This window comes from Mesoplodon bidens, assembly GCF_964165515.1.
Source record: "Mesoplodon bidens genome assembly, chromosome: 2".
NCBI classification, from domain to species: domain Eukaryota; kingdom Metazoa; phylum Chordata; class Mammalia; order Artiodactyla; family Ziphiidae; genus Mesoplodon; species Mesoplodon bidens.
In genome coordinates, this window is record NC_138177.1 from 33,255,460 (window position 1) to 33,399,638 (window position 144,179).

The 144,179-nt window shown below is 45.1% G+C and overlaps 1 protein-coding gene across 1 annotated transcript; it reads right to left on the bottom strand.

Moving 5' to 3' along the window:
• Positions 1-691: 691 nt before the first annotated feature.
• TNR (tenascin R) lies at positions 692-78,506 on the bottom strand (the record flags this gene model as incomplete). The annotated part of the gene is made up of 21 exons (XM_081225381.1): positions 692-811; positions 1,726-1,889; positions 6,569-6,730; positions 11,377-11,473; positions 12,904-13,055; positions 26,226-26,358; positions 27,261-27,391; positions 27,940-28,083; positions 30,877-30,996; positions 33,543-33,689; positions 34,602-34,721; positions 35,907-36,176; positions 36,788-37,051; positions 38,149-38,238; positions 50,771-50,956; positions 56,376-56,645; positions 61,839-61,989; positions 64,208-64,323; positions 67,590-67,853; positions 75,635-76,111; positions 78,008-78,506. 21 exons carry the CDS (start codon positions 78,504-78,506, stop codon positions 692-694), a joined length of 4,077 nt encoding a protein of 1,358 aa, XP_081081507.1.
• Between the last annotated feature and the right edge of the window lie 65,673 nt (positions 78,507-144,179).

Here is a 144,179-nt window from a genome sequence, read left to right on the forward strand (position 1 = left end):
CTTGGGAGCTAGAATCCAAAACAGTGGTTGCGCTTGTGGGGCCGTAGGGGGTCTAAGGGTTAGGATGGAAGTGGGCAAAGGATGGGTTGGCTGGAAAAGAGGCCACTACTCTTGAAAGGTGACAGAGGACACTTGGCTGGTAAGAGTAAGAGTGTCAGATGAGAATCTTTGGCCCGTTAGAAAGGCCTTGGGTTGTTGGGATGGGCTGAGGTTCATCTGTTTCCTTTTAAGGGGACTTGTTGGCAAAGCTTTCTTGCTGAGGCCTCTTCTCTGGGCTGGGGTGAGAACCTGGCCATCCAAGGCAGTGACCAGAGCACAATACCTGGAAGTGAAGGGCATCTCAGAAGGAGGGCAGGAAAGAAGGCACGTGCCTGTCACTGTCACAGAGTCTGACTCCAGGATTTGCCTTTGAATTGGTCTTTTAAGAAAATGTCTCACTTTTCCTCCTTGGTAGGAAAAGAGGGGTAGGTTAAGGATGACTGGGTAGGAGGGAGCATGGAGATAGAGGGTCAGGCCCGGGGGCAGCAGAAACCATGAGCTGCTGATTCTCAGCTGATTCCTGCTACATCCTGCTTCCTTCAAACGCTCTTAATACGTTGCAAAGCATTACTATGTCCCCCACCCCTTGTTTCATATTATAAAATACAAACAAATGACAGAAAAGGTCAGTTGGCTCGCAGCCGCCCACTGCTTAGAACTGCAAGGACCGCCGTTTCCTCCCCGCCATGAGACGGTGGCTGTAGGGGCGCATCTTCATTTCCACGAAGGGGATGGAGAACTCGTGGCCTTTCCAATGGTACCAGTTGATCCCCTGGGAAAGAGAAAGATAAGCATGTCAGATCACCCCTACCCCCTCAACGGAACTGCCAGCTTGAAAAGATAGGGGATGATGAGAGTGGAGAATCCAAGATGTGCGTTTAGTCGTTTTCCATTAACATGAAGCTTGAGGCTGAGTTCCCAAAAAGGGCAAAAGAGCAGAGATTTTTTTCTAGCTTTTCTCTTTAGACATTGCCAGTAGCCTGGGTCTATAATGGGAATGAGTTGCAGGTCATTCCTTATTGCTGGCTTTCTGGTTTTGGCTTTCAGGATTTGCACACACCAGTAACTAGTATTGAATTTCAAGTTCCCAACAGTATAGAAGCATTTTGAAGAGCATAACTGTGTTTGACTGCTCACTCCTGATGGGAGAGTCAGGTGGTTTCCACCTATCAGGTGACCAACCATCTTGGTTTGCCCAGGACTAAGGGGTGCCCTGGCTGCTAGCCTTTCAGTGCTAAAATTGGAGAGGTCCTAGTTGGCCCACTTGTGGTGTCTAATGGGGAAAGACAGTCCCGTTTACACTGCTATTTCTGATCTCTCCCTTCCTAGGACACTTCTTTGGATGAAGCTGAGCCTCTGAAGCTGTCCCTGAACTTGATAAGCTTTCCATGGGATATGCTGGATGAGGAAATGAAATGGGACTTGACTGGTTGTCAAAGGCTTCTCTGGGTGAGTTCCAGCTCCTGAGTCCAGGTGCCTCCCTTTTCTTCCTCTGGCTTCGACTCTGTCCTGCTCTTATCCCAGTGTCTGCATTACTTTCCTCTTTATGAGAGTCCTTTCTCAATACTCTGAGTGTACCTTTTTAAAAGGGAAATGTAAGACCCACCTGTGTACTTAGAACATAAAGCCAAGGGACGTGGGCTGCACGGCTCTGGGTCATTCATGCAGCGGCAGAGCTTCACCCACCTGGCTGTGCCTGGACTCCCCGTATTTCCCATTGAGGTTGGTCCGGTGGCAGTTCTTATACCACCAAGCCCCCTTGTATGACATGGCACAGTTGGTAACTGCAACATCATTGTCTCTGTCCTCTGTGGAGAAAGGGCGGCCCTGATGATAGCTGAGGGAATCCCCTGGAAAAAAGACACATTCATGAGGCCGTCCAACCTGTTGTTCTTTTGTCAGGATGTTCTGGACATTTGACCCATGCCCAACAAACCTGGCGTCCGCTTAAGAGACCTTCCACTCACCTCTCTGTTCCTATCTGGCTCCTCAGCCTGGCTGCACTGAGCTCTTACTCCACCTACCCCTTGGGTCCACTACTTCCGTGCTGCTCTCCCCAGCTCATTACAGTAAGTCCCCTACATATGAACCTTCAAGTTGCAAACTTTCAAAGATGCGAACCTGTGTTTGCACGTCCAATCACGTAAGTTAGTTCACAGGTCTGGCATACATTGTCACGCGCGTGCATCCTCTCCAAGTAGTTGTGCTTTTGTGTACTTTGTACTGTATAGAGTACGGTAGTACAGTATCTTTATTTCTTGCCTGTTCACTCGATGCCAGCCCCTGTATGCCAGCTGTTGTACTGTACTACTATACTTTTCAAGGTACTGTACTATAAAATTAAAAATGTTTATTTTTGTGTGTGTTTGTTTTTTATGTATTATTTGTGTGAAAAGTATTATAAACCTGTTATAGTGCAGTACTATATAGCCGATTGTGTTAGTTGGGTACCTAGGCTAACTTTGTTGGACTTAACGAACAAATGGGAGTTACGAATGCGCTCTCGGAATGGAACTCGTTTGTCTGTAGTGGACTTACTGTGCCTCACTGCCCTGGCCTTCTGCTCAGAACTCTGTCCACTCAGCTCCACCTCACCATCCCCGTCTGTTTCTTTCAGGCCAGCACTGGGACACAGACATTCACGGCTCCTTTTGTCTCAGAGGAGACAGTGATGAGCCATGGTGACCTGGGCCAGTCCGGGTCACCACCGTACAGCCTGGCTTTCTCCATGGCTCATCAGGCCCAGTCAGCTCACACCCAGTATCTCCCTGTTCAGAACTTGGGGCCACATGTGAAGAGAGACATTAATTAACTAGAGTTCCTGTCCATAGGAAACAGGATGATAAGAAAATCCTAACCATGTCAGAGGAGAAGTGGTTGGGGAAACCAGGGCTGTATCTTGGGGAAGAGCAGGCTTGAAGGGGGAGACAGTGTCCATTATCACTGACTCCAAATATTTGATGGACTATTGAGTAAACAAACAAACAATCCCCCCCCGCAAAACAAAAACTCTTTGGGAAAAAATGAGGGTCAGTAGGTAGAGACTGCAAAGTGGCACATTTGGGCTAAATATACGAGGAGAAATTAGCTAAATATTAGAGCTGTTTATTAATGGTATATACTATTTGGAGATATGGAGAGATCTCTATTCTTAGAGGCTGGGTGTTCTCTTGTTGGGATGTTATGCAGGGGACTCATATGAATTGAGTATTTGAGGTGAGGTATCAAACCGTAATTAATTTATACCTACTGGCCAAACTTTTGACAGGATTTGTGGTTAGAAATGTTGTGAAGGGGCTCACACTACTGAATGAGTGTTGTCTTAGATGCTTCTGAGGTCACTTTAAGCCAGGATAGGTCATAGTTCTGATCCTGTGGCTTCTGAGTCCACACTCACAGTGGCCACTCAATGCCTCCAAGTGCTTCTGGCCACAGCTTAACTCTTAGGAAGATGATCTTTGTTTTATGGGGAAGACTGATTCCTTCAGGCCAGTTGGGTCCCTAAGTCCATATGTCATTATTTCTATCCCATCTTTTTCATTTCCCCCTCCTGTCTCTAAAAAACCAGGTTTTGTGTCCACCCAGAGCTAATCCCACTACTTGTAACTCATTCTTTCCCATGTCTTCCAGGTCCTGGAGAAGGCAGAAAAGATTTCTTATTTTTTCCTTTTTTCATATATATATATATATATATATATATATATATATATATATATATACACATATATATATATATATATATTAGGGTTTTCATCTCCTCTCACCCTAACTCATACTCATATCCTTTGTCTTAAAAAATCTTGAATTAATCCTACTCTCTAAAGACCCTTTCTTTACCATCAATTCCCTATGTTGTCTCTACCCACGTTCCTACCTTCTCATCTCCTGCTTGTCTCCCTGTAATCTAGAAGCTGACCTCATTACTCCCTTGGAACAGTTCTCTCCCACTTCCACTCTGATGTTGCTTTCTGCTTTCTCAGATATGATCCTGATGTTGGTCTTTGTCCCCTTCCCAAATCTGGCTCCCCCTCCCATTTCTGCTTCGTATATCCACCTCATATATTCAGTACATTATCTAAGTCTTGGTTTTTCTCTCTCAAACTGCTGTTCAGATTTGTACTTTTCTCTTAATTTCTAACATCAGTCAGGTCTCCTATAATCTCCTACCAGGATTAATGCAGCAGCTCCTGCGGGTCTCTGTTCTTTACTCAGATTTACTTTATGCTACTTACGGCTGTCACTTTGATCTTCCTAAAATCCCACATCGATTGTGTCTCTCAGGACCCACCGTGGCTCCCCACTGCCCACCATATTACGACAGAATTCCTCTGCCCCCTCTGTTTTAAGGCTCTTCAGGGCCTGGCTCCACCTATTTTCTTTTTATTCTTTCTGCACTCACACCCTGTCCTGGACAGCCAGGCCCTTTGCACTTTCCCTCCCTCCATGGTAACTGCTCCTTTTGTGATTTTTCTCCCAGGATTTTCCTTCCCTGGAATGTTTCCTTTACCATCAGGATCCAGTCAAATGCCACTGCCTTCATGAAGCCTTTTTCAACCACCCAGAACCCCCTTCTCTGAATGCCCGGTAAACTGGGGGTGAGTACCATTCATTTTGTGGTGAGTTGCTTCTTAATGGTCTGTTTTCATAAATGGATGTTTAGTTCTTGCAGAGGTTATGTCTTATGCTTCTTTTGAGTCCTCACAATTCACACAATGAACTTTTAGGGGTTGCTCAACAACCTTTTATTGATAACTTGACTTGGAATTTTCAGTTCTAATCCAATTAGAGTCCTGGTTAGAGACTTGGATTTTTGTAGCCTTGAGAACAGTGGAGATGGGAGAAGGGGCTGAACTTGGAATTGGAGGCCATGGGGATGGATTGTTGCCAGAAGGGCCAGTAAAAATGAGCAACATATAAGATAAAGGCCAGGGGACTTGGGCAATAGTAAATGCCGGAGAGAGGTTGGGCTTTTCCTCCCTGGAGACCTTCCAACCTGGAAAGAACAACCATTGTGTGAAGTTGCCCAGAGAAGGGGGCAGCCTACATCAGCCTAGTCTCTCATCTTTTGAAGAAGATGAACTGAATATACGACATAAGAGGTCAGACTGCAATTAATTTATGATGATTTGGCCCAATTGTTGGTGGGACTTGCCTCTGAGACATGACAGTAGAACGCAGTCCAACAGTTATGACCTCCATGGGGCCCGGTAGTGAGACAGAGCTGCAACAGAGGCTGCAGCAGCTGGGCCCAAGTTAGACAGCTAAGAGCATAGGCCTGGAGCAGGTGAGGTGGAGGGAGGGAGGGAGGCCATGTAAGGAAGTGGGAGGGCTTGCTTCTCTTTCTGTGGGAGAAATAAGAACTGCTTTTCTGCAGGCGCGATTCTAATCTTAGGGAGTGGTTGGTATCAGGTTATTTTTGCAATGATTTAGTCTGATATTTTGTTTAATACACTCCATTTCAATGGCTATTTTATGCCCAAAGTGTGGTAAGTTGGATCTTTGGTTGGGGCACTTTGGTCAGGTCTGATTGCCATTGGGAATGATCTCCCATATGAAAAACAACAAGGGAAAGTGTGTCTTCTCTTTGGAGTAACAGTACCTGGCTGAGCAGAGAAATAACTGAGCAGATGCAGTTGTTGAAGAGGCAACACTTGGATGATCTTCTTAATTCCAAGAGTTATAAAAATGTTGCTAAATTTATATCCTAGCATTTAGCCTATAATTGGAGTTAATGAAAGGACCAATAACTCCATGTACCAAATAGTGGAATATTTGGCAAAACAGGTTTTAGGAAATGTGCTATAAGAGAACCCTGGAAATAGATTGGCAAAGCCTAAGAAGCAGACTGGATATTATGTTCTGATAAAACTATTAATGCAACAGAGCTTATAGAGATGGTTTTGGTCTACTTAGTGGAAGTGCCATAAAAATCTGTACAGAAAATGTGACCATGTATGGGGTTCTCGTGGAGGAATGAAAAGGAATGTGGCCCATGGGGAACATTTAGGAGCTGTTGTGTGTTCCTTGATGGAGGTGTTATGGTGACTGCTGATGGAGGGCAGTAGAGCTCAGAATGGGGGGACCTGTCTTCTTTTTATTAGTTCAAAGATGGTTTTCCTAGTTGTCATTACAGGGGAGATTTCTACCAGACAATAGATGATTATGCTGTCACTGGATAAGAGCCTATATTGATTAATCTAGACAAGAAAAATAATCCTTCACCCTCACATTGTACTTTTTTTGGTTAACTTTAAAAGCACTTTCGCTCTATTTATCACATTTTTTTCCTGACTGCTCTGTGAACTAGGACAGGCATCATTATTAAGATTTTCCAGATGAGGAAACTGAAGTCCTGAGAAATTGATTTCAGGTCACCTGAGTGGTGAGGGGCAGCGTGGACCAGAGGCAGTGCGCCAGCCCTCTGCCCTCCTCCTTGGCTAGCGGGGAATTCTGCAGCTCAGGCCTAGAACGTGGGGCCCGGTCCTGCTGCACGCCCACTGCCCTCGGGGGCTGCTCGGGGCCAAGGTACCTGCGGTGCCGTTGTAGCCTCCTATGCGGAGTTTGTACAGGCTTCTGCTGCCCTCGACAGAGAACTTGTCGTAGTAGGCGAAGGCGGCGTCCTGGCCGTCACGCATGTCCACGCGCAGCTCGTAGCGGCCCTGGGACGTGATCCAATGTATGTTGTCCAGCCCTGTGGGGAAGAGCAGAGAACGCAGTCAGCCTGGCCTCAGTGGCTTTGGAAATGGGAAGCAAAATGTGACTGTGGCCTCAAAACAGATGTTCTGGGAAAGAGGAGGGGTACTGGGGTTGCTTTTGCCTTCAGTCCTTCCCAGGTTGTTATCAAACAGACCTTACCAGACTGAATTTCCTCCTGCAAAAAGACCAGACCAGTTCTGCTGATGAGTTCCCACCGCAGGTCAGCTCAGGGGTCCTACCATCTAGTCATGACCCAGTACCGGACAAGCCCCTGAGCCTCAGGATTCCGGGCCCTGTCCCCCGCCACCTCCCACTCCAAACCATGATGTTAGTTGAAGATGACAAGAGGCATCACATGGGTGTGAATTCTTTGGTGTGAGTGATAGGAAGCAAGAAGTAGAAACACTGATCAGAGTAATTCACAGTAGGCCCTCGGGGTCCAGGATGTCCTACCATCTCCTAGGAGCCTGGGAGGGGGTTCCGTCCACCTTTAATTACACTGCCCCTTGTTCTCTCAGCCTCCAGCCCTCCTGAGGCTCCCATAACTGGGTCAGAGAATATTGTCACCTGTCTCCTAACTCCAGTTCTTTTCTCTCTAATCTACTTGCTATATCTTGCACTGCTACGTCTTCACTCGTCTTTCTGGGCAGTTACGCTCCCTCACCCACTCTCTCCTTGGCCTCTAAGCTTCCCAGGCCTTGGTCTAATAGATCCTTGTAAGGTGCAGACCCCGTGAGTCCAGAGTTAGGCAGAGCCCAGCTCTTCCTTGGTGATATTTTCTCATATGTATTTTCTTATCTCTCTGCCCTGGATGGCTGTGCTCTGGGACTTTCTGATTTTGACTACCTGCCCAGACTTTGAACCACTCCCCTTGCATTGCTGGTGATCTTTGAGTCCTCCTGATTTCTACCTGCTTACTGAACTGGGGTCCTCTTGCTTTACTGTGACATTTGATATCTATCAGAGTACACGATGACTTAGAATTAAAAAAATTGCAGAGATGGAAGGGAATCTAGAGATTACTTAGGCTAGTCTCTTTGTGTTGTGGAAAAAGGAGGCTGAAGTCCAGAGAAGTGAAGTGACTGGCTGAGGGTCACCTCGATCTTTCTGTTTCCCTATCCTGTTTGAGAGTTCAAGCTTTATGTTAGTTATATGTTGAAAGCTGTTTGCTATTTGCTGTGTGCCAGGTTGCTGTTACCCTAGGCTTGTGCTTGTGTGGAAATGGCGGATCCTGGCGGTGCCCTGCCCGGATGCCCTTTATTTTTTATTTTGTACTGTTTTTATTTTGAAGGAGGGAGATGTTACAGCATGTTTTCTAGTCTAAGATGTATAGGGGAAAATTCAATGAAATAGAGAGAAGAGAGAATTGTCAGAGGGGGAAAAATGGTCCTTCAAAGGCACGTCGAAATAGGAGCCAACACACATCTGCAGAATTTGGTTAGATCACAGTCCAGGTGCCCTTTAATTGGACAGTGGACATAGCCCCCAGCTGCTAACAACTCACAGCTGCCTCCTTCTTGGATCATTGCCCTTGACCGAACAGGAGTTGCTCTACTCTGGAAGTTACCTGCTCCCTCCCCCACGTCTTGGGGCAGACCTCCATCAATACCTGTAGTGGAGGTACCAAATCCCAGCCCCCTTGTCCCACTGGGGACCAATCTGAGGAGCAATTCATGCTCCAGAGCTTGCCTGAGGATCAGACTGAAGCTAATCTCCCACCAAGATCACACATTTCCCCCCCTGCTCTATGCTATTTCCCTCATTCCCCTTCTGAGAGTGCTCCCCTGATAAATCACCTGAACAAGAATCCCTGTCTCAGGTTTTGCTTCTAGGGAACCCAACTTACAACATAAACCATGGGTCAGAGTGTTACCCCTAACCTGAGTATTGTCACCGAACTACACATCACCAGGCCGTGCTTCTATTTAAGAGCCCTCCCCGGCTCCCTATTACTTATGGCATTGATTCAAACCCTCTCTTCCCCACTTTAGGTACCACAACATGCCTTTGTTCAATGCACCTTACCTCATTTTCTTCTTTCCCTGAGCTGCATCTTTGCTCTGGTTGGATGGTTTTTCCATTGTCCTGTTTGCACATGTCAAAAGGATCCCTGCCTTCCCTCTTTTCTTGTGTGCTTCCCTCCTGCATTCTTCTTACTCATCCCTCAATGCCTTCTCCAGGAAACTGACTCTTCTTTCTCTGAATATCTGCAGCCTTCTTGTCAGTAGCTCATAGATTAGAACAGTGTTTCCCAATGTGGGAGGGCATCTCTGATGATATGAGAAGTATTTGGGGAATAAGGACTAAATAACTTTGAACATGTAGGGAGAAAGATATTTCCAAATTCTCTCTTTTTCTTAATAGATTAAGGGGAAACCTTAATCCTGATCCTAACGGTAACTCTCAGTTTGGATCTTGTACTTTGTGGTTTATACCCAACACTTTCTAATCTCCATTTTTAGTACCACCAATACAGCAACAACTGGCATTTAATAATATATATACTGTTTTCTTTTCATTGAATTTATTTTTGAGACTCCCTTTTATTTATGGCACATGATGACTACTAGCTTTCCATTTTTGACGCTGCTGTAAAGTTTCTTTCACAAAACAGTAGATTTCTTTAAAAAAACAAGCAAGATATAGAAAATTCAAGTGCGTGATAGTTCAGATATTTCCCAGATATGGTAAAAATTGTGAACATGGTGTACGGTAGCTGAGGTTTGGGAAACATGAACACTGTCTGCTATGGATGCATTGATTCCTGTGCTTTATACTTATCTCCCAAACTGTTTGTAAATTCTTAGACGGTAAGGATATTTTGCTATTTACTTGGCTTCTCTTTCAATGTTTTTATGTGATTTTTACCTTATATTTTTTATTATGTTCAACAGCAAATACAGATCTGGGCATCTAATAGGCACTCAATAAATTCTTATCAATTGATTGATTGATTGATTGTTATCTACACTTTAGGTACCTACTATGCCCAGCCACTGTGATAGATAATGAGGTTAAAAATGAATATGGTTTGGTCCCAGCCCTGAAAGAAGTTTACATAGTATAGTCAAGAGAGACAGAAAGGAAAATGGACACTGACTTGGACCACAGAAGAGAAAGTAGCTAATTCTCCCACAGGCAAAGGGTGAGAAAAATGGGTAGGATAGGTCCTATGGAGGAAGAAGAGGTTAGCTGGGCCTTTGAATATGCACAGAGCACAGCAAGGTGTATGGGGGAGGGGGAGAGTTGGATGGCAGAGCGTTCCTTGCAGAGGAAACATTAGTGATTGTAAGGGTTTGGCGTTTGGGGTGGGGAGGGATAAACTGGGAGTTTGGGATTAACAGATACACACTACTATATATAAATAGATAAACAACAGGACTTACTTATAGCACAGGGAACTATATTCAATATCTTGTAATAACCTATAATGGAAAAGAATCTTAAAAAGTATGTGTGTGTGTGTATATATATATATATATATGTATATATATATACATGTATATATATATGTGTATATATATATATATATATATATACATATATATATATATACACATATATATATATAAAACTGAGTCACTTTGCTCTACACCTGAAACATTGTAAACCAACTATACTTCCATAAAAAAAGGGCTTGGGGTCTGGTGTTGGTTGGGGGGTGCAGGGAAGAGGAGCAGTGCTCTTGGTGGTGGGGCGCAGGCCCAAGACGAGGGCCTTGTACCACAGCCAAGGTGTTTAGTCTTCACGTGCTGGTGATGGGGAGTGGCTTAAAAGCTCTACATATGGGGTTAGCCGTTGCTCAGATTTTGGCGTGAGGGAGATGATTCTCCTGGCCATGTGGACAATGGGTGGTCCAGGAGGCAGGAAGGCCAGTGAGGGGTTGTTATATGAGCATCCAGGAGAAAGATGTTGAGGCTAAGCAGGATAGTGACAGGGGAGAGAGAGAGGAGGCCACGAATACAGAACACAGTTATCCACCTTTCCCCTGTCTCCCTTTATAATCACTGTGAAAATCCAACCAAGAGGGAGATGCAGGGAAAAATAAATTCACTGCTCTCTAGGATTGACTCCACTGCCATCTGCCTGGGTCATGTGTGTGTTTACCTTCTCACACCAGTTCAGTTCTCAATCTACACCTCCTGCTTATGTCAGACCTCTAGGAAATTGCCGGTCACCTCTAATGTCATTTTCATTTTTTCCCTTCCCGTCCCAAGTCAGTAATAACATTCTTCCAAGGACCTAGAGCCGAGTGACTGCCTCATTTCTCTTCTGACCTGCAGGCTGGCTGGCTGGTGCCTGGCTTCTGAGAGATGACCAGCCATCCTGTTGCTCCCTTTGCCCCCTCCCCTCACCAGGCAGCTCTCTCCCTTTGTAAAAGTTGCCTCATGTCAAGACCCATCAGCATAAGAGACTATTAATGAGGATGGGAAGAGACGGAGCAAAGAGGAAAACACCACAACAAGATAGAAACAGATCAATAGTGGAGCCTAACAGAGCAAGAGGTACTGAAAGCAATTCACGAGCTGTCGGCTTCTCAAGGGACACAGGGTTTCTGATAATCCCAGATGGACACAGAAAGGAGAAAGATGGACAGAGAGCCGGAGCTGCATTCCAAGGGAAACAAAAAGGAGGCGTTACCCAGCCAAAACTCATCCTCCAGGTTCCCGAAGCCAACGCGGTACTCAGCCCATTTCCGGAAAAAATCAGTTTGGCCATTCTGCCGCCTCTGGAATACCTGTGAAGAGAAAGAGGGGAAATGAAGAAAATGCTAAGGAAAATAAACTCTAACGAGTAAAACTGCTATAACTGGGTTTTATATCTGCAGTGACAAAGATTCTCAGATAAGCCACCACTGCATTACGGAGCTTGGTATTTGCACAGCAGTCGTAGGAGATGCTCAGAGCCCTTCTCTGATGCGCAGCGGCGCTTGATGAATAGGCCAGGGTGTAATGTTGACACTTATTTGCACCCCTGCAATGTAGAAAGTATATGAAGCCCCCAACTAGTCAAGGGAAATAGGCTTGGCTCTCAAAGTAATCTTTTTGCACCACAGAATGCAGTAGAAAGCATTTCTCACCAAAAGAATGGGACCAACTTCAGATCAGCTAGGAACTGTCATCATCGTATTTCAGGCAAAGCAATTGCATATCATTCACTTTCCGAGCTGTTTAAGTGCTAATTTCATTTACCCTCCAATACATCAGCCTCGACTTCAATTTCCAATTATGCTTTAAGAAGAAGGCACAAATATGTCAGAAACATAAAAGAAAATGCCTCCCAAGAGTGGCTGTTACGAGCACAGCCACCATGTAACTCCATTCAACAGCTATCCATTTTGCACTGTGAAAAATCCAGCGCTGTGTGTTGGTGCTAGAGGAGGGATCCGCAGGAGGAGGGTGGGTGGAGGGGCTGGGTTTCCATCTGCCCTGACTGAGCTAATGCTGCTCTGCTTTCAGGCCAGGCTGCCGGAACTCGCCCACCTGCGTAGTGGCCTGTACTGATGTGTGAGGCCATTCACCAGGCTGTCCTTCCTCTTCTCTCTGTACTGCCCTATCAGACATGGGAGGAGGGTGGCGACAGGAAGTGGTGTCTCTCTTTTCCCCACCACTTCTCCTCCCTGAAGGCTATGACAGCTCTGGGGAAGAACCAGAGAGGCCAGGGAAGGATGGGGACAGGGGTGGCCTTTGTAACTAGAGGGGGCTCTCCGGGTTCTGCCCCTCATCTGCTCCGCCATATGCAATTCTGCAATAGAAAGATCCTAATCATCTCCCCATAGAGACTCACCTCCTCCTGCAGGGGACTCATCTCCTCTATTTCTTTATTATTTCCGCAGTCTTCATCAGGCAAGACCCTTGGGCCTCTCTGAGCCACTACTCCCTTTCCCTCCTGCATGAACTATCCCCACAGAAGGAGCAGTTTTCCTGGGGGTCCCTCACTGGGCTGGGCCACTGCAGCCTCGATATTCTTATTCCTTCCTCTGCCTCACCAAACCTATGGGCTTCTGAGCAAGGCCCTGAGGACAATGCAAAGCCCCAGGTTGGGCATGAGGGGAGTGGGTGAAAGGATGGCCAGAGGATGGTGAAGTGTGGATGGATGGGTGCTGAGCCAGGTGGACTGAAGCATCAACGATGCCGGTGGGCATGGAGAACAGCCGCAGGTACTCACAATCCAGCCACCCCCGTCGGTCGTCATATCGCAGTACACCTGTAACTTCCGGCTTAGCTCTCCATTGAGGAAGATGGTGTAAACCCCGCTCAGAGTGTCTCCATTCATCAAATGCTGGGCACAGTCTTGAGGATGAGGGAAGACCCGGCCCCCTGCACAAGAAAAGAGGCAATTTCCGGAAAGGGTCCTTTCTCCCACTATGCATAAGAGCCCCTTGGATCAGAGAACAGTTTAGAAGGTCTCACGGTACTTCATCAAGAGCTGTAAGGAATCCTCACTGAATATGTGTATGAATCTTGCATTCCCTCTTTTCAACTGATGTTGGATTTATCAGACAGTACACAGTTTTACGGGATCTGAGGACCAAAGAGCTGTGTTCACTGTGTGGCTCCCCCGTTCACCTACTTGTTTAGCTTAGGCAAATAGCCTGACTTCCTGGCATCATCTTTTTTATCAGAAAGATGGGGATAATAAAAAAAGTCCTCCACCAAGGGTGAAGGTATGTTAATGTACCTAGTAATTGGTTACTTAGGCAATGATTACAGAAGCATGGAGCACAATAAAACACTGCAGAGTCCACCTTTCAAAAGAACAAGAGGGATAAAGCACAGCTGTCCCCCGTCTTCACAGCAGCCAGTAAGGAATGCCCAAACAAGCTTAGCGTTACAAGAAGATGGATATCTATTCCTCCTGCAAAATAATCTCCTGATTGCACTTAATCAAATGGCCGTGTTTTACAGTTCAGTTTAAGCTTAAGGAGAGGGCAGAGGAAATAAATTGCTGCTCATCTTTCAGAGAGAACAGCCCTATTTGTAGAACAATATCTAATTAGCTGAAAGAAAAGCTTAAATCATGTGTCTTGAGGAGCTTAGCTTCAGGGCAGATTTTAATGTTTAACAGGCAAGCCAGAGAGCAGAGGTCCCATAGGAGGAGCTGTACTGGGCTGCAGGAGCTGATGGAGCAAGTTAAAGGCAGAGCTTGGCATGGGAGGAAAAGTAGTTTGGGTGTTCTGTAAATATATGACCTCTGGGTCAATGGAAAGTGTGGTGCAGTTGATGTGGTTCTGCATCCTTGAAGGGTAGCAGAGCTAGGAGGAGAGGTGGGGTAGGGACTTCATGGGACCTACAGTGCCTCTTAGTGGTAGAACTCATGCACTGCAGGTGTGACAGAGGGGCCCCTTGGAGTCAGCCGGTGGGCCAGAGCAAGTGGCAGCATAATGCCACACAAGGGAGGTAACATAGCAACCTCACTGAAGCATCCTGTTAGGGGTTCGGTAGACTTTATTCAAGGCCCCTCTCGGAGATGTGTTAACTCCTCTTGCACAAGGACTGTCCAGCTTGCTTCCACACCATGGTCAAGGGTCGCTCGCATTTAAGGTAGTTTAGAACAAGGCACCGCCTGCTTCAGGCATACACCAGGGAATAACAATATATTCCTATAGAACTAGTATTTTACCAAGTGTGCTTTTACTTCCATTTAATTCTTGCAAGAAACGCAAGAGGAAGGCAGATTGTTATAGATTGAAGTCTTACTTTACAGGGAAGGAAACTGTACTCAGAAAGATCACATGACTTCCTCCATTCACTTGAACTCAAGTTTTCAGACCCCGAGTCAAGTGCTCCTTGAACTCTACTAAAGCAGGGGATATAACATATGATACCGTTTACTGGATCTATATCTGTCCAGATAGCAAATAATTAACTAAAATCTATATTTATCTTATAAGCATATAAAGCCCCAGAGGTTAAAGTTACCTCAAAAAGTTCTATGTTCACATTAAATATCTTAACCCTCTCAAAACGTATTTCCTTAATAGCTGCAGAAAAGCTCTTAACTTTCATCTCCAGCCTGTCCTAGATCTCGGTAGAGTTCCTGATCCCACCTGTTCCTAGAGGGTCCAATTACGTTTCAGGGGTAGGTGTGGGTGAGTGCCTTCTCTCTCCCTGTTGCTTTGGGAGCACAGTGATTATTTCCTGGCTTCCAGGCCATTCTCTAGTGGATCTCTGAAGCAACCATCCTGTCTGCCTTCCTTTCTCCCCTCTTTTCTCACTGCCTGAGTTTCTCATTTTAGATCAATACAAAACATGCTTGGTCTTCAGCTCACTCCTACCTTATGCGCTAATAGCCCTTTCTCCTGAATCAACTCAGCGCCTTAAAGGGGCCAGAACCCCAAATTTCTTCCCAACGTCCAACATGTCCCCCACAGAACATCTTCTCCCAAACCTCAAAACGACAACCTTATCCAAATACACGTACAAAACCAAATGAAACTTTAGAACAGACAAATCAATAATCTTATACAGGCTTCTTCACATTGATAAGATCAATTATTTAATTTTTCTATTACAGATACTTTCAAAAGGCTCAAACATGTTAGTTGCTTTAAAGGTAGAACTACCAAAAACAAATATAGGAAAATGAGATGGTTTGCTCTGGAGGAGAGAAGTTTTTAAATATCTGAAGGGTGGTCATATGCCATGTGTAAAATAGGTAGCCAGTGGGAACCTGCTGTATAGTGCAGGGAGCTCAGCTCTGTGCTCCGTGGTGACCGAGATGGGTGGGATGGGGGAGGGTGGGAGGTCCAAGAGGGAGGGGATATATGTACACACATAGCTGATTCACTTCACTGTACAGCAGAAACTAACACAACATTGTAAAGCAACTGTACCTGAATAAAAAACATTTTTTTAAAACAGGGATCCATTTTTATAAAGTCAGGAAACAGGAATAAAATCAACTTAAGAAAAAATTGTGAACTAAGGAGTGTCAGAAGTTCTGATGGGGGCTTCCCTGGTGACGCAGTGGTTGAGAGTCCACCTGCCGATGCAGGGGACACGGGTTCGTGCCCCGGTCCGGGAAGATCTCATACGCCGTGGAGCGGCTAGGCCCGTGAGCCATGGCCGCTGAGCCTGCGTGTCTGGAGCCTGGGCTCCGCAACGGGAGAGGCCACAACAGTGAGAGGCCCGCGTACCACAAAAAAACCAAAAAGTTCTGACGGGATGAAGGTCTCGGAGTGCACCTTGGGAGAGGAGAGGGGTCGTGTTTTCTTCCTTCTGAGCCTTCACATTGGACTGGTCGGTGGAGGCACTCACCAGATGTGTGTGGGACTGATTCATAGTTGCTGGGTGTGCTTGCCTTACCTTTGACAAATGGCAAGGCCACCTGGTGGTTTAGAGACTCCACTTATCATAATTTAGTCTGTGGCATTAATGGAAAGATAATCAAAAGCATTTTTCTTATGAAGAATATCCGCAGCGGCAATATTCACATCTTGGGAACTTGGAGACGACACTTATCGTGAAACCACCCTTCTCCACCCGCCTCTGACCCTTAAGACTGTAAAAGTTTTACCTCATACCACCAATCCATGATTGGTTTTGTTTGTTCTTCTTTCCCTAGTTTCTTAGGTGTAAGGTTAGATTGTTTATTTGAGGTGTTTATTGAGGTAGGATTGTATTGCTATAACCTTCCCCTTTGAACTGCTTTTGCTGCATCCCATAGGTTTTGGATCATTGTGTTTTCATTGTCCTTTGGCTGCGTTGGGTCTTTGTTGCTGTGCGCAGGCTTCTCATTGCTGTGGCTTCTCTTGTGGCGGAGCACAGGCTCTAGGCGCACGGGCTCAGTTGTTGTGGCTCACAGGCTCTAGAACACAGGCTCAGTAGTTGTGGTGCACGGGCTTAGTCTCTAGGTATGTTTTGATTTCCTCTTTGATTTCTTCAGTGGTCTCTTGGTTATTTAGTAACGTATTGTTTAGCCTCCATATGTTTGTGTTTTTTACGTTTTTTTCCCTGTAATTTATTTCTAATCTCATAGCGTTGTGGTTGGAAAAGATCTTTGATATGATTTCAAATTTCTTAATTTTACCAAGGCTTGATTTGTGATCCAAGATGTGATCTATCCTGGAGAATGTTCCATGTGCACTTGAGACGAAAGTGTAATCTGCTGTTTTTGGATGGAATGTCCTATAAATATCAATTAAATCTATCTGGTCTATTGTGTCATTTAAGGCTTTTGTTTCCTTATTACTTTTCTGTCTGGATGATCTGTCCATTGGTGTAAGTGAGGTGTTAAAGTCCCCTACTATTATTGTGTTACTATAGATATCCTCTTTTATATGTTAGCATTTGCCGTATGTATTGAGGTGCTCCTAATTTGGGTGTACATATATATATATATATATATATATATATATATATATATATAATTGTTATATCTTCTTGGATTGATCCCTTGATCATTATTTAGTGTCCTTCCTTGTCTCTTGTAACAGTATTTTAAAGTCTATTTTATCTGATATGAGTATTGCTACTCCAGCTTTCTTTTGATTTCTATTTGCATGGAATATCCTTTTCCATCCCCTCACTTTCAGTCTGTATGTGTCCCTAGGTCTGAAGTGGGTCTCTTGTAGACAACATATGTATGGGTCTTGTTTTTGTATCCATTCAGCAAGCCTGTGTCTTTTGGTTGGAGCATTTAATCCATTCACATTTAAGGTAATTATCAATATGTATATTCCTATTACGATTTTCTTAATTGTTTTGGGTTTGTTTTTGTAGGTCCTTTTCTTCTCTTGTGTTTCCCACTTAGAGAAATTCCTTTAGCATTTGCTGTAGAGCTGGTTTGGTGGTGCTGAATTCTCTTAGCTTTTGCTTGTCTGTAAAGCTTTTGATTTCTCCATCAAATCTGAATGAGATCCTTGCCAGGTAGAGTAATTTTGGTTGTAGATTCTTCCTTTTCATCACTTTAAATATATTGTGCCACTCCCTTCTGTCTTGGAGAGTTTCTGCCGAGAAATCAGCTGTCAACATTATGGGAGTTCTCTTGTATGTTATTTGTCATTTTTCCCTGTTGCTTTTAATAATTTTTCTTTGTCTTTAATTTTGTTCAATTTGATTACTATGTGTCTCGGCATGTTTCTCCTTGGGTTTATCCCACCTGGGACTCTCTGTGCTTCCTGGACTTGGGTGGCTATTTCGTTTCCCATGTTAGGGAAGTTTTCAACTATAATCTCTTCAAATATTTTCTTGGGTCCTTTTTCTCTCTCTTCTCCTTCTGGAACACCTATAATGCGAATGTTGGTGCGTTTAATGTTGTCCCAGAGGTCTGTTATGCCGTCTTCACTTCTTTTCATTCTGTTTTCTTTATTTTGTTCTGCTGCAGTGAATTCCGTCATTCTGTCTTCCAGGCCACTTATCTGTTCTTCTGCCTCAGTTATTCTGCTATTGATTCCTTCTAGTGTATCTTTCATTTCATTTATTGTGTTGTTCATCTCTGTTTGTTTGTTGTTTAATTCTTCTAGGTGTTTCTTCTTTAATTCTTCTAGGTCTTTGTTAAACATTTCTTGCATCTTCTCGATCTTTGCCTCCATTCTTTTTCGGAGGTCCTGGATCATCTTCACTATTCTGAATTCATTTTCTGGAAGGCTGCCTACCTCCACTTCATTTAGTTCTTTTTTTCTGGGGTTTTATCTTGTTCCTTCATCTAGTACATCGTCCTCTGCCTTTTCATTTTGTCTATATTTCTGTGAATGTGGTTTTCATTCCACAGACTGCAGGATTGTAGTTCTTCTTGCTTCTGCTGTCTGCCCTCTGGTGGATGAGGCTATTTAAGAGGCTTATGCAAGCTTCCTGATGGGAGGGACTGGTGATGGGTAGAGCTGGGTGTTGCTCTGGTAGACAGAGCTCAGTAAAACTTTAATCTGCTTGTCTGCTGATGGGTGGGGCTGAGTTCCCTCCCTGTTGGTTGTTTGGCCTGAGGCGACCCAGCACTGGAAGCTACAGGCTCTTTGGTGGGACTAATGGCGGACTCCAGGAGGGCTCATGCCAAGGAGTTCTTCCCAGAGCTCCTGCTGCCAGTGTCCTTGTCCCTTGATGAGCCACAGCCACCCCCTGCTTCTGCAGGAGACCCTCCAACACTAGCTGGTAGATCTGGTTCAGTCTCCTATGGGGTCACTGCTCCTTCCCCCTTGGTCCTGATGTGCACAGTACTTTGAGTATGCCCTCCAAGAGTGGAGTCTCTGTTTCCCCCAGTCCAGTCTAAGTCCTGCAAGCAAATCCCGCTAGCCTTCAAAGTCTGATTCTCTGGGAATCCTCCTCCCGTTGCCAAAACCCGAGATTGGGAAGCCTGACGTGGGGCTCAGAACCTTCAATCCAGTGGGTGGACTTCTGTGGTAAAATTGTTCTCCAGTTTGTGAGTCACCCACCCAGCAGTTATGGGATTTGATTTTATTGTGATTGCGCCCCTCCTACCATCTCATTGTGGCTTCTCCTTTGCCTTTGGATGTGGGGTATCTTTCATGATGAGTTCCAGTGTCTTCCTGTAGATGATTGTTCAGAGTTAGTTGTGGTTCCACTGCTCTCGCAAGAGGGACTGAGAGCACGTCCTTCTACTCTGCCATCTTGAACTATTTTCCTGGCTTTCTTTTAATCTGTTGAACATGGCAAAGTTATTCCTCCCTCGAGTTGTAGTAATTACTCTTCTCTAGGCTTGGAATGCTTTTCTTGTGTGATTCACTCTCATCTTTCAACTCCTGGCTGAAATGTCTCAGCTCAAAGAGAGGCCTTTCCTGACCACCCTAGTTGAGGCCAGGGTCTGCGATGAGGGGAGATAATGGCAAGTGAGTCCCAGTGCAGAGGCAGGAATTTGAATGAAGCCTGGATCAGACCCACTTGCTTATCTTGGAGAGCCTCCCAAAGAGGCAGGAGGCAATTGGGATGCCCCCTGGGGACATAGATGTTGGTGGCAGGCATTTTGGGGGGCTTGTCCTACAACAAGGACACTGGTGCTGGCAAGTGCCATTTTGGAATCCTCCTTCTAGCCTATTAGCACCAGGGGCTTACCTACCCACCAGTGGTTTAGCACTAACCTCATATCCCCTGGACTACACAGGTAGCCTTGCCAGAGCCTGGCCCTGTCCACCATGGGCCAGCAACCGCCACATGGGTCAGGACCAGGCAGCCAACCAGGCCAGAGGCCTGTCCCACCTACGAGCATACCTACAATAGTCAGCCCTGCCACAACAGAAGGGCCCACACAGCACACGTAGGGGGAACTTCTAGAGTATATAGCTCTGGTGACCAGAGAGCAGTGTGCTGCTGGGCCCCATAGGACGTCTCCTATATAAGGCTACCAATCTGAGATGGGGAAACATAACTGACTTACTTAATATGTAGAAATAAAAATAGAGAATGAGGCAAAATGAGAAGACATAGGAATATGTTCCAATGAAAGAACAAGACAAAACCTCAAAAGAACTAAACAAAGTGGAGATAAGCAATCTACCCAGTAGAGTTCAAAGTAATAGTCATAAAGATGGTTGATGAACTCAGGAGAAGAATGAATGAATGCAGTGAGGAGTTTGACAAAGAGTTAGAAAATATAAAGAAGACCCAAACAAAACTAAAGAATACAATAACTGAATTTAAAAAAAAAAAAAACACTAAAAGAAATCAACCGTGGATTAGATGATACAGAGGAACAGATCAGAGAACTGGAAGACAGAGTAGTGGAAATTACCCAAGCTGAACAGAAAAAAGAAAAATAACTTAAGAAAATGAGGATAGTTTAAGAGACCTCTGGAACAACATTAAGTGTACTAACATTCACGTTATTGGGGTCCCAGAAGGAGAAGAGAGAGAAAAGGGGGCACAGAACTTATTTGAAGAAATAATAGTTGAAAACTTTCCTAACCTGGGAAAGGAAAGAGACATCCAAGTTCAGGAAGGACAGGGTCCCAAACAAGATGAGCCCAAAGATCCACATCAAGACACTTTATAATTAAAATGGCAAAAATTAAAGAGAAAGAATTTTAAAAGCAGCAAGTGAAAAGCAACTAGTTTCATACAAGGGGACTCCCGTGAGACTTTCAGCTGACTTTTCAGTAGAAGCTTTTCAGGCCAGAGGGTGTAGCATGATATATTCAAAGTGATAAAAGGAAAGAACCTACAACCATAGTCTACCCAGCAGGCCTATCTTACTGATTTGAAGGAGAGATAAAGAATTTTATGGACAAACAAAAGCTAAAAGAGTTCAGCACCACTAAACTGGCATTACAGGACATGTTAAGAGACTTCTTTAAGTGGAAAGGAAAAGACCATTATCAGAAACATGAAAATTATGAAAGGAAAAATCTCACTGGTAAAGGCAAACATACAGTAAAGGTAGTAGATCAACCACTTATAAAGCTAGTAGGAAGTTTAAAAGACAAAAGTAGTAAAATCAACTATATTCACAATAAGTAGTTAAGGGATACACAAAACAAAAAGATGTAGAATATGATGTCAAAAACATTAAATGTTCGGGGAGGTTAAAAAAACACAATGTAGTGTTGGCAAAAGAACAGAAAAATAGAGCATGGAATAGAATAGGAGTTCAGAGAGAGAGCCATGTATATATGGGAATTTAATATACAGTACAGCACCACGAATCAATGGAGAATAGATGGACTATTCAGTAGAAGATGCTGAGGAAATTGGCTCACTGTATCCCTACTTAATACTGTGACCAAAATAGACTAGATATAAAAATAAATCCAGTAAGTTAATAGAAGGATATATAGAAAAATATGTTTGTGTCCTACAGGCAAGGGAAATATTTTTTTAAGAAAGACTTCAAAGTTCAAATAATAATAGCTAATACTTATCTAGCACAGGAACCCTGATGGACAAAGGAGAAGGTGGGCCTCTCCTTTTAGGGGTTTGCTTGTCTCAGTGAAGTTTACTCAGAACTGTTTACTCAGCTCTACTCAGAGCTGTTTCTAAGTAGTGGAGTGGAGAGAAGCCCCTTCAGTTCCCTACTCCGGTGTGGGGATGTGTGGCATATATAGGAGTAGATCGCAATGAATAGTGGTCATCAGGCTTTCCTTGCCCATTGATAACTATGTGGACTTGCATGATCCACCATCTATTGTTCCAGAACCTAGGGTTTGCCCATTTTCCTTAATTTTCACAACCTCAAAAACTGAAGCTTGTGTTAGAGTATACTCTCGGAGTTTTCCTTAAAAGCCCCAGAGATCAGCTCAGCCTGGCTTTGGAAGAGCAGGGACGGAAGCAAAGGCACTAAAGAAAACTTCTCATTACCCATCTCTGGGTGCTTCACTAAAATGATTGTGTTCGCTTAACCTCAAGGTCAAGACAACCAGTTTTATTGTGTTCACTGTCTCAGAGGACAAGCTTTAGTGAGCGCCTTGTTTGCTTCTTATAGTATTAAAATAGACAATGAAATTGGCTTCTCAGAAGATCATTTCACAAAGTCCCTGTTACTCTGCGGGGAATATTTTTTCCTCATTTATATTCATGTCTCTAAAAGACAAATAGACCTTGAATGAAATTTCAGGTGACAGTAAATTATAAATAATGTGTCCATATTTTTTTTTCTCTTCCATACTACTTGTATTTAATTCCCCCCAGAGTCTTGTGCAAACACCAGAGACAAGAGGACAGGAAGCTATTAACATGACGGAAAGAATGAAATGGGCTTATGTTATGGGCAGGAATGCAACAAGGGGAGACATCTTGATCAAAGGAGTTTTTTGAGGTTTTGTGGGAGCCAGTTCTTCCCTTTTGTAGCTCTCTCTTTTATTTTTATTTTATTTTTTTTTTGAACATCTCAACTTTTTTCTAGACCCTTAAGTAGGCATCTGCTTGAAATGAGTCTCTTTACTTGGCCCACCCAGGACAAGATGAGGGCTTGTCAATGGATGGAGGCCACTTTGGGGTCCAGCTTTAAGCTCTTTTGTTCCCTAACACAGCATAAAAAACGCTTAGAAAAATCAGCTGAGATCAGCCTGTCCTAAGAATAGGATGCTGCTAAGTGGAAAGCTCAGGTACTGTCAGTGAAGTCAGAAAGGATGCCAGTTATTAGAATGAAATTAGCCTCTAAATCCATCAGCCCTCGTTTGCCATAACATAGGATGCTCTGGTGTTCCTCAGCCCTCTTGCCCAGCAGGAGTGATTCATGGGGTTCAGGCCAGCAGGCCTCCAATCTTTCGAGTAAGTGAAGATATTCTGCTCTTTGTTTTTGTTTCTTTCCCTTTCTCTCTCTCTCTCTCTCTCTCTCTCTCTTTCTCTCTCTCTCTCTCTTTTAAGCAAGTGACAGGATCCTGCAGATGGAGCTTGCAGGGTACACTATGTGGCTTCGGAGGTGTGAGGGGAATAAGCACTGGTCCTGATGGAGGGGCAGGAAGAGGGTGGTTTGGGATGTGCTGAGTGTTGGGGGTGCTCAGAGAAGAGCAGAATCAGACCTGAGGGGCTGCTGCCCCAACCTCTCTTCCCAGAGGAGGCCCACTCTCAGGGCATCTCTGGGATGAGAAACACCTGGGCACCCAGGTGACGGAGGCCTTTCTTTTCCCAGACTCCTTGTAAAGGAGTCTAGCTCATGCCACCTATCAAGTAAACCCCAATCCTTCTCTTCTTGAGAACATCTCCACCCCCATACTTAGGAAGCTGGTACCCTTGTACTCTCTTCTTCTTTAATAAAATTTGCTTTTTTGTTGGGGGAATTGGAGGATGGGGGTAGAAAAGGGGGAGGGCGTGGCACAGGAAATGAGGACTCATTAATATTGACATGCAAATGACTCTGTAGGCTTTGTGTAATTTATTCAGGGAAATTTGCACGTGGGGTGGCAGAAAGAGCCTGCAATCAGGGACGCTGGGCAGCATACTCTGCAGGCAGTACCTTTTTGCTTGTTGTCTTCCCTTTGAAGGATACTGAGCATCCTCTCCTCCTAGAGCTCTCTTTAACCAGAAACCCCTCTTCTGTGCTCTGCAGCTGGGATTTAACTATTCCACTCAACCACCATTTATTATGTCTGCTATGTGCCAGGCTTTGTGCAACGTGATGTCACATGCATTACTTCTGTCCCTGAACTTTTCATTCTGTAACTGGTCATTTCAGGGGTTTCTGATAAATCTCCAAGACAAAGCCAGCAGGGTTTGGTATGCATCAGTGATTGAGATTTAAATTTGAGCTTTCCAGTAAAAGTCTGTGAAAACTTCTAAACGTGGACCCATCTTTGCCATGTACCACTGTAGTTGTAGTAGCAAGTCCTTCTCTGATTCCCCAAACTGCTTGGAGCAACTCAGGCAGTAACTTACATTGATGGTACAGGCAAGTGGGCTCTTCAGTGTTCTCCTTCCCGAGGGGTATTGGTCATGCTGCAGTCGCCCAGTGTCAGTTGAAGTCTCATACAAACAAACGAAGAAATACCTAAATACATCCTGATGGTCCCCCTGTGCTGTCCTCCTAACAAAGCCACTATCCTGGTCTCTTCCCCAGATTTCCACGAATTGTCAACCCTCTGTTTATTGGATCTTGCTGGGCCCCCAGCTGGATTTGGGATTCTAACTATTGTACACCCGCTGGGGGCAGCTTCATCTAAGAGAGGCCAGCGGTGGGCACAGAAGCTGGCATACTTTTACAGCCCAGGCAGACCTGGAGCAAGGCACAGCTGCAAGATACTGCAGAAACCTCAGGCATATTGTCATCCTGCTCACAACCACTAGCTGTGGCATTACCAGGATGGGAATTGAAAGCTCATACTACACTGAGCAAGCCTTGAAACCCATGGATTTTTGGAATGAAATGATTAGTTTAGACCTAATAAATATGCAGATCAGGGGCTCTGTTTATGTTTCTGTCATCTGTATTCTTTTTAGGGGAAGGAAAATTTTAATTCAGTGAAAAAGCTCCAATCCATGGGTCTTAGAGTGGTGGCTTGGGAAAGGAAACCCTAGAGGACCCTTTAATTAACCTGTGAATGTGCAGGGAAGAGCTTGACCAAGAAGAGGGTGATGCCTTGGTTCTGAGATAAGATACCCCTAGAAAGGTCATGGAAGGTGAGCGTAACTGACTTCAGCCCATAAAAGAGGTCAAGTGTCCTCCAAATTCCACTTGTCAAGGACCCATCTTGGATTCATGTCTTGGTTGTGTGAGCAAGGTTTATTTTTATTTTTTAATAAAAAATTGTTTTTCTGATTAATGTGCTCATTGTCAACACTTTGCAAGATATTGAAAAATATAAAACAGAAAGAAAAAGGGGACTCATTCATAATCTCACTACCCTAAAGAATCACTAGCGATGTTTTAATGTATTTGATCCAGTGTCCTGCTTTGTTATTCAGAACAAGTCTAGTGGGGGAGGCACCTGGGTAGGGATGGGGGAATTTCTGTCACCTCTCTCTGGTGATGGGAGGATGGGCTCTGGGGTGTGGACAGCAATCCAATCATCCTGGTGCTCTAAGATGGCAGGCAGAAGTGTGTCTAGGGATAAGGAACATGCCTACACTTGCCCAACACTGTGTAGAGCCAACCCCCTCCGAATATGGGAGGGGGGGAGAATTCAAGGTCTGGACTGGGCAGTCCCACATTACAGACTGTAGAGAAGTACCGTGGGAAGTGTTAGAAAGGGTTGTTAACAGCACAGACCCCAGAGGCAGAACAAATGGCGGTCAATCCCAGGTCTCCTACTTGAGAGCTATGGGATCTTGGGTGAGTTACCCCACCTCTCTGTGGCCCGATTTCCTCATCTGTAAATAAGGATACTAGAACATACCTCATAGGCTGTCATGAGAATTAAATAGTACATGTAATGCAGTTAGAACAGCAGTGCCTGTCAGATAGCCCTCAAAGGTCAGGTGTTAGTTTATTTCCTGTTATACACATTAGGACACCCTTATCCCTTAAGGGCATTTCCAGTATCTTCTGCTGATACTTAAATGAGGGGAGGCAGGAAGAATGCTGGATTTAGAAGGAGAAGACCTTGGTTCAAGTTCTGACCCAGCCACTTACTACCATGTAAGTTATTTGATCTCCATGAACCTGAGTTTCATCATCTGAGATGAAATGGGGATAATAAGGCCCTTCTCACCAGTTGTTATAAGGATGAGTTGAGACCATAGAAATGCAAAAGTGCTTTGTGTGTGGAGAAGAACCACAGTTTTAATATTGGGGCTTTACTCCTGTGACTTTTACTAGGTGAATCTGATTACAGGCAGCAGAGGAAGGAAGGGGGGAAGGACAAACTGTGCTGGAAAGACCCTTGCAGAAAATCTCAACAGGAGCCTGCTCTCTTACTTGGTGCATTTAGTTGGTGCAGGTGGACCAGGACTTTGCACTGCTGGTTCCTGTGGTTGCCTTGGTAGTGAGAGGTTCCTGGCAGGGCCTTGGAAGGCAGGAGTGGAGGGAATAATTTTTTTCCTTTGCAGGAAGAGGCAGTTGAGTTTCTCTGATGGGCTCCTCCCTGGTCAAGTCTCAGCAGAGGTAGCCAAGGAGCCAGACGCCATGCAGGGGAGGAGAAGGCATCAGAGCAGCAGGAAATCTCTCACCTGTGGTGAAGGCAGTGGAGGTGATGCTGCTCCGCTCGGTGTCCTGGGCCGCCTGCAGGAGCACCGTGTAGTCTGTGCTCTCAGACAGGCCCTCCAGTCGGATCCACGTGTCCTCCGCATCCACAATCAGCTCCTGCGGGATAAGCGGAGGAGGGAGGTGGAAGGGGGTGAGCAGAGGGGTCACCATGGAGGGCAGTGGGGAAGGGAAGTTCAGGCCCCAAGGCCGGTATTGCAGTGGCCATTTTTATCCTCTCCATCCCACATTATGTAAGAAGGAAACCGTTCCAATAAGCAGGGAAAAAACAGCTCCTGTGTGAGACTGAGGCCAGCTCCTATCTCACGGATGCACACTGGGAGACACTTAGGCCCGGGATTATTGAACCCAGTGGTTTTCGGATTGCACAGGGCCTCCTGGAGCCCTGAGGATGCAGGAACCTAGGCTTCCCTCTTCCACATCCAACAGACTAGCTCTACTTAAATCTATTCTGTGTATTTGGCTTCTGAATATGATTTCACTTTAAAAAAGGATTCCACTGTTAACAAAAATTTGACAACCAGTGCTCTAGGTGAGCTGTTTCAACTGGTCACCTAAAACCGAAATTTGTCATGTCTACTCTCGGCTATATAGATGTAGCCTTTATAATGCTTATCTAGAGGCATATGAGACTGTCCAATTTGGTATCCAGCTCATATTTGCTTGGCCCTGTTAGTGAAAAACCGTTCCAATACTGTGTACTTATATTGGCTTGGAAGCTGGTGTGTCATCATATTGGTCGCATCACCACAACTAAGTGAAGCTGCAGGGTAGATGCCCCCATTACCTAGAGAAGAAACTGAGGCTCAGAGAGGTTGAGTGCTTTGCCTCAGCTTGTATGGAGAGTAATAGTGGAGGCAAGACTAGCACCCAAATCGCTGGCTTGCAGATGAGGGCTCTTTCCTCAGTAGCACGCTAGGTATCCATAGTGGCAAACCTAGCTTGTTCCCTTGTGGATTGCTGGACAGCAACGGTCTTTCACCCTTCCAGAAAAACCTCACCTTGCGGCTTCCATCAGTGGATTTGTAGGTCAAGATGTAATTCTCAGTCTCTGCTCTGGGAGGCTGCCAGGAGATCAGGGCACTTTGTCTGGTGACTTCACTTGCTGTCAGATTTGCAGGAGCATCCAGGACTGCAGAGAGGAGAAAATGCCAGTAGTGCCTGCCCCTCTATCTCCTTCCTCTTTGATTCCAGGCATGTAGATCAGTCTGTCTATCTATGTGGTCTCTGGGCTGCTCACATGCTAACCCCAGTTCTAGCTTGGACAGGAGCATAAAAGGCACTCCTGGGTCAGAAGATAATCGTCATGTCATGATCACTGAACATATAACATTCCCACATCTATACCTTTGTCTACTGTTCTCCTGGCCGTGACCGTACCCAGCAACTCCCTCCCCAATATTAATCCCTTTAACATCTATCAGATTTTTCCGGGCCAGATGCATTCTCAGTACTGGCCTCTGTTGGCCTGGTTCTACTGCTGTCAGCCAGACCCAGGAAGAGAGCTGAAACTCACTTTCACTGGCATTTGGGCTGCAGTTAACTAAAATAAGAACAGCTCATAGCTGCATTGTCCAAAACCTATAGACTATAATCTAGTCGAGCACATGGAAACTGATCATTTTCAGGATCAACAAAAGCCTCCCAGGATACTAGATGTGTAGCTGACCATGTACTCACGGGTAGAGAAGTTGGTGCTGATTGTGCCACTGGTGAGAGGCCCACTGGCAGCATACATAGTGACGGTATAGTGGGTCCTAGGAAGCAGGTCAACAAGCTGGAATTCCTCACTGTCTCCATCAACCAGGATGGTCTCTCCAGCAGCTGAAATCAGATGGTTATGGATAAGGAATGAATAAGGCTCTTCAACTTAGGAAAGACCTATCAAATCCAAAGGCATTTCATAAAGATGCAATATTAGAGAATTTGGGAAAAAATCTTTTAGAGGTTACTGAGCTTAGCATTTTATTCCATACAAAGCTCCCCTCTCATCTTGCTTTGCATCTTAATTGAGAAATTATTTGGAGGCCAAATTGTCTTTTGTATAACTTCTACTCGGGTCTCTGGAGTTACAAGAATAAACCAAATCCTTTGTCTACCTGACCTCTTCCTGCCCCCCACCCTTCCTAGTCAAGTCTTCTCTCTTCTAGACTGAGAAAATTCAGCTCCCAATTCCCATTATATGTATGTGATGATTCTAAAACTGTCACAATCCTGGCTACCTTTCTCTAAACGAGTAGCAGTCTATCAGTGTCCCTGCTGAAATACAAAACTCAGAAGAGAGTTGAAAACAGTCATTGAGATTGTTTCATTACAATACATTGTAATGTCAATACATTGTCAGTTTTCATTGTACTGACAGTGAAAGAAACAGGGTCAGTCTCTGCTTCTATTTGTGCCAATTATGTATATTAATCCATAGGTTTTGAGACAGTCATGGGATATTGTTATCACATGCTGAGATTATTATTCATCAGAGATCTTGTTTATAACCCACTCCCCTGCCTTACCTTGTGTAGTTGATTTTTTGCACCCATGGGAAGAGCTTTGCATTCATTTCTACTGCATTTTGCCTTGTTGACTGAGTTTTGGGCCACTGTTTCAGTTTATTAAAATGTATGTGAATTTGGCTTCTATTGTTCATAGTTTTGCCTTTTGGAAGAGCTCACATAATGGCTCTATTTCTTTAATATCTTCCTTTGCATATGCTGCCAACAGTCAGCTCCCCAGCCGCATTAACTACAGCAGTTCCTCAAACTCCCCACTCTCTCTCTCCATACAGGGTACTGTTTTTCTTGGAACGCCCCTTCTTCTCCTATTCTCTTTGTCTTTAACTTTATCTAAGATCTGCCTTCTTTCTTCCCCTCAACACCTTCATCCCAAATCACAGTGGCCCATCAGAGGTGGCACACTGGTGTTTTGTGCTTGCTCAAATCATGACACTGCCCACGTTGGGTTGTAAGTCTTTACTCGTCTGCATCATCACCAGAAGTGAGTTCTGCAAAGACAGAAACTCATGTTTGGTCTCTGAATCATTATAGCCTTAGAGAGTGCTTGGCACATGGGAGGGCAGCAAAAGTAGTTGTTGAATGAATGGAAATTAATGGCTATGATGGAGCTCTGTGCTTCGTATTTGTGAGCAGGTGCATCTGACTGCCTTAAGGGAATAATGGAGATAGTGTTAAACTAAGGCTTAAAGGATGGGTTTACTAGGCAGATAAGTAGGGAGAGCGTTTCCTGGTAGAGGAAAGAGCATGTGCACGGTGGTTTGAGAAGGCAGGTGAGAATTAAGAAATGCAGGGTCATAATGTGCAAGGAGGAGTGGTAGGGGTTGAAGTGGCTTTTGCATGCACAGAGGGAGGTTAGGATGTATCCATAGTAATGATATTCATTCTCTGAGGAGGGTCAATCATTCAATCAGCTATGTAACTCCAAATGTGGTCCACCATGTATTTTTCCATCTAAGTGGTAAGTGGGTCTTTTTAATGCCTTGCTGAGATACTAATGTGCTCTCAGACCTGCCAATTAAAAAAAAGGACATAAAGTGGTTTTGGTAAAACTCATGCTTAGTGAACCTGTGCTGGTATGTAGTAATCACTGATTCCCTTCCAGCTTATTTAATAGTCTGTTTTGGTTTTTACTTTCCCAAGCTTTGACAATCAGTTTACTTTTCATCTTACAGAATTGACTTAATCTGTCATTTTTGAAAATTAAGACATCTGCCTGCCTTCTCTCTTCTGGTATCTTTGTTCTCTGGATTCCTGCCTATAACCCACAATATTCTGTGAGCACATGTATAATTTAGGCAGGGAAATAATTTTCCTTGGCTTAGGAACTTGAATTACTCAACACTATTTTGCTTTGGGCTTCTCTGTTCAACTTCAAATAGCTTTAAGGTGAACAAGTATGGTGAAGAAGACGTTGCAACTCAAGGTTTCACATTGGTGGGCTTCCCTGGTGGCGCAGTGGTTGAGAGTCCGCCTGCCGATGCAGGGGACACGGGTTCATGCCCCGGTCCGGGAAGATCCCACATGCCGTGGAGCGGCTGGGTCCGTGAGCCATGGCCGCTGAGCCTGCGCGTCCAGAGCCTGTGCTCCGCAATGGGAGAGGCCACAACAGTGAGAGGCCCGCGTACCACAAAAAAAAAAAAAAAGAAAAGAAAGATTTCATGTTGGCTCAACCTTTTGGGATGGATATGAGTAGAGATCAAAGCAACAGAAGAGCTTAGTAGTTCTGAATCCTTTGTCACCTGTTACCATGGATGGTCCTTTAGTGTTTTGTTCACTTTGTAAATATCTAGAAAAGTCAGCTTTCTTGTCTGCAGCATTTTGGGGCAAGTTCTGAGTTTTGTCTTCCAAGTGCTATTTCTGTTTTTGTTTTCCTCTTGGTTACATGCCCTTCTTATACCTTTTAGATTCAGCTTTCTCAGTTCTCATAGTTGATACAGTTCACAGAGTTTGGGAGCTATCTTGAGGGCTTTATGGTGAAATTAAAGCAGGAAAATTTCCAATTTTCTCCCAGATGGATAAAATGTTTTGGTTTTTTTTTACTTTCACACTAGCCTTCAGCCCCAATCCCCGCCGTTCCCCCCTGATGCATAGAACCGCAGACACCCACCTGCAAACTGTGTGAGAACAATGACGTAGTTCTCCACTTCACTCACTGGTGCCTTCCACCGCAGCAGAGCTTCTGTTGGAGTGATGTTGGTAGCAGTCAGATCCACAGGATTGTCCATGGCTGAAACAGTACAGGAAAATATCAGGTAAAGGTAAGAGGAACTGAAGGATGAGCAGAGAACCGTCTCCTATAGTTTCACCCAGGATGCATGTCTGCTGCTGAACTATACAAAATAATGAAGTGAGTGAGGACCTCTTTCCTTTCTCCCCTTCTGATTCCATCAGCCCCTTCCCCTTCTCCCATTCCTCCTTCCTCTCAAGCACCCCGTGCTCCCCTAATTGCCCTCAGATCTTCCTTTTTAATTCATTCATTAACTTCTTGTGTGCAGAGGGCTGTCAGGTGTTACGGGGTTGTCTAAGGTATGGATGTTGTGTTTTAGATATTTAAACCTAGATGGAGAAACTAAGAACATGCTATAGAAACTATTATATTTCTAGTTAATGAGCTAATGTGCTTCCCAGGCTCTTTGTTCTTTGATAAATACAAGGGGCATGCCTTGTGGAACAGTCTCTGTTGATGAATGTCAGGAAGTATGGTGGGAGTTCCATGAAGTCAGGGAGTAACCCCAGCACCTGGAACTTAGAAGTTACTCAGTAAATACTTGTGGAATGAAGAATGGGACTCAGGTTGCCTTTAAAGTCAGATCTGATTACTGAATTCTTGCTTTGCTACTTACGAGGCTGACTCTGTACTGAGTCCTGGGGATCCTTTTTGTGGCATAGAGAGTCAAGGGACTTCGTCCAGGCTTAAAGCCAGGAGTGCCTGTTGAGGAACAGAGGTTGCTCATCATAGCACCATGTTCTTATTCTCACTTGCCTATGCTCCATGCGTTTGTTTCCTAACTGTGCCTCCCTTCCATAAAGTTGGGATTTATCTTAGAAATGCAGGTTATTACAGTAGTTTAGGCATCAGCTCACCCTACGTGTCATGGAATTTACTTTTGGGGACCAAGATATGCTGTTGATTTGGTCCTGTTCTCTAACTGAAGGTTCTTATCGCTTGTCTATGTCTTTTATTTCAAAGAAACAACCATAAAGTATGTTTACAATTTTCACATCTGAATTGTATCCATAATCTGTGCCTTGAACAAGGTCTTCGAATGCAACCTTATTGAAAAGAAACAAAGAAGAAAAGTCTTATGAGACTACAATGAGCTTGACCTCTCTGAGACTGACCGTGAGACTCTGAGGAGTACTCATTGCCAGAAGTTATAAAATCATAGACATCATATTAAACAACAAAATAAAACATTTCTGTGAGTAATCTGGTCATTGGGAGTTGCCAAAATAGCTCTGCCTAAACTTGAAGGAGGGCAGCTTGGGTTGGTGCACTACTGAATACCTGCTTTAGAGAGACTTGCTTATGACCAAGAACCCAAGGAATGAGGTTTTGACCTGAATTGTTGTTCTCCTTTACTTCCGGGGTAGGAGGCTCTAGAAGTCCATTTTATTGTCCTCACTGAGAAAAACCCTAATTTCTTTAACATGATTTCTAAGACTTTGAGGAAAGTATGGGGGGTGGGGAGGGGCTTCTTTTTACTCATTGGACATCACTTCAGGTCAATATCAGTTGATACTTTAATGGTCATAGATAACTTGATAGAAAGAGTAAGGTTAAACCAAAAACATGGCTGCGTTATCTGTAGTCATAGGCATGGAAGGAGATTAGGGAAGATTAGAACATCCTGTGGTGTCTTTAGATGTTTGAGTTTCTGAAGGAATGTTTCTTTGGCCATGGCCATAGGGATATTCTTTCTGGGCTAGTGAGTGTATCTACAAAAGCAGTGAGGAATTCCAAGTTGCCTTCATTCAGAAAATACGATTCTCTGAGGGAAGTAAGCAGCCTCAGGAAATGCAGGCGTTCTCCTCATGAGGCAAGCTGGATGTTTTCCTGTGTGCTACAGGAATGATAGCCTCATGGAGAGTTAGGTCTGGGGTTGCAACAGGAAACTTTGGCTGTTCCCTCTTGTGTCTTCTACAGCAAGTCTTTCCTAGTTTTGCATGATGGGCTGGCTGAGGGGTCAGAGAAGGAGAGCAGGGAAGCTGCTGCCAGAGCCCTGTCCTCTGGCCCATCATTTTTCCACAGAAAAGCACTTCCTTCCTCCTCCCTTGAGCATAAAGCAAGAACAAATGCAGCTACTTGGTGGTTTCTGGTCACATAGGATGAGGAGTTTCATGACCCCAAAGGTCATTACTGGAATAACAGACCCCTTTTGTTTTTTCTCTAAGGTAAAGTTTCCTTGTCTGAGTCTTTTTAACAATTAGACGGGATGAATCAGATGTCTGTTCTGGAATTCATTCTGTCATGAGTCTTTGGAAGGTTCCTTTTCATACTGGAAGTTCCATGAAAACGTCTGACCTAAACCAGTAAGACTCTTAGAAGGTGTCTCTCTAAACTCCTAGTGTTACAGAGGAGGTCAAAGGGGAGAACATTGCAAACTGTTTTACATAACAATGTGAGTCAGAGGAGCACCCAGGAGAGGAGCCTGAGATTCCAGGGTCAGTGCCCTCTGCATTAGCCGGGACAACTTCACTCTTTCCCTCTTTTGTTGGTCGCAGGTCCTCAGCCAGGGTCCTGACTTGGCCCACGATAGGAGACATGCCCACCTGTGTGCACAAGAGTGCAGATCCGCTCACTCTCCTCCCTGCCCCGCACGCTGTTGAGGCTGATTTCATATTCAGTAGCTGGGTACAGCTTGCTGATGGTGAATTCTGTCACTGTGTTGGGCACCACTGAGCTGTCCAGTCGTCCCACTAAGGAAGAACAGAAGCCACAGGTCAAGTTCAGTGGATCCCGTATATACGCAGCTCATAATACAGGGGCTCCTGGTGGCACTCTTTTTTTCATGAAGCCAATATGGGTGCAAGGCTCAGCACCCAGCTGGGGGACGGGGAGGCTGGGAATGTTGGAACTTGAAGAGACCTTGCATGCTGATCCCACCCCCTCATTATATAGGATCCCAGGAGCAAAGGAAAAAAAACCTATTTATTAGGTGGTTTTCTAACAAACTTGTCTTAAAGCAGTATAGAGGGAAGGGCAGAAAAGAGTGGTCCATGCAGCCCAGAGACAGGGTAGTCTGGAAAATTATCCCACCCCCTCACTGGAAGTGATTGTACCCTCTACTTCATTAACAATTCTATATGCACCAGCAAGAACTGTTAGGATGCAGGTGAGGTCTGGGCCAACTTCTTCTGACTCATAACTTGGCCGGAGTGGCCGTAATAGGACCACCGTCACTGTGGTTCCCTCCAAGGCTCCATCTGGCTCTGTGGTGTCTTTAGGCATCCCCTGGGGTGTTTAGCCTTGGACTTTAATTCTCTCAGAAAAGTGCATGTGACCCTGGCTCTTGGTAGATTCTTTTAGAGTTCTTTGTTTCTCGCTACACTGTCTGGATAATGGTGACCGATTACCATGGTTCACTCTACTGGTGAAGGGCCTGCTTTTTGAGTGAATGTAATCAAGCCTTTTGTGAGAGAAGTTGGTAAGTTCTGGATTCCTTGGCTGCTCCTCATCAACCCACTCTCATTCTGACGCAGCATGCTGCAGAGAGGAAGGAAATTGCAGGCAGGAGGGTGATATCCCCTGGGATACGCTAGTTCTCCCCTAACAATCTTCATCCAGCTCCAAATCCCATTCATCTTTGAGAAACCAAGAAACCTTATTACCTTGTGTTGGCCGATATGATACTCGGTAGTAATCAAAAGATGCAACAGGAGGGCTCCAGGAGACCATAACTGAGTCCTTGGTCACATTGCTGATTGTGATGTTTTTGGGGGGATCAATTCCTACAAGGCCCCGGGTGGTTATGGGAAAAAGACAGGAAGCACAGTGTGAAAAACAAATTCCTATTTTTGATTTTATGTGGACCAAGAGCTAATGGTGTCCCAGAGGCAGACAAGACCTTACTTTATACTAGGACAACCTTAAAACCATGATCAGGCTGAAGTCTCACTTGAAACCTCATAGGAGTGGCCAGCACCATGCTCCTGGAGAATATTTTAACAACATGAAGTCAAGCTGTCAAGGTCTGTGCCTGTGCAGCAACTATTACCTATCTGTAGGCCAACTGGGAAATTTCCTTTAAGTTTGTATGTTTTATTTTGAACTGGGAGTAATGGTCATCCTCTCTGGGGCACCTTCTCTTGGACAAACCCAACTCTCTATCTCTGTTAAGCAGCCGCCTTTTGTTCAATTTGGAAAAACTGCTCTTGACTGTAGAGGGATTTCAGAGCACAAGTCCAGAACAAATCCACTTCCCTAAACTGTATTTTATTTATACTATATACTTTGTTTTTTTGACTACTGGAAGATTGCAGGGTCAAAACCAGCTGAGTGTTTAATCCACTTGTTCAGTTTATGAATTCTTGTAAGTATGTAAGGAACCACCCAAACACACATGTCCTCACCCACATGCACACTCATATTTGTGATTATATATGAGAAGGATGAGGTACAAGTGATCCAATTCAGCTGAGAGTACCTGTGTTTTCCAAACAACATGCAGATCACCCCATTCTCAGAGCACCAGGTCCCTGTATGGTTGCATGCTAGTCGCATATGATCCTGAGGAAGCATCATTCACATCAGTGAACTTACTGGGCAGTCAAGAGATGGCACACCAGAATAGGAACAGATGTCTCCTCACTGTAGAAGGGTCTCCTCTTGGAGACTAGCTCTCTCCAGGGCTTTCTCCTAAGTTGGTAGTGGGAAGACATCTGGACCAATGCATTAAAGGCCTGGCCTCCTCAAGACATTGAATCCATCCTACCTTCTAAATGGAAGTTTCCCATCTTATACATTTTGTGCGGCCCTGGAAGAGGTGGCTGTTTCAGAACGACTCATAGATGCTCTCTTGATAAATGAGGTGGTCTCTTACTCCTTGGGTGTTTCTCCTTGTACATTTCATTGACTCGTTGAAGGCTACTGTGGGAACCCCCCTCACCACCTGCTGCCAAGTCCTCCAGCCTCACCTGTGGTGATGGAGCCCACGATGGGCTCAGAGGTCACTGTGCCATGGACTGCCACCAAGTTCACAATGTACTCGGTGGCTGGCTGAAGGCCCATCAGGACAGCATGCCTCTTGGTGGCATCCAGAGAGACCTCCATCATCTCTTCCTCTTCATCCCGGGGGCTGTAGTTCAGAATGAGTCTGTCTGCTGGAGGGGATGGGTCACTCCAGGTGATGTTCACACTGGAGGAGGTCACGTGAGAAAAGTGCAAATGGGAGATGGGGCGGAACCCTGCAAAGCAGAGGACATGGATGGTTCTGAAATCCACATGAGGTTGTGGGGCCACTGGGATAAAAGAGGCATCTGACTGAAGAGATCCCCTTTCCTCGCAGAAAAGGACTACACCTTCACCTGTTGACCCAGAGCTTCCACATCCTCACTCTCCTGTCCTGTCTACTCTCCTTTCTCTAAGCCATACACTGAAAAATGAATGCCCTCAGCAGTATAAAACCAGCATTACCTCTGAGTTATTCATAAAACTGATCTAGGATTTAAAACCTCTATCCTGGAAGGAATTTAACATGATCCCATGGATCCTCAGAATGCCCACTGATTTTGTGCAGGCAGGGAATTATGAACAGGATCAACCACTATGTGCAGCCTATAGGAAACCAGATACAAAATTTCAGGCATGCAGGTAGCCTTGTTCATCACCCCCTTTACCTCCAACCATTCCCTCTTGAGGTATTTATTAGTTTCTCCTCTATCTCTTTTTTCTCTACCTACATTCTTCCTTTCTCTAAAGGATATGGGGCATTGGAAGAGTGGGTTGCCTAGATGACCTTCTCACACTAAGATCCGTTGATCCCTGAACCCAGCCGAGATTTCTGCTGTCCTGGTACCTGTGAAGGCATCCACCGTGGACTCCAAGCTCTGCTGCCGACCCCTCTCAGCTGTGATTGAAATGATGTACTCTGCCCCGGGCTCTAGATCTGTCAGTGTGTACGAGGTCCTGTCCTTGGGCACAGTGACTTCAGAGGCGATCCCAGAGGATGGGGTGAATGTAATTCGGTAGTGGTCAATGGGGCCACTGGCCTTGGTCCAGATGAGGGAGATGGAGGTTTCTGAGGAGGCTGTCACCATGAGGTCTCGAGGACTGTCAAGTTCTGTGGATCAACATAAGTGGCCTATTTTACATAAGTTCCACATGAGGGCCAGTATTTATTGGAATTGGACCCCCTGTGGATTTCTAAGCTATCAGTGAGTCTGCTGACCATGAACATTGGCTTGTCATTGCTGACACTTATCTCACAATTTGTTAAGCACCATTCCTTTGAAAGATGGCTGGGGGCTTGGCATATAGATGAACAATCTGCAGGAAGGCATTAGTAACTCTAACACCACTGGAATACACCCACCTCTGGGACAAAGCTGGCTGCTGATTTTTAAGCTCTCCGTAATCATTTTCTCCCAGCCTTTCTCAGTAAACCAACCAGGGCAAAACAGGTACCACCATCAAGTAGGGATATGCCGTTCCTGGCAACCGTAGCTACCTCTGTTCCTGGTGCCATTTTGACTGACCTGGCCATGGTTGTGCAGGCAACAAGATCTGAGGACTCCTGGGGACCCATGTCCATGTGGTTCTCTAGAGAGGTGGTCTATGCTGGACAACCTTGGGACAGGGATGGGTTCAAAATCCCCAGCCCAGCCCAGGCTGCTTGTACTTAAGTTACTAAAGTGACTTTGGTATTTGCCCAGGATTTGGAAGCAAAACTGCTGGATCCAGAATAGCAAGGGTCTCAGTGGACTTCTCCATTGCCCTTAGATTGAATGGGTTGTTTCCATGTCTAGACCTTCAGCCTGTGGCTTTTCTGAGGGCTTCTGTCCTACACGGTGAGGAGTACCACATTCTGCCTGCTGTAGGGTGATCTAGAAGGGAATATGACTTGCTACAACTCCCACTTATTTGGGGTTTTCCACCTCTGCTCTCCACAGCTGTGGGCAGCCCTTCAGACTGTGGGGGACCACGTGCAGATCTGTGGGGAGAGGGTGGGAGTCCATCCTGCATGTCAGATGTCAGAGAGTAGGCACAGGGAATCAAAAAGCTGCCGGTAGATGGTGTTCTTTGACTGATAATCATCACCCAGGGACCTGTTCACTAGGGGGCATTGCCTTCTGACCAGTCCTTGCTGGGCTAAGCTTCCCTGGCCCCTCAGGCTTGCAGACTGTCCTGGTCTCCTTCCACAGCAATCTTCCTACTCACCAGTCCTGGCATTCATGGTGGCTGGTACGCTTTGCTGTGAGTTCATGATGGCGGATATTCCAATTCCATACTCAGTGCCAGGCACTAGATCTGTGGGTAGATGCAGAAACAAACATTATTCCTTGTGTGTCAGGGATGGGGAAGGCTGGATGGAGGGAAGCAAATGACCTTAGGTTCTTGTTCAGATCTTGTGTTTAATCCTTCCCGAATCCACTCCTATTTTTACCTATTAGGAAATCCCAATTTCACCACTTAGGAAATCCATACCAAGTCAACAGGACGAAGTGATCAGTGCAGAGCTTCCTTCTTGCTGCTGGTCTCCTCGGGAGGGCAGTGAGGCTGCCCTTGTCAGTGACCTTCAGAACTGTGCTCTGCTGTGGAAGGTCTCCCTGAGGTACTTAGAGTCTCAGGTTGGCTACAACTGGTGAAGGGGTTTCTTGCTTACATTGTGAATCGGGGGAGTGCATAATCGAGAAGGACTGTGTGGACATAAGCCTTTAAAGCATTTGTTGAACATTGTGGATGAAGACCAAGCTGTACCTTTTATAGATAGGAACTGAGGCCATGTGGGGACGTTTGCATCCTTTCTGGGGAGCAAATGTGGATGGACTGTCCCGCTGAGCACAGGGCTGTCAGGCCTTTAATGTAGGGGCACACAGAAGCCCTATTGCTGTGGGCTCCCTACCAAGGGCACTCAAAGCTGTGGATTCAATGTTAGGATGACTTCTGGGGGACCTGAGGAAGCTGGAGAATATGAAAAAAACTGCCCAACTACAGGGGGAAATTCATTAGGGTTCAATATAAAGGACCTAGAATTATTTGGGGTGTCTCCCTACCCTCTCCCACATTCATTTTCAGATTAACTGATTTGACTGGTATATTAATTTCCTATTTCTGTTGCAACAAATTACCACAACCCAGTGGCTCAAAACAACACACATCTATTATTTTATAGTTTAGGAGGTCTGAAGTCTGAAATGGTTCAGCAGGGCTGTGTTCCTTCTGGAAGCTCTAGGAAAGAATTTGTTTCTTTGCCTTTTGTAGCTTCTAGAGGGTGCCTGCATCCCTTGGTTTGTGTCCCCATAACCCATCTTCAAAGTCAGCGGTGTAACATTTTCAAATCTGTTTTTCTCTCTGAGCTCTGCTTCCATGGTCCCATCTTCTCCTCCGTCTTATAAGGACCCTGGTAGTTACATTGGCCCCACCTGGATAGGACAGGCTGTTCTCCCCATCTTAAGATCCTTAACCTAATTACATCTGTACTTTCCTTTTTGCCATGTAAGATGACATAGTCACATGTTCCAGGGAGTAGAATGTGGGCATCTTTGGGGGCCTTTATTCTAGTACCAAACCCGCATCAAACTCACCCTCATTTATTAGGACTGGAGCTACAGGAATATGCAACAAGATCAGATTATCACCTGTAGGGCCCCTCATTGTCCGCCTGAGTCCCTCTGGGAGGCTCTTTTTGGGGCCCTTTGTGGGCTTTACCGAACCAAGGCCCTATGATCATGCTGTTCTGCATTTATATAACATTTGTTCTTTTCAAAATACCTGACTGTATTTTGACTGTTGTTTCCTCACAACCTTGTGAGGAAAGTGGGTTGGGGATCCTTTTCACCATCTGCATTAATTTCCTGTGGCTGCCATGACAAAGGATGACAAGCTGGGTGGCTTAAAACAACAGAAATGTATTCTCTCACAGTTCTGGTGTCTAGAGGGCCAAAATCAAGGTGTTGGTAAGCCCGTGCTCCTTCCAAAGACTTTATGGGGGGAATCTTTCCTTGCCTCTTCCTAGCTTCTGGTAGTTGCTGGCAATCCTTGGTATTTCTTGGCTTACAGCTGCATCACTCCAGTCTCTGCCTCTCCTCTGTTGATACGTGGTGTCTTAGTCTGTTTGGGCTGCTATAGGCCAGGCAACTTAAACAATAAATATTTGTTCCCCACAGTTCTGGAGGCTGAGAAGTTCAAGATCAAGGCACCAGCAGACTTGATGTCTGTTGAGCCCCAGCTTCCTGGTTCATAGACCATCTTCTCACTGTGTTCTCATACAATGAAGGAGCAAGAAAACTCTCTGAGGTCTCTTTTATAAGGTCACTAGTCCCATTTATGAGGGCTCCACCCTCATGACCTAGTCACCTCCCATAGGCCCCCATTTCACATTGGGAATGAGGATTACAATATACGAATTTGCGGGCAGGGACACAAACGTTTAGTCCATAACACATGGCATTCTCCCTGTGTATCTGTGTCTTCTCCTAATCTTTTGAAGACACTGGTCACATTGTATTTAGGGCCCACCCTCATCTTAACTTGATTTCATCTGTAAAGATCCTCTTTCCGAATAAGGTCACATTTCACAGGTTTCAGGTGGAAATGGATTTTTTGGGGGAGGGGGTTGGAGGTGGGGGGGACACTATTCAAATTAGTAGTTATTTCTTTATAAAAAGAAACGATGGCAGAGCGTAAGTCTGTGACCAGCTGGAGATGATCCTCAGGCTTCTGGCCTCAGGGTTCAGGGCTTTTAGGACTGAATGCCTTATCCTTCCCTTCATTTCATCCCCTCCCGGGAGCAGCTGTGACTTCCCCAGGAGCCCTGAGGTAATAGGAATGATTTTTTTTTTTTTTCTTTTCGATACGCGGGCCTCTCACTGTTGTGGCCTCTCCCATTGCGGAACACAGGCTCTGGACGCGCAGGCTCAGCGGCCATGGCTCACGGGCCCAGCCGCTCCACGGCATGTGGGATCTTCCCGGACCGGGGCACGAACCGGTGTCCCCTGCATCGGCAGGCGGACTCTCAACCACTGCGCCACCAGGGAAGCCCTAATGGGAATGATTTTGACAGGAAATGCATTGAACAACCTTTCCTTAACAGCAGCTTGGATTAAGGAAGGTGAATGCTGCCTGGGAGCCAGAGGGTTCTGCACTCCCTCCTCATTGTGGCTTTCAGTACAGCCTGTGCGGTGAATCCCTCGTGCTCCAGTACGGCTGAACCTACCAGGCCTTACTGACCAGGCTCTCTGGACAGAATATGTTAGAATCAGCCCTCTTTTCCCCTTCTCAAACCAGCTCCATTCATCTCCTAACCTTTAGTTCTTTCTTTCTCTAAGGTGTCAATACTGGTGGACGTAAACTTTGACTTTGAGGTCTGCCGTACTTACATTAATATTCAGGCTCTGCCACTTTCTACACGTGTAACTGATTACATCACATCTTTGAGCTTCAATTTCTGTAGAATGGGAAGAATAATAGTATCTGTTTCAGAGGGTCATTGTGAGGATTAAGTGAACCAATGTGTGTGAAGAACAGTGCCTGACCCATTGTGATAGTAGCTCATAGTATTATTACCTTGCTCAGAGAACTATTCCAGGATTTTGAGCTGTTTTTTGGTGAGCCCCAGGAAGGTACAGGTTGGTCCTTGGCACACCTCTTGGCAGTTTGCTGAAGCTTAGCCTGTTGGCTCTGATGAAACCAGTGATTTAGGGAGTCCCGGTGTCAGTGAGGAGCTGGCCCCTGGCTGGGCCGAGTACCTATCACTAGAATGAGTTGGGTAATTGCAACACCCCAGATCCATTCACAGAACACATTTATATCTGTCAGTATGTTCAGCGAGTCACAGGTACATCCTTGGTTGGAGAAATTAGATTACCTTTGGGACATAAACTGCTTTTCTCAGACAACTGATTGAGACCTTCAATTGCCTATGATGAAGTAGAAATTCTCCGACGTAGATGAAGGGTGACAGATCGAGGGAGGAAGACAGAAATTACATGTTGCCAAACGGATCTACCATGTAACGTTTTCATCCAAGTTTCTTATTTATGAAGCTTAAATGAAATGTTCAATAATTTACAACAGAATCATCTTCTCCCAGAAAAGTGCAGAGTAGAATTTAAAGGACTCTCTTCCCAGGCTTTCTGTCTAGGTGATGTGGAAGTGAGACTTGCTTATAGGTTCCTGCCTGCCGCTTCCTTTGATTTTCAGCAGCTTTCTTCCTGTGCTACAAGTGAATTGTTGCTCTTTGCCAGCAGGTAAAGTACACCTCTGCTGGAAAAGAAAATGCGTATCTGAGGCATACCCAGTACACTTATATATCAGCACTTGGAGGACTCCTAGGGATTTCTCACTTTTTAAAGACCCCTTGCTCTCTACCAATGCTCACTTTATCTTTCCATCCAGCTCCTGCAAGTAGTAGCATATGAATGGCTCTGTTCCCTTTCTTAACAATAGCTCAGAAAATTCATCTCATAGGAAACCACCACTCTGCATCCCTTAATAAAACTTCCTTTGTTCAGCTTAGAGGGTGATGCTTTTCTCAACTCTTTCATGGCATATCCATTCTTCTTTGAATTCCCAAAGCACACAGTTCATTCACTCAACAAACATTACTGAGAGTGCCCTTTGTGCCAGGCACAGGGCTGTATACTGGGGATACCAGGGTGAGCTGAATGGAATCACCCTTGTCCTTAATGAGATAAAAAGAAATCTGTACCGAAGAAGGAAATTAATTACTTACTGAGCACCCATAATATGCCAAGCAATGAGCTGCATGCAGTAATCTAGAAGAATAATGAAGAAAAAAGAGAGGGAAGAAAGGAAGGATAAAAATCAAAAGAGAATTTTAAGTGTCTGGTGGCCAGGAGGTCTATTATTAACTTTAGTTTCTTAGCGATTCATACCTGTTACCTCGTTTTCCCCTGCAGCTCTGCCAGGAGGGCCTTACTCATGGGTAAACAGAGGATCAGAGAAGTCCATTTCTTGACCAAGGTCACAAAGATAATATACAATAAAACAGGGTTTAGAACCCAGGTTCATTGTTCTTTTTGACCCATCATAGCATGATCCCTGTCCCTAAGAGTCTTACAGGCTAGCAGAGGGGAGTGGAGTAAGCACGTTGGAATTTGAAGGTGATTTGGCACTACACCATGGGCTGCTAACTAAGAAAACCATTTCAGAGTGAGGATGAGATCAGCATGGGCTGGAGTAGCCAGAGAAGGCTTTCTAGAGAAGGGACTTGAACCTGGAAAGCTAGCCAAGGTTAGGAAAGGTTGAGGGACGACAGAGGTGTGGAATTTTCTGATCGGCAGGATGGGACCTAGTGAGCGGGAAGAGATTAATTAGAGCTAGAGAGCAAGAGGAACTAGCAGATTCTCACCTGCACTGCAAGGACTGTGGGTGGGTGACAAAGACAGGATGACTCACTTCCCTCTGTTAGGAAACCTATTCTTCACGCTTCCTGCTGCTAGCAGGAAAACAGTGGGAGAAGGAGGCCCAGGAAACTGAGATTGCTGTGTCTTGCCAGCAGAAACATGAATAAGACACCTGGGGTCTGCAGGCTTGATTAGGTTCAGATGGCCAGGCAGAAAGATGGACCCTTTCCGTCTCTGAATCCCTGGACTCATCTCCAGAATATCTGTGAAGTGCAAGTCTACCAAACTGGGGGTGGGGATTTGGTCGTCTCTAGTGCAGGGGTCCCCAACCCCTGGGCTGCAGACCCCTACCGGTCCGCGGCCTGTTAGGAACTGGGCCGCACAGCAGGAGGTGAGCGGCGGGCGAGCCAGCGAAGCATCATCTGCGTCTCCCTATCTCTCCCCATTGCTCGCATTACTGCCTGAACCATCCCCCCCACCCACCCCCCGTCCTTGGAAAAATTGCCTTCCACAAAACTGGTCCCTGGTGCCAAAAAGGTTGGGGACCGCTGCTCCAGTGCATTTGAAGGACATCTGCCTTCAAAGGGAGGGGCAAACTGATGACCCTGTCCCCAAGGAGCTTGCAGTCAGTCTCTTAGTTTTCATCACAATCATGCTATTATGTTGTTATTGTTAGTTTTCTTGCTGGTCTCCTCAGTAGACTCTTAGGTCTTTGGGTCAAGGGATTTGATTTTTTTAATATTTTAATTCAGTGTGTAGTATAGTGAAAAAAATATATGATGCATAGAAGCAGCATGGTGGGGGCAAGGGTGGTGTTGGGAAGACTTCTATGAGAGAATATCTGAGCTGGATTTTGAAGGATCAGGGGACATTTGGTTGGGGAAAGGGCAGGCTGAGGGAATAACATATGCAAAGGTATATCTGGTAAAAGAACTCATGAAAACCAGGGACCTAATGTAGGGCCCCTCATAGGGAAATTTCCAGCAGGGAATTTGGGTACCAGATATTTCATAGATGGGGAGGTATTTGGAGACAGAGGATCTTCTGGGAACCCCTAAAATCATACCAGATAGGCAACAAACTACTTTTCAACGTACTGAGATGTAAGCTCCCAGGCTCCGCATTCTGACATTCTTGGGGAATGGCAGATGCTTCTCCAAGGTTCCCCGCATGAGTCAGGCTTTGGAGGACATCTCCCCGCTTTTTGGGTGTGGATGATGTTTGAGCATCAAGAGAAGACTCTATGCTGACTTTAAGGAAGGGACTGGTTCTACAAACTTATATTTAAAAAGAAAATCATAACACCAAGCACTGTTCTCAGATGCAACTTTCTTGTTGCCAGTGGGGTTAATGAGGAACATGGGTCTTCACCCCCTGTCCTACAGGCACATCCCATGTCTGGGTCTTTACTGTAAACAAGCATTCGCTGCTGAAGAAGTCAAAGCAGAAACGGAAACATTCCCACCTGGCTTTACTCTTGGTTCCCTTGCACCAGCCCTTTAATGCAAATAAGGGGACAGATGCCCTTACATGCCAGCTGTGAGGAGGAGGGCGGTGTGGAAGCCTCCGCCCCTTATCTCCTCTCTTCTGCTTGGGTCTCTGCAGCCCCTGGAAGGTGGCGCTGTGCTCAGAGGGTGCCTTACCAAAGTGACCACTTGGGGTCACTGTGACTTCGCCCAAAGCAGGATGAGCACCATCTGGCCCAGGCCCCGGGGCCCATTGCCTTACTCCTCCTCCTCAGAGGAGCCTGCAGGGCATTGAAGGTCTGGCACTCGGTCTGGGGCTTGTGCCCTGGCATGTCAGGGAGTGCAGACAGGGTGAAGTGAACGTCAAGTGCCTCGGTCAGCGCTGATTTGCTAGCTGGACTCCTCTGGGGGTCTCGGATTTCTTCATGGAAAATCTTCCTGTGGACAAGCACCTCGCGGAGCCCACCTTCTCACCACGAGATCTCCATTTGAGCCCCAAGGAGACAGTGAGGGATTTGGTAGAGGCCTCGGTTCCCTGTCCCCAGCAACCAGAGGCCTGGAAGGCGGCAATTCACAGGGCCTGACTGGGGCATGCTTGCACACATCAGCCTTGTGCAAGTGTGTGTGTGTGTGTGTGTGTGTGAGAGAGAGAGTGTGTGTGGGGGGGTGTCGTGTGTGGCTGGCTGCAGGTCTTTGTTTTCTTGCGGTCCATTGTTGCACCATGAAGTCTGTAGGAATCTTCAAGCCTCTGGGCTTCCTAAGCCCTGGTGATGATTTTTCTGATTAGCACCTTGTTGACTGGAGATCCGGGTAGTCACAGTGCAGAGAGGCAGCTGGTTGGGAAGCATCATCAAGAGGTGTGTAGGGGGTGCCCCATCGAGTTCGTGAGGGACGTGATGACCGGGCCCCGGAGCGGGGTTAGAGCCCAGTGCTCCCGTGGCCATACGGGCCAGTTCCTTTGGCCCTTCTCCTGACCACAGGGGTCCTCACGTTTGGGCTCCTGTTCCTGAGGGAGGACCAGGCAAGAGACTGTAGATGACTGAAGACGAACCCCTTTCCCCTGTTCATGAAACACCGAAGCCACAGGCTTTTCTGATGACAGGTTAGTGGAGTCCCCTCAGACAGAGACTAGAGCAGTGTTTATAATTTGCATTGGTCACAGGCAGGGTTTTGGTTTTTTGTTTGTTTTTTGTTTTTTTAATCAAATTCCAGTCAAAGAATGAAAATTTCCTTCCTTTCCTCCTCCCTCCCTTCCTCCCTTCCTCCCCCTCTCCCTCCACTAGGAGTTTTCTGTATGGTTTATGGTTTTTCACTGCTACTCAGAAAACAGTGATGGTGCCAGTCCCTGGTACATGCTTCTGGTTCTAACCTAGAGGGACCTTGGTGAGCCTGTAAGATACATAACACTCGGGGACCCCTTTGGGACTCCAGGTATGGTTCACAGGCCAAGCAGATATGGTCCAGGCTGAGAGGCTGAGCCTAAAAAAAGACTTATCATTAAGGACGCAGAAGCCACCAGAGCAGAGAAAAAAATCATTGCAGACACCGAGTCTGTTGTTGAGAAACAAATTCACACTCCAGAGGGAGTTTGCTGGGCATTGCCTAGAGAGAATAATGGAAAAGAAATGTTTGGTATTCTGTGCCCCAGCCTGGTCTCTGTGTTGCAAAGGGGGAGGTATATGATGGAGGATGCAGGGGGGTGCTGTGAGCCCGCCGTGTGACTCTGAGCCCCAGAGTCAGGAAGGGCTTGCATTCCACAGCAAAGGGGTAAGTGGTGGCTGCAGAGACAAGGGCTTCTGCAAGGAGTATCCAGTACAGATGCCGTAGGACTTGAAGGACTTGGAGTCAGCTGGCTGTGAGAATAAAGGGTATGTGAACTTCTGCCTGGGAGAGGCCAGGTGGCCAGAGATCCAGTCTGAGTTTTGAAGGAATTAAAAACAATAAAAGGTCAAATGGCTATTGAAGGTTTTCTATGTACCAGTGCTCAGATATATAAATATATATGAGTTCATTGAATCCTCCCAACAACCTATGAGGTAGACATGATGTCCTTCAGACCAGGAAGCGGAAGCACAGAAATTGAAGAAATTTGCCCAAAGATGCACATCAGTGAAGTTGGTCTCAAGGCTGAGTGGGTGACTTCAGAAACCATGCTCTAAGTGAGTGCTTTTTGACCATTAATGTGCACACAAATCCCCCGAGGGGCTTGTAAAATGCAGGCTCTGATTCCATAGGTCTAGGGGGAGAGGGCTCTGACATCTCCTGGGGTGATGCCCTTGCCGCTAGACCCCACTTTGAGAAGCAGGGTCTCCACTCTGTGCCACACTTATTACAGGGGATCGTCCCAAACCATCCGTTAGCTCACAGACCTCCTCCTCTGCCTCCTTATTCCTCCTCCTCTCCCCCACCTCCTTGCCCCCCGATCATCACCACCATCATCCACGTATTGAGTACTTTGCTATGTTAGAAGAATGGTCTTAAACTCCTTCGATACCTGATCTCATTAAAGCCCCCTCAAACACTATGAGGTAAGTGGCATTATTCCCCTTTTACCAATGATGAAACAGAGGCTTAGAAAGGCTCCAAATCACACAGTGAGTAACCGGGCCTAGATACAGAGTCTAGAGTCCCAGCTCTTAACATGTCCCGCAGAACCAAGCATTCAAATAAAACTGAAGACAAGAGAGAATGGTACCTTCTGTTAGGGCTGCAATTATTTTTGACTGGGGATAAGGAGGGTGGGGACAGCTGAAGTTTCTAGTCCTTCTAGTCCTTCATACTCTTTCTGGCCAGGGAGGAATTGCTTCAGATGAGCCTGGAATGCCCTTCCCACGGAGTCCAGGGTCTTGTTTTATATATACAAGCAAATAACTTGTTTGGAACTAAAAACAAACAAACAAAACCCCCCAAAACAAAAACAAGTCTCGGAAGCTGAAAAAAGTCTCCTCTTTAGCATCCCAGTTGGAGAGTGAGGGAGAAAACACAAGTATTTAGAGCTGGGATCAAACTTCTCACTCTTTTTGCCTTCCTTCCTTCCAGGTCCTTCCTTCTTTTTCCCCAGCTACCACAGCAAGAGTGCCAGCAATCCTTGTAATCTGCATCTCAGCAAGTACAGATATACTTGATTTCCTGACATTCCTATAATCCCTTTTTAAATCACATAAGGCTATTTGCCTTTATAAATCTTCCCAGCAGTGAGCTCCCTGGGATAATTATGTGTAATATATATTTATAATTTTATTTCGTAAGCCCAATTCAAATAAAAAAAATCAACCTATCTGAGCTCACTCCTTACTAATAACCTTTCCATTCCTTGTAAGTTTGCAAGATTTGACTGTTCCTTCCATGTTACTTCTTTAGTAGGAGCAGCCATGAAAAGGGATGGGGACTTTTTTTTTTTTGCGGTACGCGGGCCTCTCACTGTTGTGGCCTCTCCCATTGCGGAGCACAGGCTCCGGACGCGCAGGCTCAGCGGCCATGGCTCACGGGCCCAGCCGCTCCGCGGCATGTGGGATCTTCCCGGACCGGGGCACGAACCCGTGTGCCCTATATTGGCAGACAGACTCTCAACCACTGCGCCACCAGGGAAGCCCAGATGGGGACTTTTGACTAGGATTCAGAACTGCCTTTGAGTCACGGCCCCCTTTCTAGCTTTGTGAACTCGGGCAAGTTTCCGAAATCCCTGAGTCTCAATTTCCTCATCCGTAAAATGGAGATGCTGACTGGGGCACCTGTAATGTGATGGGTGATGGCTAATGGCTGTGACATCCTTTGTTTACTGATACAGCAGGCAGTATTTTATTTCTCCTGTCCCTCATGAGTTGTTGTTGTGAAGATTAAATAAGCTAAAACTATATGAAGGTGCCTGGAATAACAGAGATGATCAAATGGATGTAGAATCTTCTTCCCCGCCACCCCTCCCCACCGGTAATGGGAAATAATAGGATGATTATTAGTAGGATGTGACTGAGTTCTTCTCTATATCTCATGATTTTAAAGTGTGTCCTCCATCCAAACAACTAGTCATCATCTTTGTAAAATTGCTAATTGCCAGAGCAGCCTGCGGCTCTGAGCAGAGATGGGCTGCGCCTAGAACCAGTTCCCTCCTGTATCACTGCAGGGTTTTTTTGTTTAGCTTAATTTTTGTGAATGTCTCCAGCTCTCTGTAAAGGCTCTGTGCCAGATGGTCTGTTCCTGCTATGTTTAATTCACCCCCATTAACCTGCTTGGTCAGCATATCTTTCCATCTCCTTGCTGTGTTTCAGGAGTGCGTCTGTTTGGAAAAAACATTTATTATATTTACTTTAACTGGCCTCATTTGGCAAGGTGGTCTGGGATTTCAGTTCAGGAGGAAAACAGATTTGATTATACTGCCCTTGTTTACTGTACGCACTCTTTTGTGTGGATCCCTTGTCTACTAATGCTTTCGCAAGAAGCCAAGACACAGGATAAACAAAGTCTCTTCGAGCACACTGGTGGCCCCTGGTCCATGGCTGCTTTGCACAGTCTCCATCTGAAAACTGTGCCCCACATTTCCAGCCATCTACCTTTCAGCAAAGTCCAGCAGGTAGGTTTTCCTGGCGGGTGTGTCTAAGGCCCCAGGAGGAGCACTGGTTGGGTGCCACATCCTCATGGGGACAGGGAATGCTCCCCAGCCAAGCGTCATGGTGACCTGGGCTATCGTCTTAGTTCATACCACCATTATCTCTCTCTTTGACTCTGTGCAGCCTCCTGACCTCTCCCTGCCTTTGGCCTTGTCCTCCTCCCATCTGTTCTCCACACTGTAGCTGCCCAAATCTGGTCATTGCATCATCTTATTTAAGACCTTTCAACAACCCTCCACTCACACTCTTTATAGGGTACATAAGGCATAACCAGGCTCTTACCTTATCACTGGCCTCTTGTAGCCTATGCCCCAGTCATAGTGAATATGTGCAGTTTCTCTCATCATTCATGCATGTGTTTATTCATTCGTTCCTCACTCATCCAGGACCTGTAAGTGCTAGATGCTGTGCTGAACGCTGGGGAGTCATGATGAGCAAAACCAAATATGGTCCTCCTTTCACAGAGTTTAGTCTAAGATGGAGACTGACAATCCAATAATCACACCCACAAGCGTACAAGGATAACTTGAGGAGTGCTGTGAGTGGTAACCAGTAAGATGAGGCTGCCTGACAGGATGACCTGGCCTTGCCTGGGGACCAGGCAGGGTTCCAGAGAAGTGACAGGTGAACTGAGAGCTGGAAGGGAAGCAGATGTCACGAGGTAAAGAGGGTGGTGGGAGAGGCTGGCAGGCAGAGGGAACAGCATGTGCCAAGCCCTGTGGCAGGAGGGAGAAGGTGTTTGAGGAACTGAAAAAAGTAGACCTGGGCTTCCCTGGTGGCGCAGTGGTTGAGAGTCCGCCTGCCGATGCAGGGGACACGGGTTCATGCCCTGGTCCGGGAAGATCCCACATGCCGCGGAGCGGCTGGGCCCGTGAGCCATGGCCACTGAGCCTGCGCGTCCGGAGCCTGTGCTCCGCAACGGGAGAGGCCACAACAGTGAGAGGCCCGCGTACCGCTAAAAAAAAAAAAAAGTAGACCTGTGCGCCTGGAGCACAGGGAGCACCAGGGGACGCGGGAGGGAGAGGAGACTGGAGAAGATGGTAAGGAAACCAAGGCCTTGCGAGGGTTTGGAGTTTATCCCAAGAGCAGTCGGAGTCCCTGAAATGGCTGCAAAATGGGATGGCATAATCAGAAATGTATTTTGAAAAGATAACTGATGGAGTGAAGAGGAGAGCAGAGGGGAGAGAAAGTGGGGAGGTTATCGCAGTGGCGAAGACAAGATATGGTAGCAGCTTAGACCAGGTGATGGCAGTGCAATGGAGAACAGCAGACATATGTGATAGGTACTTGAGGGATTAAGTCCATGGGGTTTGGCGACGGTTGGATGTGGGGTTGGATGGCCGGGGAGAGAGCTGGGAGGGTGTGGACTCAGGAACTGCCACGCCCCCAGGAGCTTACTTACCTGTGAGCGTGGCTCTGCTGGTTGGACCGATGCTCTTGGGGACCAACAGCTCATGGTACTGCTCGCCTGCCAAGGTGCTGTACACAATCTTGTACTCCTGAACCTCTGCTTCACTGTTGTCCCACTCAAGGTCAAGGCTGGTTGCTGTGCGGGAACCAAGCCGCAGGTTCTTGGGGGCGTCCATCTCTAAAAAAATCCAGACGTCACCAACGTCACACAGGATAATGTGCATTTGTCATGCGTCTTGAACTTGAACAGGCTTTGGGGTGAGAGCGCATGACCCTCTGCCTCACGTTTGAGTGAACCCAGGGGCCGCCTGCCCCTTGGCTTTTGGTCTGCCAGGTTGGCCATGACAGATTACGTGGGCAGGTTGGAGAGGTTTACTCGGGAGTTAGATATCACACACTTCATACGTTCCCCATTCCCATTCAAGAGTTCTAGTGGTGTTCTAGAAATTGAAGAATGAACCAGTTAGTATCATAAGGTTGAGACTAAGCAAGAGAAACCCGGGAAAGCGGAAACAGAGATGGCATCCAAGTGATTAAGATGAAATAATTTCAAATTTAATCACTGAGCAAAAGGCAGAGGATTGACTGCAAGATTTTGAAGTATAAAATGTCTTCCCCTGGATTTACTTGCATAGACACTGCTGAAAGTTTTGCATATAGAGAGGGAATGTGATGTATTGGAAATCAGTCAGCTTTAGAGTCAGGTCTCAGTTTGAGCCCCACATCCGACTCTTACTGTAATGGGACCGTGGGCAAGTCTTCATCTCACTGGGCCTTGATGGCCACATCTGTAAAATGGGCTAATAATACTGCCTTTTCAGGGAGTTGTACAAATTAGACAATGCATGTAGAAGTGAGTATCATGGTGCCTGGTACAAAATTAGGTGCCCAAGCCCTGGGCTGGCTTCCTGGTGCCTCCAAAGCTCTCCCTGAGTTCCAACAATCTGGCGCCCCCAGTGCTTGCTCCTTGGGGTTCCAAGAATTCCACAACAATGAAAAGACCATTGGCATTGGGGTCTTTTCCGCAATTGTGCTGGTTCTCTCTTCCAGGACTGGTCATCTCTTCAGGCTTATTTGGGCAGAAACAACATAAACAACTTACAGGATAAGAATGTGCTGTCTTGACAAACTGCCACTTAAAAAGTTCCAAATAGGTCTTGACTTTGAGACTTGAATTTAACTTTGGAGTGGACCAGCCATTTGTTCTGGGAAAACCTCAAGTGGACTGTTTTAATTTGCAAATGCCAGGCAAGTCTCCACCGATTGTTCTTTCAGAAGATGGGACTGTTGTGAATCAATCTGAGTGCAGCTGCTGCAGAGTGAGAAGTGTTCTGTTTAGTGATGTAAATTGGGTGAATCTTTTAGCAGATTTATGCCTCTGCAGCTTATTTTTCTGAGAAACATTTCCTTACTCAGTGTGGGTTTAGCATGCTGGAAACTGTGCGTTATCCACGTGCTGTGTGTGGGATTTCTCGAGCCGTTGGATGGAAAGAGGAGCTTGAGTAGAGCGGTATGTAGGAGGAATGCTCTGGGCTGCAGATCCCTAAATCTCACGTGGGAGGAGAGGCTGGCAAAGGACTGGGCGGGGCTTGGGGGTGTGTGGCCTGAATGGAACTGGAGCAAAAAGAGATTCACTTAAGGTTCAGGTTGAGTCTTATATTTACCTACTGCTCTTCACAACTAAAGACCCCAGACCTGGGAAATGTTTGTTAGACTATGGATTTGTCTTTTGCTTTTTTGGCCTTAGGACCTGTGCCCTGTGGATAGGCGGCAGTGTTTCCTCTGAAGGGACTGGACATTTCCAATGTCAATGATCCCCAAGGAGATCAATCCTGAGAATGAGGGCTGGAGAAGGCAGGTGTCTTAGGACTGGGGTGGAGTGAAATGGTTTGCTCCCCCTAGGTCTTGAAGCCTGACCTCTAGGAGGGGCAGCTGAAGGGCACCCTGGCAAGTGGGAGCTGTGCTGGTCTCTGCAACACACCAGCAAGCTAGGGGCAAGGTAAAGCCAGGTGTCCAGTGGGGGCCTTGTGGAGAGGCTGCGGCTGTAGACTCTCACCTCTAAAACATAAATTAAATCAAGCAGTTCTCCTGCTGAAAACTTTCCGCTGCTTCCTATTATGAACTCCTAATTGTGGCCCGCAGGGCTCTACGTGATCTGGCCCTGCCTGCTTCTCAGGTGGCACCTTGGAACATTCTACCCTTACTCACCGTGCTCCAGCTGCACTGCCTTTCTCCTACTCCTGAATCACAGCAAGCTTATTCTCACCCCAGGGCTTTTGCACTGGCTGGTACTTTTGCCTGGAACGCTCTTCCCCAGACCCTCACATGACTGAGGTCACTTAGGTCTTGGTTAAAACTTTAGCACCGCAGAGAGGCCTTTCTGACTGCTCCCTCTATATCATCCATTTCATTTTTTTTAGCATAATCCTCGTGATTGAAATGATCCCATATGTTTCTTTTCTTCTTCCTTATTTAGTTTCCCCCCCTGGAATGTAACTCATGTGAACTGGGATCTTGTCTATCTTGTTTATTCTGCATCCTCACTGCCTAGGACAGTGCTTGGCACCTACTAGGTGTTCATTAAGCACATGTGAAGTGGCTGAATGAATACGGTCAGTTCTCTGTCTTGTCTGCTCCCTCAAAGCCTTTGGAAAAGTCTTGTTAAATATTCCAGCTGGGGACTTTGAGGATGCTTGGGTCCAGGTGGTACAGGGAAAAGAACAGCTTTGACTGAGGGCAGCTGGTCTTGGCTGGCTGACAAGGGCCATCCAGGTTGAACTTGTGGAGGCATTTCCTGGAGAATCCCGGAGTACAGTCCCTGCCCAGCAGGTGGGAGCTCCAGCTGTTGTGACTTGGGCCTTTGTATGCATTTCCTGGGGCTGCCGCCACCAAGGGCCACACACTGGGTGGCTTCAACGATAGAAATGTATTGTCTCACAAACTGGAAGTCTGAGATCAACGTGTTGGCTCCCTTCCAAGGGCTGTGAGGGAGAATCTGTTCCGTGCTTCTCTCCAGTGGTTTGCGGAAGGATCCACCAAAAGAGTCCCGGGAATGCCCCTATGAGGGCAACTGCAACCAGAGCTCCGGAGGGCAGGGAGGCTCGGGAGACTGGTCTCCCGGTTTCCCTGGGCTGCCTTCTCTCTAACCATTGGCCTCAGTGGGCTTCCATTGGTGCTTTCCTTTTTCCGAGCGGCTCTAAGACCCAGACAAATCTCCTGCTCACCACGCAGGAAGCAAATCCCCGTTTTAATTGCCTGTGCAATTAGTGCGCTCCTAGCGTCGAAGCCATCACCTGGAAAAGCGCTTTGGCTAATTTGAATTTAAGCAGAGTTCTGAAATGACTGAGGGCCCTGCCGTGAGGGTCCAGGCACCTTCTCCTCATTCAGCCAGCACCTGCCAACCCCAGGCCTTGAGAGCTGGGCTGCAAAGCTGTCCGCGGCAACCCACCCCACCCCTGTTGCCCCCTCATCCGCTTCGGGCAGAGGGGGCCAGCTTGGAGGTACGGGCTGCTGCTGCTGCCTGCAGAAGGTAGCCACCTAGCAGCTGACCATCCTCCAGGCAACCGCAAACAGAGAATCACACAACGAACGGAAACTCAGGGGGAGCTTTTAGGAGGCAGAATGTAATTGTCTTGATTGGAATTTTCCTGGGCCACCAGCCAGTCCTGCTTCCATCTCGTTGATGTAAACATCAAGAATTATGCTTTCCGTCCTGCCGCTGGAGAGCTCTTGTCTCCTTTTCTGCCTCTTCAAACTCCTTATCTGAGCACAAAGAAACCACTTTGCGCACAAAAACTGTGTTGAAATTAAAAAAGAATGCAGGACTCATGGCCCTCAGGAGGTCCCAGCACCGGAGCAGACCGTGTCCTGGGGGTGCGAAGGCTGGGGGGTGGGCAGGGCTGACCTTGAATTCACCAAGAAGGGAGCTTGTGTGTGAGGCCCTGAGCAGTTTTGGTTCAGTGAGGGAAAAGAAGGCAAGAGAAATGGGCAGAATGTAGTCCCTTTATTTTAAAGACATATGCACAGTCACTGGGGATCCCAACATGTGTTCAGTAAAACATCTGACCAGCGACCCCTGGCTGGGGTGGAGTCTAGCACAGGGGCTGGAGAGCAAACCTGAGAGGGCCTCTTTCAGAATCAAGCTGCCTTCTCCGTTTCATCAGTGTCCATGCTTGCTCCCTTGTAACAGGGAATGTTTCCTTTGGGGTGGAGGGAAACCCATTATGAGATTCCCGGCCTCCCTCTTTCTTCTGCTGGGGAAGATGGACTTGCTGCAATGGTGAGTTTTGTAGCAGGCCGGGGCACGGCCCTCCTGCTACCCTCTCTCATGGGAGCTGTCTGCACATGGGGATCGGCCTCTGCTTGTTCCTCTGTGCTGTAAGCCCTAACCTGCGTAGCCCCACAGCTTCCGCCAGATGGGGGTCTTGCCCAGGTCCACAGGGTCCATCCGTTGGCAGGCCCATCCAACACTAAGCTACATGCTCCAATCTAGGAGATATTTTGGCCTCCATCTGGCTTACTCTTTGCCTTATTTATCAGCTGATTTTAAACACAGGTGGAGGGTAATGGTGCTGTTTATTGAACCTCCCTGCAGCCCCTTGGCTGGCTTACCCCATCCCATAACAGACTCTTAGGCCACCACTCAATGTAGGATGCCTGAATTAGTGATTTTCCTACTTTACCCTATCAGGAGATGCCGGTTCTTAGATCTTACGGAAGCTGGCAGTTTTCTTTGATCTCTGCAACAACTGGGGAGTTGTCAGAGACATTCCTTGATGTGTGACCACCCGCCTGCTGCCCCCCAGGGCAGAGAGGCGGAGGCTGGGTATCTGGGTTAGATAGAGACTCACTGTCAAATCACAGCCCCCAATCACCCAGTGAGAGTGCCAGGGAGCCTGTCTTTGGATGGTGCCTGACCTACTTGTCCACTAGCTGGTCGGCCTGATGGGCTCCTAGAGAGCCAGGGAGCAGGTCGTGAGGTCTGGCCTTTCCCGACTATTGGAGCCGAGTCTACATTAGCCTTCTTGCCGGTGCTCACAAACGGCAGGATGAGTCACAGACTCTCAGGTGGAAGGCCTGCTTCCAGGCATGCAGGCCCAGCTTTGCACAACTCCAAGGGGCGCCATCGTGCTGGTATGCTCACTGTGGACTTATGGAATCATTACAGCCATTTCTGGCAAATTGCAATGAAATGACTCCAGGAAGGGGTACTGAACCCTCACAAAATTTCCCTTTGGGCTAGCGATGGGGATGTCAAGTGACTTCAGGACAAGCTTTTCCTCTTATAAAGGAGAAACCTGAAACCCGAGGGGAAGAGACTTCTGTCAAGTCAGATCTGGCTGGTAGCAGAGGCAGGACAGGAACCCAGCTCTCCCATGCACTGGTGCTGTGCGCTTCTCTGCCCTGAGATGTGACCTCACCGGGATGCCCTGAAACCTTTCGCTTCCTTCTTGCAGTGTCTGTGATACGTGGATGCCCAAGCGCACGTCATCTCTCTCCCTGGATGCCCCTCTTGCCATGAGGATACCAGCTGGCTCAGCACCCTCTCCCCTCCTCAGACTCTGCTCCCCCCCGCCCCACCCCACCTACAGCCTCACCTGTTGTGAACTGGGTGGTGGTGGACTCACTCTCGTTGGTTCCACGGACTGCACTGACCCACACCTCGTACTGGGAGCCGGGCCGCAGGGCCTGTACCGAGTACTGGCTCAGGGGAGGCTGCAGTCGGAAGGTGGTCTTCCCGCCTTCCCCGCCCACCAAGCCGTACTTCAAGAGAATGAAATCGACTTTGGCTCGAGGTGGGGTCCACTCCACGAAGGCTACAGTGTCGGAGACATCTCGAACCAGGATGTGCGTGGGCCCATCAATGACTGAATGAGAAGGATCCGATAGAGAAAAAAAAGTTTGAGACGTGAGCCTCTGACTTAAGCTCTTTCCTTTCCTTTCCTCCTTACATTAGCCTGGTCGGTCAGAGAGAGAATAGGTATTATTATCCCATTTTACAGATGGGGAAATTGAGACACAGTGAGATAAAATCTCTTTCCTGAGGACACATGGTTTTTCAATGGGGGAACAGACACTGGATCTTAGATCCCCTGAATCTTGCTGTCACGCGGCTGTGGGTTTTAGGATTGGCACTTCTCAGTTTAGGCAGGGGAAGGGCACTTCCTGGCTTGAGAGGGCCAGCACTGTTCTGTCAGGAGGTTATGGGACAGACAACAGAGAACTGTGTTTCTCGTGTGTGCCCAGCTGCCCAGCTCTCACATTCTGTGAGCCCCAAGGAAAGATCTATGACATTAGCAGCCCTATCTAAACATCTGAGACTTCCAACTTGGTTGCCAATGAGGGCATCACAAGTATCCAGAAGATGTCCCTGCTCAGCTGTACCAACAACTCAGTCAACCAGCTGCTAAGACAGTCAAAAACCCAACAGACATTTGTATTTGTGGATATGAAATATGCCTTCTGGGGAAACTTGCTCTTCTGTAAAAACAAGGATCTCAGTTTTGGAACAGCCTCTTGTGGGCTATTTTTTCCCCACCGGTTCTTGTGTATTCCTGAGCCAGGAGGGCACTGCAGTCACACACAGTCCCTCCAGGTTATTCAGCATGTGTCCCTCGTGAGTCCTGGCCTCTGGCACTGAGCACCTGAAGGGAACACCATTGTGGGATGGTGTTACCTAGGAAAAGCTGGTTGGTTTCCTAGGGGTCCTACCACCCTGGTTCCAGCACCCACTTGGGGTCCTGTTCATATTGAATTAGATGATGGTGGCGGTGGGGCAAGGCGAGAGAATGTAGAAGGGAAATAGAAAGGGCTTAGTGAGTAGAATAGAAAATGGTGTTCTCAACTCCTCATGGTGTGTCTGGATGGCTGACGTGCCCTCCTTTGAATTACTCATTACCTTCTAAAAAGAGCTGGCCCGGCTTCCATGTTTGCATTTATGATGGACTACACCCCTCTAGCTGGGGCTGATTAACGTTAATATTAATATTCTTCAAGGATTTGTAACTGGAACCACAGACTCTGGCTCTCTGGTTAGCTGGTTTTGGACCATGTAGAGCCAGGGCTGGTCTGGCCATTCTCTACCATATTCACAAATAAATAGAAAACATCTGATCTGGGGAGAGAGAGCGAGAGCGAGAGCGAGAGCGAGAGAGAGAGAAGAGGAGAAAGGGGAAAAGGTGATTTTTAATAAATACCTATTTGGTTTCCCCTTCTTAGCGCAGAGCTCCTAAAACCCTGGGAATTTTCTAAGTGATGAGAGTGATCAAGTTGTCTTTTGTTATGTTAATGAAGCGAGGGAGAAAGCTGGTTGCCAAGGGACCCAACCAGGTGGTTAGAGGGTTGGAACTTTCAGTCCCACCCCTGACATCTGGTCAGTCCATCAATCATGCCTATGTAATGAAGCCTCCATAAAAACCCAAAAGGACTGGGTTTGGAGAGCTTCCAGGTTGGGGAACCAGAATGCTTCCCTGTGCCACTGTCATGGGCCCCGAATTCCACAGGAGCAGAAGCTCCTTTGTTCAGGACCTCACCTATGTATCTCTTCATCTGGCTGTTGATTTGTATCCTTTAATATCCTTTGTGATAAACCAGTAATTCAGTGAGAAAATGAGTTTCCTCATGAGTTATACGAGCTGCTCTAGCAAATTAATCAAACCCAAGGAGGGGTCATAGGAACCTCCAATCTGTAGCTGGTCAGTCAGAAGCATGGGTGACAACCTGGACTCGTGATTGGCATCTGAAGTGGAGGGTAGTCTTGTGGGACTGAGCCCTCCAACCTGTGGAATCCGATGCTCTCTCCAGGTAGATGTGTTGGAATTGAGTTGAGTGGTAGGACACCCAGCTGGTGTTGCAGAGAATTGCTTGGTATGGGGAACCCCTCCCCGAGTCACACACATACTGGAATTGGGTGCAGAATTTTAGGGCAAATACACAGAGAGAAGCAGAAATGAGTGACCTTGTGGCGCTTCTAGAAAGGTATAGAGAATAACTCGGTTCTTGACTGTCCATTTTTTGGTTCAAGTCTTTTGTGAGACTCAGATGCATTTCTGGCCCTGGGGTTTCATAAGACACTCTGTGTCCTTCCAGTAAATTATCTTTTTTGCTACAGCTAGTTTAAGAAAGTTTTTTTCCCTTGTTACCAGAGAGTCTTGACGAAGACTGTTTTCTGTTTTTTTTTAACCAGTCTGCACTGGACCACCTCCTCATCTGTCTCCAGAATGGAGTGTCTCCCTCAGGACTGTCTCAGCCTGACTTGGAGCCTCTTAATCTTTCCGAGTTGGGCCTTTCGCTGGGTACCCCACCCTCTTTCTGGGTCTAGCCCAGTCCTGTTCTCTATTAAGCAGCTTAGGATTTTTGGTCTGGCACCAGCCAAAATGAAAATCACCAGACCATTTTGGTTTTGGTGCCACCTGGTTTGGAGTGAAAGTGAAGTTCTGTTTTTCATATTTGGAGTAATAATGAGATTCAACAGAATATATCCAGATGTTTTCTTTTCTGCACACTGTATTTAGTGGTTTTAAGTAACGTGGGCCTTTTAAATTTCATTTAATTTAATAATGAGATGGAGGAAATGATCTCCTAACTGCTGAATAAGCATAGTGCTTGAAACATAGTAGACACTCAGTAAATGGGTGTTGAGTAAATGAAATAAATAGATGACTCTCTATATGCATAAGAAAGAAAGTGAAGCATTTCAATGAATTGGAGCTTCTTGAAAAAAAAAAAAAAGATGTCACCAAAACTCAAATGACCATGTAAGGCTTTTGTCCATCAGCTCTTTAAGTCCCCAGATCCTAATCATAATGATTGCTCATATTAAAATGTGACTGTGTAGCACCAAGGGCTCTGGCTGCAGGAGGTCTTGTAATTTGAATTCCCAAAATGGCCTGCCTGGAAGAAGCCAGCCTGCGTGCCTGATGAGGACTCAGAGCTTTGCAGGAGGGGTTGGTTTGGGTCAGACGTTAGCAGAAGGAAATAATTAAACAATTGTTTCTTAAAAACAGCAGACAGGGCTGAGAGCCAAACATCTTTTCTGCAGCCGTCCTTGGATTCGGCCCTTCAGTTGGCCATTGGGTAGCCATGTCCCATTCCAGTCAAGGAGGTATCAGCTTACTTTCAACTTAGGCCCTAATTTTTAAACAAACACACATCCTACTCAAAAAGTAAACTGGAATAAATGTTTTTCTTCCATTTCTTCGTAATTCTGTACACAATCCCAAAATATGAACTAGGATTTTTTTTCTTAATTGAAAAAAATTCTGCCTGGCTTTACCACAGATGACTAGATCTGGAACTTTTAATTTTAATCTTAAGGAAATTCCAAACCAAAAAATACTGCAAATTTTGTCAAAATGTGGTTTAAGTAGAAGACTAAAGCAGAGTTGGACTATCTTCTCTAAGTGCTGTCAGTACTTTGGAAGAAAAGCATCCTACATCTGTAATGTTCTTCTCTGCCCTCTTATGAACCATCTCCTTCTAGCTTTTTTTTTTTTCCTACTAATACTTTCTTAATATCAATTCACAGAAGTGATTTGGCGACCCTGAAACATTCCACATCAGAAGAGGAGAAGCTACACGTGTTACCAAATCAACTCTTCAGGGTCCAGCATAACCTTGGGAAACAGAACTGGGGAAAAAGTCTGGCCACTGGTGTCTGGAGAGATTCCTCCAGAGTACTTTTAGACTTTATGGCTATAGAGTTTCTTCTAAGATGTATTTGGATTAGTATAGTGGTTTTAAAGCCTTTTGGGGAGGAGGGGGCTAATATTCTTTTTTAAAAGAACAAAATCTTAAATGATTGTACAAAATATAGAACAGACAAAAGTGGAGCTGCCTCGCGGTTGGAGGGTGTGAGGGTCATGGGAGTGGGAGTAATTAGAGACCTGCATCTCCACTTCCTCCTTGCCTTGAGGCATGGCCATGGAAAACTGGTGCTCTAATGGAGCATAATCTAATGCCACAATAGTTTTAAACCAGTGTTTTCTAAACTGAGCATAAGCCTCAGCACCTGATGCTGTTTAGTTTGGATCCAGTTAACAAGGTATGAATCACTAATCCATAAACATGGGCTCATTATATAGTGTTGTGATTCCCTTTTCTGGCCAACTTGGCCTTTGTCCTGCACTCATGACTGGTTTTCTTAGGTGTCAGTTTCTGTTTATGAAAAATAAAGTTGTACCAATATTCGCCTACCTCAGTCTCTGTTACTAACAGGGAACATTGCTTAACCTTCGAGTTTCAACTCTCCCATCAATAAAATGAGAACCAAAAATGATACCAGAAGCTATTTATAACTTTTGAGAAATTCTTGGTGAGGGCACACACACACATGCATCATAATTGTTAATTTACAGCATCCTTTGTTAGCTAAGGAAACAATAAAGCAAAATGCCATACAGTTAATTAATCAAACCTAGAAATATAATGGTCTTGCATGAGAGGAACTGTGGGGATGAAATAATAATCAACTTAAGTCATCACCTTGAACAGTGACCCAACCCACAATTACTGGTTTTGAACGATGTTTCCCGCTCTCACTATTAAAAGTGTTCTCTGAGCGTATGTATACACACAAGGTATTGAGCACTCACTGTCATTGACACAGTGCTAATCACTTTGTGTGCTTTATCTGATTTAATCCTCATGTCATTTCTATGAAGTTCTTCATTGTCAAATGAATCGAGGTTTGGGAAGGTCAAATGACTTTCTGCAAATCTCACAATAAATAAGAGTGAATTAGCTCTTGCTGGTTCCAAAGCTCAAGGTACTAGGGGCTGAGACACAAGGCCTCTTAATGAGTAAGATCAGAAGACATACACCGAGATCCTAACAAAGAATTTCCCCGTAGAATACTCTTCCAGAGTTTTGTGCTTGCAAGGATAAGGAAGATGTTCAGCTAAACATCTGGTTGAGTAGCTCCATCTCCAGGTACCCAAATTAATCTCAGCTGTGGGAGACATCCTAGTATCCCTTTGTCTCTCTACTTCCTGGGTGAGTCTGCAGTTTTTCCTGAATGACCTAATGGGTAGCCATAAAGTGAAAGGTTGGGGGGCACTCACCAGTGGAGACGCTGGCCGAGGTAGGGGGGCTCCGGGCTTGCTCTTTCAGAGCCACCACATTGACAGTATATTCCTCCCCAGGCTTTAATCCTGTCTGGTTGAAGGATGTAACGTCACTGGGGAGCTGGGCAATCACCCCTCCTTCATTGTTCTGCAGGGTGGGGGGGGGCGGGAGGGAGAAGCAGAGAAAGCAAAAGAGGAAATCAATGGGAGGGAAATGTGTGGGACACTGACTGTGAATTAAAGATGGGGACCACTTCTCTGCCCTCCAGGCTGACAGCTGAGGGTCTGGGGCCAGGAATGACTCCCAGCAGGATCAAGAAGAATGCCACCACTCTATGAGGATTTGGCAAACGGAGAACCAATTTTCAAGAACATTTCTTTGGCCTCTCCTGAGTCTACTGAGTTTGCCAATAAAAATTAGTCATGAGGTGATGTAGATTGGCTCTTGCCAAAAATGAAATGTCTGATGCTTACCATCTATCAGATTTTTTTGGCATTTATCATGGTGAGCATGCCCTTGGCTAGCTAGAAGAGTCTAGTTGTGTATGTATGTGTGTAAACATCTTTATGTACATGACAACATGTTTCAAACTAAGACATTCCCAGTTTTTTAATGAGCCGGAGCTATTATTTTGCTGTATGTGGAGTTTCTCATGGTGTTACACTGGCTGCAAATCTGTCATTGTCTTATTACCCAGATGAGTTAGGAATCCGTGACACAACTAACTGTGAAGTACAAGGAAGAGAAAAGGGGTAGAACAAAGAATAATACAAAGGAGAGAAGAAAGAGACAAGTTGGCGGAAGAGGAAATGAAAAAGATCAACTTGATGATGCTGGGTCCAGGATTTTGTATCTTTCTACCCTCCTATCTGTCTGTCTGTTTGCCTATTATTATACATTTTCTCTGTGTGCCTCTGGAAATGGAGGTGACAAGAGGGCTCTTTTTTGTGGCACTGCCCTTCTCCACTATTCTTTGGTCTCTGTTCATGTCACCTGGAGTGCCCCATTATGTAATTTATAGCCACACTTTTATAAATCAACATGACCTCCCACTGGCCTCAACCTACAGATCATACAGCTGTTCTGTGGCTGTATATTTGACCTTGGCATGCCCTGGCTAGCCCCACTCTTAGAGTTTTACATATTGGATGTAAAACAGACAAACCTGGCATTGGTTTTTTCCTGCCTGAGTGGCAGTGTGACATGATTCTCTCTGCCCTGTTATAAGTCCAATTGCCCACCATACTTTACTGGCCATTTTAATGCAGATAAGACATATAAGAATGTATGTATATAGAATGTCTGCTTCGATGTATTTAGCTTGCCATGACGTGACCATATCCACATAAGAGAAGTGGACAGAGCCCTGGAATAGGAAGTGGAGACCCAATTCTTCTTTTAAGCCTGCCACCAACTAGCTGTCTGATATCATTTAAGTTCATTGAGTCTTAGTCTCTATAAACTAAACAAACTAGATATAGAATGAAGGGTCATCAGTTCCAACAGTCCATGCCTCTAAGAATTTTGAAGTAAAACAATGGTGAAATCATAGTCTCATCGGCCAAAAATGTGTCATCTGTCATTAAGTCTGATGAATGACTGAAAAAATCCTCTTTGATTTTGAAAGATGAAGACAGAGGAAAGGACTATGATTAAACATTATACCCTTATGAGTGGTATAGTTAGGGAAAACATCAGTGGCATTAATAAATCCTGCAAAACTAGAACTAGTCAGGCGCCTCTGGCAACTTAGAAAAGTAGTTTTAGGGTTAATAAAATAAAATACTGCTTTGATGAATGGAAAGGAATCTTAGGATAATTTTTAACTCAAAGACTAATAATATAATTTGCTTAAGGAAAAATTTTCTCAATGAATAGGTTATGAAAGGTGTTTTTGTGTTACATCTCGGACCTTTAGAGACTGAAGCCATGCAAGCTGACTTTTGGGGCATCTGTCTGCACAGAAGGAAGCTGTGGGTTGATTATAAGACTGATTCAGTTTGGCTTTTCTTATGTCCTAAAGAGATGCCCCAACTTTTTGAAGTCCTCAGTTTTCAGACTTGCTAAAATTACAGGCTTGCTAAACCCTAGAGCTTTCTGAGCAGAGAGCTGGGGCTGGTGGCTGCTTCCGCATTCTCCTGTCATCCAAGGCTCAGGTGCCAGGCTCAGGGCCATTACTCAGTCCTTACCATGCCTTTATAAAAGAAATGTTCTGTAGCCCATGTACCCACAAAATGCCCCTTTGTGTCCTAATGGCATGGAGAGAGAGATTGGGGGGGAGTGTCTTCTTTGCTGCCCCGATTTCAAGTTGAGGGTATGAATACCCCAAATAAGGCTGTTCAGCAGTCTGACAGGTGGGGGTTACCTTTGGAATGAAGCTGATCTCCCACCCATCGAAGGAGAACGAGAAGGGCTCCCACTGCACCTCCACGGTGGTCTCTGTGATCGTCTTGAATCGTAGCCCTTGAGGAGTGGAGAGATCTGGAACACAGCAATGTGGGTGACCATGTCATGGCTCTCCCTGGCAGGGGCAGAGAGCATTACCTGGGGCTCCCTCCACGCCATGGGTGCGATGGCGTGTGATGGGCAGGCTATCCCAATCTCATTACACAGGTGGTGGGTTCCAGGTAAGGGATCAGCCCATGCCACTGTGGTCTTGGCACTCAGAGTGGGCGAATATATGAATAAAGTTAACAAACATAACCTAATAAATACTTTTTTATGCTTTCTGTTACATAATAGGTCACTATTAAAATAAAAAACCCACACTTTCCTTTCCTTACTAAGGTGGTGAATCTTGTCATTTAACATGATGCTTTTCAGAGAAACTGAACACTGTCTTCAGAGGCTTTAAGGGTTCCCGAGAGACAATATAAAGGCTAACATCACTGTTTCCATTTCACACCCAGGAAACCGTGGCACAGAGAGAGTAATGAAAGACGTGGAGGAAGCCAACTTCAGAATATAGTCTGGAATGCTTTTCTTGATCACGTGATGTGCCCTAAGAATATCTTGTTTAGCTCAAATCGCACGTCTAGGATGGTCTGAAATTTCCATTTCATGTATACAAGCAAAGCAAGGGCATAATCGAGGGACAGCAGATACTGGGGTTTTCACTCTCACTCCACTAGCTTCTTCTTTTCTCCAGCTGTTCCTTCATTCTCTCTCCCTTCTCTCCTTCACTCACCTTTGCCTCATGTATCTCATTTTTAGTTCCTCTGCTTATCTCCCTCTTTTTCCATTCCCTACACCCTCCCCCCCGCCGCCTCCCCAACACACACGCACACGCACAGGTGGAAGTATGCTTGTCCTAATGGAGTTCCCATTACCAGCCTTGAAATACGACAGCACGACTTTTCTCAGTTCTCCAGTGAGCCTGCTCCCATTTTAGCTGTGCCTCTCCTGGGATATTCCCATTGGAAAATCGACAGATTCTTATCCTTCCTGTTTGGAAGCTTCCTCATGCTTCTCGGTGAAAGGCAGGGCTGATTCTGAGCCCACTTGAAGGCGTGTCAGGGGAGCTTACATGATTCTGTCCTTGTCACCTGGGAGCTTGCCTGAGGGGATGCCCTGAATTGGTGTAATAAAGGCCATGCAAGATGGAAACCTCATCACAGCATGTGCACGTGGATCAGAGAAGAGATGCCTGGGAGTCGGGCCAGGCTCTTGCTGAGGTGACCCATCCTGGAGCAAGGTGGGAAAAGCGGCAGGTGATGACCTGCCTCTCTACACAATCATTGCAGATATTTTAAACTAGTTCTCAGGCACGAGAGGAGTTGAAGAAAAAGGTCAAATATAAACAGAGATAATTACAGGCATATTAAAAAAAAAAGGCAGCATTCATAGGGGGAGTCCAATATTATAACAGGGTCTTTGTCACCTGAAAAGCAAGGGGACAAAATGACTTCTTAAATCCTTTTCCCTCTGCTTGCCCCTATGCTTACATCCTTCAAAGCACAACTCAAGTCCTTGGGCCTCCATGAAGACTTCAAAGCCAACTCTTCCTACTTCAACCTCTTCTTATTCTGAACTTTCATGACATTTGTTACCCAGATGCCATCTTGTCATTTAAGAGCTACATAAAATGGGCTCAGATCTCTCATCCCGTATTTGGTGATAAGTCCCATTTACCAACCCAGGGGCTTATGTTTCATTGTCACGTCTTGTTCCCGTTTCCTGCTACTGCTAAATTCTCTGCATTATATAATAAAAAATAAGTATTTGGTCTTTGTCCTGGCACACAGCTCCCAAAACCCTAGGAATTCCCAGAATGATAAGAGTATCTTTTGTATGATTATGAGATAACTGGTAGCTGGGACCTCCTAGATAGCTGGTCTGCAGAAAAACCCAGGCATGATTTAGAGAGAGGGTTGGAACATTCAGCCCTACCTCCCAACCTCCAGGGAGGGGAAAGGGGCTGACTTGAGTTAATCACCAATGGCTAGTGGTTTCGTCAATCATGCCTGTGTAATGAAACCTCTATTAAAAAAACCCTAAACGACGGGGTTCAGAGGGCTGCCGGGTTGGTGAACACATGGAAGTACTGAGAAGGGTGCTTGTCCAGAAAGAACGTGGAAACTCCACACCCCATACTTCACCCTATGCATGTCTTCCATTTCGTTGTTCCTGAGTTGTATCCTTTATAAGAAACTGGTAATAGAGAGTAAAGCTCTGTGAGTTCTAAGGAATTACCAAAAGTAAGCAGGGGCTGTGGGAAAACCTTAAATTTATAGCTGGTCAGTCAGAAGTCCTGGTGTCAACCTGGGACTTGTGATGGCAACTGACGTGGAGGCCCTGTGAGACTGAGGACTTAGCTTGTGGGATCTGATGCTAACTCCAGGTGGATAGATATTGAACTGAATTGAACTGGATTGTTGGACACCCAGCTGGCATTTGAGAGCTGGACAAATGGTGTTGGAAAGATAATTGAAGAATTCGGAGGTGTATAAAGAAAACTAAATAACAGCCCCTTCCCATCTCTTTCTTATTCTGTTCTTTGATGTAGTCAATGTTAATAGTTGGCATGCAATTTTTAAAAAATTTTCTGTGCTTAAATAAACATACAAAATATAGATACATACCTATAGCAGTTTCTCTGTTATAAATAGAACACTTCCATTTCTCATGGAGAAGAGTTTAGCTTGCTCTCTGTGTCTGACTGTCTCTCTTTTGCCCCATTGTCTTTCTAGACAACGCTTTAGAGCCTCAACGTTTATCATCAAAATGGACTATCAGGCTATTTTACTAAATAAACGGTCACAAAGAAATAATGCTATGAGGAGAGGTGGGTGTTTTCAGTTGTGGTTTTAAATAAGATTTTTTTTTCCACTCTGTTATACACTTACCATCTGTAACGTACCATTTAGCACTTGCTTATTATACATCCTATTTTATATCTCCTGGTTTCTAGTCTCTAACTAGATTTCAAGTCTATATAAGGCCCATACTTTCCTTGACTTCTAATCAGACTAGCTTATAACAAGTCAGAACTCAATAATTAAAGTACTCTTTGTCCTTTTGGTTCTATAACTGATAGGGTTTGCCTGGATTTGGAAACTCTTTTTTGGAAGTGCCTTTTTAATGAGGTACCCTTTCCTAAGTGGGTCACGTTGGAAGCCCTTCCCCTCAAGAGCAATGATTATTGCAGGCATCCCTGAAGAATTAAGAAAAGACACTACTATCATGAATGCCCATGATCTCATGTAGGAGAAAAGAAGAATGAAACAGGATGGGGAAATGGTACGTACGGGTGGCCACCTTGGCCGTGATGGGAAGGCTGAGGATGTTGCTAATGACAGCGTAGACGCTGATGTTGTAGGTGAGACCTGGCTCCAGCTCCGAGATGGTGACACCACTCCAATCTCCAGGCACCCGCTGCTGGAGCTGGAGGCCCCCCGGGGCCGTCGGCTGGTAAGAGATCACATATTCCGTCACTGCCATCGGCCCGTCCCATTCCAGCTCAATGGACCTGTCGCTGATACCAGCCACTCGCAAGTCCTCTGGAGGGGCAACTACCAGGAGGCAATACACAAATAGCATGAGCTCAGAGGACTGCCTTCCCCATCCTGGACCCAACTTCCTTCCTCACATCTCACCCCACATGCCCTGTCTGTATATTCTGCTCAGCTCATTGCCTTTGAGTGATTGGTAATTCCCTTTGCAAGCATGTTCTTCTCTTTTCTGTGCTCAGTACTCCCATCCCTATAGGGCCATGAGTTAGTGGTGTGCTGGAGCCGGCTTCTACTGGCTCAGGAAAGTTGATTGTCGAATTTTGCAAGACAGTTTTAAATAGTCATTATTAAAGATTAAATTGTATTCAATATTAACTTACAATTAAGTAAATTATCTTAAAAACAAAATTATGAATACTCCAAACTCATCACTGGCAAATTACTTCACTACATTTTACTATTATCTATGCCCTTGGGTCAATTTACATGTGTTGTATCTCTCTGGTAGAAATACTATGTAATTGTGTGCTAATACACAGCTGTTTCCAACTATGCATTTAGTGACTTCATGTTGGTGGTTTGAAATTGGCCACGGAGGGAGTATTTACACCATGGAAGTTGGCAAATGCTACAAAGCAGGGCTTTTTATTTTTTCCCTCAGAGATCTAGTTGTTAGATATTTAACAGCATACATTGGCTAATATTTTTGGTAGTTTAATAAATTATTGTTACCAGATTACCCTGAGAGCCAGTATTTGATTTGGCAAGTGGAAATAAAGGCTTATTCCTGGTTATCTTGCAAAATACAAGAAGCCAAAACAGTAAATCCTAGATACCATGGACTGATGAAGACATTCAATAACACTTTATTTTCCCTGTTAAAAGGAGACTGTTTAAGTTTTGAAAGAAATGGAACTCGTGTTAAACAAATTTTTATTAGCCTTGATTTTTGGGGATGATGAGAAAGGAGCATTCTTGAGGGCTTTGCTTTTCTCTCTTGTTCTACTTTTCAAATGCTATTCAGAGAATCACCAAAAATTAAACCTCATTGAAATAGCCTTTCATGTATGGTTCCCTTGGGAAGTGAAGATGCTCCAGTAGTGGGGGTATTAAATGACTGAAACTTTAAGACCAATTAGGAAGTTAACGCCAGTATACCTGTAATTGGACCTGCCCATAGATTAACTCGAAGATCAGGCCAGTATTTAAATAGTCATAATTAACTTATAAATTTATATGCAGTGGAGGCTTTGGTTAGTTTAAAAGTTGTCATTGGTGTTGAATTTCTCCTCTGAGAATTCTCACTCTTTCACCTTTACAAGAGCAGAGGACTGAGGCAGCTGCTAGTCACAGGGCCATGTGAAAAGAAGGTGCCTGCGCTCCCTGTGGTGCTCAGCCTTAAATCCTTGGCAGAGGTGTAAATGAGGACTCATAAGATGGAAATTAGGAACATATATTTACAATGCTGGGCATTTGCTTTAATTGCTTTTGCCCCAAACTGTGAATGGTATAAAACAATCTAGATAGCAGAGCTTCCTCTGATTAAAGATGGCAGATGTTGACCAAAACAAAAATATTTTAAATTTATTTTTTTTAAATTTATAAAACTAGATGAATGTAAATGAAATTTAAATAATCAAACTTTCAAATGATAGTCTATAAGCATATATCATTTCTAACCCTGGCATGATGAAAGCTTTGAATTGCACTAAGGTCTTTGGGGTAGCCTGTATAATGCATACCAAATGACTCCTGGACCAGGGAAAGAGGGGTTGGTATATAGAACCTATCAGTATTTTGCATGGTTATATAGAGCATTTATTATGCACCAAGGACAATGCTAAACATTCTGACATAGATTTTTTTTATTTCATCCTCTCACCAACACTATGGAATTGGTATTATTTTTACCCCGGTTTTATAGAGAAGAAAACTGAGTCACAGAGTCAGCAAATACAGAAGCTAGGATTTGAACCCAGGCACAATGCTTCGAGAATCTCTAAGCCAGTGTACAATACCACTTTACATTTGCATAGCATTTCAGTCTATAAAACATGTTTAGATAAACTATCTAACTAGACTTTTAAAAAAATCCTTTAATAGCAGCTCTATGAGGTAGATTGGGTAGATGTAATTATCCCAACTTTACAAATGGAGAAACTGAGACCCAGGCTAAAGGACTTGCCAAAAGTAAGGGAGTTGGGTCATAGCTGAACTGATTATCAAACCAAGATCTATACTTAGTGTGTTCTTTCCCCTACAATTTGTAGGATGGGTTACTGATTGTACCAGATGCTTTCCTTCATTTATACACAGCCCTTAAAAATAAACTACATCAGTGAATAATTCAGACTATCATGTAGGATGCCAATTCCAGACTGGTGCTTATCCTAGAGGTAAGAAACTTCTTTTAAGAAGGATTCTCTAAAATTTCACAATTTGTATGGAAACACAAAAGACTCCAAATAGCCAAAGCTATCTTGAGAAAGAAAAACGGAGCTGGAGGAATCAGGCTCCCTGACTCAGACTGTATACAAACCTACAGTAATCAAGACAGTATGGTACTGGCACAAAAACAGAAATATAGATCAATGGAACAGGATAGAAAGCCCAGAGATAAACCCACGCAAATACGGTCACCTTATCTCTGATAAAGGAAGCAAGAATATACAATGGAGAAAAGACAGCCTCTTCAATAAGTGGTGCTGGGAAAACTGGACAACTACATGTAAAAGAATGAAATTAGAACACTCCCTAACACCATACACAAAAATAAACTCAAAATGGATTAAAGACCTAAATGTAAGGGCAGACACTATAAAACTCTTAGAGGAAAACATAGGCAGAACATTCTATGACATAAATCACAGCAAGATCCTTTTTGACCCACCTCTTAGAGAAATGGAAATAAAAACAAAAATAAACAAAGGGGACCTAATGAAACATAAAAGCTTTTGCACAGCAAAGGAAACCATAAACAAGATGAAAAGACAACCCTCAGAATGGGAAAAAATATTTGCAAATGAAGCAACTGACAAAGGATTAATCTCCAAAATATACAAGCAGCTCATGCAGCTCAATATCAAAAAAACAAACAACCCAATCCAAAAATGGGCAGAAGACTTAAATAGACATTTTTCCAAAGAAGATATACAGATTGCCAACAAACACATGAAAGGATGCTCAACATCAGTAATCATTAGAGAAATGCAAATCAAAACCACAATGAGGTATCACCTCATGCCAGTCAGAATGGCATCATCAAAAAATCTAGAAACAATAAATGCTGGAGAGGGTGTGGAGAAAAGGGAACATTCTTGCACTGTTGGTGGGAATGTAAATTGATACAGCCACTGTGGAGAACAGTATGGAGGTTCCTTAAAAAACTAAAAATAGAACTGTCATATGACCCAGCAATCCCACTACTGGGCATATACCCTGAGAAAACCATAATTCAAAAAGTCATGTACCACAATGTTCATTGCAGCACTATTTACAATAGCCAGGACATGGAAGCAACCTAAGTGTCCATCAACAGATGAATGGATAAAGAAGATGTGGCACATGTATACAATGGAATATTACTCAGCCATAAAAACAAACAAAATTGAGTTATTTGTAGTGAGGTGGATGGACCTAGAGTCTATCATAAAGAGTGAAGTAAGTCAGAAAGAGAAAAACAAATACCATTTGCTAACACATATATATGGAATCTAAAAAAAAAAAAAAGGTTCTGAAGAACCTAGGGGCAGGACAGGAATAAAGACGCTGACACAGAGAATGGACTTGAGGACATGGGGAGGGGGAAGGGTAAGCTGGGATGAAGTGAGAGAGTGGCATGGACATATATACACTACCAAAAGTAAAATAGATAGCTAGTGGGAAGCAGCCGCATAGCACAGGGAGATCAGCTCGGTGCTTTTACCACCTAGAGGGGTGGGATAGGGAGGGTGGGAGAGAGGCGCAAGAGGGAGTGGATATGGGGATATATGTATACATATAGCTGATTCACTTTGTTATAGAGCAGCAACTAACACAACAATGTAAAGCAATTATACTCCAATAAAGATGTTAAAAAATAAAAAATAAATAAAACAAAAGCACAACAACAAGAAAAAGAAAGAAAGAAAGCAAGATTCTCTAGGGCCTGCCTTTTGTTATTCAACACGCTGATTCCAAGTTTCCTGTGTGGGGCTCCTCCTGTTATGGTGACAGAAACAGCCATTCCAAATTTCAAGTCACCAACAATTCTTAGGGCATTTGGGACAAGTCAGTGTATTCATTTTTAGTGCCTTTCTCCAGAAAATAAAGCTAATCACGACGAAGGAGAATGATCCAAGCAGAGCATTTGGGGATTTTAAAGTAAAAAACAGAAGGATTTTTTCATCTTGACAACTTAACTTGGCAAGTTTTTTATCTTGAGACCCGAGCCTGGTGGTGGTAATGATGAGAAAGAAGCAATGGTGTCGACTGTGGAAGAAGCATTCTTGAGAGCGGTGGCTCCAAGGAGGAGACCATCACCTTTCACCCTATAACTTAGTAGCAGCTGTGTACATTGGGTGTCAGTAATTCTTATAAAATGAGATGGTATTGCTAGAAAGCAAACCGTAAAAGAGCCGTATGCCTTGATTCAAGGAATTTAGTGTGTGTGGTGGGCTGCGAATTATTCTTAGTCTTACTTTCTTTGGGGCTCCAACTTGGGAACTTGGGGAAGAGCAGGCAGTTAAAAAGGAGTAAACTGCAGCTTGAGGAATTGGAGTTGCTTATCTGAAAAGATGCCATGCTGTTTACTTTTTAGATCTTGCATCAATTTTGCACATATGTGGCGAGAGCAGTTGGAATTAGTTCCATGAAGTGTCTCGCTCGGAGGAGCGAGTGATTTCAGGTGCCAAAGGTTGGGCTGGCCGCAGTGCTGGCAGACGCAGAGGCTGATGGTGATGAATCTCTGCAGGTCTGACTGAAGTCCAGGGAACGGCTTTCTGGATTGTTTCAAGCCCCTGCTCTGGTTGTTCTTTCATCCTGTTGCTTTGCAGGGAGTTGTGGCCAAACCTCCTTCCCTGGGGGCAGGCGTGGACAAATGGTTGGATGTGCTTCCTTACCCCGTCTCCAACACCTAATATTTTTTATCATTTGACAGAGCTCAGCTTTCATATCAAAAGACTATTTCTTTGTGTATGTGGCTTTCAAAATTTTTATTTTCCGATTCTACTCTACTTAGCATCCCAGGGAGGATTAAAGAGTGCTAGAAGTTGGTAGGAGACCAGGGTTCTTATTCTTGCTCTGCCATTAATTAGCTGTCTGGCTGTGGAAAAATCTTCCTGTCTCTCAGGGCTGCTGCTTTTTACAATTTGTAAAATGAGAAGCCCAGAGTAGCTTCTTTCAAAGCCTGTTTTAAGTGCTCATATTCATGAATTTTTTTGTTCTATTATCTTTACCGGGCCAGAGAACAGAGGCAGAAAGGTTGAGATCTGGTCCCATGGCCCACTATGAGAAAGATCAAGGCTGGGAGTCAAATAGAGTGGCCTTGTCAACCCTATTCAATTGCATTTATGCTCTAGCGGCCTAAGGAGCCTCAGAATGAAGTCCACACAATGGGCAGCCATTTTCCATGCCCTTGCCAGAGAGAAAAGAATGACCTGTGGAGAAGTGCATTTTGTGGCTCTCCATGTTTTCACCTTACCCATTCTCTTCTTTCCTCTCCTCACTGCTGTTGGCGAGGGGAGCAGTAATGCTGGAGTGGGTGCATCTGTCCAGAAAAGTCAAACAGTGGATAAGCAGCCCCTCTCCTAGAGCCTTCTCACAAAGAGCAAGTGAAGTAGCACTTTAGATAATGACCTAGTTACTTCTCTGGAAAAGACCCATGGCATTTGGTTTAAAAGACAAGAAAGCCTTGAGAGCAGCACCTGCTGCAATCAGTGGTGGCTCCATGGTTGCTATAGAAACAGATGGAGATTATGCAACTGTCCCTCCTCATATGCTTTGGGAACCTGTAAAGTAATTTATCTGGGCGTCCAGAAGTCTTCCTCAAACAGCACAGAGGTAACGTGTTGGAGGTAACATGTGCTTATGGTTTGGGCTCAACCCAGTTGTAGTTATGCTAGCAGCTGCTGAGTCTTCCCTGAGTGACCAGAAGGGCTTATCTCTGGTTCAGTTTGGACCCTGGATCAGATTAAGATTCTGTTTGCAAATGAACCCATCCCTGTGGAAAAGGAGGGTCAAGAACATGAGAAGTATGTACCACCCAACAGAGATCAATTTTATTAAGAAGGATGTGAACTACAGAATAGCCGTACATAGAAAAGGGCCCAAATGGACCCTTAGCATCCTCTGATGGGGCCTCATGGAGCCTCGTCCTGTGGGTGGGAACAAGGATCATGCTTCAGCCTCCTCTTCCCAGCAATTGCCTAGGACTTTGGATTCAGAAATGATGAAGCTTAACTTCTGCTTGACTTTTCCTTCTGAACAATTGGTATAACAACTATTTATATTTTCAGTAAGATATTCAGTAAACAAAATTAGGCTAAATGAAATCATCGACTATGGAAAAAAATGGAAGAACATGAAAATATTTTTTTTCCTAAGCAGCAGGTTGTTGTTTATCTTTTAGTTGTTGCCATCGACCTTTTAAAAACTTTTAAGTTGAAGTTGCAGGTGCAGGAGACTTGTCTGACTGGTCTGGTACCTAGGTGGGAATCATTGATGATGCTCAAGAATAAAAGGCTGGTGAAGCTGGCCTCCCAGGATTTCCCCCTTAAACCAAGGTCAGAAGGTTGATCAGAAAATTCCTAGAATCAACCCATCAGAAAGCTTAAAAATGTTCGTTTGTTGTTATTTTTTATTTTAACTTTTCCCAATGAGCACTCTGAGCCCACTGTTACAGATTGAACTACAAATGGAAAAGATCAAGATCAGTCACTCAATCTGTACTGTTTAAAACACATATGTATCAGTGAGAGTCACTGATTTAGTCAGAAGATGAGCAATAACAGTGAGATAATGACAATAATCTGATTTTAGGAAAAAGAAAATGATCTCCAGTGAGATATTGGTGTTTTCCCACTGATAGATTTAGGTCTGCCTTTTGGGACGTCACCTTTGTATTGGTTTCCATGGTGCAGACACATATGGGGTTGGTTCCAATTTGCTATGTCATCTGGAACAAAGCAACTCGTGACCTTTTAATATGCTGTACTAATAGTTAGAATGTGCGTTGTTGCTCAATGCCTTTAGTAGTTTATTCCTGGTTTCAAGTAATTCCTTTCCTATAAATACTTTTATCCATGTGGACACTAGATCATTTCAAAAATTAATAACACTTTGCAATATGTAAGCTCCAAAATAGCCAGAGTGCCAGAGTGCCCTGCCAGTCTGGTTATCACAGGCTAAGCGCCATCGCATGCCCTCGCACTGTGAAAGGAAGTGTCCCCAGAATATGGCAACAGGCAAGGGGGATATTTTGGAGCAGGTGGAGCTCTGGGAAGCCCGCTGAGTTAGAGTGGTCCCTTGCCTAAGTGGTGCCATGGTCTGACTCTCTGCTTTCTTCCATCTCAAGGACAGTGAAATGCTGTCACCATTATTACCATTGACTTTGTTCCAGTCTTGGGGTAAGATTCAGCTTTCATCCTGAACTTGACCTTTTCTGGTTTCCACCCTTCCCTGCTTAAATCTGCCTCGTCAATTGTGATTGACTCAAGAAATCAGCTGTCTTGGAAAGCAAGTGTGCATGACCCAGTTGGGAATTCTTCGGCCTAAAATTCACCTTCCCTCCCATCTCTCTTCCCACCTCCAGCCAGTTTGCTGGACCACCCTTGACAAAGGCCCCACCGAGCTCCCCTCCCTACCTGCTGAGCAGTCAGGGCCCTGGTAGCCCTCTTCACAGAAGCAGAGCCCCTCCTGGCAGTGTCCTCGCCCACTGCAGGCGTTCAGACACCGCTGCTGGCCGCAGTCCTCACCAGCGTAGCCCTCCTGGCACAGGCAGGTACCGTTGGTACATCTCCCCTTCCCCGAACAGTCCCCAGGGCACCTCAGCTCGCTGCAACCCTCGCCAGTGTAGGCCTCTTCACAGACACACTCCCCGTCCACGCACAGCCCCCGGGAGCTGCAGTCTGTTGGGCACCGGAGCTCTGAGCAGTCGTCGCCGCTGTACTCGCTGTCACAGAGGCACTGGCCATCCACACACACGCCCCGACTGGAGCAGCCTAGCGGGCAGTAGGGCTCCGAGCAGTTCTTGCCAAACCAGCCTTGATCGCAGATGCAGCCACAGGACTCGAGGCTAAAGTTGCCGTGGCCACTGCAGTGAGGGATATAATCCAGTTGTCCTGGAATGGCCAAGGAGAAGGTCAAAGGGCAGCAGTGGAACCTCCTGTAAATGGGGTATGGGAGGGGTGGGCAGAGACCTCTCCTCACTCTCTGATCAGATTTGTGTTGCTGAGAATTAAGCTCAAGCTAGTTTGGTACAGCATCGACTTCATGAATGTTTTCATCTAATAGGGGCTGTGTCTGGCACAGCACTGGGGGCCACGATGAGTGAGATCGGGTCCCTCGTCCTTCAGGGGCTCACCTTCAGTGTGTCTTGGCTTGGGTTCCCTAGAAGCAGACTTTAGATGAGAATTCAGATGAGAGTGACTTACTGGGAAGTGCTCCCGGGAAAAACCGGTCAGGGAGAAGGGGAGACTCAGGAGGTTGGAGCCCAAGCCAGACACGTTATCAGGCAACGTCCTGGGGGTGTCACTTGGGTGCAGTCCTGCAGGGACTTCTGGACACGGTGTAAGCCACACCTCAACTGGGATGAAAGGCTGTCCTTGGAGGGTGTAAATGTCCATTGTCTCCCTGGGGCAGGCCAAAGAGGTTCCTACAGCCCAAGGACAGCCCCTGACCAAGACGCCCAGGTGCTGGCTATGGGGACGGAAGGGGATCTGAGGGCTTGTATGCTGAGTGCCAGGCCTGTGATGCAGGACAAGGTCACATGCGCTGCAGCCACATCCCACTCCCTCTCCTTCCCGCCATCTAACTAACTCTGCTCATTCATCACAGCTTAGCACTATGGTCACTTCCAAGGCTTCCCAGAACTTGTCTCACTTGGTGACTGTCTGCTGTGATCTTTTTAGGATTCTATGCATATCTCCTGCCCTAGCCCTTACCATGCTATAACTATAGTGGTTCATTTAAACCACTACAAAAGGTAAAAGCTTGAACCCAAGATTGTAAGGAAGACACAGTCCTCTTGTTAAAGAATGAATTTCATGGGTTGAAGGTGCCTTTTGGGTGAGAGGAGCTGGGCGCAAAAAGGGACACACTTTCTGCTCATTGGCGGTCAGCTGATAACAGCTATTGCACATGGGGTCCCTAGTAGAAGCCAGGCTTTCATCTGAATGGAGGCTTTTATTTTTATATTTAATAACTCCTGATGTTCTAGTCTGTCACCATTTGTCAATGGAGAAAGGAAGTCATGGGTTATGTAACTTGCTTAAGTCACAAGCTAGTAAGTAGCAGAGCTAGGATTTGAAGTCAGGAAGTCTGGCTCTGACTTCTCCCAGAGAGGACAAGATAGTCATTGGTAAGTGTTACTAGTCAGGGGGTGGGTGAGACTAGAGGTACAAATCCTGGATACTCAGCCTTTGGAGGGGACGGGGTTGTAATAAGCTCTGTGAGTGGGTGTGTGTGTGCACGTGCATGTACACCCACGTGCGTCTGTGGAGGGGGCAGGGGCTGAAACTTCCACCTTGCTGGAGAAGATGGGGCCAGGTCCTCTGAGACTATAATGGCTATCATTTACTCAGATGGGAGAAAGACTGAGATGGAGTGAACAGGGCGCCTGAATTCTCTAGTCCCTCAGGTTAACATGGATAGATATCAATTCAGCAGCCTGTGAAAACCAAAGATGAATGAAGACAGACCTCAAATTCCCTGCTCACCACAGAAGCTGCTGTGCTGAACCGATGTATCATTACCTGACTCATCCCCCCAAAATCAGGTTAATGTATTTCAAACTGACTAAGTGCTGTAGAGGATCCCTACACCAAATCCCCCGGGAAGGACCACATTTAGATCTTAGAGACGTCTGAACAGAGAGCTACAGACTAGGGTACTTCTTTCCCTCTGTGTGAAGAGGTGCCAGATTTCGAGGGGAGTGGTGGCTCACCCTCATTCACTCTCCCTCTCTGCTCAGCGCCCTCCCTCCCTCCTGAGACCGGCTGCAAACTCCCGGACTCTACCTGTGGCTGCACTTTCCTGGCAGCAGTTGCTGGTGCACTGGTCCCGAAGCACTGACACCTCCCTCTCCAGCATCTCGATTCGGCTCAGCAGCTCCTGCAGCAGCTGGGCAGAGCTGGCGCATGGGCAGGCCTTTTTGGGGAGGTTGATCCTGTGGGTGAAGGTGACCTGGCTCTCGTGGTCCGAGGTCTGGCCCGTGTACTCTGTCAGCACCTCGTCTTCGGCACTCACCTCCTGCTCGGCCGAGGCCTCCAGCCCCGAGGAGCAGAGGCTGTCCAGGGGCACGTTAATGTTGTACACGTGGTTGAAGACCACCGGCTGCTCTTTGCCGGATGTGTTGTAGCTGTCAGCGCCTCCTTCCTCCTCCACCGGCTGTCTCTGGACCCTTTCCGTGGTGACCTCCAGCTGACACTCTGAGGGCTTAAGCATGGAGCCCAGAAGGATCAGGTTGACGCCAATGAGCATGTTCTTCAAGACCACCGTTTCTCCATCTGCCCCCATCCTCTCAGCAGAGCGCTGGGTTCAAGACCGGCCTGCAGCAGAAAGCATGGAGTTGTGGAAATTTGCAAGAGAAACCAAGGAACGAACGAGATGGCCTCTGAGACCTGCGCTTGGGCACCACGCTATGCACGGTCCTGCAAAGCTAAAGGATAGCAGTGAGGATTTCAAGGGGAAGGTTGGGAAGTGACTACCAGGGTCATGAAAGCCCAGAGCTTTTTGTTCCCTAGAGGAATGAACCCCTGAAAATGGACACTGCTTCTGCAGAAGGGCATTTTGATTTCCCAAAAGGCTTATCTAGAACACATGAGTCTGGCCTCCACAGTGGACAAGTGGTTCCAACAAAGAAGACACGTGAGGACTCGGGGCAGGGGCACTGTGGCTAGGCTAGTCCTCCAAGGAGAACTCAGAGCATCCTTTCACTTCTGAGTGAGAATTAGGATGAAGGGTACCATGGAGCCCTAGGCATACCCTCATATTTCGCCAGATATTTACAATGAAGGGGTCCCACCAGCCACTTCAAAGTAACTTATTAACTCCTCTAAGCTCATGTGTTCAAATACCAGTTGACTTTAGAATAACCGACCAGGCAGATAATATAGTTCCAGGTAACTGTGGTTGTTAATAATCCTTAGGTACATTTGTGATTATCTGGGACTGTGTGAGCCGAACTTTCTTTTAATGTTCTCATTAGTATAGTCCCAGTGCTTTGTGATCACAGGGTGCCTTTCTTCCGAGGTCCTGTTTAAATTGCTAAAATAATGTATTAGCTCCTCTACTGGTTACCTAGTCACCAAGAACCATGGAGAACGATAAATTTCCTGTAATGCAAATCAATTTTACAGAAATTATATTTCTTCTATATTCCCTGTGTAAAAGAGAAAAGAGACTTACAAATTTTGGTTCTAAAGGTAATGTTAGAGCTAAGAAGATTAAGGACAAAGGAACAGAGTGAGAGTAAATGTGAATTTGGGGAGAAGGCAATAAGCAACAGCTAACATCAACTGAATGTGTACTGTGTACAGACTGCGCTGTGCACCTCACGTGGGATCTTACTTGACCCTTAGAACAAACCTATGATGGGATGTTATGATTATCCCCATCTTGTAATGGAGTGAATTCTGCCTAGAAAGCTTAAAATTTGAATGCAGGTCTGACTCCAAACCCTGTGTTCTTAACTGCTGTGCTCCAGTGCTTGTCTTGATAAGCATGTTCAATGTTCTGTTGTCTCTGATGGAAATTGTGTTAGTTATAGGATCTTCCCAAGAATACTGAGATTAGAAAATTTTGCTAGGGCCAGATCCAATGTTCCTTCCTGCATGAAGCATTCTCCTCTCATCTTTTTCTTCCTGTTCCCTCAGGAGGCTAAGGAGCATCCCCAGCACAGGCTAAGTTTATCCCTCACTCCTTATAAAGCCCCTCTGACAGCATTTGCCACACTAGACTCTGGGTTTCCTTTGTCTGCTCCTGCCCCCCCCCCGCCACCGGCCCCGAACTGCTAAGTCAATTTAGGTCAGACCACATCTTATTCACAGTATTTGATGTGTGTCTAGGACAGCAAAAGTGTTCTGTACTGTGGCTGTTGAATGAATAAGTGAGTAGATACATGGAAGGATGGATAAACAGATGAACTAATGAGTAAATGCCCTGCGAGCAAAAGGTTGAATCATTCTCCAACTCATTTAATCTCTTTCCATTATCCTCAAGTTATTCACTATTTTCTTCAATTTCAGTTCAACTGGACAATTTCTGAGGGATGATTTTATTAGGAGTAATCTGTATTAGTGACTGTTTTGGAAACCATGCCTTATGACTCAGTCTTTATATTATATATTGGACTAAAATCTTTGTTTCCAATATGAAGAAGAAGCAGAACAGAGTAGAGCTATTAAGATTCTGGACTCTGGAGCCAGACTGCCTGGTTCTTCCCCTATCCCAGGACTACCCTGAAATCGCTGGCACGTGTGAGACATCTCTTCCATCATTTGACAGCCGGAAAGCCCAACCTTAGCATACCCTTATTCAAAGAAGGGTGAGGTTCGTGGAGTGATGGGAGAGGTGGTGATCCACTGGCTACATCAGATGAGGTAAATCAACCTTGGGGACACAGGGAGTGACATGTCTGAACCAAAGTTCTCTCATGACTGTAAGCTCTTTCCAAGCCCCTCTATCTGAGGTATTACTTGCCTTCCCATTTTCAGCTGCTCTAGGCATTTCATCCTTGGAGTGGCATGCTGCCCTTATATCATTGAAAATTTCCCAGGAATGGCTCTGACATAAGTCATCTACACTTACGTTTACATTGAAGGCTAAGGAGCCTTAGCCATCTCGCTTGCTAAACTAAAGTTGGTTTGTCTGATCCATGTTGATATTGCTGAATAGTTTTTTTTTTCTTCTGGGAATCATAAAATTATCATGTAGCACCCATTGTACTTAACAGAACTTTTTGCACAGAAAAGACACTCAATAAATAAGTAAAAGAATAAATGACATTATAAATGAAAAGGAAGACAAGTGACAGGAAACTTAAAAGGGAATAATGTTAGGTTCCACACCAGTCCAAAGCAACAACTATAAAATTATATGTGGAGAGAAAAGTATAGCTTTATGTGTGAAAAACACAAGATTTTAGTCAATAACCAGACTGACTATGAATTAGTCAACAGTGTGATTTTTGTAACCTCCAAAGCCTTATTTAGACTCAGGATTTATTGACTGATTGACTGATTGATTGATTGATTGAAGTATAGTTGATTTACAGACTCAGGCTTTATTAATTGAAATCATAGACTAGGATGCGCAGGGGACTGTTTTGCTCTGTACTGCACTTGTCATTGATTACTTCTGGGTGGAGAGGATGCTGAAGGTACTCAAAATCTTGTTGTAGGAGAGGGAGGAACTTAGCATTTTTGTCCAGAGAAGTGACAACCCCAGAGCTATCGTTCCTTTATCATTCATTCCTTTGACAGATATTTATTGAGTACCTACTATATGCTGGTTCCTTTATTCACAGAAGTTATATTTAAGTGTGTGTGTTGGGGGGAGAGGGTGGGAGGGGGAGGACATACAATGCATAAATACCCACAATAATTCTGTATGTCATATATAATGTATGATATAATTCATATTATATGGTATTTAATATATGACGATGTAACATTCACTTGTGTGTGTTGTGTCAGCAGGTGGTAACTGCTGTGGAGGAAAAGAAAAGAAGGGAGCGGAGGAGGTACCAGGACAGGGAAGTCACATGGATATTTTGTAGAGCCCAGCCGGGGAAAGCTTGTCTAATGAGGTGACCACTGAGCAGAGACCTGAAGGAAGTGAGGAGTGAGCTTAGCAGACGGCCGAGGAAGTGCATTCCAGGCACAGGGAACGGCAAGGGTGAGGGCTCTGAGGCAGGAGCCGGCCTGGTGAGTTTGAGTGACAGTGAGACTGGAGGCGAGTGAATGAGGGAGCAGATGTGGGGAGATGAGGCCAGAGAAGGAGTGGGGGCCAGGTCAGAGAAGGCCTGTGAACCACTGTAAGGACTTGGGCTCTTACTGTGGCTCTACAGTCATTGCTCTCAAATGCATCCACATATTAAATATTTATGATGATCTAGTTCTTGCCATTGAGAAACTCTCAGCCTCATGAAAGACATGGAAACACAAGTAAATACAATGACAATGCAATGTGATCATTATCATAACCAAAAAACACACAAAATGTCCCTAGAGGGCTGGAGGTGACACAGCAACTTTGCCTGGGGCAGCAGGGGGAAGCTACGCAGAGAGTGTGGGGTAATCGTCAGTGCTGTTTGCCAAGTATTTCTGGCCTGGCTTTCCAGACGTGTGGTAGGACTACATTTTCCAGGGCTGTGTTTTCCCGCCCCCTGTTGGTTAGGTGAGGCCATGTCACTAGTAGTACTGGCCGATGGTTGTGAGAGGAAGTGATGTGGGTGACTTCTGGGAGGGGGCATTCATTGCTGACGGGAGACCCCCCAGAGCTTTCTCTTTCCCATCGATGGTGACTGTCAATGTTCAAGATGGTGGCTGCTTTCTCAGTCTGGGTCCCTGAGTGACCATGATAAAGGGTGCCCTGGCTGTGTACAGTAGGTGTGTAGTGCATGAGAGAGAAATAAACTTTTGGTTTTGAAGCACAGATGTTGGTATTGCTTTTTCCTACAGCATAACCTAGTCTATCAGAAGATAATACTGAACTGGGTTTTAATAGATGACTCTTTAAGTAGAGAAGACAGAAGTTCATTATAGACAAAAGAAATTGCATTTGCTAAAACTCTGACATGTGCATGAATATGGCTTATTCAAGGAATTCAAGTATTTGAAGGGCTGTTAAATGCTATGGGATTGGACTTTTATACAGAAAAAGGTCCAAGGGAGGGAATTTCCCCCAAATGGGAGAATCTACAGGGAAACAGATTTTGGCTCCATGTAAAAAACAGCTTTTATAATAGTCAGAGCTATTGGGTTGTCATGGTAGGTAGTGAGTTCCTGGTCACTGGAGGTGTTCAAGCATAAGCCACAAGACTACTTAGTGAGAATGTTGAAGATGGGCTTTCAAGCATCACATCAGAGAGTGGATTAAAATGAACATTAAGGTTTTCTCTTTCCTGTTACTTTATGAATTCAGGGTCTTATGTGTCCTTTGAGGAGTCTACCCACTATAATATTGTATTAGTTTCCTAGGGCTGCCATAACAAGTTACCACAAACTGGGTAGCTTAAAAGTATAGAACTCTATTCTCTCACAGTTCTGGAGACTGGAATAGAAGGCCAAAACCAAGATGTCATCAGGGTTAATCCCTTCTGAGGCTCTGAAGGAAAATCTATTTCATGCCTCTCTCCTAGCTTCTGGTGATGGCGGGCAATGCTTGGCATTCCTTGGCTAGTAGATGCATCACTCCAGTCTCTGCCTCCATCCTCACATTGCACTCTGCCTGTGTCTCTGTGTCTTCACGGGGCCATCTTCCTTCAAGGACATCAGTCATCTTGGATTAGGGGCCCATCACACCAATATGACGTCGTCTTAACTAATTACATCTACGATGACCCTATTTCCAAATAAGGTCACATTCTGAGGTACTGGGGGTTAGAAGTTCAACATTATCTTCTTTGTGGGACACAGTTCAATCCACGATACATACCAATAGCAAACTGAGTATTTGCCAGGTACCAAGCTAAGCATTTTCCTTATAGTACTTCGTTCATTCCTGACAGCAACCCTATAAGCTAGGAGGAGTGATATTTAGATTTAGGAGTCAAGATATTTAGCAACTGGTATGGCTCAGGCAACAACCAATCAGAAGGGGGCATCCATCGATCAGACCTGCTGTAGACAACCAGCAGGGCTCTGTGGTGATTTCACCATGATGGTAGGTCCTCTTTCAAGTTCCATTATTGGAGACAAGGAAAATGAGCTCAGGAAAGGCCAAGGAATGTGACCAAGATTGCACAGCTAATGAGCGCAGGAGCCAGGACTGAACCCAGATCTTGCTGACCATAGTCTGTCCTCTTAACTGCTGCTTTTCAGCCAGCTTTAATTAGCAGCCACATAGCACTCTCATGAAAAGACTTAGAGCTCTTACAAATCAACACTCTCCTCCCCCTGGATCAGATTTAGGACTTCCTGACAGCGATGACTTTTCGCTTAGTGTTTTCTCCACCAATCCCGGCTACTACCCCAGATATTGCTTTAGCCTCTTACCCTGGAGGAAAGGCTTGTCTGCTGGCTTTTTATTTAAAAGTGCCCAGCCTCCACTGTGTCCCAGAGAGTCAAGAACAACGCTCAGCAAGTAAACCTTGATCCTAGAGGGGGCAGGAGACATTTTTTACACTTGTCCTTTCCTAGGACAGTTCCCCTCCAACCAGAAGCTACAGAAAACCGGGGCTTGCCCTGGCCCCTGCCAGCTTCATTCACTTCCCTGAGCTCCCTTTGGCTGGTCCCCAGCAGGCTCAGTCACAAGCCATTGTTAACCACACCGCTGACCTCTCTGCTTCTCTCCATTTGCATATGGCTGAGGTTGCTTTCTGAAGGCAAGCAGTGAGAGGGGGTGGGATGAATGGCATGGGAGGCTTCATTTTTCTCATTTCATCTGAAGCCTGCTGGAGGGGGGAGGGGAATGAAACTCATGCTTATTTAATGCCTACTTCATAAATGTGCTGTTAGTTTTGCTAAGCTCATGTCACTTAATAATTATTTCAAAGTGGCTTTTCTTTCTTGTGTCCCTGAAAGCTTCCCTTTTGGGCTTCATTCTCTACCTCCACCACCTGTTCCTCTGGATCACAAGGAATACCGACTGTTCTGCAGGCGGCCCCTTTCCGTGGCACTCTTCAGCGATGCTGCTGGGCAGATTTTTGCAACTTCCTATGAGGAAGGCCTGTTCTAATCCTGTGGCATATCCTAGAACGCTACGTTGATGTGTTTGTCGCCTTTAGAGGGGCCCTGCTTGCTCTGAGACCCGTGGTCTGGCTTTGGTGTGAAGTGGTGGCTGCACCTCTAAGCTAGATGCAAAATCTCTGTCACCAAAAGCAACGTTGGAGGCTGGAGGGGACCAGCAGAGCCCTCTCCTCCCTCACTCTCTTCCTGTTTCTCAGATGAGTCATCCGACCAGAGCTGTAAGACTCCAGGATAGAAGCAAAACAGGCCAGTCAGAGGATGAAGTGGTGGTGAGAGAGGGGAAGAGGAGGAGAAAGCTAAGATGGAGAAGAAAAATATGCCAGAGTGCCAGGCTGGCGAGAGCAACAGACAGAGTTCTACAGGTAGAGGGAGAAAACATAAACCTGAGGGACAGATAATACACTCAGGGTTCGATGATACACTAACAGTTGTAAGCAAGACAGGTATTAGCTAATGACCCTCCAAATGAGAGTGCAAGCAAGTTGCAGCAATTCGATAGATCGATACTCAGGAAATCCGTGCAGTGCCATTGATTCATTTCCTCCACTCCAGCCTCCTTATCAATGTAATTATCATGGCGGGCACCACAGGGGTCTCCAGGTCATGTGTAAGAGGCGAGTGGACCGCTGGACGGGTGGTGCTGTGCTGCTGGGGTCTGTGCTCGTCCCCCCGGGTGGCCTGCGGGGAGAGTGCGGGTCACCCGGGCTCGGCCAAGTCTTGCCCCAGCTAAAGTTGTCCTTCAGTGGCTTTTCTTTCCCTTGCCCGCCTCCACATGCCTTCTCCTGGCTTTGTTTCTTCAGGTTGAAGGGCTTTGCTACTGTTACAAAAAAATGTTCTGGGAGCCATCACCTTTACACAGGCTGGGAGGAGGGGAGGAGTGGTCTCAGGAAGGTGGGATGTGGGGCGGGAGGGAGGAGGGGGACGACGAGGGACAGAAAGAGCCACAAGTCACTCACGTTGAAGCTCTGCCTTTGTGTTTTCTCCTTTTTATTTTCTCTTAGAGCCAGAGAGGGAGTGAAAGAGACAAACACAGGTAGAGGAGCTTCAGAAAAAAAAAAGAAAAAGAAAGAAAAAAATGAGTGTCTAGGTTGTCGTGCGGGCAAGGAGAGATGAGCAGCCAGTGCTTTGTTTAGATTTTCTAGCTTCTGACAACCTTACACCCCACACTGTCCCTGGGGGTGATTTATAAACCAGAACCATATCTGTGAAAAAAATGACACTCTTTTTTTTTTTTTTTTTTTTTTTTAGTTAGAATTAGTTTAAAAATAGTTCCCTGCCTGCCGTTGGGATGCTCTGTCACTTGGAGAAAGAGGGTAATTATGAAAGACGAGGGTGTAATGTGATTACAGCCGGCCCCATTGTGTCAGCGGAGGCAGCGTCAGGGCTGCTGGGAGGACTCAGGGCCCGCTTGTCTCCATCAGCCCCAGGCCTTTATTGGGCATGTCATGTTTCTGAAAAGAACCCGAGGGCAGAAAACTCCCTGCAGACAGGACTCGGTGGCTGGCCCAGAGCTGTCAAGAGGGACACGCGGCATAGTGTCAGAGGAGATGCAAGGCCAGGCTGGGGAGTCGCCTCCCCCCAGGACTGGCCGCCTCACCCCCGCTCCGGGACCACATCCCTTGACGTGCCTCCAGGTGGGATCTGCAGGAAGGGTCTTTGGTTCAGAATGTGATGGAGCCACACTCATTTTTTGGCACAAATGGGTCAGCCCAGTATATTTGTGTGTGTGTCCCTGCGGGATAGAGACACCGCATTGGCTGGGTGGAGGAATCTGGCTTCTGGTCTTGTCCTCTGGCTCTGTCGTGTGCTGTCTGCGAGAATTCCAACTGACCTGGCCTCTCAGAGCAGTTCCTTCTTCATCTGAAAAGTGGGGTCCTCAAGATCCATCAAGAGAATAACACCAAAGGAGTAATAAAATCTTTCGATTGGAAGTGAGTGTGAGGCCATCCAGGTTTGAATTCCTGCTTTACAGTCTAAGGGGAGAGGCTGGGCAAGTGTTACTGCTGGGGGCCTCTGCTTCCTTTTGCGGCAGCTAAGGTTGACAGTCTACCTCCAGGTTTCCCCATGATTTTTGGTAAATAGAGATCCCATTTAGGTGAGAATTTATCCAATGTCTATAGATCCCAGAGAATTCTTAACATCTGTAGAGCATTTGACTATATACATACGTATATATATACAAATATATATATATATAACCACGTATATATATATATATATAGTTATATATGTGTGTGTGTGTGTATATATATATATATATAGAGAGAGAGAGAGACAGAGGTGGGGGAGTCATATATACAAAGCCCTATTTAATCCTCATAATGGGCAATGGGATTATTCCAGTTTTATAGACAAGGCTCAAAGTATGGGAGTGATTTGCCCAGTTACACACAGTGAGTTAGAGCCAAACTAAATCCTGAGTCATATTTCCAGACTCTCAGTTCATTCGTAGATGCCACAACCTCCCTCCATCAGCCACCTTTGTCCTTTGGAAGTAGGTAGGATATAAAAAATGAATTCCTAATTAATCTCCACCATTTTGGTTCACAAATTCTTCTAAGAGCCTGACCTTTTGCTATCATTAATATCTATTTTTCATCTGTGTTTCTCAAGCTGGGAGAACAGCATGTCACCGTTTGCTGTTCAATCACTCTTCTTGAACAGTCATCATCCTGCTTTTCATCTTTCTTTTCTTTACATTTAATACAACTGCAAAGCAAAGTCTCTTCTAAGAAAGATGACCACTCAGACTGCAGCCCAAATCGATGCTTTTTTTTTTTTTTTTCCTTGCCCACAATACTCATTAGAACAGACGGAGAAATTGCTTTAGAATATAAAAAATGGTCTCTGCCCTCATGGGGCTTATAATCTAGCTGAGAAGACTAGACTCATACACGTGAAACTGAACGACAAGGCAAGGCTGCCCTTTTGTATTATTAGTCACTTACTTTAAGTTTAATAGATGCCTCTCACAGTGTGGGACAGGTGACCAGAAGAGGCTTCCTGAAGAGGTGGCGTCCCAGTCCGCATGGAGGGGTGGTGTTGGAAAGGTGGATATGAGTTGTGAGGAGTGGGTGAGGAGGGGGGAAAAGGGCACAGCATAAGCAGGGTTGATTGAAGTATCAAGGCCAAGTGCAAGGAAGTTCTGCCTCTGAAGGGACTATCTTCAGTCTTCACGAAGGTTTAAAATCAATTAAAACTATGTTATGAAAATGTATGAAAATAATCCCTACATGCCCTGTGTGTGCCTAAGGTAAGGGAGCTGGTCATGTCTTAGTAGTGCTTCCAGGGCTTTATGTCCAGGAGGCCGACTCGGGGCCAGGACAATTTATAAACCTGGGCTCAGAACTTCTAATTAATTATAACTATAAATGTAGGAACTGTTTGCTTGATTACTTGGACATTGAAACTCTTTAGAAACAAACAAATCTTGGGAGTAGTTACCTGTAGAAATTATATTCACCCACATCCAGAAGACCAGATAATTCATCTGCTCTAAAAAATACCTAATGACAGGTTCAAATATCAGATTCATGTTGTTTCCAATTATATGACACAACTACATTGGATTTGGTCCTTCTATCAGGAACTGAATAATTGCTTTAATATCTGATATCCATTAACTTCTCCAGATAACATGTATGTTGGAGGTGGCAACTTATGAACGTTTAGCTCTAGAGGTCTAGAGGAGTTATTTACTTTATTGTGCAAATTATCAATATGTGTTTTTGAGCATGAAGGAGCACCACTCTGACCCAAAGACTACACACAGATGAATTCTATTTTCTAGTGCATGAAATAGCATTTTGAAATTTGAGGAAGCTCCAAGGGTACTGGTATATGGAGCACAGCCTGTTTAATTAAATGCAGATGCACACTGATTGCATGCCAGGAACTGGGCTAGGTTCCATTCGAGATGTCAGGGGTGAGCTAGAGAAATCTCAGGTAACTCCCTGTATAACTAGGAGGAAGGTATTTACATAACAAGAATAAATAGCAAACCATGATAAGTAGCATATCCCAGGTATGGAGAAATTCTTCTGGGAGCCCAGCAGAAGGAATCATTTCAACTGCAAGACTCTCTAGAGAAATCGTGATGTTTTCCATCGATGTAGCCTTTGAGCTGGGTCTTGAAGAATTAGAAAGATTTTGAAAGGAGGAGACAGGGAAAAGGGCAGTAAAGTGAGTGAGGACGAAGGGCACAGTTCCTGGGGTGTCTGTGTGTATTCAGGGTTGAGGGGACTAAGAAGATGTCAGAGAGCCTTGACTGGCATCTTTAGAAATTTCCTCTGTATTCTGTGGGCTGGTGGAGCCTCAGTGTTTTTTAAGCAGGGCGTGACATGATTAAAGAAATCCTTTAATATCTGCAGTTGCAGTTGGCCCCAGAGATGAATTCTAATCTGAAAAACTCAAAGGATTTTTTTTTTTTTTGCTTGTCGTTTATCTTATTTTGTAGTTATTCAGTCAGTAAGGCCTGGATTAGCCTTGCTCATTACTTTAGAGAGTGGTTTTTCAGGGTACATAATTTCTTAAATTCCTTTTCTCTCGCTCTCTGTCTTGACAAAATGCATTTTGCTCTCCATTAAGTTATACTGCATCATCTTTGTTCATTGTTGCTAAAAGGGGGCTCCAGTAGAATTCAAATGTTGTTTTATTAACTGCTAAATCCAGGATATGTATTATACAATTTTGGGCTTTTTAAATGTTTTCAATCTGAATAAAGGTTAAGAATTGACCATTTAGCTCCAAGCAGCTGCCTTTCTGACAAATTGAGAATGCAGACAGCACTGAGTTGGCTCTGAATATAGCCAGGCTTTGGTGAGCAAAGCACGGTTTTGAGGGTTCCCAAGTCCACGTATGATCCATTTAGGGTACAAAACAGCCCAAAAGAGGATTCAGAATGTCCCCGGTGGGCTGGGGTTGATGCCTGAAATAACTTGTGCATGGCGCCCTCTTCTCTTTGATGGGAGTTCTCCTTCCCCAGAGCAACTCTCCTCCCTCCGCAGCCTCTGTGCGCACTGCCTGGGCCTGCCTTCCTCTCCTGCACACACAGTTGGAGTTTTCCCTTTGCCCCTCCAGACCCTCTCTCCACCCTTTTCTTCTTGGACCTGATCTCTCTTCCTAGCGAGCTTCCCATTCAGCTAAAGGAGATACCCAGGAGGGGAGCTGCAGCTCCAGCCAGAGGGGAGTGGGGTCCTGACTTCCTTCTGGGAGGTCACCCACTGATTGTGTCCCTCAGCTGAAGGGCGTAGTTTCTCTCAAGGTGACCTTCTCGACAGGACTGACTCTCTTTCCAGGTTTTGGTAACCTCTCTGCCAACTCCCTTCACCTCCTTTGGGGCTTAAGGATGGCAACAGCTCAGCTTCTACTAACCCCAGATGGTCTGGGTGCAGTGTCCTCACTGAGTGACCCGTGGCTGTCTAGTGCTCATCCCTGCAGGTCTCCACAGGGACCTGCCTTCCTGGGAAGGGCTGTTTACCCCAGACATTTCCTCCTGGCCCCAACTCTGCTTAAAACGTACCGGTCCTCTGTGCCTCATTCCCTCAGTAGTCAAATGCCAAAGTAATACAAGATGCAGTGTTGGCAATAAATTAACACCTTCTGAAAACCTATTTGGAAACAGGTAGGCCTTAAACCATAAATAACAGTCACATTTTCATTTTAACAACAGCCTTCAACTAACCTAACGGTGGACATGGTTCAGTGTGGTTTCATGCTATAGCAGAGAATAAGATTCATTGCCTGTAAAAGGTTTCAACATTTTTTTCTCACATTGATCTTTCTACCTTTCCCCTGTTGAAAAGCACTAAAATGAGTCAGAGTAACAGAGCACCTGGCATCTGCAGAGCTCATTATAGTTTTCAAGACGTTTTCATAAACATAATCTCGATTGATCTATGAATTTTGTAGAGTATGTAAGGTGGGTATACTACCCCACATTACAGATGAGTAAACTGAGGCTTTTTCCTATGAATAACATGCCATAAAGCTGGTATTAAAGAAATCAGATTTTCTGAGGAAAACTTGAGAAATTTGTCTCTGAGAACTTTACAGTGTTAAAAGGCATTTGACTCACATCTTCTTGAGTTTGTTTTTCTGATGGGGAAACTGGACAAGTACGGTGACATTAAAAAATAATAATGATAAAGGCACGGGTTTATTTATTCCTCAGCAAGAATGTGTTTCTCTGAGTTAAAAAATAGCTCCAGCCTTATACTTTTTCAACTCTTTGGCCATGTATAGGGGCTTTAACGAGCACTTGGCTGGAGTAGGGGTTTGGGGGTGCAGCGATTGACTCTTGGCTGCAGGGCTGGGGGTGGGATGGGGTCTGGCAGCCTAGGGTCAGAGGAGAGAGAGGGAGGAGCCCAAGGTGGTCAGGGCACAGGGAACCTTTCTGTTTCTCTCTGGATTTACTCAACAACTCTCCTGCTTGAGGGTTGGAGGACTATACCCCAAGGGGCTCTCAGATTCCCCAGTAACAACTCAAGAGTGAATCCTTTCTCTGGAGTTTGTAATGGGAAAGCCTATCCCTTTGATCCTAGTTTGCATTATCAAACAGGATTCCTGCAGGGAAATCATTATGAAAGAGTTCCCCCTGCTGAGCCAGACACCAGCCTGATTCACTGAATGAGAAGCCCAACACAGGTGACATGTTTCCCAAGCCAGCTCTGAGAATTTTCCATGCTTTATCCTGTATTTGAAGATAATTTTGAAGTAGGCAGTGACGTGCCTTCCTACTGTTCTGGAATATTATACCTTCATTAGTCTAGAGCCTAATGTCTAGAATGAAACTTTTGATCAATAAGACGAATCCACATTTTTTTTTAACTTTAAAAGTTTCTTTTATTATTTTATTTTTTTATACAGCAGGTTCTTATTAGTTATCTATTTAATACATATTAGTGTATATATGTCAATCGCAATCTCCCAATTCATCCCACCACCACCCCCCGCCCCGCTTTCCCCCCTTGGTGTCCATACGTTTGTTCTCTACATCTGTGTCTCTGTTTCTGCCTTGCAAACTGGTTCATCTGTACCATTTTTCTAGGTTCCACATAGATGCCGTTAATATACGATATTCGTTTTTCTCTTTCTGACTTACTTCACTCTGTATGATAGCCTCTAGGTCCATCCACGTCTCTACAAATGACCCAATTTCGTTCCTTTTTATGGCTGAGCAATATTCCATTGTATATATGTACCACATCTTCTTTATCCATTCGTCTGTTGATGGGCATTTAGGTTGTTTCCATCTCCTGGCTATGGTAAATAGAGCTGTGATGAACATTGTGTTACATGACTCTTTTTGAATTATGGTTTTCTCTGGGTATATGCCCAGTAGTGGGATTGCTGGGTTGTATGGTAGTTCTATTTTTAGTTTTTTAAGGAACCTCCATACTGTTCTCCACAGTGGCTGTATCAATTTACATTCCCACCAACAGTGCAAGAGGGTTCCCTTTTCTCCATACCCTCTCCAGCATTTGTTGTTTGTAGATTTTCTGATGATGCCCATTCTAACTGGTGTGAGGTGATACCTCATTGTAGTTTTGATTTGCATTTCCCTAATAACTAGTGATGATGAGCAGCTTTTCATGTACTTCTTGGCCATCTGTATGTCTTCTTCGGAGAAATGTCTATTTAGGTCTTCTGCCCATTTTTGATTGGGTTGTTTGTTTTTTTAATATTCAGCTGCATGAACTGTTTATATATATGGAGATTAATCCTTTGTCCATTGACTCGTTTGCAAATATTTTCTCCCATTCTGAGTGTTGTCTTTTCATAAATCAACAATGAGTATGTATTGCCTTTCTCCAAAATAGCAAGATCGCTGGGCTTTTCTTTGAAGACTGAGCATGTGGGACTGGTGGCTGGGTTTGTCCAAACCCGCTGCATTTGATTAGGAAGGTAAAATCCCCACCACCTTCACCTTCACACATAACTGCATGACCCAGGATTTGTGCAATTGACCGCATTGCAATATGTGTGCAGGATTGTTCTGTGAAGGAAAGGAGTGGCTTTTTCTGACTGATACCTACATACCCCAGGGACACTCCAGGCACTCATCCAAGGGCATTACATAGTAACTCAATCCCCACAGCAACCATACAAACTACTATGGTTGTCCCCATTTTACAGATGAGGAAACTGAGTCACAGAGAGTTTAAGTGGCTTGTCTAAAATCACAAAGCATTTAAGTAAGGGCACCAAGATTCAATTTTTTTTTGTCAAAGGATGCATACAGTGTGTCTGGAAGCCTCCATATGAGAAAGAATTTGTGACAATAATCTTCCTCTCTGAGCTCCAGCAGAACTTGTTATTACACTTATCACATAGTTACCTGCAAAGTTGTTCCCCATCTCCCCACCAACAGAGAGTCCCTAGAGGGCAGGTGTATAATCTACTTGTCTTTGGTCCCAGCATATAGCACAGATCCTGGAGTCTAGTAGATTCTCTCTCTTTCCAAATACATACATACACAAACCTGTGATGTATTTCCAGCCATCCTTACCTACTCAGGTGTCTGCATATCCCCACAAACTGGTTTTTCTTGCTGCCAAAGTTTCTGAAACGTTCCTCTCTGCAGTGTTAGCCAGGAGAACTGCTGCTGGGAGTGTGTGAGGTGACCCCAATGGGACCGAGTGCTGGCCATCAGCACAGTTTATTGTTAGGGTAATAAATGTCCTGCCCACCCCCTTCCAGGCTTCCTTGCTGATAGCTTCAGGATTGCAGTCTTCCCCGCACACTTATTTTGATTACTGCTGCCTGTCACGTTGTTTCTTATTATTGACCTTGGTACCTGTCAGACCGTTTACACCCCCTAATTGTCTTTACCTGCTACCCGTCCATCTTCACTGAAAGGCTGGTTTCTCTGATTACTCAGTCGCTGTCAGTTTCTCATGGATTTACTTGATTCTTCTCAGAAGTGAAGGAGTGCTTTGTGGCCTTCTTTGCCCTTGGATTGATGAAGGTTTTTGGCTGTGAGCCAGGCGGTCCTCTCCAGAGGGCCACCTCAGGGAGGTTTTAGAGAGGGGTCATTGCCTAGGGGGCAGGGCCCTGCCTTGAAGACAGCATCTCTCTGGGTCTCCTGCCATTTTCATTTATTCATTTATTTCATTTATTCAATTTTATTTATTCAAGCTTTCTGAGCTTGAGCAAGTCATGAGACTGCTCTGACTACCTGTGAAGTGGGAATTATTTATAGTGAGAATCAAGTCTATGTGAAAATACTGCTCTCTCCAAATGAATCTTCTCCTAGGTACTGCTCTCAACCTTTTAGACCCTCATTATCAGGAGGAGGTTTAAGAATTGTGTCCTGCATAGAGAACAGACTTGTGGTTGCCAAGGGTGAGGAAGGGTGGGGGAGGGATGGATTGGGAGTTTGGGGTTAGCAGATGCAAACTATTATATATAGAATGGATAAACAAAGAGGTCCTACTGTATAGCACAGGGAACTATATTCAATATCCTGTGGTAAACCATCATGGAAAAGAATATGTATAGATATGTATATGTATGTACTTTGTATATATATGTATATATATGTACTTTGCTGCACAGCAGAAATTAACACAACATTGTAAGTCAACTATACTTCAATTAAAAAAAAAAGAATTATGTCCAGGGGGGCAGAATATTGTATCATCTATGAAGTGGCCCATAATCAGTGGGAAGGTCTCAGCATTGCTAACGTATGACAAATAAAGAAGCACATGGTCTCCATTTCTGCATGGATCAGAGTTTCATTATTTGACATCCAGCCATGGAATTGTATTGCCCTCTCAGTCTTCCCTGAGCCCCAGCATTTAGAGGGGGCACGAGCAGGATGATGAGTTCTCAGTTGTTGCTAAGTTGGTAATTGTTGGATTGAGTAGAACTGAGGATGCTCAGGTGGTGAAGAATGACAAATCCCGTGGTGGCATTTGTGGTGCCCACAAGTATAGAGGAGGACCATCACTTCATGTAGATGATCAACAACCCCCAGGGAATTGTCTGCTTTCCAGAGTGGGGTTGATTAGAATGTAAAAAGAGAACTCAATCCCCTAAGAATCACAAGGATTTCTGAATTATTCTATGGCTGTTCCTAGGCTGTTTGCACCCTGAAACTGGACTCTAAGAAACCAGAGGGACACCAGGGCTCAAAAGCTATTCACCTGATTACAGCAACCAGACATGGGGCCTGGGAGGACAACTTTGGGGTCCGAGGCCAAGGTGGGGCTGTACTGAGCTGGACCAGACTAGGGTGGACAATGTGGTGTATCCAGGGCATAGCCAGGGTCAACTGAAAGTCACAGAGCTGGATCAAAGCCACCAGAGTCAGAAACTACAGAAGAGGAGACACATCAACAGAACCAGGATGCAAATCCCATGTGTCACAGGGGTAAAGCTGGGTGTGTGCCGGCCAACACCATAAGCCTTGGGAGTTACAATACCCACACCAATGGCCTAAAGCAAACCAACAAGTCTCTATTAAAAATTTTTTAATTTCCTGGTGGCGCAGTGGTTAAGAATCTGCCTGCAAATGCAGGGGACATGGGTTCGAGCCCTGGTCCTGGAGGATCCCACATGCTGTGGAGCAACTAAGCCCGTGCGCCACAACTACTGAGCCCACATGCCACAGCTACTGAAGCCCGTGGCACCTAGGGCCTGTGCTTCACAACAAGAGAAGCCCCCGCAGTGAGAAGCCCGTTAACCACAACGAAGAGCAGCCCCCACTTGCCGCAACTAGAGAAAGCCCGCACGCAGCAACGAAGACCCAACGCAGCCAAAGATAAATAAATAAAGTCTCTCTCTAAAGAAAAAAGAGAGAGAAAAAAGAAAGCGATCGGCAGTCCTGGGTTCTCCAACTAGCAGTGAGACCTGTGCCAAATCCCCTTTAAAAAAAATTTTTTTTTTTTCTGATTGGAAGTAAAACACATATTCATTATAAACGAATCAGAACATACAGGTTGAATTTTTAATAACTTGACCCAGTGAAAGCCACTAGTGTTTTGGTATATTTTTCCCTGATTTTTTTCTGTTTCTTCACATAATTAGGATGGAATGCTATTTGAATTGACACTTTAAACAAATAAATTTCTTGGGTAAGCACCACCCAGTGACAGTTCAGGCAGGCTCAGAAGGCAAGTCTCAGGCCAACTCGGGTCCGCATCAGCTGCCAGGCTGCAGGGTTGTACAGGTAAGGCAGGGGCCAGGCCTGGCCTGGGAGTAGGGGGGCTGCTAGGTGGATCTCACTCAGGGAGCAGCTTTTGTATTTTTCCCTCCTCCCCTGGCAACAAGCACATTTCTCTGTTCACTGGGAGCCCGGGCAAGTGTTGACAGGGTGACTAGTTTCCTTTGCACAGTCCTCCTCATTAAGACGCGTGCAGAATCGTGTCTGAATGCACGGCTGTTGTGGGGGACATTCCGTTTCGGTCCAGATCGAAATAAAGAACGAGGTCTATTAGGGAGTCCTGAGGGAGAGCAGGGTGACTCCCGACTCTGTGGTTTCTGACCGATCTGAACAGCAGGGCCCTCAGGCAGGTGGACCTGAAGCTCTGGAGAAGAGAGGTTTCAGCAAGGTGGGCGTGCCCGGAGCACAGAGCAGACACGATGGGTGTGGGTGAAGTCCCTCCGTTCCCACGCACCACCCTGCACCGCTAGGTTCCATCAGAGCGAGTTAGGAAGGGCCAGCGGCCAAGTTTGCGTGCAAGACAGAAGCTGCTGGCCAAGATGGAATTGTGCTCAGAAAGAGCTTCAGGAACTTTTTGAAACCTGTGATGTCAGTTCCTGAAATAGTGTCCTCATTAGCTATGAAAATGGCCTTTGGTGACAACCACTGGGCAGGATAAAGGGCAGCTGGCAGCAATGGGGTGTGTTTGCATCCTTTCTCCTTACACGTTGCCTACGGCCACTGAATTTGCAAAGACAAGCCTTTTGTCAGCACCCCCACGGACTGGGGCCTGGAAACATAGGAGGCTTCTGACCCTTCTTCCCAGGGCTGAGACTCCTGGGGCAGAGTTGGGGTTGAGCAGCTGTTACAATGCAGGGAGCTGCAGCTTCCATGCCTTCTATGAACTTGCATCACTGGGGTGAGGTCAGGACCAGCCCCGGGGTGGACCTCAGCCTCTGCCACCAGTGAGGTTGTTCAGAGCCCAGCTCATCACTTTGCTGCTGTGGGGTCTTAAATCAACCTGGAGCTGGCCTTTGACTTCCAGGGAGTGCTGCCCTAGGAGCCTGCTGAGATCACTGAGGCTCAGTCTCTGGGAAGTGCAGGGTGGGTTGCATTTTTCTAATTTAACCACCTGGAGGGAGGAGGTCTTTGAGTTTTGGATTCCCTGACCAGTCTGGAGAGGAAACTTATCCGGTCATGCTGGGATAGACTGAAGAAAAGAGCAGACCTCGATGGATAAACTAGTAACACAAGGTCTAATTTGCCTTTGAGTGGGCATTACTTCCTGCTCCTCGGGGTCCTTGGATGCTGTTTGCCCCTGCCTTGATGTGCCAGGGCCCCAGGAGCCCTCAGGGCGTCGCAGGGCAGTGCTCAGCTGCTCTCTCCTCAGGCCTCTGTACTTATATGACTCACAGGGGTGGATTAATGGGCAGTGCAGGTGCCCTTCTCTCCCGCTTTACTGCATCAGGAGAGGCTGCGAGGTTTCCATAAGCAGAACTTAAAAATTGCAGCATCGACCTGACTCATTGCTGAATCTCCCTAGTCAGATACCAGTCGTGTAGCCTTAGTTTTTATGCCAGAACATTCTGATCTAAGGAAGTACTGTTTCATCCTATATAACTTAGAAAAGGGGTGTTGAAACACTTTTTTTACTCTATTGGCAGTGAAAAATATTTCTTACCTTGTAACTCAATACATCATGCATAAATTCTATATACATATACAATTGAAACCAAATTTCACAAAACAATGCTTACTATTTTGACTATGTTTTAATCCAATCTAACACAGAATATATATTCTATTCTCCTTCATTAAGGAAGAATAGGTTGTAACCCACTAAACTGGTTTCATGCTCTACTAATACACAACCCACAATTTAGAAATCATTGCTTTAGAGCAGCACTGTCCAATAAAAGTATAAGGCAAGTCACTAATGCGAGTCACGTATGTAATTTAAAATTTTCTAGTTAGCCACACTAAAAAGGCAAAGATAAGCAGGCGAAATTAATTTTACTAATATGTTTTCTATAGCTAAAATATTATGATTTCAACATATAATCAGTATTAAACATTGTTAGCAAGCTATTTTCCTTTTTTTAATACTGTTTTTGAAATCCAGTATATACTTGATGCTCACAGCACATCTCAATTTGGACTAGCCACATTTCGGCAAGTGCTCAATAGTCACATGGGGCTGGTGACTCCCCTTTTGGCCAAGTTTAGCGGATACTTCAGGAAGAAGAATCAAGTGTTTATCCTGGTGTTTACAGGTGTGTGAGGTCCTGGCAACATATATATATATATATATATATATATATATATATATATATATATATATATATATATATATATTTTTTTTTTTTGGAAGCTGCATTTTCCAGGCACTTCTGCTCCAGCACCAAGAAATACAGTACAACAGAAGGGACTTGGGCTTGGTATCTGGATTTATTATTAGAAATCCTATCTTTTGTGTAGTTTGGGGAGACATTCAAGGAGGATGTCCAGGGGGATACCATTCTATCTCCTAAGTAAACCTTAAGGTGTAAAGTTAGCTGAATTCAACAAACCATTATTGAACAGTCACTGTGTATCAAGTGTAAACCAATGTCTCAGCATCTAAGTATTTTTTGGGGGGCTCTTTTACTCAGAGCCAGAAGGTGATTTGCATAGGGGTTGTCCCTGCTTTGTCCCTAGTGGCCTTTCTTTTAACTCTTTCTGTACCAGGGGGTTTCTTCTCCCTGCAAGCCTGCCACTACCCAGCGTCCCCTACTCAGGATGTGACTCAGGTGGAGACCTGGCTGAGAGAGCTGATGTAAACTGGAATGGCTGTGCTTCAGATCCAACTAAGTTTATTATTGTTGATGATCACGGCGCTTGCAACTGACATTTACATCAGCCTTTAAAATTAACACTCACAAATACATCATCTGATTGAATTTTCACAGCAACCCTGGAAGTTGAAATCCTTATTATCTTCTCCATTTTATACATGAGCAAACAAAGGCTCAGGAAGGTTAAGAAGATTGTTCAAGATCAAACATTCATTTGAGTCAACATACATTTCTTTTGAGCACCTACCAGACACAATATTATATGTTGAGCTTATAAGAAGGAATAAAGTTCTAGGTATTGGTTGAATTGGGGCTCAAATGAAAATCTCTAGTCCAAATTTCAAGCTTTTTATGCCATCCCACACTATTCTCATTTTATGTAGGTGGAAATGCTCACCATCTATATTAGTTTGTTCTTGGCTTGACTTGACTGACCTGTTTATCATGGATCATCAATTACGTAAAAATTTCATTGGGAATTCAGGGATGGAGTCCATTCTGTTCTCTACATTTGCTAACTCCCTTTAAACTCATTTAGGACCTGAAAAATTGGATAACTCTCATATGGATTTTTAAGTCATTCGGTTATACTAATGTTGGTCTAATATTGTATACTAATACCACTAACAATGGTAAATTAAGCAGAGAGCGAGTCTAGGATTCAAGATTCTCATTCTTCCTTCAGAAAACCCTCAAAAGCATATTTTCTTGGTGCTCTAGAACATTCTATAGCATGAGTTGTTAGTAGAAGCTAAGCAAAGATGGGGAGAAAAGTGTCAGTCGGGGGCTTCTTGTGTCAAATTAATTTAGAAATCACTCAAACAGAGTTAAATAAATTTCTTTATGGAAGGAATTTTAAGAGCCTTTAACATGCTAATGTGATTTGTGAGTCATGAAGATACATATAGATGAAAATATGGCACCAAGAAAATAAGCTTTTGAGGGTTTTCTGAAGGAAGAATGAGAATCTTGAATCCTAGACTCGCTCTCTGCTTAATTTACCATTGTTAGTGGTATTAGTATACAATATTAGACCAACATTAGTATAACCGAATGACTTAAAAATCCATTTGAGAGTTATCCAATTTTTCAGGTCCTAAATGAGTTTAAAGGGAGTTAGTAAATGTAGAGAACAGAATGGACTCCATCCCTGAATTCCCAATGAAATTTTTACGTAATTGATGATCCATGATAAACAGGTCAGTCAACTCCAACTGGTAAGTATAGGTTTATAGTATATATGTAGATAAAGATACACAGTATAAAGATAGATAGATACAGAAATGGGAGGCAACATAATGTAATGGTTAAATGAATGGATTCTAGATTTGGATTGCCAGATTGAAACTTGGCACCAATATTTGCTGGTTGTGTGACCTCTCTTGCCTCAGTTTCCTCATCTGTAAAATGGACATTATGATAGGGTTGTTGTGAGAATTAACTAAAACATGCAAAGCACTTAAATCAAAATTTGTGACATGATGAATGCTCAATAACTCTTAGATGAAAATGTTAGCTATATTTAGCATGTGACATTTCCCAAATGTCAGATCAAAAGCCCTTCTTTTAATAGCATCTTCTAGGGTTAATACTACAGAAATACTCCTTGTAAAATGCTTCTCAAGAACTTAGAGCACAGGTTGGAACTGGAGAATAGGGGTAGGAGCTGGGAGCTCTGTTTTGGACGATGGGCGGAGACTGTTGTATGAGGTCACTGGTTGAGGAAAGATTTTGTCACTGGAGGAATGGGGTCCTCACCATTGTAGTTTCATCTCCATGAAGGCACAGGTTGGTCGTCCAAGAGCTTGGGGCCCAGGGACAGCAAATAAGTGGCATGTATGTCATGACTTCTGTCTTCTTCCCTCATGGCAGACATTGCCAACTGATCATGATGCGCTCTCCTGCCAACCTTCTTAACACGGGACTTCATGAAACTCTACAAGAAGGGTGGAATCTGTGTGTTAGAGAAAACCTACTTTCTAGCCCTGGGTCAGTCATCATTTGGTGGGGAAGAAAGTAGCAGTGCTTCAACACAGCTGGTTGCTGAAACTCCAATGCATGGGTCAGACAACTAATTCTGCTGAGACACCAGCTTTTCAGCTAACTTTGTTTAGAGTTGGCTCTGTATAGAAGCTGAGGAAATTAACTAACAACAAAAGTCATGGTAGTCATAATAGTAGCAAAAGTGAGAAAGAAATTGGTGGGCAGGTAGCTGAACGGCAACCTGGACAGCCTTTAGGATATAACTTCTGAAGAAGGAATTAAGTCAGGGTTCCTGAAGCAAGAATTAGACAGAAGTCTTAGAATATTTGTAACCTCCTATCTCAGGCTAAAAGGATCATTCTAGTGGCTGAGATTACATCATGTTCTAGAACAGTTTCCCATACTCCTCACTCCCATCTCCTTGTACTTCCAATGGGTACAGACTCCAAGTGGCATCAGCAGGGTTTAGAGCTCAATTTAGACCTTTCCGTTTGACAGGAGAAGAAGCAACCCAATTCTCAGTGGTAGATCTGAGATTAGAAAGCAGGTCTCCTGATGCCTGGCTCTATGTTCTTTCCACTGTACAATCGTCCTCCTCCATGCAGCCTCAGAGTTTTCTTTTAAACCCAGCAGAGAACCATGTTTTTCATTGGAATCCTTCAAATTTCTTCTCTACTTCCCTTTCACAGTCTTTAGATAAAAGTTGTTTATATCTACTGTATAGAGAAGAGGACCCAGTGAAACATCACTATTTAAAGGGAAATTATGACTGCAATAATGAGTTCTTTCATATTTTGGAGTGAAAAAAACATCATTTTTGATGAGGAGAAGGAAAATTTTGTTTTAGTGCCACTCTAAGTATTTTGGAGTCTCTCTTGGGCCCAATTTGGGCATCCTTATTTTGCAGGTATAGATATGAACTGGGGGAGACATTTGACCTCATCATCTGCTTTTTCCTCATATAAGTACCTATTCCAGGAACTGAATCGTTCACAGCTCCCCACAGAGCCCCGGGAGCAGCCTGCATTTTTGCATAATCATCTGTGTGACATTCAGCCTCGGACATCCTCAAAACTGCCTTTTCATTTGGGGACCTGTACCAAATGGACGTTTAGGGAGGAATGAATCAGTTACGAGAAAAATCAGAACCTGAACCTTTTCCTAGGAAGTTTTTCATATTAACTTGCTATTTAAAAAAAATTTTAAGGTTTGTGTCTCAGCTATGTGGAGCTGAGAAAATAGACATTTTCTCATATATTTATTTAACAGGTATTATCAACTGTCTACCATGTGAGGGGAGCACTGTGTTGGTATTGAGGGTAATATAAAATACATGTAAGATCTCAGTCTCTGTTCTACAGAACGTTCTACATTCTAACTATGGTGATACCATAGGCGACATCCTCCCTTCTCCTCTTCCCCTCCTTCCACTGGGGGATGAACTAGCCTCCACCCAGTGCTTTAGGTTCTAGGAAGGTCCAGAATAAAAATAATTTAATCAGCATGGGTGCTTTTCCTCTCAGGTGGCCAGGAGGGCTTCTGCTGTGATGTTTCTCTTGTACTGGGGCCCGGCCTCAGGCAGAGCAATAAAGAGTCAATGCCTCTCAGAACAATCATAGAAGGGGGTCAGGGCCATGATGGTGGTCTTCTATTCCTAAAGGGCAGGGTCAAAAGCTGAGGAAAACCAAAGCTTGCCTCTGTGAAAGGTGATTACTTGATAGGCAACCTAGTAAGGGCATCAGTCAGTCTTCAGCCCTCACTGGGCATCCACATCCCCTTGTCTATGGACCTTAATCTGTCTCTCCCTCTGCAGGCTACTGATGGAGGTGGGAATACCAATGCCCTCTGCCAAAGCTTAATGCATTGTTGCCTCAACTGGCAAGATGCAAAGAGGAATGTGGATGAGCCTCCCCCTGTGTGGAGGGCTGGAGAGGGGCTGGGTGGCTGACTGGGATTCTTGACCCAGGGGCTACATGTCCTGGGTGAAGGAGGCAATCACAGAGAACACCATGTTGCAGAGGCCAGTCCAGAAGGGGCTGTCTTCAAGTAGCAGCAACTTCCACACTGGAGGTGTGCCTGATGCTATAGGAATGAACCCCGAGTATGTACATTGGGTACCAGGGTGCTTGGTTTGGTGAAAGCTTACGGTCAAGGGCCGCCCAGAGATAGAGGAACCTGGCTGGCCCCATTTCCTAGGCATTGCAGGAGAAGGAGCTGGAACATCTATGGTTATAAGCAGAAGCAGGGAGCCCTGCTCCTAGGAAGGCACAGAAGAAGACCCTAGGCTTGCGAAAGAGGAAGCCAACACTTACCCGGTAATAAAAGTCATTCCTAAAAATGGAAACTGGAGGCACCATGAAACACCTGGGTTACATTTTTCTTTTCCTCCTTTCTTTAACCCTCTTTTGTTTCTCCTTTTTTCTGATTTCCAGCTCTCTTTTCTAGTCTCCTTTTTCCTCTTCTTCCTTTCATTTCCATTTCCTTCCCTCCTTGATCATTCTTTCCTTCCTCTCCTCTCAATCCTTCCATTCTTGGACTCATTCCCTTTGCGGAGCGTTTGCTGTTATTTTAGGTTCCATGATATCAGGTTAGGGGCTAGGGTCCTCTGCTCCTCATATGATTACAACCTAACTGTAACCGAGACTGCTGGATTCCACCCAGTTTTCATTCTCCTCTTCTCTCTTAGTGGCAAACACATAATATTATATGGGGCCATATTGCATCCAACTAAAAGACTGTATTTCCCAATCTTTCTTGCTAGGAGTGGCCAGGTAATCAAGGTAGGGCCAGTGAGATGTAAGCAGAGTGTTGTGTGGAAGTCTGGAAAAGTTGCCCAAAGGAAGCTGACCCACTGAGAATGACATCCTTCTTGCCCTTCCACCTTCCTGCTTTCCTTGACTGGAGCATGGACCTGACAGCTGGAGCTCCAGAAGCCATCTTGAACCATGCAGTGAACTTGAGGACAGAAACTACACAATAAGAAGTGTAGAGAGAAGATATAAGGAGTCTAGGTTCATGATGACATTGTGTGTCTGTTATACCAGCCCTGGACTGGATGTCTCTGGACTTTTTATATGTGAGAGAGAAATAATTTTTTTTTTTTCGGTACGCGGTCCTCTCACTGTTGTGGCCTCTCCCGTTGAGGAGCACAGGCTCCGGATGCGCAGGCTCAGTGGCCATGGCTCACAGACCCAGCCGCTCCACGGCATGTGGGATCCTCCCAGACCGGGGCACGAACCCGCGTCCCCTGCATCGGCAGGCGGACTCTCAACCACTGTGCCACCAGGGAAGCCCTGAGAAATAAATTTTTAAGTTGTTTTAGCCATTGTTATTTCCAGTCTCTGTCCCATAGCTGAACTCAGTCCTAAATGATCCACTAACCTCACCAAAAACTGTTTCCCGTGCTCCATTATCCCCTCCTAGGTCATTGACCCTTCTCTCTTCACTATTAGGTAGGACACGAGGCTTTAAGGGGCAGTCTGGTCATTCTCATATTAGATCGTTCATCACAAACAATGGAGCATTCCTGACTCTGTTCTCCATCCAACAAACCCTTCACAGGCACAGTGTAGAACTTTGGGGAGTTTGGAATTGTAGCAGCTGAAGGTTTGAGTCCCTTGTACCCACAGCAGAGTGTCCTAGAGAAATGTCCTATGGGGAAGCAAAGGCAATCTGTCTGAGGCTGTCAGCTGTCCAGGAGCCTGGACAGGGCAACAATTGATGAGGCGCCTTCAGACATTGAATGTAAGAGAGGGCTTCATCAAGCAGATTTTGCTGGCTGTGTTGTATGTACATTCACAAAGTAATTTACAGTTCCCTTGGAAACATGAAATAGTTTGGGTCTAAATTTAGAGTGTTCATTCTGAGCTGTTGTAATGAGCTCAAAGAATATTCAGAGTGAAGGAACAGAAGGAAAGGATGTGGGACAAATCATCCATCAGTCTAAGCACCAACCCATCCACTGGGTCACAGAGACGGAAGTTGCTCCTGCAGGAGGTCAGTCCCCCTCCCAGTCGTACCAAGTCAAGGGGCAGAGGGCAGGTGACCACTTCTTTGCCTGCTCTAGGAACTCTGTTCCTAGCGCTTTGTTTCTGGGTTTACTCCTTTGCTTCCTCTGTTGTGTGAGGCCTCACGACATTTGCCATCTGTTTTCTGTTAAATTTTCTTGCAAAGTGTCTCAGTGTGTGATCCCAGAGAAGCAGCATGTGAAATTCTCAGGATGCAGCCAGACTGAATTTTCAAGATTCATCTACGTGCTGGTTTCCCAGGAAGGTTCTGGCAGCCTGTGAGGTAACGTACATCCATTTCCAGAGAGCAGGTGTGAGATGAAGCACTGGAAGAGGAGTGAAGATTCCAAATAAGCTCTACCTTTTTTTTTTTTTTTTTTTTTTTTTTTGAGGTACGTGGGCCTCTCACTGTTGTGGCCTCTCCCGTTGCGGAGCACAGGCTCCGGACGCGCAGGCTCAGTGGCCATGGCTCACGGGCCCAGCCGCTCCACGGCATGTGGGATCTTCCCAGACTGGGGCACGAACCCACGTCCCCTGCATCGGCAGGGGGACTCTCAACCACTGCGCCACCAGGGGAGCCCAAGCTCTACCTTTTATGATCACAGCATATGGGGTGTCAACTGTTTCTGAGAACACTGTTCCTTCCCTGGGTTTGATAATTTATCATCTCTTGCCTGAATTGGAATATGAGTCCTCCAGCTGATCTGTCACTCCTTCCTGTGTGTTTCCCTCCCAGCCATCCTCCATGTTGCTGGGGAGGTGATCTGGCTCAGGTCGTACTCCATTCCTGCCTACACTGTAGCTGCTCACTGACATCCCTACTGGACCATAACTGTGACCGCAGTGCTATTTGCCTAGAAGTTGGCACGTTGCCTATATTAATTCAAAAGAAGTTTATTGAGTTTCTGAGCGAATAACACCATCATACCTCTTCATATAACCTTGAAATGTCTCGCTGTCATCTACATCCCAAGCTCATTAACTTGGCATTGAAGGTGCTCCATGATATGACTCTCTTTCGGTCTCCAACCTCATCTTTTGCCACTCCTGGCCTCTTGGTTTATGCTTAGGAATATGTTTCTGCCTTTTCTGGTTCCTACCATGTTCTGGCATGTAGCACAGAGTTTCTGAATTCTCTGGATTTGCTCCCGCTGACCCTCTGCCTAAAAGCTCTTGGCAGCGCTTCCCATTCCTTACTCTCTCTCCACCAATGCATCTCACCTAGCTGACTCCTCCTTAATTTTTTTTTTTTTGCGGTACGCGGGCCTCTCACTGTTGTGGCCTCTCCCGTTGTGGAGCACAGGCTCCGGATGTGCAGGCTCAGCAGCCATGGCTCATGGGCCCAGCCGCTCCACGGCATGTGGGATCTTCCCGGACCAGGGCACGAACCCACGTCCCCTGCATCGGCTGGAGGACTCTCAACCACTGCGCCACCAGGGAAGCCCCCTCCTTAATTTTAATACTCTGATTATCACCTCTTCCAGGATGCTTTCTGTGATCTTCCCCAATTTGGGGTAGTAATTGTGTCTCTTTTTTGCTTCCAGAGCTTTCTGTCATTGACCTCCTACATTGCCTTGTGAGTGTATTTTTATATTTCTGGCTGCTCTGCTAGACTATGAGCTCCTTAAGGACAAGGACTGAGCTTGTAATTCTGTTCACTAATCTGTATTTATTGAGTATCTAGTATGTTTTATGTAATGGGGACATTGCAATAAACAAAGTAGCTCCCAAGGAACTTACACCCCAGGGGTGGAAGAGAGAAAAGAGATATATAAATATAGTATACCAAGTATGATAAGTGCTATAAGGAAAGTTCAAATAGAGTAAACATGGATAGTAAAGTGGTGCTAGGAGGTCTAAGGACACCTCTTATGAGAAATATTTAAGCAGAGACTTGAAGGAAGTGGTGGGACAAGCCATGCGGATATGTAGAGGAGAAGTATTCTAGTCAGAGAGACCAGCAAGTGCAAAGATCCTGAGGTGGGTTTATATTTGTGTTATTCTGACAATAGTATGAAGGCAAGTGACAAGGAGAGTGATACGAGATAAAGTCAGAAGTGTCTGAAAGCAGTGCCCATTATGTAGAGCCTTGGAAGCCATAGTTAGGACTGCAGGTTTTCTCTGGGTAGGATGGGGAACCATTGGAGGGTTATGAGCAGAGGAGTGACATGATGTGACTTATGTAACATTTTGAAGGAGGAACTAATGGAGTTTCCTGATGGATTGAATATGGTAGGTGAGAGAAATAAAGAGTGAAAGATAGCACCAAGATTTTTGCTCTATGCAAACAGAAGGATGGCAACGCAATTAACTAGGATGGAAAAGGCCAGGAAGGACCAGGTTTAGAGCATGGAGGTTCATTTGGGGATGTATAAAGTTAGCGGTCACTATTAGAACTCCAAGAGGTCATATTGAGGAGGAAGTTGGATATAAGTGCCTATACTTCAAGGAAGATGTTAGACTAGAGATATATATTTGAAAGTTATCAGTGAATATTCATGGAAATGGATGGAGTGAGTGTATGAGGAGAAGAGGATTCCAAGGACGGAAGCGGAGGGTGCACTGACGTTTAGAGATGTAATTAATGATGAGGAACCAGCAAGGATGAATGAGAAAGAGGACCTACTGAGGCACAAGGAGAGCCAAGAGAGAGTGGACTTATCCATACCAAGGGAAGACAGTATTTCAAGGAGCAGGGAGGGGGCTTCCCTGGTGGCTCAGTGGTTGAGAGTCTGCCTGCCAATGCAGGAGACACGGGTTCGTGCCCCGGTCCGGGAAGATCCCACATGCTGCGGAGCAGCTGGGCCTGTGAGCCATGGCCGCTGAGCCTGCACTTCTGGAGCCTGTGCTCCACAATGGGAGAGACCACAACAGTGAGAGGCCCGTGTACCTCAAAAAAAAAAAAAAAAAAAAAAAAGAAAAGAAAAAAAAAAAAAAGGAGCAGGGAGGATTCATTTGTGTTAAGAGCTGTGAATCTATCCAGTAAGATGAGAACTGAGAATTGACCATTGGATTTGGCAATGTGGAAGTCATAAGTGACTTCAGAGCAGAGGAAAATAGATGATGCAGAATAGAGAGGATGTTCAGTGGACTAGTGTCCTTAAGTGGGCAAGAGAGGATGAGATCCAGTCTTCAACTGAGAGCTGGATTTAGATAAGAGCCTAGTCACTGGAGGGAAGGCAGAGTAAAAGCAAGTGGGTTGGTAAATGGGAAAGTGGGAGGGGATAGAATTTCTCTTCTGATTGCTTGCATTTCTCAAAGAAGCAGGTCATCAGCTGAGAATGAAGGTAAAGGCATGGATCTTACTCAACTTCTGTGTCCCTAGCAATTAACATGGTGCCTAGCACATGGTTGGTATCACCACATGGTGGATGGATTAAGCTCTATCCGATGACTTGGCATTTTCTGCTTATCTGGGAAATGAAACATCACTCTAGTTTTGTGCTGTTTGTGTGGTCAGAACACTTGCTGGCATAGTATAAGATGAGAAGATGGGATACCATGGGAGAAACAAAACGCTTTTTGATCAAAAATGTGTGTGCATATTCATATACTATATGGAAATATATTTACTTCTATATACACATATATATTACATGTATGTTACATATACACACTTAAAAATTAAACCAATTTAGACATTATCAATTATTATATATTAGATAAACGCATCTTAGATCATTGTTCTTCCTTGTAATAGCCATGGGCAACATTCTGCCAGCTGTAGAAATATACTGACTTTCAAAAGACTGTGGGAAGGCAGGTCCTTGGGAGGCCAGTGGAGGAGCTATGGTGAGAGAAGGGGACCTCAAGGTAACCCCTTGAGCTACACTAGGGAAATCACTACATCTCATCCACCAGCCCTAACACTGGCTGGGGGAGGTCCTGGTTCCCCTTCCTAGCTGATGATTTCCAACCAGCTACTCATCAGTGACTTGATCCAAATACTTCTAATACACTATCATCCTGCCAAAGAAGAATATGAAGAAGGGCTTTTAAAACGAATCGAAAAACCAAGGTGCGGGTTAGATAAGCAAGGAAAGGGAGTGTGAATGACTAAAACACAGAATTTAAAAGTTATGTCTAAATGTGACATATTTTGCATTTGGAAGTCTTCCTAGTCTGGAACTAGCTGCAGTGGGAACAGAGGGGCAAAGCCTGACATCCGTTGGCTGATGGTGGCTTCTCGGGGATGTTGTAGCTTTAGTCTGCAGAGAGGCGGCATGTTTTTCCTCTCTGAAGTGGGAGCTCTGGAGGAATCCATGAGGTAAAGCAGTGCAGTCAATTTTAGTTTGCCTCACTGACCTACCTTTTTTTACATGTTATTTTGCTCTTGTTTTTTTTTCCCCTCTCCCTTCTGCTTCTCCAATCAGTTTATAGAATTCACTGTGAATAGCAAGCAGCAGGACATGTAAAATAGCCTCATAAATTAGGACAAGATGACTCCCATCCGTTTGACTTAGAACCACGAAAGTGATTGGAGACTTAAGCAGAAACAAGATGAAAGTGAATGAAGGTAGAGAGTAGCTCAGGGGTCATGCCTGACGACAGGCTGTAAGACGGGAGAGATCTGGGTTGAAACATTGATGTTGAATCCTAGGTTCTGAAATCATATTGGCTGGATTACTAGCACATTCAAAGTGAGAGGGTGGTCTCAGAGCCAACTACAGAGGTGAAGAGAGTTTGCGTTTGGAACCCCTGGACCATAACTAGATGTACTGTCTATCAAGATAGATGCATACAGAACGACCAGAGGGAAGAGGCAAAAGCTTTCACCCGCATCCTTCCTGGCATACCTCAGCCATTAGATCTTCTGTTTCCAAGCGTTAAAAAGTACAATAAGTATGAAAAGCCCTGTCAGCTGCCCCAAAACACATTTATTCAAATCAGCTGGAAGAGGTTTTTTAGAAGTAAATGTCTACATATCAGAAGGATGCAAGTGATCTGGGAAAAGAAGTTCTAAGAGAAAACTTCCAAATACGTTCTCACACTCTGACAATTGGTGTATTTCCAGGATCTGCAAATTTACCCATGCTGTATACTTTGTTGTAAAATACCCATACCTTTCCAAGTACTCAGTGCTAGTTTGGTTTCAGAAGGGTGAAGTCAGTGTGAAATGAGTTGTAAAGATAGTAACATATTCACCATGTATATTTCAAACACATTCCTGCAGGCAACTTGTAGCTCAATGGAACATTTACTCTGTAGCATAATTTTTCAAAAATAGTACATGCATTAATAAAGGTAGTTTAGAAAAAGCCTCATAAAGTCATTTGACTTTTTGCCAATTGCCAGTGTAATAAAACGCCTTTACATTATGCTGCAATAGAAAAGCTGTGCCCTTTTGCTTGATTAAGTTAAGTCCCTTCCACGTTTACAACTGGATATTTGTGTGTCACTTTATTGCCATCTTATTTTAATTTGAACTATGGATTTCCTGTCTCTGGATGGCACTGCCCTTATGGTTTTGGAGAAGGGAACTCTTACTTCTCACACCAGGAGGATCAAGGACATGAGTGCTAGCCTAGAATGTTCTATCACTACCAAGCGTTCACGATATTTACTCTTTACCCCCCAGGACTCCCAGGTCAACCAGGTACTCCAGTCAATGTTCAGCAAGTCTTTTCTATCACCTACTGTGTGCTTGGCATTTTGGAAGAGATGGTGGAGGATATTGAAGCAAGATTATAAGCTGAGGTGAGACATTTTAAAAAGGCTTTGCTATGTTGAGCCTGGAGTGGAGTGTGAGACACCCCTAATGCGTGTTTCAGCTTCCATAGATAATCACTACTTTCCTCTGCCAGAGCCAAGGAGAATTGTTTTTGTTCCGAGAAAGAGGGGGGAAAGGAGAGGTGGGAACTAAAAGAAGAGAGGACCCTAAGGAAGGATTATGGAGTCTGGATGGATAGTTGGGAAGGATTCGGGTAGAAAGGAATGCAAAAAGATGGGTTCTGAGGGCTTCCCTGGTGGCGCAGTGGTTGAGAGTTCGCCTGCCAGTGCAGGGGACACGGGTTCGTGCCCCGGTCCGGGAAGATCCCGCATGCCGTGGAGCGGCTAGGCCCATGAGCCATGGCTGTTGAGCTTGTGTGTCCGGAGCCTGTGCTCCGCAATGGGAGAGGCCACAACAGTGAGAGGCCCGAGTACCACAAAAAAAAAAAGAAAAAGATGGATTCTGAGATTGATTGCTCCAGGAATTGAGATATGATTTATTTCTTTGCGGTTTCCAAAACCTTCAGGAAGTTTTACTGTCCCTATAAATGTTCTGTTTGGGCGTTGATTTTTTTGAGGGGAGCTCCTCTTCAAAGGAAACTTTGAAAAAAACTGAATCCCTCATTGACAGGAGCTTGAGGCAGAGGGATTTGTGAAACCACAAGCCCATGGGAGAGCATTAGGATTCGTCTGGGGCGGGGGAAGTCTGTGTCCACTACAGTTAAAACTCTCAGGATAGGGAGGCACCAGAATCAGAGACTCTAATCAAAATACTTATCATCTGATAGGAAAATCACAACCAGCATACAAAGCCAATGTGCCTGATAGAGACAGCACAAGTAGTGAAATGAAAGTTAGAGCCATGGTTGTTAGAGGGTTAGGAAGGAGCCCTGTAACATGAAGAAGGGTGTTAAGGAGTCTCTTGATTTTCTGACTGAGGAACCTAGAACCTTTTTAAAGGAGGAAGTGCTACTTGATGGGGACTTAAAAGAGCTAAGGATTTTGAAGGGCTAAGGGGAATTTGGGTGCATGCCAAAAGAGAGGCCCACATTGACAGGTGCAATGGGGGAGACATGAAGAAAAGCTGATCCACCCCTGGGTGCCTTACCTCTTGGTCTGTGGGCAGAGCTTCCTGGACTCTAATCCCTGTGACTGTGTCATAGGTCCTGACTCAAATCTGCCATTTACACATTACATCCCCAAAATAACAAATAGCAACAAATAGCATGGTTCATCCACCCATCCATCTTATTGCTAGAATTATGGTGGTAAATAATACAGCCACAATCTCTGCCATCCTGGGAGAGACAGAGGCTTGGCATGTAAACTCACAGTTAAACCACTCTAAACTGCAAGCAGTGACCTGGAGGAGACCAACGGGATGCTGAGATGATATTGCTGGGCAGGTAGAAGCTACTTAAGAAAAGGCATTCAGGGAAGACCTCACTGAGGAGGTGATATTTAAACTGGGACTTGAAGAATGAGAAAGAGAAAGTCAGGCGGAGAGTGTGGGAGCGGAGATGAATGGCTCAGGGAGAGGGGAAAGCATGTGCAAAGGCCCTGAGTTGGAAAAGAACTTGACACCTTTGAAGACTCTTGAAGAGCAAGATGGCTGATGCAGAGAAAGTCAGGAAGCGATAGACATGACACAGAGTAGGGGTCCAGATCATGGGAGGCCTTATAAACCAAATGGAATAGTTTACATTCTATTCTGATTGCAGTGAGAACTCATCAAAAAATTTTGAGCAGAAGTTTTAAACCTGTTCAAGGCTGTTTTCATTTCTTGGTCTCTATAAAAATGTTCAGTAACAAATTCTCAGTACTTTACCTGGGTGTACACGCCCCAGCCACTGTGCTACAGAAGGCGGCGTGAACCTGCTAAGGTTTACTCATTACCGGTCCTTGAACAACCAACAGATGGACAATAACATTTAGTCATTGCGGCCTAGCAATTACAGTATATATTTAAAGAAGAAATAAAAACATTTCCTGCTGCAACCTCTCTCATGTGAAATGGAGAACCAGTATCTGCCGAATTGTATACCAGAGACTCAATCCATAGTTCTCAGAACTGATAGAAAACTCCCCGAGGTTAATAATTCATGCATGACCTGTGATTGCAGTGGTACGTTTTATCTGTTTTCATTAGATGTTCTCCTTTATTGAGTTTTCACAGTGCACATCAGTAGCCTCTGTGTGCCCCTGTTTGAAATAAGCTGCTTGCTTTTAAAATGTTCTGGACAATATAATTTCATCTGAACCATTATGGGGAGCACACGTTTCCTGTGTGCCTGGCTTTTCAAGTCTTTTCACACGGGTCTCTAAGACTGTGGTGGGATGTTGATCTCAAGCTTTTGGGGGTCTAAAGAGTTGGGGCTCTCACTGTCTTAGGGACCAACTTACCCCCTTCTGCTCCCCAGTGCAGATCTCTCTGGTCCTGAGAGGAGGGTTTCTAACTCAGGGCATTTTGCAAGAAGGCATTGCACATACTTGGAAATGAACAAAGTCCTGGGTCTGCAGGCAACAGGGAGAGAATGGCAGCTCGGCCCCACTGGGCCTGACACTGGCACCCAGGGCATCCCAACATCAGGACCAGAGCTCAGAGTCTGGCCTGGTCACCACCGTAGCTTTGGGTCAGAAGCTGGGCTCCGTCCCTTCTTTCCCATGAGGTACATTCTTCCAGCCACAAGATGGCTATGACTTTTCCTTTATTTTATCTTTATGGGACTATATAGAAATTCCTGAATTAAGGGCAGCCTTGTAATTACTGGTGACATAGTCTAACTGATGGCTATAGTCCTTCCCAATCTGATTGTAAAACCACTTGGAAACTGTATTGCTATAAAAATACACCTAATTTGCATAGATCTATAGGTAGACATGCACATACACACAAATTATTAACAGTGAGCATCTCTGGATGGCGGGATTTTAATTATTTTTCCTTTCGCTTAACTGTATTTTCTTTTTTGCCATACTGAATTATTTATGCAATAAAAAAGCAAAGAAAGAAAAACACTTGCCCAGACAGTCTTGGTGCCCAGAGCAAGAGACCTGGCCATCACAGTGAGCTGGGGGAAGGAGAGAAATGACAGCCCTTAAGACATCCAGCAGGACCAGCCCCCCACCCCCTGGCACTCAGGGTATGTAGGTGCACCAGACGTTTGCCGTGTGTCTGTGTGTGTTTGTGTGTTTGTGCATGTGTTCCGGAGGCTCAAAACCTCCCTCTGCTACTCCCTGCAGCATAAACCCAGGAAACACTTCAGCTGGGTTTCTCGCATCTTCTGAAAGTAGTGGTGGCATGGAGAGGGTGCAGGGTGGGTGCGGAGAGAGTGGGGAGGGGAGAGCCCTGGCTCCTCTCAGAAACCCGCACCAACAGTGAATTTGGTTCCTCTCCTTTCTGGTCTTCCGCCTGCTTCTCTGTAGATTGTCTGCTGCTTCTCCCTCCTTCTCCTCCCACCATCCCTTTTTATTTTATTCCTGCTCCTTTTTTTTTTTTTTTTTTGACTGAGTGGGAGGAAGGCATCGTTCTTAAACCATTCATCATCCTGCCTTCTTCCCAGTCCCTGTTGTTGGCAGACACTTTCAGCAGCCAGTCCCTCCCTCTCTGCCTCTCCATAATCCAAGTCAAACTTTTGGAATGTAGAAAATACATTCTCTATAAAACATCAGAGCAAAAAGTCCCAGTGCTTTTGTCAATCAAAACCCCTGGGACTTCAAGACGATGGTCTCTGCTATGATTCTTACAATGCCTGTTGGGAGACACGATCAATTTCTGTGTTTTCTCTAATTTTTTTATTAGTTGGTTGTTTTTTGTTCGTGATTTTGTATCCTCTGCACCCACCACCTGTGGGCAAGGCATAGCTTCTGAGGCAATGAAGGCTGTGGCTCCACGTAGGGAGGGAGGGAGGTGTGTGGCACTCAAGAAGGGAAAATTCCTCACTTAATATCATCAAATTTTATTGTGACACATGTAATACGGGACCAATTATGTACCCCTCTCTCTTAAGGTTGTTATGAGGATTTAATGAGCTAATCCATGAGAACCTTCAACACACTGCCTGGTAGTAAGGCGTAGTAAGGGCTCAGTAAATGCCACTTATTATTATCATTACTGTTACTATCATGCTGTGCATCACTTTCCATTGGGAAAAGATAACAGATGCCTGATTTGCCTTCCCCAGGTGTGAATGGGGGTGGTTTGGAGCCACGTCGGAGCTCCAGTGAACCACACCTGGCTTCCCCGCCCCAGATGGGCTCTGAGCCCTGGCACGATAGCTCTACCGTTATCTCCCACACCCTGCTCTCAGGGGCTTTTGGGGGTCTTGCTGGCTTGCCATTCTGGGGTCAGTGGCCCACTCTGCTACCTTGTGTACCTCTGATCAGTCAACGTGGATGGTCACATGGGACACAGAGACCTGGCTCAGCTTGAGAGGGGCAGAGTCAATTAGAAGCCGCTAGAGGAGGCTGGCCAGTCACACACCCTCCTGGGCAGGAAGCAGATGCTTCCAGGTTCAAGGTTCCTGATGTTCACTTCGGTGGCCCCTGCAAGTCCACCAGCGAACCTGTGGTCTAGGATTGAGCCTGGAGCTGTTCCTCCCTCTAGGGCAGGCAGGGGAGCTCGGGGAGGGAGTGGGCTGTGCCTCTGAGCCATCTTACTTTCCTCCATGCCAAGAGCCGCCTGGGTCTGTCCTGTACCCCACAGAGAGGGATGGTCCAGGGGAGGTTGAAGCTGCCTGGGCACATTTCAGCCCTTCCTTGGGGCTGGCGCCAGTCTAAGAGAATTGGTTTTCTGTAGGGTCCTGTCTTCTGACCCAGCGATCAGCCTGCTGGTATTGCCACCTGCTGACACATTTAAGTGATAGCAGATCATGGGAGCTTCTGCGAAGACCCTAGGTTGTTTTTTATCTGAAATAGTAGAGACCACTTGTAGTAGAAAATACTGTGGAAATGGCTGCCTGCCAAGCAGCCTGATGGGATGACATCCATAGACTGCCACAGAGCCGACTGGCAAGACCTCCGATTCCCCAGGGAACCCTGCTACTCCCTCTCACATACAGGCACACATTCAGTCACACATGCATGCATGCACACACACGTACACAGGCACCTGGGCACACATACAGAAGCACACACATGCAGACACAACGTACACACAAATGCATGCATGCGCACACACATGGACACATACATGCCCACAACAGTGTCCAGGGCACCCACACACCCTCAATACCTCTGGGGTGGGCTGGTCCTGCAGGATGTCTTAAGGGCATCATTCCCCTCTCTTTCCCTCTTCTTTTTCCTGCTCCTCTACAAATGCTAGATTCTTGAAAATATTGAGTGGTTGTGCAGACCATTTAGGAGACGTTTACATTTTGTGCTGGGTCGGCTGCTAAATGAATGGCCCTGGAGATCAGATACTCATGGCTGCCCTCTGTCCCAAGAAGGCATTTGTGAAGAGTAAGGTGAAGAGCGGACAAAAAAGATGGAGCTCTAAGGAAATGCTGAGGCTTTGCTAACATGTCCGAGGAGGCAGGGGATCCCATCTGGCTGCGTCCCCACTGATCTGGGCTGGATTTGGGGGGATCCTCTCTCATCTGCTCATGTAGGAGGGAGGAGGAAACCTCCTCAAGTTCAGAGGGCCGGGGAAACTCTGCCCTTTTCCTTAGAGATTTGGGAGCTTCCCTCCTCAAGGCTTCCTTCTTTGTAGCCCAGAGAGCCTCCATGTTTCTGCCTGATACAGGTCGGCTTCATCTGCAGCCTCACCGCCTACCTTCAGCATACTCATGCTTTGCTTCTGTAACACTGGCTCGTCCTCCCACGCTGGCTCACCAGTCCCCCTTGCCTCCGTTTTCTCCTGGGCCCTCTCCCTCTTGGTGCCCCTTCCTTCTCCCCATCTGGCTTAGACCCCCGGCCTGTCACATAAACCACTCTCCTATTGGGAAGGCCAGCTCTCTTGCTCTCTTGCCCACCTACTGCATCTCCTGGAATAATCTCACAGTCCATCAGTGGAACCCTCCACCTTACCTGATATGATGGGAAAAAACCTATCCCCCAACCTTGTCATTTAGTGTCGTTAAAGATTTATGACCAAGTGCGGCTTCATAATCCCTCTCTCTGTCCCTCCATCAGACCCTCAACTCCTCTCCCCACACCCTGGAACCACTATTTCTCCATAGTCCCTTGCAGCTGTGAGCTGATCTTAACCTTTAGCAATGACAAAAATAGAGATATTTAGGTAGGATCTTCTAAGACAAGCTCAGGTGTCACCTCCTCCAGGGAGACCTCCTTGATAGCAGAGTACTCCTCCCAAGTCTGGGTTAAGTTCTCTGCTCTGGGTTCCCATAGCAGCCTGTGCTTCTCTTTTCCATAGCACTTATCACACCTGATTGCTGTGGCCTGATCACTCCGTTTACTTGCCTCTCTGAATGGGGAACTCCTGGAGGACAAGGACTGTATCTTGCATCTCTGTGTCTAGAGTGCCTGGCACAAAGTGAGTGCTTAAGACATTTTTTTTTCCATCTCAGACTTTCGAGTTGGAAATGAGTGCTCCTGACACCTTAAAACATTGTTTTTTAAATACTTTTATTATTTTACATTTTTAAAAAAGAAAAATATTTTATTGTATATTTATATATGTATATGTTACTTTTATATTTTATATATCATAAAATATATTTAAATTATTTTTATGATTAGCTTTTATGCAAATTCTTCGTGGTAAAGTTGGTCTGATATAAGTTATTCCATCATCGCCAGAGATGGAAGTTCTCTGGGCCATTTTTTTAAAATTGTTTATTTATTTATTTATTTTTTATGCAGCACATTCTTATTAATCTATTTTATACATATTAGTGCATATATGTCAATTCCAATCTCCCAATTCATCACACCACCACATCCCCCCACCCCCGCTTTCTCAAGACATTTTTTTGATGAATGAATGAATGAATGATTGAAGCCCATTCTTCATGGAAACAGGGACCCTGACCAGGCAGACTGTATGGGCCAGAGTAGTCAGGGCCAGGGGCTCTCCCTAAAGGGACCCGTGGAAATCCAAGGGGGCCCTGAGAATCTGTCTGCAGCACGGTGATCTGGAAGCATAGCCAGTAGCATCCTTATAATAATGAGAAAGCTATTTTCGTCAACTGGCATTCTGTAGATTTTTAACTGATCATTTTGAGGGGAGGGGAAATAATTTCTTCTCCTACTTTTCTTTTCCACAAAGATGAATTCACCCTTGGCTTAGAGTCCTGAAGTGTACTACCCAACTGCAAGCTGGTGCAAGGCAAAACGTGAAGGGGATGAAAGCAGTGTTAGGTTCCCCTCTCTCCCTCACATCTCTCTCTGCACCCTCTTGCTACACCTGGGTTAGAATGTCCAGGCTTTAAGGGGGCTTGAGAACCATCTGGCTCAGTTATTTGCTTTTGCACTTTATGGAATGGAGACCCAAAGAGGTTAGTTCAAAGACTTGTCAGTGCCACCTGGTTACTAAAAGGGGTGCACCTGAGCCAGGCCTCCAGGCTTCCAGCATGTGCCTGTGTCCAGCATGTAGCATCTTTCCAGCAGAAGTCTTGGCTATGTCTCTCCAGTGATGGATGTCATCACTGAGGCCCTAGGATAGGCCATCCAGCTGTAACACCCCCGCTTCCAAGGATGAGAGCCTCTGATAGCTCTTACGAGCAGCCGTGTGGAACCTGCTGAGCATAGGATGGTGGCTGGCATCCCCTGTACCTTTTACGGAGCTGCCTATCTCAGCAGCAGGTAGAGCTATCTGTTCCCAGCTTGGCAGGACTGTAGCTCTTATTGATGAACGAGAAATCAAGCCAAGCCTGAAAAATGACTTAACATTTTGAACGTTGAAGAGACACAGACTAATGGGTTCTCTCCTTATATATATTACGTGGTACAGTGACTTGGGGACACGCCCACTAAGAATTGCTCTGGCTGTACCCAGCCAGGTTTCCCCTGTCACCTCCAAGCTCTCTGGGAGCTCAAAGCCCAACATAGCTGGGAGTGGACATGTGCCTTGGGCTTTATGGTGCCAGGTGTGCCCTTCCATGCCATATGTTCCTCTGCCCAGGGCTCCCACGTGGAGGCAGCCAAAGCAGCTGCTGAAGGAAGAGTTCACAGCAGAGGCTGGAGTGTAACAGGAACCAGCACTGTGTTCCCCCAGCCAGCTCCCCTTGGAGCCCTGTGACTCCTCTGTCCTGCCACGCTTCCACTCGGCCCTGTCAGATCTGACTTCCGGATGTATTCATTCCAAAACCCACAGTGCCCGCTGTGTGCCGGGCCCTGTCTGGGCTCTGGGATTCAGCAGTGAGCGAGGCAGCCTGCTCTACCGTCTAGAATGGGGAGAAGGCAGCACCCAACAGGGATGTTATGTGATGTCAGGGGTGCAACTGTTTGGGAACAAACAAACTAGGAGCAGGACCTGCTGACTGGATGGACGCTTGGGCTCCTGCAGCTCAGGTGCACGGGGAAGGCCTGAATGAAAAGGAGCTGGCTACTCTCAAGTCTAGGGGGAAAGCAATCCAGGCAGGTGGGAGAGCATGTGCAAAAGCCCTCCGGAGGATATGCTTGGTGAGTTTGAGAAACGAACAGAAGGCTGGTACGGCTAGAGCCTGGTGAGCTCTGGGGAGAGAGAGAGAGGCCAGAGAGGGAACCTGTAGAAACTAGTGGACAAGGGAAAGGAGTTTAGATTTTATTTTTACATAAAGCTTTGGAGAGCTTTAAAGGAGTGGAGAGTGACAGGAACTGATTTGTATTTTAAAAGATGACCCTGCACGCCAACCTTCATAGCGGCATTATTCACAGTAGCCGAAAGGGGGAAACAACCCACATGTCCATCAACTGATGAATGCATAAACAAAATGTGGTCTATCCATGCAATGAAATATTATTCAGTGTTAAAGGGAAGGGAATTCTTAACATGCTACAGCATGGATGAACCTTGAAGACATTGTGCTGCGGGAAATAAGCCAGACGCAAGAGGACAAACACTGTATGGTTTCACTTATGTGAGGGACCTGGAGAGAGAGATCTATGGTCCCAGGGAGCTCAAATTCAGAGACAGAAAGTAGAATGGTGGTTACCAGGGGCTGGGGTTGGGGCAGTATGGGGAGTCACTGTTTAATGCGTAGAGAGTTTCAGTTTGAGATGATGCAAAAGTTCTGGAGATGGATGGTGGTGATGGTTGCACAACCATGTGAATGTCCTTAATATTAATAAATTGTACATTCAAAAAGAGTTAAAATGGTAAATTTTATATTATGCATGTTTTACAAAAATTAAGAAAAACAAGAACAAACAAAAACCAAATAAAGACCTCCTGGCTCCTGTGTGGAGAATGTATGGTAAAGAGCAAGCGTTGAAGCAGAAAAACAAACAACAAACAATAGTAGAGGCAAATGTAATAACCCAGGTGATGGAGGTTGGGACCAGGGTAGAAGGAATGGAGAGAGGAAAAAAAAAGGATGGAGATAATTTCAAACTTAGAGAAAAGTTTCAAAAATAGGACAGAAATTCCCAATAACCCTTTACCCAGGTGACTGTTGAAATATTTTGGAAATAAAGTTGAGCCAGACTTGACGATGGACCAGTGTGAGGGCTGGAAAGAGAGAAATTTATAGCCCAGTTCCTGAACTTCAGGAAGTTAGATGCGATAGTTAGATGTGAAGGGCAGGGATCAAGTCGTAGACCATTAAGTACCAGCCAACAAATCCAGGGCCCAGAGAGGTGAGGTGAGTTCTCCTGGGACACACAGCGAACACATGGCAGGGCTAGGGTGTGAGCTCAGGTCTCTGATTCGCAGTTTTTGATCAAGGGTGAAACTGCTTTCATTTTAGCCACATTTCACCTTTATGAAAAGGTCAGGGAGAGATGGGCAGAGTCAGATTCTCAAAGATGGACCCTGACTCCCTGCTCTCAGGCTCCTGTTATCCTTACAGGGAAAGGAAGGTGAGCTGAGGCCTGTTAACTACTGAAGCCACCAGACAGTTGCACAGTCTCTCCATCTTCTAAATGAGTCTAGCAATCTGTCTGCTGGGGCTGGGAATGGAAGTAAAAGAACATTTCTCTCCATTAAAAGGGTTTTAGCAGACAGAGTTCTACCCAAAACATCTCTCCACACCCCCACGTGTATTCCACACCTCTTGCCAGAGTGACTGAACCCTCAGTGATAGAATCATTCCTTAGGATTGTCAGCAGAGGTCAGAGAATGCTCAGAAGCAGCCAGTCATGCTGCATGCATTCATTCATTCATTCATTCATAATGTGCCCAACTATGCCAAGCACAGCATGATAGAGCGGAAACGTTCTCTCTTCCCCACAGTGGTCATCTGGTATTGTGGAAAGACCGTGTGCTTTGCAGACAGACAGAGCACTGTGAGTACTGGCTCCATCATGTTTTAGTTGTATGATGTTGAACAAGTATCCCTCACTGTCTGAGCCATGGTTGCTTCATCTGCAACATGGAAACCATGGCAGTTTTAAAGCTGCAAATTCTTTTATACTCTTCTCATTCAGACAGAGGGTCTATGGCACCTGACACTTTGTAGGCACCCGATAAATATCCAGTGAAAGATTTCCTAAGCAAAAGTAGTTGGCTGGTCTCCTTAATGAAATAGAGTCTAGCAACGGATAGTTCAGGCAGTTCAGGCTAAAGGTACTGAAGAATGTTTTGCATGAGAGATTCTTCTTAAGTTAGTAGCTTTTGAAAATAGCCAAGAGCCACGTCTAAAACAAAATGTATGGCCCATGTTCAGCATGATTTTCTGTTATAAACATTCCCTCTACATCTCTTAGTATCATAAATTATTACAGCTGGGAGAAATCAGCTCTAAAATTCTCTGTTTCTAAGTGAAAAGCTCTATTATATCTTAAAAAAATCGAAATGATATTTTTTTCTGGATAGTAAAGAAAACCAAAGGTCAGGGTAGTAAGGGGAAACTGAGGATTTTTGCAATTTATGAGTCAATTTCTTGGGTCGGCAGACCATTGAGATTTCTCCCAGTTGCTGTGAGGGGTATTTCAATCCTGTATCTAGCTGCTGGAATAATTCTTCTTCCATTTCTCTAGCTCCCCACAAAAGTCTGCAGATCCTGGTAGATAAATTGTCAGCAGTCCTTCCTGTTTCTGAGGCATTAAGTTTAAATCCTGTTAAGGTTCCTCATATATTAAAAATAAAACTTCTATTAACTTTTCCCCTGTCAGTGCGATCAGAGTTAAATTAATTTTTAACACTTGGGTAAAGCAGTACAAGAGAAATATGCCCTTAGAGCTGCCGCATGTGGGCTGCCAGTGAGTCAGGGAGGCCGGGATTGTCTGACTACCTACAGAAGCTGCCCCATGGCACCAGCTGATTGTATTTGGATGGGCTCCGTCTCCATAGACAGTGCTCCTGGCAGTATAGTAAGATGTGGTGGGGTCCCAGGCTGTTGTCGATGGGCCACATGCACGTGGATGGCTAAACAAGACATTGACTTTGTAGACAGGCGCTAGACCACTGAGACGGCCCACCAAACTGGCCTGCCTGAGTTTCCACTGATTTGATCATGTGGCATCATCACCCCTGGAGATGCCCAGTGACTCACCCTCAGTGCCCAGGGAAAGAGCTCATTTTTGAAGCTGAATATATGGTTTGTGAGAGCATGCGCTTATGTGTAGTTGATGTATAACCAGATATATAGTTGAACCCCTGTTTTCATCAATTGAAAGCTGTAAGACCTTAAGCAGAAAAATAAAGGAGGGTGGGAAAAGAACAACTATTTATTGAACACTTACTTTGTTTTGGGCCCTGAGCTAAGGTGTGTGTGTGTGTGTGTGTGTGTGTGTGTGTGTGTGTATGTCTGCAAAACTTATTATAATATTATATTAACTACATGTATGTGAATAGTATGTTAACTACATCATATTAACTACATCTGTTATCACATACATTCAATATATATTATGTATATTACAAGAAAAGCCATTTAACTGTTAAATGACAGAGTTCTTATTTGAACCCAGGTCTGATTCCAAAGCTAGTACTTTTTAAGGTTTTAGTGTACATTATTGAAACTCCCTGTTTCTCAGTTTCCCATCTATAAAATGGGGAAATAGTACCTACTTCATAAGCCCACTGTGAAGATCAAAGGAGATAATGTGTGTGGAATGCTTAGCACAGAGCCTGATGCAGAGCTCAATACATGCTAGCTACTACTGCAGTAGTAATAGTAGTAGTAATTAAATTCCCTCTTTCTTGCAAAGGCAGAGAAGATCCTTATGTGCAAATTAATTAATTTCTTGACTGTTGTATGCACCATTTTGGGAGAAAATGATAACACCAGAGGTTCATTGATTCATCCATTCATTCATTCATTTGTTCAATGTATATTTATTTAAAAGGTATAGGATTTAAGAAACACAAGACATGTACCCCATCTTCAAGAAGTTTACAATCTGGTTGAGACTGATGGACATATGCACAAGATCAAATAAATAATAAAGAAAGCAATAAATGTGTTAAGCCAAATAAGTAAGGTTTGAGGAGGGGAGTCACCGTGGGCTAGAGGTGTGCAGCTGACTGGAGCTGGGCTCTAAAGCAAGCCAGCTTTGGCTTTCAGGAGAGAAGATGGTCAGGACCCCTCATCCCAAAGTCAAGAAAGTACCTTGGGCCCCAGCAGGCAGTCGGTCTCTCAGAAATGGAACTTTCATTTTGCAACTTCTACTCTGAGCTACACAGAATTGGACAGGATTCAGAGAAGGGGTTTTATGGAAACTTGAAATAGAAGCAAACCCTTTCAAAAGAAGTATCCTGTTTCTTGATAAAAAAATTCTCTTGAATACAAAGATTATATTGTCACACCCTACCATAATCCATAGACCACCACCACTACCTCACCATCACTGTTGTTGTGATCATCACTGCCTCTACCATCCCTCCACGATCATCATCTCTACTGCCACCACAGTCATCACCTCCATCACATTAACGGACCACCAGACCCTCCCCATCACCACCGCCACCATCACCACCACCATTATCACCTCCACCGCCACCACCATCTTCATTACCTCACTGCTTCCGCTGTTACCACCAACCCCCCACCAGGCAAAACGCCTAACTCTGAGCCAAGATGGTTACATAAATGAGTGGACCTCACCTAAAGGTTTACAACACCAGTCTAAACGGAGTGAGAGATTTATTTCTTCTGTTCCCTCATGTGAGACGAAGTGGGAGCTGGTCTTGGCCCCCAACAGACCTATCGGGAATACCTTCCCTACCTTGTGATTATTTGGCAAAGCTGATGTTACAAAGGAAGTGCATTTAAAAGTTACTTGCCTTCCTCTGAGCTAAGGTTCCCCCCTCCTTCAGGTGTGCCTAGAGAGCTGAAGAGAGGTCCAGTTGTTCACAGTTCCAGGAGGTGGAGGTGGGTGGTGGCCATGGAGTGGGGAGCCTGAGAAAACCTGGAAGACAGGAGCTGTTTCCTTCCCACTCGAAGCAGCCCACTCCCTTCAGGCAATAGACAACTCTGACTTCAAACCCTAGCCAGGGATACTGCTGCATGAGTAATGCCCAGAAAGATGCTATAAATGGTTTCTTTCATCTCCTATTGAAATGAAAGAACAAGAGAGAGCGAGAGTAGAAATGAATTGTATTCCTACTGCAGAGAGTTCATTTGATAAATAATGTATATAGAGTTTGCGGTAATAACTGCTCTATTCTGATTCAGCATGTGCGGGTGAGTTTTGACATATATTCTCTGTATTTCTAACAGACCGTGAATGACTGGTGTATGGATTGGCATTATGAAAGGCAGGGCAGACTGTTAACATTTGCTGTAGTGTCAGAAAGGTTAATCTGGCTTTTCCCTTGAGCTGGGGGCAGGGTGCCTTCGCCTTTCAGTGGAGATGTAGGAGGAGAGGCAGGAGACAGATGGAGGATTCTTCTTTTTCCCCTGGGCTCCTAGGAACAGGTGGCAAGAAGATGACACATGCCACCAAGGTGGAGAGACCAGGACCCAGGTGGGCAAGGAAATGTGTATCTTGAGTCTTGCTCTGCTGCCTTCTGCAAGCTTCTTTTCTCTTAGCATGAAAGCAAGTCCAAGAGACCCACTGGGTGCTGGCCAGAGTGCGGAGATATACAGCCAAGCTTTCCAGGTGGACTTCCCTGGAGGCCCGGGGTGGGGTCGGGGTGGGGGGGGAACGTGCTCCTACCAAGACAGAAAGTGCACCAGGATATTGGAAAACTTCCCCATTTCTTCCAGCCCTTGGATTTCCAGGAGACAAACACTGGACTCAAGCTGAAAAATTAGTAATTTGATCATCATATATTATCTTCCATTTTGCCCCTAAAAGAGTGTTTTTACTATGTGTTTTACCTTACAAAGTATCCTCACATATCTTATCTCATTTGGTCCTCACAACAATGGGGCAGGAATTGTTACCCCCAGTTTATGATGAAGAAACAGGCTAGGAAAGGTTTGAGAACTTGTCCATGGTGGCAAAACAGGTTAAGAGGAAGAATTTACTCAAAATATGCTCCAAGTTAGGTTTTCTGACTCTAAGCTCAGTGCTTTTACTACTCAAGGTTTCCCCTCTAGAGACATTTCTGCAGAGACTTCATTGTGCTTTGTATGTGTGTGTTGGGGACAGGAGCAGACATGTGGGCATGTACGTGCACACGGCCACACACGCTCAGGTGCACACACATGAATGCATGCACACACATGCACTGTACACATGTGCACAGGACACAGATCACACAGATGCATACTCACTCATGGACCCACATGTGTGCACACAGGGATGCATGTACACACACAGGGCAGGTGCACACACATGTGCACGCATGCTCGCGCAGCTGAAGCCACAGGAGCATTCCCAGTAGGGGAGGGTTTCTGCTATTCAGTTTACTTCCCTTCCCTTCAGTGAGAAATCACTCAAAACCTCAAGAATCACTCCTTCTGGCCCCAGATGGATTGGTGGAGCAACCTGAGAACCCCAGGAAATAATTTCCACCATGCAGGGGTCTGCGATACTGGAGAATCATGATCCACGGCCTCTTTTAGCGACTGACCTCCGGTTGGGGTTCGGAGCAGTTGGTGGCTGCAATTTGCTGGGAGTAAGATTTATAATGCTCGGTGTTCAAGAAGATGTAATTTACCTCCCAAAAGGGACAACTTTTGCTCCCAAGAAAATGTTTTCCCTCCCCTGGATCACCTTTACATTTAAGAAATTGCTCTGAGGGCTTCCCTGGTGGCGCAGTGGTTGAGAGTCCGCCTGCCGATGCAGGGGACACGGGTTCGTGCCCCGGTCCGGGAGGATCCCACATGCCGCGGAGCGGCTGGGCCCGTGAGCCATGGCCGCTGAGCCTGCGTGTCCGGAGCCTGTGCTCCGCTGCGGGAGAGGCCACAGCAGTGAGAGGCCCGCGTACCGCAAAAAAAAAAAAAAAAAAAAAAGAAATTGCTCTGAGAGGTGAGAAGTACCTAAAATCTTAAATATTAGATTCCCTTCCCCAAAGATTAGACAACATTAATGTCAGAGCTGACTCATGTTTTTCCTCAAAGGTTTTTTTTCTTGATTCTCCACTCAAATAACCTACAAGGAACTTTCCATGAAATAACAGAAAACAAATTCTCTACATCTAATATTTTTCTCCCCATACCCCTTCTTTCTTCTCATCTTTTACTTTGATTTCTTTCTGCAACATCTCTTGGGAAATCGTACTTCTTATTTTCAAGTGTTTACTGCTTCTGCTCATACTTTTTTTTATGTCAATTTTTAGGGTTTTTTTTTTCCTCAATGAGACCGTTTCCTTCCACTCCCATGAATTCTTAATGGTTTCCTTCAGATGGTCCCTTACTTCTGCAGTTCTTTCGCTTTTCCTTTCCTTGTGCCCTGGATCTTGTCCTCGTCTTTGCCTTACATTTCCTCCTCCATCTTTGCAGGGAGGTGTTCTAAGCAGAGTGAGGCTTTGGGATTGGGATGGACCTAAGTTTGACTCCAGACTCTACCACTTGAATAGCAGCATGACCTTGGTCAGCCACTTTCACTGTTCTCAGAGCCTTTGTTTCTATATTTGAAATGTACGGTATTAACATCTATAATGCAGAGTTGTTTTGAAAATTAAGTGAGATCTTAAGGGAAGCACCTCTCCCAAGACCTGACATGTAATGTATCTCTACAATATCCACCTGCCCTCCGTGCTTTTTCTTTTGACCATAAAATGTGTCCCCTTCCAGTCCTGTTTGATTCTTTAACTTACCTGGATTAAGTTGCATGGGTTAACTGGCCCCATAAAGGTAGAAATGTCCTTAACATGGTGAAGGACAAAGAAGATCCCAAATAAGACAGGCTTCATTTGATGCCAATGCAAATGAAAATGCAGAAGCAAATTAAACAGTGAAGGAAATTGTGAGGCTGAAATGTGTCAAAGGTTCAGTCCTGTCACACTGTGTGTGTACTGAAAACATTGTGATAAATGGGAGAGAAGAAAAATCAAAATGTGCTCCTTGGTTCAAACAAGCTGTCATGGCTTACAAGATAAAGATGTACTCGTCTAGGGAAGTCAGTTTCTAGACACACACCATCATTATGCACAATTTAGTAATATACACAGACATTCTTCAGAGTTCTTGTTTGGCAGTGGCCGACATTCCAAGAGCTGATCTTGATCATTTTGATCCTGCGGTAAAACAAGCAGTCTCAATATTTGGGTTCACTGGGAATGGGTTCTGGAATTGTAATGATGATTAAGCGGGGGAACATCCTGTTGCCTTGAAACTTAGTTAACTCACACTGACAGGGTGAGCTTGATGATTTGTGTAAATAGCACCACCCCTATCAACAATAACAACACACCACCACCAGCTCAAAAAATAGCAACAGCCAGCAAGACAAGGACAACTGGTCAAAGAAAGTGCACAATGGTTGAAAGGGCTGTAGGAGAGGGGCAAAAATTTGCACCCTGGAGGGGTAGGGTTTTTTTTGTGGGTGTGTGAATAATCAGCTTTGCCAGCAAGATAGTTTTAATTCTTTTGACATAGTGGTAGACCATTTTAGAAGCTGTTTCTGTAAAATGTAGAATTGTGTTATTGTACCTTTACTAGAGGAGGAAACAGGCCAACAATAACTTTCTAGAAGTCAGGGCTTAGAGCAGAAGGGCAGTTTTTCTCTGAATCACATTGGAGAAGCTCTGCCTTAAAAGATTCTATATCTATTTTCATCTTTAAAGGACCTAGAGTCCAAAGCAAGAGTCCTAGAGGGAGCAGATGACCTTAGGTAGATTCACATATACCACCTGCTTGAAGGTTTCAACAGGAGCTTCTAATTCCTCTAGTTTTCCAAAGATTTCAGCCCTTTCCTGGCTTTATTTCAGAAACTCTATTATGTCTGCTCTTGCCAGCACCCTCAGTCTTTCCTCTTTTACCATCCTTTCAATGTATACACTGTCCAAAGCCAAAGCATGGGCAAAAGCAGCTTACTTAGCTCAATGTATCGTCAAGGAATTAGGTTATTTCTGTTTTCTTGCACTGATATTCTCATTATGTTGGCTTTTGTTCTCAGGTTAGACTCCTCTTGATCCAAAAATAGTTGCCTCAGCTCCAGTTATCACATCCTTACCCAGCAATGCCCAAAGTTTGGAAGTGGGGTAAGAGGGACATTCCCATTCTTGTATCTCTTTTTAAAATTGAGAACATCCCCTAAAACTGCCTCACAGCTCATTGGCCAGAATTGTGTATGTGCCCATTTCCATGACAATTCCTTGCAAGGCTGGGCCTGTGAGCCATGGCCGCTGAGCCTGCACGTCCGGAGCCTGTGCTCCACAACGGGAGAGGCCACAACAGTGAGAGGCCCACGTACCACAAAAAAAAAAAAAAGAGGGATAATAATCCTGCTGAAGCTTCTAGATTGGGATGGTTAACGTAAATAATCCATGTAAACTCTTTAGCTCGGTGCCGGGCATGTTGTAAGTACTAGATAAATGCCAGCTGTTATTTTGTATAAGTCAGTGGAATAAAGTGAGACTTGATGACAAATGCTTAAGTAGATTTCAAAGCATGTTGATGATTTAGCAACTGAGTGCCCTTATGTGATTTTTTTAATGAGCTTTTTTAAAAGTTAGAAGGTGCTTGCTTTTCCCTTGGTGTTGGTGCAGCCTGCTTGCCAGTCTCTGTATCTCCCACAGGTTCAGTTCTGTTCAGGGTCCTAGGCTCAAACCTCCAATGCTTGGCACACGGTAGGGGACCCAGAAATATATGTTGAAAGAAAGAGGTAGGGATGGAGAAAGTAAAGAAGTATCCAAGGACTCCACCTTGTCCTTGCTCTGAAACAGCCCTGCCCATGGCCCAGACTGACCTCTGCAGCCAGCACTGCCCCCCTGAACTGGATGCCTAGTGTGGCAATCTGCCCCCCACATCCCCCCACCTCTGGTCCCTTAAGGGCCCCCAATAAGCAGGCCTGCTGGTTGACGTAACCAAGGTGGTGTGGGGTGGCTTAAGACAGCTCTTACTTAGTCCCCACCTTTTCATACTCCAACCCTGTTTTACCAACTTGGACCTTAGCTCTGCAACCTTGACCTCAGCTCTGCCTCTGGTCTCTTGAACGTGCTGTGCAGAAGTGGTCTTTCCACCGTTACACTAACCATAGGGTTCTTATTACTTGAGTCCCTACTTGCCACATATGGGCATCATATTGGGCATTATTATGCCCTTAATCCTCAGAAAAATCCTGGGAGTCAAATTCTGTGAACCCTCTGTTATAGATTGGGTAACTGAGGCTCAGAGGGGTGAAGAGCCTGACTCAGGACCACACAGCTGGGAATCAAATACCAGTCTCTGGCTTCAAAGCTCATGTTCTAGTCATTCTTCAGCCTTGGCTTTTCTAGTGGACACCAACTTGGCTCTGAGTCCTGAGGCCTCAGAAAAGACTCCCACCTCCTCCTGGTTTCTGTGGAACCAGCTTTCCCCAGCTGGTCACTTGGCTGCTATCTCAGCTAGGTTCCTTCCACAGTTCCTCCATCTCCCAGGAGGTCTGTATGCTCCTGACCCCATCTCTCCAGGCTTGGACTTCAGGGACCCAAGTCCTGTCCTGAATCTCTGTCCAGTTATGGGGCCCTGACACCATGACCATGTCTTCCTGAGCCGGCCAGGGTGTCTACCACCTCCCTGCCTGGGGGTCCCATCATTGATCTGCTATGTCAGGAAATCCTGTTTCTTCTCCCAGACATCTGATGCACACTGCTTGTTGGAATGACAGTCATTGTCTGGCCCGTGGATAACTCGTTCAACCTGACAGATTGTCTAGCTCCTACAACTGCATCACAACTGCATCTTATGTCACCATCCCACTCAAATGGTCCACACACAGCAGACAGAAACCTGTTTAGGGATCTGAGCTATCTATCCTTCCCTACTAGGCTCCCCAGACATATATAAGCTGCCAAGACCCACATCCGGGACATGGCACAGTCCCCAAACTCCCTGGCCTTTGCTCTCTGGAGTCTGATTAAGTGGTGGCAGAGGTGGGAGAAATAGGTCTTAACCCCTGAATCCTCAGAAGAGGGAGGCTGGGATTCCAGGGCCTGGCAGATGATTAATAGACCTGGCATATTAGATTCGACACATCAGGGCAACATTAAATGTGATTTATGACTTGGCTTTAATCGAGATTTTACTGAATTATTATTCAATGCAGAGCGCAGACCCAGACCTATATTCCTAAGTGTGCCAGGTGCCCTGTGCTTAGAGCTGGGCGAATATCTTCTGCCCAGGGGTGATGTCCCTGCTCTCCCAGCTTGATACCAGAGGCAGCTTCTTGCTCTGCCTGCCCCCCACTCCTCCCCCTCCCTGTCAGAGAGGGTCAACCTTGGAAGAACAGCACAGGTAGAGTAGTTTGCCTCCGTCACTTTGTTCTCCTTAACCTTTTCAAACCCAAGGTCAAACCACAGATTGACCTGGTTTGCAAAATGAAGCAGTGAACTCCATGAAGTGAAGGTATTAAGGACTTCATGGAGCATTTCCATTCTAAAAGAGAATAGAAGAGTTAGGCAGTGTTTTAACTCAGGGGAATGACCTTTCCAGGGGTGGAATTTCAGCCCATTGGGGAGAAGCTTGAGGGGCTTGTCCACAGGCAGACATCAAGAGACAGCCATGAGTTTTGGAGGTGGGAGAGGAAATGACATGGCAGTCTTGAGGCCCCCCTTGACCCATGGTGCTTGAGACTGCGGCTGCCACGCTGGCCAGCTGTGATGGTCATACTGAGGGTACTGATGTCTGCGGGCATGATGGGTGTGAGGGCAGGGAGGAGGACAAGGAAATATGTGGGAACTTTCTCCCTACCCCCATGAGGCTGCCCTCTGACCTACAAGTGGGAACACTGGGCTTAAACTACATTTATTGAATTTTGAACGTCATTGGGCCAAGAAAATTACTCGTTAATATATAAAGCACTGCATTTCCCATAATGAGAATGCCAGTGAAAAATGGATTCATGCTTGCTTCTCTCATAGAGAGAAGCTTGCCTTTAAAGTACTAACGTAAATGTGTCCTTAGGGAGAGAAGGAACGGCAAATTAGATAGAAGCTTGCGGTATGATACGGCAGCCAGGAAAGCTCATGCTCAGCTCTGCGCCTGCAGACACGCAGAGCTGAAGCAGGAGCTTGGCAGAGTAGCAGGGGCAACTGGGGCAGTGAGTCTCAATCTCCAGGAAGTCGGGCCCCCAGCCTTCCTTCCTGGACACCTGCTGGGGGTGAGAGAGCTTGCTGCTGTGGGTCACGTAAGGGAGGTTGCCCAGTGTGGAGGGAAGGGCGTGGTCACAGAAGTATAGATATGGGTTTGACTCCCTCCTGATCCTCTCTGGGCAAGTTACTTACCCTCTCTGAGCCTTAGTTTCCTCAATGGTATATGGATGGGGGCAAAATACTTGCCATGTGGAGTTCATGTGGGACTTCACTGAGGTACTGCATGCAAAGTATCTGGCATCTAACAGTGTTCATTCCCTTTACCTTTAACATTAAACGACAAATGTAACAAAATATGGTAGCACTCTCCAAACAGAAGACCATTTGGAGAGTGCTACCATTCCTTTAACAAAATATGCTCATTTATCCCACATGCGTTGAGTTCCTGTCATGCACAACATGGCTCTTAACCCCAAGGAGCATAGGATATTCTGGTAGTTGCAACAGCAATGACATTCAGGGGAGATTATAGAAATACAGAGTAGGTGGAATTAAGCCAATGTGAGGATGTGGGGGAAATCTGAGAAAGATGCCAGGAGGATGAGGAGACTTCTACGTTTTAGTCCTAAGTATGAGCAGGAGTAGCTAAGGGAAGGGGCATTCTGGGCAGAGGGGTGGGCAGGAGGCAAGGCGAGGTGGTAGGAACCGGTGTGGTGTGTTTAGGGCTTCAGTGTGGCCGGAGCATGAGGCGGAGTCAGGGGCAGAAGCAGCTGAGGCCAGCCAGGCCATCAGCAATCAGGCCACAGAAGGTCCATACCGAGCAGGTGGACTTTTCTTTGAGTGGTGAAAGGGAGCTGTTGAAGGTGACCATGGATCTGGCAGTGTGTGGAGGCTGGCCTGGGGAGGCTGGGGCACAATGACTGGTTGGAGGCCTCTTGCTGCGGCCAATGAAGGTGACAGTCACTGAAAGTCAGAAATGGAGTGTTGGAGCTGGGGTGGGGTGGAGGGCAGAGACGAGAGACATGTTTTAGGAAGGAAAATGGGAAGAAAACAGGCCTGAGGAAGGCGTCAAAATGGTCTTCAGTTTGGAGAGTGCTACCAACAGACAGAGAATTCGGAAAGAGGAACGTTTGGTGAAGAAACCACTGAGCTAGGTTTCAGACTTGTTGAGTCTGATGGACCTACAGGGCTGCTAGCGGGAGATGACCAGTGAGTGCGGGGCCACAGAGAGCGGGATGGCAGATAGGCCCTGGCTCTCTGCTAGATGTTCTGGGGCTTCAACAGCAAGGAAGGCATAGCCTCCGCCCTCGAGGAATTCACGGTCCTGCCGGGAGGCCTCGTTGCCATGAGAACACAGCTCAAAAGGCGATTGACTATGTGTGGTTGGGTCGGAGAAGGTTCAGAGAGCAGTACAGTTTTGAGCTGGACCCTAAAGGATGAGTAGAAATGTACCAGGTGGGGAGCTGAGGTTGGCATAGGGGTTGGGGCTCCCTCACTGGTGAGAAAGGTAAATAAAGACATAGAGGAGCTGAAACACTGGGTATGAGGAAGGTTGCGTGGCCTCTTCCAGCTGGACTGGGGGCTGCCCTGGTAGCCAGGGGAGCAGGAGATGAGAGAGGAAAGGAGGTCTAGAGTCAGATTGTGAGGGTGTTTGCAAAGCAGGCTCAGGTTCCTCTGGCATGATCCTAGAGGAAGTGGGATCTAACAGTTTTAGGAATGGCAGACCTGGGCTTTGGACAGATTTCTCTGGCATCAGTGTGGTGCCTAGACTGGAGAGAAGAGATACCGAGGCTGAAAACATGGAAACCAGCCTGAAGACAACTGTAGTGGTCCACGTAGGAGAAGGCGAGGGTGAACGCAAGAGCCCCTTCAGAGGGAGAATGTGCAGTGACAACCATTAGTCTGGGGGCAGGGGGATGGGGGTGGCGGGGAAGAGGCAGGGATGCCTGCAAGATCTCTAGCTGGGATGATGGTGTGGTATGATCAACTGTGAAAAGGAATTGTGACAAAGTAAAATGTGGAGAGGTGGGTGTACAGAGAATGAGTTCAGACTTGGAAACGTTGCATTTGAGTTGTCTACGGAGAAATCAAATAAGCAGCTGGTATGTGGATCTAGAGCTCAGGAGAGAGGTTCAGATTTAAGAGTCACCAGTGTAAATGTGACCGTTGTATCCTTGGGAATGGATTGGATCATTCAAAGAAAATGTACAGAGTGAAAAGAAAAGAAAGAAAAAGATGAAGCAGGGAGAACACCAGCATGGAAAGGGCTGGTAGAGGAGAACATTTGTAGAAAGAGCAGAGTCACAGTGATGAAGGACTCACAGACTCAGCCTAAAGTAAAGTCCTAACACTCAGAGAGAAAAACATGCCTCCTTTAGGCTCCTCAGTATTCCCAGTCCCCCTTGAACACAGGATGTATCTCTGTGCTATGTAATTGTTTACTCACTTCCTTCCTCATTAGTGCATCAGTGATGTGTCCTGCGTCACTGTTGGCTGAACATTTGGCACAGGGCTGGCACTAGGTGGGAACTCAATGAACGCTTGCCACATCATTGAGTAAGAGGTCAGTGATACCAAGTGTTGCAGAAAATCAGGTAAAATGAAGAAATAGAGGTAACTAGATGGCACTAGAGACTTGAGCAGTTTCTGTGTGATGGTGGTGGGATGGCTGGACCACTGGGGTGGGGTGGTGGGTAGAAGGGAGAAGCCAGTCTGTACTGTCAAGAACAGGAAGCTCACAGCTAATTCACATCTGAATTAGACAACAAAGAGAGAAGAGCAATAAATATACTGCAATTAGTAAAACAGAGGAACCGTCTTATGAGTCATGACAAGATTGAAGTTAATACATCGGTCTGAATAATAAACTCACTCATGTCCTTCCCCTCCTGTCGCTGTACTTGTTGTATCCCAGCTTGTCAAAATCTTTATTTCGGGTCCTTGACAGAACCAGTGATCATGTCATTCTGTACTTGTTGCAATATTAATAATTTGTGCTGTATGTTAACTTGCGATGAATGGTAGAGCTGTTTAGTTGAGAAGGGATGATATCTGAGAGGAAGGGGGTATCTTATTATCTGGGTCCCTTTTGGGTACTTGAATCTCTCTTGAATCTTCTAACATTTAGCACCATTGGCTAAGCCAACAGTGAGTCAGGCCTGTCAGCTGCTCTTCCAAACCAGCACCTGGAGTACACCACTGGGGCCTATGTCACAGACCATATTTGTGCCTGAGGATTAAGGGCCTCTAGATTTTGAGAGTTACACTGAGGTACAAGTTAAGATGGGATATAAGGACAGAAGGGTCTGGAGTACAGGTGGGGAATATAGTAGTGATGGCTTTTAAAATATGTGGTGGTCCTGGAAGAAATTATTCTTCTGGCAGGATTAGCCCTTAGTGCTTAAGCTCCACTCACTCCCCTTGAATTGGTATATTTTAGCAGACAGATATCATAGTGAGGATTGTCCAACTCTCCCAGACAAGTACAGACTTTATCTCAGGATTTAGTAAACCCCAAACACAGGATTTCTTCATAAAACTTCTTTCCCAGCTGCCAAATGCATTTTCCTCCTCTTTCCACTAAACATCTGGTTTCTGTTCTTGTCAGTGTGGTAACACAAACGTGCACACACACATGTTAATCATTAGCAGACCTCAAAGATGCCCCCGGCCCTTATCTTGAATTACACTGTTCCCTTGATGAAGAAACACAAAAGAGAAACATGGTCCTGTGCATGCTTCTAGCTGAACTGTTGTTCCTAAGAAATGGAACATCTCAGACCCGCTCCTGGGGATCAGAAGCTCCAGGTTGGAAAGAGAACCCAGTAAACTGGCAGTGACCTCCCATCCATGGGGAAAGGCCAGTTGGGTGGACAGAGAAGATGGTTAAGTCCCAAAGGTCTAAAAAGCTTTGGAAATGAGATTTGGGTGACTCCTACCCCTTTTCTGATTCTGCCCATTCAACCCCACTGGGTGGCCATAGTGATGTTGGAAGGTTAAGGCTGAAGCACTTTACCTTTGATTCTTGCTTCCCTTTTATGTGTGAGCGGCTAACAGCCTGAGAAAGTACACTCTTTAATGTACAATCTACCCGGAAAGATCAATGGCAGCTTAACATGCACTTCTATCTAATATTCACTTTGGCAGGTCTTTGTCATAAAAATGCTGGTTTTAATGAAGTGCATTAAAATGAGAAGATTCATGGCTAGCCTGTGGGCTTTTATCACTGTTGGCTCCCCTTGAGGTGTCAGAGCACAGGCCACTCTGTGGGAAGCAGACAGAGGGATGTCATTTTAGGAATCACAAACACAAAAATTCCCCATTTCTGGAAAGATCCATGTTACATGCATATATTTTAATTTAATTCACTTTATTTCCATCACATGATGTCTTTCCAAAGCTGTGTCTTTGGGAGAAAGTTGAGCTATGAGCCAGGAAGTTGCAGATGATGGGGAGAAGAGTCCTACTATGGGCTATACTGGGTCTCTGCAAAACTCATATGTTGAAGTCCTAACCCCCCAGAACTTCAGAATGTGACCGTGTTTAGAGATAAGATCTTTAAAGAGGTGATTAAGTTAAAATAAGACTGATATACACCCACTAATCTAATCTGACTAGTGCCCTTATAAGAAGAGGAGGATTAGGGCACACAGAGACACCAGAGGCATATGTGGCAGAGAAAAGACCATGTGAAGCAACAGCAAGAGGACGGCTATCTACAAGCCAGGAGAGAGACCTCAGAGGAAACCAACCCTGCTGGCACCTTGATTTTGGGTGTCCAGCCTCTACACCATGAGAAAATAGATTTCTGCTGTTTAATCTGTGGTATTTTGTTATGGCAGCCCTAGCAAACTAATATGAGACCCAAAGCTTGAGACTGGAGCAATGGGTTATGAGCTCATTCTTTGGAAGAAGAAAGCGATCCAAAAGGCATGAGAGGGCAGCCCGCAGCCATGTATTCCCTGGAATGAGGTTGATGGGAACATCTGGAAACTTCTGGAAAACAGAGAATGAAGGTGTTGATAGTAGTGGCAGTCTCTGTCTTTGAATGCCTGGGAGGCTACCACTGATAAGAAAGGATACACTTAGAACATGTGGCATAAGGGGACTGCGCTTACAGCAGCAGGTAAGGAGTTTCATAGATAGGTAGGTAGACAGGTGTTCAATTAATATTTATTGAATGCTACTGAATGAACTGAGAGGGGGCACAGCATAGCTGTTAGAAGCACAGACACTGGGACCCCAGGTCCACCACACACCAGCTAGGTGACCCCTCCGTGCTTCAATTTTTCCATCCGTGAAGTGAGAATAACAGCAGTTCCTACCACATGGGCTGCTGTGAGGATGAAACTAGTTAATATTTTTTACGTGCTTAGAGCGATGCCAGACACATGGAGAGTGTGCTGCCTTTGTTAAGTAAGTGAGTGGTTTGGGCTCAGTGTGAGGAGGTCCATCACAACAGCCACTCCTGTAATAGCAGAACAGGATGCCCTGGGGTGGTGAGCTCTTTATCTCCAAGTCATCTGCTGGCTTGGTGTCCCCTGATCCCTCCCCTTCTGTTTCCTGGCGCTGCTTTCCTTTAAGTTCTCACTGACTCATCTAGACTCTCCCCAACCTCTTCTATCAAATCTCCTTGCCCCTAACGTCTTCCCCCCCCATTCCCCTTCCACCATTCTGTCAAAGCAAAATTTTTAAAAATCATGGCACATTTCTACCTATATCTGCATATCTTCATTACCTAAGGGCTTGGGGAGGAGGTGCGAGGATGCTGGTGAATTGGTTAAGGAACTGCAGGAAATGATATACAAGTGCTGAGGATATGCTAGCTTTTCAGGGGTGAGAGGGATAAAATCAAGCTCTTTGGCACAAAAACGGTCTTTTACAATCTGGTCCTTTGTATACTTCTCTGACTTTATTTCCTATTATTTCCTATTACTCAAAAGTTTATGCTAAACCAATGCAGAATACTAGCAGTATTAGGAATACGTGGTTCTGGGTCGATGCTACTGTGCCTTGACATACGCTCTGCCCTGTGTACACTCTTGTGCCCTAGAATACCATTTTCCTTCTTCTTCTTCTTTCTTCTTCTCCTTCTCCTTCTCCTTCTCCTTCTCCTTCTCCTTCTCCTTCTCCTTCTCCTTCTTCTTCTTCTTCTCCTTCTCCTTCTTCTTCTTCTTCTTCTTCTTCTTCTTTCTTCTTTCTTCTTCTTCTCTCTTCTCTCTTCTTCTTCTTCTTCTTCTTCTTCTTCTTCTTCTTTCTTCGTCTTCATCTCCGTCTCCTTCTCCTTCTCCTTCTCCTTCTTCTCCTTCTCCTCCTCCTCCTTCTCCTTCTCCTTTCTTCTTTTTTAAAATCTGGTGAATTTATGTTCATCATCCCAAGTCCAGGTGACATCCTTCAGGAAAGAGCCCCTGATTACTGTCCAAATAGAATTCAGAGCTCCCAAATCATCCTGCTCTTATCTTGGATAAGAAAAGAAAACTTGTTTCTTTCCAGTGCACTTACTATCAATAAATAAATATCAGAAGGAGAATTCAAGAAGTAATTAGGAATTTGAAATCATCTAAGGACTAAATCTGGCATTTTTTCCAGTGTAGTTGGCTGCCCCTCAAAACTTCAACAGTCCTATAATAAAATGGTATTTTAAGAAGCAAGCTAGCTCTGCAGTCAAAGGGCATTCGAGTCAATGGAGTAAAGAGTAAAGCTCTGTGGTGGTAAAAGAGAGCTGGACAGGAAGACCCCATACAGCCCAAATGGGAGAATCAAAGGAATGTCCTGTTGGTTGTCATCCCAAAGGCCATAAATCCATAGACACACCTATGCATAATCGTCTGCGGTCCTGTTCTCACTCCACTCCATCTTTGGACATCTGACACCACAGGCGAGAATCCTTGGTGACCATGTAACTATCGTCCAGATCTTAGAAGCAAGCTAGCACATGCCATGATCACGGGACAGGGAGATCTCAGGAAAACGAGTCTCTATGAGCATGAGTTTTTAAAACCACCCAGAGGACTAAGTAGACAATGAATGACAAAAGTGCTTTTTTTTTTTTTTTTTTGCATCTTTCTTAGAGTATAATTGCTTTACAATGTTGTGTTAGTTTCTGCTGTACAACAAAGTGAATCAGCTCTATGTATACATATATCACCATATCCCCTCCCTCTTTTTTTGAATTTTATTTTATTTTATTCTTTTATATGGCAGGTTCTTATTAGTTATATATTTTATACTTATTAGTGTATATATGTCAATACCAATCTCCCAGTTCATCCCACCACCACCCACCCCCAGTTTACCCCTTGGTGTCCATACATTTTCCCTCTACATCTATGTCTCTATTTCTGCCTTGCAAACTGGTTCATCTGTACCATTTTTCTAGATTCCACATTTATGCATTAATATACAATATTTGTTTTTCTCTTTCTGACTTACTTCACTCTGTATGACAGTCTCTAGGTCCATCGATTTCTCAGCAAATGACCCAATTTTGTTCCTTTTTATAGCTGAGTAATATTCCATTGTATATATGTACCACATTTTCCTTACTCATTCCTCTGTCTGTCGATGGGCATTTAGGTTGCTTCCATGACCTGGCTATTGTAAATAGTGCTGCAATGAACACTGGGGTGAATGTGTCTTTTTGAATTATGGTTTTCTCTAGGTATATGCCCAATAGTGGGATTGCTGGGTCGTATGGTAGTTCTATTTTTAGATTTTTAAGGAACCTCCATACTATTCTCCATAGTGGCTCTATCAATTTACATTCCCAGCAACAGTACAAGAGGGTTCCCTTTTCTCCACACCCTCTCCAGCATTTATTGTTTGTAGACTTTTTGATGATGGCCATTCTGACCACTGTGAGGTGATACCTCATTGTAGTTTTGATTTGCATTTCTCTAATGATTAGTGATGTTGAGCATCCTTTCATGTGTTTGTTGTTAATCTGTATATCTTCTTTGGAAAAAATGTCTATTTAGATCTCCTGCCCATTTTTGGATTGCGTTGTTTCTTTTATTGACATTGAGCTGCGTGAGCTGCTCATATATTTTGGCGATTAATCCTTTATCAGTTACTTCGTTGGCAAATATTTACTCCCATTCTAATGGTTGTCTTTTCGTCTTGTTTATCATTTCCTTTGCTGTGCAAAAGCTTTTGAGTTTCATTAGGTCCCATTTGTTTATTTTTGTTTTTATTTCCATTTCTCTAGGAGGTAGGTCAAAAAGGATCTTGCTGTGATGTATGTCAAAGAGTGTTCTGCCTATGTGTTCCTCTAACAGTTTTATAGTGTCTGCTCTTACATTTAGGTCTTTAATCCATTTTGAGTTTATTTTTGTATATGGTGTTAGGGAGTGTTCTAATTTCATTCTTTTACATGTAGCTGTCCAGTTTTCCCAGCACCACTTACTGAAGAGGCTGTCTTTTCTCCATTGTATACTCTTGCCTCCTTTTTCAAAGATAAGGTGACCATATGTGCGTGGGTTTATCTCTGGGCTTTCTATCCTATTCCATTGATCTATATTTCTGTGTTTGTGCCAATACCATACTGTCGTGATTACTATAGCTTTGTAGTATAGTCTGAAGTCAGGGAGCCTGATTCCTCCAGCTCCATTTTTCTTTCTCAAGATTGCTTTGGCTATTCAGGGTCTTTTGTGTTTCCATACAAATTGTGAAATTTTTTGTTCTAGTTCTGTGAAAAATGCCATTGGTAGTTTGATAGGGATGGCATTGAACCTGTATATTGCTTTGGGTCTAATAGTTATTTTCACAATGTTGATTCTTCCAATCCAAGAACATGGTATATCTCTCCATCTGTTTGTATCATCTTTAATTTCTTTCATCAGTGTCTTATAGTTTTCTGCGTACAGGTCTTTTGTTTTCTTAGGTAGGTTTATTCCCAGGTATTTTATTCTTTTTGTTGCAATGGTAAATGGAAGTGTTTCCTTAATTTCTCTTTCAGATTTTTCATCATTAGTGTATAGGAATGCAAGAGATTTCTGTGCATTAATTTTGTATCCTGCTACTTTACCAAATTCATTGATTAGCTCTAGTAGTTTTCCAGTAGAATCTTTAGGGTTCTCTATGTATAGTATCATGTCATCTGCAGACATTGACAGTTTTACCTCTTTTCTGATTTGGATTCCTTTTATTTATTTTTCTTCTCTGATTGCTGTGGCTAAAACTTCCAAAACTATGTTGAATAATAGTGGTGAGAGTGGGCATCCTTGTCTTGTTCCTGATTTTAGAGGGAATGGTTTCAGTTTTTCACCACTGAGAATGATGTTGGCTGTGGGTTTGTCATATATGGCCTTCATTATGTTGAGGTAAGTTCCTTCTGCGCCTCTTACTGGTGAGCTTTTATCATAAACGGGTGTTGAATTTTGTCAAAAGCTTTTTCTGCATCTGTTGAGATGATCATATGGTTTTTATTCATCAGTTTCTTAATATGGTGTATCACATTGATTGATTTGCATGTATTGAAGAATCCTTGCATCACTGGGATAAATCCCACTTGATCATGAAGTATGATCCTTTTAATGTGTTGTTGGATTCTGTTTGCTAGTATTTTGTTGAGGATTTTTGCATCTATATTCATCAGTGATATTGGTCTGTATTTTTCTTTTCTTGCTGTATCTCTGTCTGGTTTTGGTATCAGGGTGATGGTGGCCTTGTGGAATGAGTTTGGGAGTGTTCCTTCCTCTGAATTTTTTTGGAAGAGTTTGAGAAGGATGGGTGTTAGCTCTTCTCTAAATGTTTGATAGAGTTCTCCTGTGAAGCTGTCTGGTCCTGGACTTTTGTTTGTTGGAAGATTTTTAATCCCAGTTTCAATTTCATTACTTGGGATTGGTCTGTTCATATTTTCTTTTTCTTCCTGGTTCAGTGTTGGAAGCTTATACCTTTCTAAGAATTTGTCCATTTCTTCCAGGTTGTCCATTTTATTGGCATAGAGTTGCTTGTAGTAGTCTCTTGTGATGCTTTGTATTTCTGTGGTGTCCCTTGTAACTTCTCCTTTTTCATTTCTAATTTTATTGATTTGAGTCCTCTCCCTCTTTTTCTTGGTGAGTCTGGCTAAAGGTTTATCAATTTTGTTTATCTTCTCAAAGAACCAGCTCTTAGTTTTATTGATCTTTGCTATTGTTTTCTTTGTTTCTATTTTATTTATTTCTGCCCTGATCTTTATTATTTCTTTCCTTCTACTAACTTTGGGGTTTTTTGTTTTTGTTTTTGTTTTTTTTGCGGTACACAGGCCTTTCACCGTTGTGGCCTCTCCCGTTGCAGAGCACAGGCTCCAGACGTGCAGGATCAGCAGCCATGGCTCATGGGCCTCGCCGCTCCGCGGCATGTGGGATCTTCCCAGACTGGGGCACGAACCCGTGTCCCCTGCATCGGCAGGTGGACTCTCAACCACTGCGCCACCAGGGAAGCCCAACTTTGGGTTTTTTTTTGTTCTTCTTTCTATAGTTCCTTTAGGTGTAAGGTTAGATTGTTTATTTGAGATTTTTCTTGCTTCTTGAAGTAGGATTGTATTGCTATATACTTCCCTCTTAGAACTGCTTCTGCTGCACCCCATAGGTTTTGGATCGTTGTGTTTTCATTGCCATTTGTCTCTAGGCATTTTTTAAATTTCTTCTTTGATTTCTTCAGTGATCTCTTGGTTATTTAGTAACGTATTGTTTAGCCTCCATGTGTTTGTGTTTTTTACACTGTAATTGATTTTTTTTTCCTGTAATTGATTTCTAATCTCATAGCATTGCTGTCAGAAAAGATGCTTGATATGATTTCAATTTTCTTAAATTTACTGAGGCTTGATTTGTGACCCAAGATGTGATCTGTCCTGGAGAATGTCCCGTGTGCACTTGAGAAGAAAGTGTAATCTGCTGTTTTTGGATGGGATGTTCTATAAATATCAATTAAATCTATCTGGTCTATTGTGTTATTTAAAGCTTGTGTTTCCTTATTAATTTTCTGTTTGGATGATCTGTCCATTGGTGTAAGTGGGGTGTTAAAGTCCCCCACTATTATTGTGTTACTGTCGATTTCCTCTTTGATAGCTGTTAGCAGTTACCTTATGTATTGAGATGCTCCTATGTTGGGTGCATATATATTTATAATTGTTATATCTTCTTGGATTGATCCCTCAATCATTACATAGTGTCCTTCCTTGTCTCTTGTAACATTCTTTATTTTAAAGTCTATTTTATCTGGTATGAGTATTGCTATTCTAGCTTTCTTTTGATTTCCATTTGCATGGAATATTTTTTTCCATCCCCTCACTTTCAGTCTGTATGTGTCCCTAGGTCTGAAGTGGGTCTCTTGTAGACAGCATACATATGGGTCTTGTTTTTGTATCCATTCAGCAAGCCTGTGTCTTTTGGTTGGAGCATTTAATCCATTCACATTTAAGGTAATTATCGATATATATGTTCCTATTACCATTTTCTTAATTTTGGGGTGTTTGTTTTTGTAGATCCTTTTCTTCACTTGTGTTTCCCACTTAGAGAAGTTCCTTTAGCATTTGCTGTAGAGCTGGTTTGGTGGTGCTGAATTCTCTTAGCTTTTGCTTGTCTGTAAAGCTTTTTATTTCTCCGTCAAATCTGAATGAAATCCTTGTTGGGTAGAGTAATCTTTTTTGTTGATTTTTCCTGTCCATCACTTTAAATATATCATGCCATTCCCTTCTGGCTTGTAGAGTTTCTGCTGAAATCAGCTGTTGACCTTATGGGAGTTCCCTTGTATGTTATTTGTCATTTTCCCTTGTTGTTTTCAAAATTTTTTCTTTGTCTTTAATTTTTGTCAATTTGATTACTAGGTGGCTCAGCATGTTTCTCCTTGGGTTTATCTTGCCTGGGACTCTCTGCACTTCCTGGACTTGGGTGACTTTTTCTTTTCCCATGTTAGGGAAGTTTTCGACTATAATCTGTTCAAATAATCTTTGCCTCCATTCTTTTTCCAAAGTCCTGGATCATCTTCACTATCATTATTCTGAATTCTTTTCTGGAAGGTTGCCTATCTCCACTTCATTTAGTTGTTTTTGGGGGGTTTTATCTTGTTTCTTTATCTAGTACATAGTCCTTTGCCTTTTCATTTTGTCTATCTTTCTGTGAATGTGGTTTTCGTTGCACAGACTGCAGAATTGTAGTTTTTCTTGCTTCTGCTGTCTGCCCTCTGGTAGATGAGGCTGTCTAAGAGGCTTGTGCAAGCTTCCTGATGGCAGGGACTGGTGGTGCCTAGAGCTGGGTGTTGCTCTGGTGGGCAGAGCTCAGTAAAACTTTAATCCGCTTGTCTGCTGATGGGTGGGGCTGGGTTCCCTCACTGTTGGTTGTTTAGCCTGAGGTAACCTAGCACTGGAGACTACAGGCTCTTTGATAGGGCTAATGGCTGACTCTGGGCGGGCTCATGCCAAGGAGTATTTCCTAGAACTTCTGCTGCCAGTGTCCTTGTCCTCACAGTGAGACACAGCCACCCCCTGCCTCTGCAGGAGACCCTCCAACACTAGCAGGTAGGTCTGGTTCAGTCTCCTGTGGGGTCACTGCTCCTTCCCCTGGGTCCTGATGCACACTACTTTGTGTTTGGCTTCCAAAAGTGGAATCTCTGTTTCCCCCAGTCCTTTCGAAGTCCTGCAATCAAATAGCCGTCAAAATCTGATTCTCCAGGAATTCCTCCTCCTGTTGCCAGACCTCCAGATTGGGAAGCCTGACGTGGGCCTCAGAACCTTCACTCCAGTGGGGGGACTTCTGTGGTATAAGTGTTCTCCAGTTTGTGAGTCACCCACCCAGCAGTTATGGGATTTGATTTTTGTGTGATTGCACCCCTCCTTACCATCTCAGTGTGGCTTCTCCATTGTCTTTGGATGTGAGGTATCTTTTGTGGTGAGTTCCAGGGTCTTCCTGTCAATGGTTGTTTAGCAGTTAGTTGTGATTCTGGTGTTCTC